Below are 137,739 nucleotides of genomic sequence, written 5' to 3'. Positions count from 1 at the left end.
AACAAAATTGTTTTCAATTAATAAGCATAATTTTTTTCGTTCTCCCACCTCATCTCCCCCCACCCCAAAAAAAGAAGAAAAACAAAAGTCTAGTAACAAATCTGCATAAACAAGCAGAACAAATTTCATAATTGGTCATGTCCGAAAAGTACCTGTTTCCTTCACCCTGAGTCCATCGCCTTTCTATCCCGAGTGGGTGGCAGGAGAGCCATCCCTTTAAACAAAGAATACAAAAGAAGCCAGGGGTGGGGGAGGAAGACAGTTCATAGAAAGCAGCCAACAAATTGTAAGTTGACCACTGTCTGAGGTGCTCCACACCCACAGCCCCTCTCCTCGGCAGAGAAGTGGGATGAGGTGGGAGGTCGCTTCTCATTTCTCTTCTTTGGAGCTAATGGTGATCATTGACATGTCACAGCATCTAGTCTCAACCACTTTATTGTAGGTTTTTTAAATTTCCATTGTTGTAGTCGCCATATTTTCCTATTCGCTTATTTCACTTTTCCTCTGTTTGTATAAGTCTTTCCATGCTCTTCTGCATCCATCCTATTCGCTTTCTTGCAGCATTTCAGTTATTTTTCAGTCGTATCCGAATCTTCATGACCTCATTTGGGGTTTTCTTGGCAGAGATACTAGAGTGGTTTGCCATTTCATTTTCCAGCTCATTTTAGAGATGAGGAAACTGAGGCAAACAGACTTAAGAGACTTGCCTTGGCGTCACACAGCTAGTAGATGTCAGAGGCTGAATTTGAACTTATTTGAACTTGGGCCTGGCACCAGGCCCAGCACTCTATCTACACTGTGCCACCTACCTTCCCTTATAGCTTAGTAAGGTCCCATTCCATTGTTACCACAATTTGTTTCAATGGGAATCTACTTTGTTTCCAATGTTTTGCTACTACAAAGAAATATTTTGGTGCATACAGGACCCTGTTTTCTTTTTTATCAGTGATCTTGGGGAAATGTATTTAGCAGTGGAGTCTCTGGTCAGAAAATAAAAACAATTCGCATTTCTAATTTTCTCACAACACTTTATGAGGTGGGTAGCACAGCTATTTCCAGCTCCATTTTATTATTGACAGAACTAGAATAAGAAAGGTGAAGCCACTTGCCCCAAGGTCACACAGCTAGTAAATATTTGTATTAGGACTGAAGGGGTCCAGGGCTATGGATATTTTGGCTATTTTCTACATATAAATCTAAATTGCTTTCCAGAATGGTTGGATCAATTCACAGCTCCAGCAACAGTGCATGAGTGTGCCTGTCTTTCCACAGCCTCTCCAACATTGACTATTACAGTCTTTGGTCATCTTTGTTGATTGTTGCCTCTGACTCCTGACACCACTGGTTTCTATCAAAACTTAGCTCAAAAGCCACCTTCTGGAGGAGGCCTTCCACTGGCCATTGAACCTTTCTGTCTATTTACCTACGTGTTACATGTTGTTGTATGCAAGCTCCTTTTGAGCAGGTACTGTTATTTGTTTTTGCCTTTCTTTTATCCCCAGACATAGGGTACAACATATAGTGAGCACTCAATGAAACTTGATTGATTGATTTGCTGGATGTGAGGTGAAAAAGATTTGCTTTCAGTTGCATTTCTCTTATTACCAGTGATTTGGAGCATTCCTTCATATGATTGTTACTAGTTTGCAATTATTTTGAGAATTGTTTATTTCTATCCTTTGATCACTTATCTATCAGGAGATTTGGCTGGTTATTATTATTAATCAAATTTATTTAGCCCTTTAAAGTGTATGAAGTGCTTTCCTCACAACAACCCTTTGAGGTTGGTAGTAAAATTATTATCCCCATTTAAGAGATGTGAAAACTGAGGCTTAAAGAGAAAAAGTGGCCAGCCTATAATTAATTACATAGCTAGTCAGTGTTGCAGCTGGGATTCAAACCCAGGATCACACCCTTTACCACAAAACCACTCTCTAGAGAGCTAACAACCCTATACCAAATGATGTTACCACAAAATAAAAAAGTTCAGTTCTGCTACTTGTGTGACCTTGAGCAAGTTACTTCACATCTCTGGACAGATCATAACCCAGGATTCTTGTCCATTCTTTCCCCTCAAAAAAACTCTCCAAAGTAGACATATTCAATGAGCTGGAAGCCTTCCTCTGGCTCTTTTAATAATTTGTGACTACCATCACAATGGAGGAGGCCAGGGTATGGCTAAGAGCCAGTCTCAGAGCAAGAAAGACCTGGGTTCAAGTCTTGCCTCTGATACATCCTGGATGTGTGACCCTGGACAATTCACTTCACCTTTTAATATCACAGGTAACTCTAAGACTATAAATCGAAGAGCTGGTGCTGATCTGCCTCGGTAGAAGGAGTTTCCTCTTTAGATATTCCCTACAGCAATGAAATCACGGCTCCAGTCCTATCTATCTTTAAGAAACATTCTCTAGTTTTTGTCTTTTTAAAAGAATCAGTTGGTAAACATCTGTTAAGTTCTTACTGTGCTAAAGGTTGGGGATACAAAGAGAGGCAAAAAATAGTCCCTGACCTCAAGGAGTTCACAGTTTAATGAGGGAGACAACATACAAAGAAATATGTACAATCTATATTGTAGAAATAATTAACAGATAGAAGGCACTAGAATTAAGAGGGGTTGGAAAAGGTTTCCTGTAGAGGATTGATTTCAGCTGGAACTTGAAGGAAGTCAGCAGGCAGAGATGAGGAGGGGAGAATTCTAGTCTTGGGGAACAGGCAGAGAAAATGCCTGGAGCTAAGAGATGGAGTGTCTTTTGTGCAACAGACAGGAGGTCAATGTCCCTGGATCAAAGGATACCTGGTGGAGGCTAAGGTTTGAGAGGAATGGAAAGTAGTGGGGAAAGGGGTAGAAAGGCAACTAGGTTATGAAGGGCTTTTGATTGTCAAACAGAGCAATTTGTATTTGTTTCTGGAGGTGATAGAGAGCCACTAGAGTTTACTGAGCAGGTGGGTGACATGATGAGACCTGTACTGTAGGAAAATCACTTCAGTGGCTGAATGGAGAATGGTTTGGAGAGGAGAGACACTTGAAGCAGGAAGACCCATCAGCAGGTCGTTGCACTCATCCCGGCATCAGGTTTTGAGGTACTGAATCAGAGTGATAGTAATGTCAGAAGAGAGAAGGGAGTGTATTTGAGAGATATTGCAAAGATGAAATCAATAGACCCTGGCAATAGATTAGATGTAGGGGGTGAAAGACAGTGAGGAGCTGAGTATGAACCCTCAGTTATGAGCCTGGGAGGCCTGGTGGATGGTGTTGTCTTCAACAGTAATAGGTAAGTTAGGAAGTGGGGAGGGTTTGGGAGGGGGATACTGAGTTCTGTTTTGGACATGTTGAATTTAATAAGTCTACTAGACATCCACTTTGAGATATCTGAAAGGCAAGTGGTGATGCAGAAGTCAGCAGAGAGGTTAGGGCAGGGTAGGTAGACTTGAGAATTATTAGCATAAAGATGGTAATTAAATCCACTGGGGCTGATGAGATCACCAAATGAAGGAGTAAAGAGGGAGAAGAGAAGCAGGCCCAGGACAGAACCCTGAGGGACATCTTTGGTTACAGGATGTGATCTGGAGGAGGATCCAGCAAAAGAGACTGAGAAGGAGTGGTTAGATAGGCAGGAGAACAAGGAGAGAGTGGTGTCCTGAAAAGCTAGAGAAAAGAGAGAATCAAAGAGAAGGTGATTAACAGTGTCAAAGGCTACGGAATAAGGATTGGAAAGAGGTCATTAGATTTGGCAACTAAGAGATTATTAGTAATTTTGGAGAGATTGGTTTTAGTGGAATGATGAGGTTAGAAGCCAGATTGTAAGGAGTTAAGAAGAGCATAAGAGAAAAGAAAGTAGAGGCATCTATTGTAGACAGCTCTTTCAAGGAGTCTGGCTATGAAGGGCAGAGGAGACATAGGACAATAGTTAGTGGGGATGGAAGGATCCAGTCAAGATATTTTGAGGATGAGGGAGACATGGGCATGTTTGTAGGCAGTAGGAAATGAGCCAGTAGAGAGGGAGAGATTGAAGATAAGTGATAGAGTGGGGTTGACAGAGGAGGCAATCTGTTGGAGGAGATGAGATGGAATGGGATCACTTAAACAAGTAAAGGGATTAGCCTTGGTAAAGAGTAAGGCCACTTCTTCTTGTGAGACAGGGGCAAAGGAAGGGATAATGGCAGAAGGCATCTGAGTGATAGGTGATGAGGAAGGCAGGTGGGGAGACAGAGCTCGTGGCTAATGGCTTCAATTTTTTTTTCTGTAAAATAAGAGGCAGGGTTCTCAGATGAAAGAAAGGGAGAAGGGAGAACTATGGGAGGTTTGATGAGGAATGAAAAGGTTTGGAAAAGTTGCTGTGTGGAGTGGGATAGTGAATTGATGAGGGTGGTATACTAGGATTGCCTAGCAGCAGTGAGAGCCCAGTTGAGGTTGTTTAACATAAATCTGTAGCAGATCCAATCAGAATTATTGCATTGTTAAGAACCATCACCTCTGATCTCCCATCCTCTTACTGAGTATGTCCTCTGTCACTAAGCCCTTTCCCCTCTACTCCTGACTCATTTTCTCATGGAACTCCCCACATCCCTCACTGGATCCCCATCTCTCTTTCTGAACACTCAGCAACTTACTGAGCCTCAATCTTCTTCAAAGAACACACATTTCCTTCTTTCCTCAATGTTTCACACAGTGCCTGGCACATAGTAAACTCTTTTAAAACGCCTGTTAACTAACTAAAGCTACTTTCTGTCACTGGGCCACCCCATATTCCTTCACTAAACCCTCATCCCCCTAATTGGTCCCTATTCCCTTGCCTGATTTCTTCCCCCTCTTCCCCCAATGCTTAATAGTATTTTATTTTTTCTAATGTAAAGATAGTTTTCAACATTCAATTTTGTAAGATTTTGAGTTCCAAATTTTTCTCCCTCCCTCCCTTCCTTCCCTCTCCCCTCCCCAAGACAGGAAGCAATTTGATATAGCTTATATATGTACAATCATGTTAAACATATTTCCACATTAGTCATGTTGTAAAAAGAAGGATCAGAACAAAAGGGAAAAACATGAGAAAGAAAAATTTAAAAAAGAAAAAATAGTATGCTTCAATCTGCATTCAGATTCCATAATTCTCTCTCTGGATGTGGATAACATTTTCCATCATGAGTCTTTTGGACATTGTACTAAACGTACAATGTTCTCGTGGTTCTGCTCACTTCATTCAGGATCAGTTCACGTAAGTCTGTCCAGGTTTTTCTGAAGTCTGCCTGCTCATCATTTCTTCTTCTTTTTAAAATTTTTTTTAAATTTTTAAATTTTTTAATTTTTTTAAATGTTTTTTTCATATGCTTTTGAGTTGAAAATTTTTCTCCCTTTTCCTCCCCCCCACCCTCCCCAAGACGGTGCACAATCTGACATAGGCTTTACATTTACATACCCATTAAACATATTTTTACATTAGTGAAGTTGTAAGTAAAAATTAAAACCAATACAAGGAACCATCAGAAAGATGAAACAAAACTCAACAGAAGGTAAAAATAAGTGAGAGCGATTGGACTTCTGTAGTTCTTTCTTTGGATGTGGACAGCATTTTCCATCCCGAGGCCTCTGGAGATGTCTTATATCCTCGTAATGCTGAGAAGGGTTCGGTTTAACATTCTTAGTCATTGCATAACGTGGCTGTTATTGTGTACAAAGTCCTCTTGGTTCTGCTCACTTCACTCAGCATCAGACCATATAAGTCTTTCCAGATTTTTCTGAAGTCAGCATGTTCATCATTTCTTATAGCACAATAGTATTCCATTACATTCATATACTACAACTTGCTCAGCCATTCCCCAGTTGATGGGCATCCTCTCAATTTCCAAATCTTGGCCACCACAAAAAGACCTCCTATAAATATCTTCATACATATGGGTCCTTTTCCCTTTCCTTTGATCTCTTTGGGATACAGACCTAGTAGTGGTATTGCTGGATCAAAGAGTATGCACATTTTTATAGCCCTTTGGGCATAGTTCCAAAGTGCTCTCCATAATGGTTTGATCAGTTCACAACTCCACCAACAATGTATTATTGTTGCAATCTTCCCAAGTCTTCTCCCCACATTTATCATTTTCCTTTTCTGACATATTAGCCAATCTGATAGGTATGAAGTAGTACCTCAGAGTTGTTTTAATTTGCATTTCTCTAATCAACAGTGATTTAGGGCATTTTTTCATATGACTATAGATAGCTTTTATTTCTTCTTCTGAAAACTGCCTGTTCATATCCTTTGACCATTTACTAAATGGGGAATGATTTGTATTCTTCTAAATTTAATTCTGTTCTCTATATATTTGAGAAATGAGCCCTTGCCTGATTTTTAACTTCCTTCTCTGGAATCTCATCCCACTCGCTGAACTTAGACCCTCCTTCTTAATCTCAAAGTCACCTCCCTGAGATCCTATTCTCTCCATGAACTTCTATCACAGTGTAAGCTTAAGTGTCAAACTGAATTGTTCAGTTACCATTTAGAGTAAGTAAAAAAAAAAATGCTGAACTCTGATACCTTTGTAGGTGAGAACATTCAATGAGCCCGGAGGGGTTTGATTCACACCATGTCTGCAGTAAGCGTGAACAAGTCCTGTTGAATCAATCATTAATCATAGGCTTAGTGTGAAAAGTTCTTGATCACTTTAGAATATTTTTGAAAATTTTGAAAAGTTGGATGAAGTCACATGGGAAGTGTGTTCAGATTGGTTGAGGGAATTGGCCATGCCTTTTGGGGCTGGTATAAGGCTAGAGAGTCAATTTAGAATCCAAAATTAGAGTGTCTGGAAGTTTAGGGCAGGAAGCCTCCTAGTTAAGCCTCTGAGAAGGAATTGCTTGGGGAGTGGTGGTGGATGGGGTGGGGGGTAGGAGGAGAGCCCTAGCTCCAATCTCAGGCTTGGTCTCAATCTCTTCCCTCTCCTCCCTGGACCAGAAGAGGACCTTGGAAATTGGAAAGCATGTGGAGGATTTTGGAATTCTCGTCTACAGTTTAGTGTTACCAAAATAGCTGATGGTAGTGGCCACATTGAGAGCCCAGGACAGAATGGTCTGGAGGGGAGGAAGAATCAAGGCTCTGCAAGGAACCCAGCAGAAAAGCTACCCAGTCAAGGATTCCAGAAAAAGGTCTTCCCTTTTGACACACACTTCCCTTTTGATCTCATTTCCTCCTAGATTCTATGTACTGGTGAGTTAGAGTCGTAGATTGGGGGGGGGGTTGTTTTATACCAACTGTTCTTATTATATCACCTTAGTAGAAACCCCTTTCTAAAAGCTAATTAAGTCTGGCTGACTAATTGATTTCAAATGATAATTAATGGAGAAACACATTGGCAGGGGTGTATGAGCTATGGTATTTGAAAGACATCCCTATGGGTTAACCTTAGAGACTAGAAAGGAAGATGTAGTAGCTGCTCTCTGGGGATCCAGCCTGCCTGTTTGAGTAAAGGCTGTAGAGTAGCACCAGAGAATGATCTCCAAGAAGAATACAGAATTCAGGGACCATTTAGATCAACCTATGTCCAAAAAAGAATCCCCTCCACAGCATACCCAACAAGTCATCATACAGCCTTTGCTTGAGGACCTCCAATGATAGGAACTCCAGGACTCCCAGAAACACACTATTCCACTTGGGGTATATGGGAGATGTCTACTCCCAAGCATGTGAAGACTTCCCCCCAACCCTCCTAACCTCTCCCCCCCATTGGAATGGACAGATGGGAACAATTTGTTCCAATGGCCGCAAAGATGGCTGAAGCAGGTGCTATGGCGTGCTCAGAGCTCAGTCAGACATCGAAGATGCCACGATCATCCACTGCATCCTAGGCCATTGCCAGTCATCCTGACTTGTGTCTTGCCACTGGACTTCAATGACTCAGAAAGAGAGAGTGAGGCTGAGGACTTTTTGCAGTTCTGCCTCACATAAATCTAATTATAAGCAAGTCAAGATACCCCATGATGTCACTGGTCCTCTCTGAAAATGAAGGACAAACAACATAGTTCTAGTTGTCAGGAAGCTTCTCCTGACATCAAAACTAAGTTTGCTTCTTTGCTCCTAGCTTTGGCACTAGCAGAACAAGGCTAACCCCTTTTCTACAAGGTAGCCCATCAAATACTTGAAGAAAGCAATCATGTTTCCCCTAAGCCTTCTCTTCTTCAGGTTAAACAGTTCTGTCAATCAATCCTCATATATCTTGAACTCAGGGTCCCTTACCACCCTGATTACTTTCCTCTGGACATTCTCAGGCTTATGGATAGCCTTTCCAAACAATAGCCCCCACAATTGAACATAACACTTTAAATGTGGTCTGACCAGGGCAAAGGACAAAGGTTCCCTCACCTCCCGATTCCTGGGAATTATCTTCCCTTAACATAGGATGTCCTAAATGGCTGGGTCTAAAACCACAAAAGTTTAAGACTATGATAAGAATTTAGAGATACTCTCCCTATACAATGTAAGTTCTCACCCTCTTTGGGCTCTCTTTGACTTACATTAAACTTACAACTACTAAAGCCACCAAGTCTTTTCCATCCAAACTATTGTCTAGACATTAATTATCCATTAGCGTGTAAGCTCCTTGAGGGCAAGACCTGTTTCATTTTTGCTGTTGTCTCCCAGAACCTACCATGATACCTGGTACATGACAAGTGTTAATACACGCTTGTGGGTTGATTGTCTAAAGCTGATTTTAATAAAAATCAAGACTTTGCATTTAACAAGGTTCTTTTGAATCCTGACTCTGCCCTGCAGCCTCCCAGCTATTCCAACAAGCAAACCTGACAAGCATATCATCTGTGCCTTTAACCAAGCAGTTGATCAAAATATGAAGTAGTATGCTGCCAAGCACAAATCCTGGGCATTCCACTGAAGATTTCCTATCAAGCCACTAATGAGTATTGTTTGGATCTGCATCTAACCAGTTCCAAATAAACCTAATTATATTATTTTTAGTCTCACGTGCCTGCACCTTTTCCCTAGGAGCAAAATGAGACTTGATCAAATGTTTTATAAAACTCAAAAAACCATGTTCTACAGCATTCTATGACCTACTAGTTTAGTAGCCCTGTCAATAAAAGGGGGATAGTGGGGGGGGGAATTGTGTTATTCTGTCATATTAATAATAACAACTCACATTTGTATAGTGCTTTAAGGTTTTCAAAGCACTTTGGATTTGGTATCTCATTTGATCCCCTTCAAATCTCCCACCCCAAAGTTTCATACTAATTCCACCCAACCTTTTCATTGTACCCTCTGGAATGCCTGTTCCATAGGCAACAGACGTGCCTTCATCTTAAATCTTTTCCTCTCCCACTCCTTCTATCTACTAGGTCTTACTGAAACCTGGCTTCCCCCTAATGACTCAGCTTCCCTGGCCATGCTTTTCAGTATTGGCTACAGATTCATTCATCCTCCTTGGCTTGTAGGTTGAGGTGGGGAAGTTGGAATATTTCCTGCCCTGCATTGCCATTTCCAGGTTTTCTCTCTTCCTCCATCACTCAGTAACCTCTCTTCCTTTGAATTTCCTTCTATTTATACCTACCACCCAATTAAAATCCTGGCAGCTGTCATCTACAGACCCCCCTCCCCCAGGTCACTCCCCTTCCTTCCTCAATGAATTTGATGCTTGGTTTATAATTTTTCTCTCCTCCCCAACTCCTGTCCTCATACCAGGGGACTTCAACATGCATATTGATTCTCCCTCAAATACCTAACCACTCAGTTTCTCAGCCTACTCATCTCCAATGAGCTACTCCTAACTTCAGCCACACACAAATATGGTCATACCCTCGATCTTGCCCAACACCTACAAATATACCACCTCTATGTTCAAGAATCCTGAAATCTCCTTATCTGACCATAATATGTTTGCTTTTCACTTCTCTCTCTTATACAACTCTAGACTTATATTTCCCCTTATGTAACCTTAGTCTTCATCTGATCTTAAGTGTTTCCCCTTATGTAGCTCTAGTCTTCATCTGAACCATGACCTCAAATCCCTTGACCCCTCAGTTCTCTCCCAGGTCATCTCCCCTACACTGGCCACTCTGTCCTCTTCTCATCTTGACTTATGGTGAACCAGTGTAACTCTACATTGTCCTCTTCTCTTACATCCCTCGCCCCCCTTGTCATATTGCTGATTACACCCAGCCAGGCCTCACCCTTGGATCATTCCACCATCCATTGCCTTTGCTCCTACACAGATGCTGCTGAACGAAGGTGGAGAAAATCACACAACTGTTCCAACTGGGTCCACTACAAATTTATGTTAAACAATCTCCAGCTACTGCTACTAGGCAATCCTACTACATCTCCCTTATCAACTCACTATCCTATTTTCCACAGCAGCTCCTCCAAACCTTTTCATCCTTCCTCAAACCTCTCATGGCTATCCCTCCCCCACCCCCTCACTGAGAACTTTTCCTCATAATTTACAGATAAAATTGAGATCATTCACCATGAACCTCGTCTTCCCCCCTCTTCCTCATCTCCTATCACTAGGTGCCTTCTGCCACAGTCTCCTCCTTCACCCCTGTCTCATGTGATAGGTGGCATTACTCCTTACCAAGGCTACAATCTATTTGTTCAAATAATCCCATTCTATCATATCTCTTGCAACAGATTGCCCCATCTGTCATCCCTACTCATTCACTCATTTTCAATCTCTTCCTGTCCACTGGCTCATTTCCTACTGCCTACAAACATACCCATGTCTCCCTCATCCTCACTTGATCCTTCCATCCCCACTAACTATTTATTGGCCTATATCTCTTCTGCCCTTTGTAGCCAAACTCCTTGAAAAGACAATCTACAGATAGCGCTTCCACTTTCTTTCCTCTTATTCTCTTTTAAACTCCTTACAATCTGGCTTTTGACCTTGTGATTCAGCCAGCCAAAACTACTCTCTCCAAAGTTACTAATAATCTGAGTTGCCAAATTCAATGGCCTTTTCTCAATCCTCATTCTCTTTGCTCTCTCTGCATTCTTTGACACTGCTGATCATTTTCTCCTCCATGATTCTCTCTTCTCCCTGGGTTTTTGGAACATCCTTCTCTCTTCTGATTTACTTCCTACCTCTCTGACCATTGATTCTCTGTTTCCTTTGCCAGAGCCTCCTTCAGATCATATCCTGTAACCACAGGTGTCCCTCAGGGTTCTGTCCTGAGCCTTTTCCTCTCCTCTATCAAAACTACTTCACTTGGTGAGCTCATTGACTCCCATGGATTTAATTACCATCTCTATGCTGGCGATTCTCAGATGAACCTATCCTGCCCTAACCTCTCTGCTGACCTCCCATCTCACATCTCCAACTGCATCTCAGACATCTCAAACTGGATGTCAAATAGACTTCTCCTTCTCCTTCTTCTTTTTCTTCTTCTGGCTAGGCAATGGGGTTAAGTAAGTGACTTGCCCAGGATCACACAGCTAGTAAGTGTTATGTGTCTGAGACCAGTTTTGAACTCAGATCTTCCTGAATCCAGGGCCAGTGCTCTATCCACAGCGCCACCTAGCTGCCTCTCAAATAGACTTCTTAAACTCAGTATGGCAAAACAGAACTCACTGTGTTTTCCCCTCAACCTTTCCCCACCCCCTTCCTTCCCTATTACTATAAAGGTCAACACCATTCTCCTCAGTCCCTAGGTTTGCAACCTTGGAGTCATCCTGGACTCCTCTATTTTACCTCACCTCCCCCACCTTGCCATATCCAAGCTTTCACCAAGGTTATCCATTTCATCTTCCTAACATCTCCTATATACCCCCCATTCTCTCCTCTGACACTGACACCACTCTGGTGCAGGCTCTCAACACCTCACACCTGGACTACTGCAGTAGCCTGATGGTGAGTCTGCCTGTCTCAAGTCTCTCTCCATTCCAATCCATTCTCCACTCTGTTGTCAAAGCCTAAAATGCAGATCTGGTCTTGTTACATGCCTACTCAATAAATTCCACTGGCTTTCTCTTGCCTCAAGGAGCAAATGCAAAGTGCTTGTTTGGCGTTCAAAGCCTTTCATAGCCTAGACTCCTTCTACCTTTCTAGTCTTTCCTATTCCCCACAGACTTTCAAATGTCACTTTCAGGGGCTCAGCAATCACAGTTTTTTTCAATCCCAGAGGATGAAGTGCATCTGGGCCAGCTAACTTGAAGTGCAATTAAATATGCTCTTATTACCTCTTTGGCTCCCAATTAGCTGTATTCATTCTGTTCTTTGCAGTCCATAGATCAATATCCTTGCTAGAGAAAAAAGAAGCAAAGTAACAGGTGAGCAACTCAGCCTCTGGGTAGACAACTTTCTAAAGTTTATCAATGAAGGGAAAGACAGATAACGGGATGATAGATAATAGGATTGATAGGATGAAATGAAGATTTCTGAAGGATGGAAGAAATACTGGTGCATTTGCAAGAATCAGGAAAGGAGCCAGTAGATAGGAGAGGTTGCAGATAAGAGCGGGAATGGGGAAGATAGAAAGAACAATCTGCTGGAGAAGGCTGGAGGTGATGGGATAAAGGGTGAATGTGGTGGAGTTGGGCCACACCTTCAAATGGACAGCAGTGAAGAAAAACATAGTAGGGGAAGAAGTCTGAGTGATGCAAGATGAGAAGGGGAGAAAAAAGAGCTCTCAGCAAATACCTCAATTTTTATGGTGAAAGATAAGGCAAGGTTCTTAGCGGAGAGGGAGAGGGTGCCATGGGAAGCTTGAGGGAAGATGAGAAAGTTTGGAGAGTGGGATGGCAAATCAGTGAAGGAGGGACAGAGTAATGTTTTGCTTCAGTGAGAGCCCAATTGAGATCAGATAACATAAATCTGTAGTGGCGCCAATTGTCAAGGTTTCATGATTCTTCTTTTAGCTCTGTTCAGCAGCATGTGAATAGAAGTGAAGACAGTGGATGGTGAAAGGCATGTAGGGTTGGGGTTTGCCAAGCTATGATCAGCAATAGAATAAGGGACAAAAGATTCAAATGTAGAGTTGAATGGATTCACCAAAGGGTGAGTTAGGAAATGGAGGAGACTAGCTAATCCAGTGGTGATGGCCTCGGAGAGGATAGAGGCTAAGGTGAGGACAAAAAAAATGGGGTTAGCAGTTTTAAGGCATGGGTAAGGGTGGGATGCTAAAATATTATGGTCAGATAAAGGAATATCAGCGTTCCTGAATATAGAAATGAAATACTTGTAAGTGATGGTCAAGATCAAGGCTATGGCCACCCCCTCTGTGTAGCTGAGGTGGAATGGAAGAGTAGGTCATGGGAACTGAATAGACGGAGGCAAGTTGGGTTTTTGAGGGAGAACCAATACGTATATTGAAGTCCCCTAGTATGACTGCAGGAATCATAGTAGAGAGAAAGCCCGTGAGCCAACCACTGACAGCGTTGGGGAGAAAAGGAAAACACCCTGGCAGTTGATAAATAATGAAATAGAGAATAGAGACTGGGTGATAAATTTGGATATGGCGAACCTCAAAGAAGGAGAGATGGCTGAGTGATGGTGGTAGAAAGAGAATGTGGAAGTTGCCATGGGGAATACGTATTATTTCCACTTTCTTACCGTGACCAGTTGGGGGATGTGAGTGAAAGCGAGGGAAGTAGAGGGAACCCATAGCATCAGGAAGGAGCTAAGTTTCAGTGAGCACCAAAAGAAAGGAAGATATTTAAAAGGAAGATAACTTTGTTAAATATGGCATAGGCATTCTAGAGGTCACCATGCAAGGGCCTGTCACTGGGAAAGGCTCTGGGGGCCATGAAATCAAGGAAGGTATGTGACACTCTCGACATAGATGAAAAAGAAATATGAAATATATACCAAGTCATTTCATAGAAGGGGCAAAGCCCTAGTGGGAGGATTCATCAATCAGCAGGCATTTATTAAGCACGTTAAGACACAAGGACAAAAGTTAAATAGTTCCTATCCTCAAGGAAGTTAATTTCTAAGGGGGAAGGATGCTGGGAGGCCAGCTATATCTCAAGAGAGCTCCCTGAGGACACTCAAAGAAAAAAAGATCTCTCAGGACCGGGAGTATTGAGCTATTCCTCGGCTCCATGGGTGTCCTTGTACCTTAAACAGGGACTTTGTGTGGGGAAGGGAAATGTGCCCTCTGCTATGGAGGGCAGGGAATTGTTTTCTAATTACCATTCTGTCAAGGGATTGATTGATAATGGGAAAGCACATCAGGTTGAGGGTTCAGGAGCTATAGTACCTGAAACTCTAGCCTCCCAGGATTACCCTTTAGAATCCTATGTGGAGGGTGGTCAATCATCCTCTGAGGACCCAACTTGCCGGGTAAGTGGGAGCTGGACATAGTGAACTCAGAGAGAGTGTTACACATAAAAGTATATACAAAACTTGAGACACTTACTAGCTGTGTGATCCTGGGCAAGTCACTTAGCCCCGATTGTGAAAGAAAGAAAGAAAGAAAGAAAGAAAGAAAGAAAGAAAGAAAGGGAGGAAGGAGGAAGGAAGAAGGGAAAAAAAAGAAAGAAGAAAGAAAAAAGAAGAAAGAAAGAAAGAAAGAAGAGAGAGAAAGAAAGAGAGAAAGAAAGAAAGAAAGAAAGAAAAGAAAGAAAGAAGGAGGAAGGAAGGAAGGAAAGAAGGAAGGAAGAGAAGGAAGGAAGGAAGAAGGAAGGAAGAAGAGAGGAAGGAAAGAAAAGAAAAAAGAAAAAAGAAAAAAGAAAAAAGAAAAAAAAAGAAAGAAAGAAAGAAAGAAAGAAAGAAAGAAAGAAAGAAAGAAAGAAAGAAAGAAAGAAAGAAAATACATATGAAACAAGGTAACCTTAAGGATGGGGGAAGTCTCCAGAAGCTGGAGGAAACTTACATAGGAGGTATCCCCTGAGCCAAGAACTAAGAGATTCCAAGAGGCAGAGATCAGGAGGTAGAGAATTCCAGGTAAAGAGGAGCCTTGCAAAGGCACTGAGGTGAATGGTGGAGCAACAAGTGGGCCAATTCCTAATCCCACCTTACCCACTCCCATGCCCACTCCTCTCCCCCTACCTTTGCTACAAGAAATTGTTTTGCATCTACTTTGTATGTGTTTGGCGTTGGAGACAGGATGGAATGATGGACAGAGGATTATACTTAGAGTCAGAGAGTCAGTCAGTCAACAAGCATTTACTAAGTGCTTGCCACTTCCTTCTCCAGCTCATTTTACAGATGGGGAAACTGAGGCAAAGAGGGTTAAGTGACCTGCTCTGGATCACATGGCTAGTAAGAGGCTGAGGCACCGAAGAAGATGAGGTGCTGTTTGCCTCAGTTTCCTCCTCTGTAAAATGAGCTGGAGAAGGAAGTGGCAAACCCCTCCAGTATCTTTGCCAAGAAAACCCCAAATGGGGTCACAGAGAGTTGGACGTGACAGAAATGGCTCGACGACAACAACAACAATCCCTGCCTTGACACCTGATAGCTTTGTGACCACGGATGAGTCATTTAAAATCTCTAAGACTTAGTTTCTTCATCTGCAGAATGGGCTTCAAAATACCTACCCAGCCTGACTCACAGGGTTGTTGTGAAGAAAGAAATATGCAAGTGTGTTCAGCAAGCATCTATACAGCTCCCACTAGGTGCTAGGAGCTGGGATGCAAACACAAAAGTGAGACAACTCCTACAGACAGGAATCACTATTATGATTTCCACTTCAGAGCTATGTTCTGATGGACTAGTCCTTTGAAACAGGCCCCTAACTACGTAGGCATCCGCCTGCCGTCTCTGCCTAGAGTTCAAGGACGCTGATTCCTCGGTCTCCAGGCTTTCCTAGTTCATGCAGAGCAAAGTTATCCCCCATCCTCTGCCAGGCCTCAGGTACCCACCAGGGGGCAGCACAAGACAACAACAAACGTGGCCTCGCCATCTCAAGCCAAGGACTCCCACTTCCCTTGTCTTTTGCCTTTCTTTGTATCCTCAACACTTAGCATAACGCCTGGCACATAGTAGGCACCTGATGAATGCTTATCGACAGACTGATTGATTGACTGGCTGGCTGACAGTGGAACCATCACTCTGCAGGGAGTGATGATGAAAGACCCTCATCGGGATCCAGGAAGGCACTTCCGGCCCCTGGCTATGGCCCCGGTAGCTGTTTGTGGCCACAGCTCGGCACCCACTCCCCCTTCTCCAACTTTCTGCAGGATTTCACGTTGTAAGAGATGATCCCTTCCTTCTTCCTGGCTACTCTCTCTTCCCTGGGTTCTTAAGACATTGCTTATCCTGGTTTTTCTGCTATAAAACGATAATCCAAAAGCATTTATTTATGTATTTTTTTAAGGCAATTGGGGTTAAGTGACTTGCCCAGGGTCACACAGCTACTAAGTGTCAAGTATATGGTCTGAGGCTGGATTTGAGCTCAGGTAGTCCTGACTTTAGGGCTGGTGCTCTATCCACTGTGCCACCTAGCTGCCCCACCAAAAGCATTTATTAAGCACTTACTGTGTGCCAGGCACTGTGCTGAGCGCTGGAGATACAAAAGAAAACAAAAACCAACATCAATCCTTCTTCATCTCTACTGTATCATCATCCAGGTCCCACCTCCTTAATGGGGGTGTGCTCCAGCGCTCTGTCCCAAGCTCTCTTGGCTATTTTCTACACCTTCATCATTAATCTCATCAGCTCTCAGGATATGATCTCTATCACCTGCATGGAGATGACCACTTAATCTACTGCATCTCTCCAGTCCTCATCTCTCTTCAGAGTTCTCATCCCACATCTCCAACTGCCTACTGGCTATGTCTACAGCAGGTGTTTCAAACCTGCATGTCCAAGAAAGAACTTGGTTTTTTCTTTCTCCTCTGAAACTCACCTCTCCTTCCTTCTTTCTGTTCCTTCCAGAACCTCTCAATGGTTTCCATTTCTGTCTTTGTATTCCCCGATGCTAAACACAGGCCTCAAAAACAGTAAGTGTTTAATAAATGTTTGTTGGTTGATTGGGTCACTCTACCCACCCCACCCCCACCCTGCCTCCATTTCCAATATGTTGCCAAGACTACAGTATCTTTTGCATCCATTCCCTCTCCCCATTCACATGACCGCCATGGTTTAGGCCCTCATGAGCTCTCAGATTTGTCTTAGAAACAGATTTGCTATGTCAAACATAAAGAACTTTGAAGAGACCATCTAGTCTAAATGCTACATTTTACAGGTCAGGAAATTGAGGCCTGGGGAAGAAAAGTGACTCGAGGTCATAGATTTTATAGCTGAAAGGGACCTTAGAGTTCATTTAATTGAACCCTTTTATTTTACAGATGAAGAAACTGAGGCCTAAGGTCACAAAGGCCATGTGCGGCAGGTCCTCTTTCCTCAAACTCCTCATTCTTTCTACTGTATCAGCTGTTTACATCTTATGAGTTGTGTAACCTCTAGGAAGACACAGACTCTCTAGGCCTCGGTTTACTTATCTGTCAAATGGAGGGATTGAAGTAGGCAGTATCTGCTTCCCCTTCCCATTCTAACATCCTGGGACCCAGAAGGGTCTTCTAGGGTGATGATTGATCTCTGTCTCTGTCTCTCTCTCTCTGTCTCTCTCTCTCTGTCTCTCTCTCTCTCTCTCTCTCTCTCTCTCTCTCTCTCACACACACACACACACATACACACACACACACACACACACACACACACACACACACACAAAACTATGCCACCCTGGTGGTTGCCCCAACCAGGGATTCAATAGAAAACATGATATGGTAAAAAGAACAACAGACTGAGAAAATCTCTTTGCTCCTTGGCCTCAGTTTCTTTCATCAGTAAAATGGGACTGAACTACCTCCCTAACAAGCTTGTGGTAACAAAGATATTAGAAACCTTCAAGTGCTCTAGAGATTGCTTGTGGCAATGAATTAGTCCTCCTACTGCATGGTGCCCATCCCACTGTCTCTGGGAGGCAGTCATGGCAGGACCATTAGGAAAGCTGAAACTTAGGGAGGGCACGATTTGCCCACAATCTCCTGACTGCTAATACTGTACCTTCACTCAAACCACACTGACCTCTTACCTTTATTTTCTCCTCCCACTCATCTCATATCCTCTAACACCCTCCTGGAAGTTAGAAAACCTGGGTTCTCTTTCACACCCCTTTACTGACTTTCTATGAGGGATTAAGTTCATCAGGGACTTTTTTAAGGAACTCAGTTTTCCTCTCTCTGTAAAATGGGGAGAGGAGCATTGGACCCTCCCTCCCCTCTGGGAAAGGTCTGAGGCCAGGAAAGATCATAGACGGGAAAGTGCTTTGAGCTCTCTGGAAGAAAGGTGCTCTATAAATCCAGGGTGTTATTACTGAGATGGTGAGAGGAACGGGGTGATTTGGGAGGGGTGCACTGCTCGGGTTGCACCAGTAGCAGGGGAAATATGGCGGTTGAATGAGCCCCGATGTTTGGCAGGGGAAGACGCCATGTTCAATCTAGAGAGAATTCCTTGGCCCCAGATCTCCCCTTCTGTCTCTGAAAGCACTGGCCTCCAGAAGGCCCAGCCTTTGTCTAACTCTGGCCCAGTCACATCCTCTGAAGAGCTCTGATTGATTGGTGTGGGCTGGACAGACCTCCATGCCTCTATATATCAGCAATGTCTAACTCTAGCTGTGGAAGCTAGTGAGGGTTACCAGATACATGGAATTCTGGATTGGTAGCCAGACGACCTGGGTTTGAGTTCTGACTTTGACAGTTCCTTGTGCAAGTGGCTTGAGTAGGTTTGAGCTTCCTATACTGTAAAACCAGGACTAGCTGCTCTGTGGGGTGCCTTCCCAGCTTTAGATCATCAATTCCAGTATTCCCCTAGGGCTCCAGTAACCCTGATTCAAGAGCTGGGAGCATAGATAGACTCTCTCTATAATACTGAGTTCTGGGTATCGTTTCTGACGATTCTGAGATAGGTCAGCTGAGGACAATCAGGATGTGATGGACGTGGAATCCAGCAACACGGGCCTCCATCTCTCAGCTTTGGGCGTTCTCTCTGCTGTCCCCCATGCTTGGAATGTTTTCCCTCCTCTGCTCCGACTACTGACCTCCCTGGCTTCATTTAAGTCCCAGCTAAAATCTTGTCTCCTTCAGGAAGCTTTTGCCAACCCCTCTTAATTCCAGGGCCTTCCCTCTGTAGATTATTCCTGTAGATTATTATCCTATACACAGCTTGTTTGTGTATTTGTTTGCATGTTGTTTCTTCCATTAGATTGTAAGCTCCTTGAGGGAAGGGACTATCTTTTGCCTCTTTTTGTATCCCCAGAGCATAGGACAGTGCCTGGTACACAGTGGGCACTTAATGAATATTTATTTAATTGAATACATTGAAGGAACCAAGGAAGTCCTAAAAGACTGTACTATGTGGCCCCAGAGCCAGTAGCAATGGAGGCCTGCTGCAGAGAAGCACCATGAGGCTTGATGTCAGGGGGTCCCTCACAGTCAGAGTGGTCTCATGCGGGATGGGCAGCCTGGAGAAGTCTTGGGTGCTCCTCCCTGGGGGTCAGCAGGTGGAGGCTCCAGGACCACTTGCCTGCTGTGACAGGCCATTGTTTCAGGTAGAGGTAAGGCTGGATGATGTCAGAGGTACTTCCAGTTCTGAGATTCTACGATTCTGAATTATGCATCTCAGCTCTGCCTCGGCCAAGCTTCATCATGGAGTCCTCCCTATTTGGGCCTCTGTTTTCTTCTTTGTAAAATGAAGGGGTTGGACTCAGGGACCTAAGATGGTGGCGACAAACTCAAATAGAAAATGGGTAGGGGCCCACAGATCTGTACACAGGGAATCCTGCAGGCAGCAGAATGGCTTCATTTGAAAATGTCATCTATGCCTGATTGTATTGTTTGTTTGTTTTGTTAAATATTTCCCAATTACATTTTAATCTGATGGAGCCGGTGTTCTGGAGCATTGACATACAGTGGCAGGCTTCGTGTTTGACACCTCTGGTCTAAGGGCCCTCCCAGCTCTGACCTTCTGTGTTCTAAGGGCCCTCCCAGCTCTGACATTCTGTGTTCTAAGGGCCCTTTCAGCTCTGACATTCTCTGTTCTAAGGGCCCTCCCGGCTCTGACACCATGTGTTCTAAGGGTCCTCCCAGCTTTGACATTCTATGTTCTAAGGCCTCTCCCAACTCTGACATTCTGTATTCTAAGGGCCCTCCCAGCTCTGACCTTCTGTATTCTAAGGGTCCTCCCAGCTCTGACCTTCTGTGTTCTAAGGCCTCTCCCAACTCTAACATTGTGGGTTCTAAGGACCCTCCTAGCTCTGACATCCCATATTCTGACCGAAGCAGTCCCTCCAGGCTCTGCTGATTATCTTTTCCCCAATTCTCTGTTCTAAGGCTTCTTCCCATTTTAACATTTGATTTCTACTTAATACCTCTGGGAAGTTCTGCTCTGCCCTGCCTCCTTGTGCTACCCAGATAAATTTAGAAATCTAGCTGAGCAGGAAAACCCCCAAAGACAAACAAAACCCAGACCAGCAGGGCCTTCCCTGCCCAGCTCTGCCTGCCCCACCCAATGCCTCCCAGCCGCTGCCCAGAGAAGGTGACCCAGACTCCCCGACCCCTAGACACAGATGCTGTCCCTCTGTACAACTCTGAGGGACCTTGGCCACCAGATACAGGGCAGCCGCTGTTTTCCTTTTCATCTTTGATCCCACAATGCCTTGGGTTTGCAGCAAGGGCTTAATGAATTCTGCTTGTTGGATAGAATCTAGCTCAGCCTCCACATTTTACAGATAAGGATTCTCCCAATAAGGCATTTATCTGATACCTTATCATCCACAAAGCAGCTACAATAATAACAACAAACATTTCTATGGTGCAAGCTATGTACCACACATGATGCAAAAGGGCTTTACAAATATCATCTCATTTGATTCTCACAGTAACCCTGCCATGTTGGTGCTATTATTATTCCCAATTTGCAGATAAGGAAACTGAGATTAAGTGACTTGCCCCGTCACAGAGCTAGTAAGAGAGTTTGAGGCTGGGTTTAAACCCAGGTCTCCCCATCTCCAGGTCTGGCACACTATTCACTTCACCACCTAGCTGACTGCTAGGTTACATTGCATTCTCTCATTGGATTCCCCACAATATCCTCATAAATTAAATCCCACTGGGTTTCAGGGGCTTTGGGAGGGGGAGTGAGTTGCTCATGGTCACACAGTCAATTTTCAGAGGCAGGATATGACTCTGACCCCATCTTACAAAGAAGGAAAGTGAAACTTCAAAGATAACATGATTTTCAAAGTCCAGTAACTATAAAATCCTGATAGGTGTGCAGATGTGGGTGGTAGATTTCCCTGACAGGCATGCAGAGGTGGGTGGTGGATTTCTTTCTCACATCTGGATAAAAGAACAAGACAGACCCCTGGAAGCTGGAAGAAGGGGTTTTTCAGGTAAATAAGCAGTGATACAAATTAGAAGGAGCCACCACATTGATGAAAATTAGTGAGGAATAGGGTGAGAAAGAAAAAAAAGGGTCTAGTGCAGATCCAGAGAGATTCTTAGATGCCTGACCCTTGGAAACTGGGATAATTGGGGTCAGACTCTTCTCCAGATTATCCCATGGGGCTTTTCAGAGGCCAGAGGCCCGGGCTGGAGGACCGTGGGACTGACCCAAGAGGACAGTTCCTGCCTCCTCAGCTTCCTTCCTCCCATTATCTATTCCTCCACCCCCACCTTTCCCACTTGCTCCCCACCTTCCAGAAAGGAAGACCCCAAGATTGAGCCATTGCTGATCCCTCCTTCTCTGCTGCTGTGGAAAGATTAGGGGCTTTGGAGGGCCTGGAATCAAATCCCACTTTTGACACATAAAACCTATGTGACCTTGGACAAGTCAATGACCTTTCTGGGTCTCAATTCTCTTATCTGCAAAATGAGGAGGGGGCAGGATTGGGAAAGAGAGCCTCTGAGGTACCTAGATCTATCTAGGATGCCTTTCCCTCTGCTCTCTTCCACCCAAGGCTCCCTCTAGGGAAGTCCTTCACCACCACCCCCCCATGCTAAATCTCCTTACCTTTTCCCAGCCCCAAAACTTTCAGTATAAAAATTAACTTTCACTTCTAGAGTACTTCAGGGTTGGGTTTTTTGTTTGTTTGGTTGGTTTGGTTTTGGTTTTCCTAGAGGTCATCTAGTCCAATTGCCTCATATTTATAAGTGGAGAACTGAGGATCATGATGGTGGAGTGACCTCTTTTTTTTTTCTTTTATTTTAATCTTAAATACAAAACGAGAAAAGAGGGAGAAAAACCCATTGCCATGTACACAGCAGACCATAGGAGAGGATTCAATATAAAACAGTAAATTTTCATTTCAAGAAAATTTATATGTAATAAATACGACACCTTGTTTTCAAAGCTGCTCAGCTCTTTTTTGCTTCCTCGTTGGTTTTCTTTTGTTCTCTACTCTGCACTTTTTACTTTATTTTTTCCCTCCCCCACCCCAAAGAAGACTGCAATTAAGCATGGATATATATAGATAAACAGATACATATATGTGCATATACATAGATACTTATAAACATACACATATATACACATGTACACTAATACACATATATGTAAGATCATACTATGCTTAGTTCATCTGTTTCTCTGAAGGTGGAGAGCATCCTTCTTGATAGGTCCAAGTCTTTCCATGTTTTTCTATATCAACCAGCTCATCATTTTATACACCACAACAGTGTTCCAACCCAATCTATAAAAGTTTTGTCAGTGAAAGTTTCTCCCCCCAGTTTTCTGCATTCCTTCTATTTTTGGTTTTATTTATACTAGAAAATTTTAATTTAAAATAATTGAAATTATCCTTTTTACTCTTCAACAATGCTCTCCCTTATAATATAATTTAAGGTCTGATACTGCTGAATCTATTTCTTTTACATTTTTTCTTGGTTTCTTTGAGGTTCCTTTGCTTTTCCAAATAAATGTTATTATTTTTCTAACTCAACAAAATAAATTTTTTTTTAGTAATTGAATTAGTATGACATTGAATAAATTGATTAGTTAGGTAAAATTGTCCTTTTAAAAATTATATTGGCTTTACCTATCCATGAACAATAACTATTACTTCAATTATTGAGATCTGAGTTTGTTTGTATAAAAAGTGTTTTATGTTTATGTTCACATAGTTCCTGTGTCTATTTTGGCAGGTATGTACTCAGGTATTTTATGCTGTCTAGGTATTTTAAATGGTCTAAAACTATATTGGGTAATATTGCTGACACATGGTGTAGTGATCATGATTACTATCCCTGCTTTTTTTCTTTTACATAACACATTTTACTTATACCCTTTACTTTATCTTTGTGTATATTTCTCATTTTTATAACATTTCCTGGAAGCAACATATTGTTGAATTCAAAATTTTAATCTACTAATGATTTCTGTTTTATAGGTAAATTTGTCCCATTCACATTCTAAACTACAATTACTTACTTATTTTCCTGCTTCCTATTTTTCCTCACTATCCTTCTTACCCTATTTAACCCTCTCTCTCCTTACTCCTCTGCTTTATTTTAATGCACTACCTTGCCCTCCTATTCTTTAACCTGCCCATCCCTCTAAAAGTCCCTCCTTTATCCTCTCCCCCTTCCCTAACCCTTTACCCTCTTATTTCTTTCTGAATTTGGACTTTTATAAATGCATACATATGTGTATGTGTATGTATGTGTGTGGGGGGGTAATGTGTATTCCTCTTTAACCCATTCCCAGTGAGAGTAGGTTCCAGCACTACCTGCCCTCCCCCTACTAGCTTCTTCTGTTTCAGTTTTTTTCTTTTTTTGCCTAATTTGTATGAAATAATTACTCCTTTTTATCTCTTCCTACACAGTTTTATTTTTTTAAGATCACCCCATCATATTCAGCTCAGCCCACGCCTTTCTTTGAAACTATCCAAATGTAAATGATAGTCATAAAAGAACTGATGATATTTTCACATATGAGAAGTAAACAATTTGACCTTGAGTCCCATATATTTGGTCTTTAGTGTTTACCTTATATTTCTCCTAGATGTTATATGTCAAATTTTCCTTTAAGTTCTGGGGTTTTTGTCATAAAAACCTGTAAGTTTTTCAGTTTGTTAAATGTCCATTTTTTTCCATTCAAAATTAAACTTAATTTTGCTGGGTAAGTTACCCTTGGTTGTAACCCCAGTTCTTTTGCTCTATGAAATATAGTATTCCAAGACCTACATCCTTCAATGTAGTAGCTGCTAAGTCTTGTGTAATCCTTATTGTAGCTCCATGATATTTAAATCGTTTTTTTCTTGTTGCTTCCAATATTTTCTTCTTAACCTGGAAGCTTTGAAACTTGGCTCTGATATTCCTATAAGTTTTCCTCCTGGGATCTCTTTCAGGTGGTGATAGGTGGATTTTTTCTACTTCTGCTTTGCCTTCTTGTTCTAAAACTTCAGGGCAATTTTCCTTGATAATTTTTTGTAATATTTTATCGAGATTCTTTTTTTCATAATATTTTTCAGGTAGTCTGACTATTCTTAAATTATTTCTCCTTGATCTGTTCTCCAGATCAGCTGTCCTTCTAATGAGATGTTTCATTTTCTTTTCTATTTTTTCATCCTTTTGATTTTGTTTTATTTCTTGGTGTCTGAGAACATTATTAGCTTCCCCTTGCCCAATTCTAGCTTTCAAGGAATTATTTTCTTCCTTAAGTTTTTAATTCTCTATTTCAAGTTGGTTGACTTTCTTTTCATGTTTTTCTTGATTTTTTTGGATTGCTCTCATTTTTTTCCTCTAATCTTTCCTCAATCTCTTTTTAAGTCCTTTTAAAGTTCTTCCAAGAATTCTTTTTTTGTGCTGGGGACCATTCGATGTTTCTCATTGAAAAAAAGAATGGCTTTCTTTCAGCTCCATTATCTTTCTTTGAATATGAACCCAGATCTTTTCTATCTCCATAGCAGCTATCTATGGTTGGGTTCTTTCTCCTTTGCTTACTCATTTTTATTTATTTCTTTATTTTTAGCAGCTATTAGTGTAATCAAGTTGTATTCCCAAGGCATGGGGAATGATGCTTCAAACTTCAGGTCCTTCTTCTTCTTATTTTCTGAGGTCTGTTTTGGGGCCCAACCTTGGGGTCTCCTCTTCATTCCTAAGCCACAGCTAGTAGCCACACTGTCCTGCAAATATTACTCTCTGTGGTCCCTCATAGGGCTGCAAACTGCAGTCCTCTTCTCTACCAGGAACTGAAACCTGGGGCTCTGCTGTCCTGCAAGGGCCCGCAGCCAGCAGCTACTGCTGCTGCCCTACCAGGTGTGTGCCAGCTCCATTTCCCCTGCAGCAACAGCCAGGGACTCGTCTGGTCCAGCACAGCGACACTTGGTGTCCCTCGATGTGGAAGTTCTGTTAGTCTTCTCCTCCTCAGTCATCGGACCCCCCATTCTGTCTGTGAGATGTCAGTTTTTAAGGCTGAAGCTGCCTCTCAACCCAGCTTGTTACTTGTTGATTCTGAAAAGTCAGTCTGGGGGTGTTTACACTTCACTTAGGAGAACCCCAACCCCTAAAGGTTGGACCTTTCCTGGGGTCTTCTCAAATTGTCTTAGGAGGACAACTTGCTTTACCCTTTTGGCTTATTTCTGCTGCTCTGAGGTGATGTTCTGTCTTTTTTTGTGGAGGAAAGTTTTCTGACCTATTCCACCATCTTCCCAGAATCCTCTGTAAGGTTGTTTTTAAAATTGTTATTGATGTGTTTTGTTTTCACGTGATAAACACTTACAGATATTTCTCAGTTTTGGGAGAGATCTCTTATAACAAAATAAAACAGTTAAGCAAACCTCACAATAGGGTGACCTCATTCGAAAGTGTATGAGACATTTGCTGAGAAAATGTGCCTCCCTTTTCTGAAAAGGGGGGGGCCTGTGGGTGTGGCATGTCCCGTCTACTGTCAGATTCGGTTGTCGAACTGAAGATGTGTTGGTTGGCTGATTTTGTTGAATCAATTTGTTCTCCGGTTTCTCCTTTTATTCTTTGTTATAAGAGACGGCTCACTGGAGAGGGAGGAGGGGCAGAGATATACTTCAAAATAAGGGTTCTATAAAAGTCAAAGATATATATAATATTTTTTAAAAGGAAAAGGAACCCAAACAAGTGAAAACGAAACAATGATCCTATGAAGTCAGTAGTGTAAATATTCTTATCCCTATTTTACAAGTGGGGAAAGCAAGGCTTAGAGAGGTTGGGTGATTGCCCCACAGTAGCATGGAACAGAGTCAGGATTGGAACTCAGCCCTACCAGTTTCAAATCAAATGCTGTCCCAACTATGCCACAAGGACTTGAGAAGAAGAGCTGATGGGTAAAGAGTAGAGCAAGGAGGGGAGGGGGTGAAAGTGGACAGTGGAATTAAGGCCAAACGCCTTAGTTTGCTATTTAAAGCTTTCTGCATTTACTATTCCAACTGAATCCAATAAACATTTATTAAGTGCCTACTATGTATCAGACTCTACATTAAGTGCTGGGGATACAATTAGTGAAAGACAGACAATCCCTGCCTTCAGGGAGGAGTTTGCTATATGCCAGGCGTATTTGGGGACACAGAGAGGACAAAACATAATGCTTGCCCATGAAAGAGCCCACATATTAAGAGACAACTTGTAAATAACCAGAGACATATAAGACATGTACAGAGTAGATGGAGGATAGTCTGCGTGAAGGCCCTAGCATCCAGGGGACGAGGAAAGGCCTCCTGTAGAAAGTGCGATGAGTTGCTGGAAACTGATCAACAAGCACTTATTAAACACCTACTGTGTGACAAATTCTGTGCTAAGCCTTAAGAGAGACAGACAAAAGTGAAATAATCCCTGATCTCAAAGAGCTTCCATTCTAAAAAGAGATGCAATGTGGAAATAACACATTCTTAACCTTATCTTCCATTACTAGGGCTCCAAAGCCCAGAAGGAGGTAGAAAGGAAAAAGAGTGTGTGTGTGTGTGTGTGTGTGTGTGTGTGTGTGTGTGTGTGTGTGTCTGTGTCTGTGTGTCTGCATCTGTGTGTTGGGTTGGGGAGATACTTCAGGTAGGGAGCCACTTTAGAAAGGGGAAGGATAAATTCAGTTCCACCAAATTCAATCACTTTAAATAATCAACCGATCAACATTTATTAAGTACCTAAGATCTCAGGAATTGGTCCCATCTCTCCCTGGCAAATAGAGGAAGAAGAAATAGAAGCAGTGTCAGATTTTAGATTCTTGGGCTCAAAGATCACTGCACATGGCTGACTGCAGCCATGAAACCGAAAGATGCTTGCTCCTTGGAAGGAAAGCTCTGGCAAATCCGGACAGCAGACTGAAAAGCGGAGACATCACCTTGACAACAAAATGTGTCAGGTACTATGCCGAGAAGAGAAAAAAACAGTCCTTACCCTCAAGGAGCTTACAGTCTAATGAGGGAGACAGCAAACAAACAAATGGCCAGTTCTCACTTTACACAAATTCGACTTTACATAAAGAATTCTGAAAGGAATCTGCATTCTAAAAAATCCTATGTTAACTTTACTGCACTGTGCGCTCTCTCTCTCTCGCTCTCTCTCTCTCTCTCTCTCTCTCTCTCTCTCTCTCTCTCTCTCTCTCTCTCCTCTCTCTCTCGCTCTCTCTCTCTCTCTCTCTCTCTCTCTCTCTCTCTCTCTCTCTCTCTCTCTCTCTCTCTCTCTCTCTCCTGCCCCTTGGCTTGGAGCTCCAGCCCTTCTATCCCACCTACCCTCCCCCTAGCCCCCACCCCCCAAAAAACCCTCCAAGTGAAAGCAGACCAGACATGGAGTGACCACCAAAGGCTCTGCCGGATCACCAGCTTGGCTTGAGATCTTGTAGTAGAGAGAGGAGACTTTTGTCCCACTCCACCCACCTGTCCTCCCCAAATGTCTGTCTTCCATCCTGCACGTCTGTCCTGGACCCCCACATGTCATCTTCCTCTCTTGTCTGTGTCCCTGTCTGTTTCCTCCACCCCTACCCCGTATTCTTCCACTGGGTTCAGGCTAGCTCCTCCCCCCACCATGGCTAGCCCCAGCTCTGCACATTCATCTTCCTGCTCCCACCCCTCCTGCCCGCTACGTCCTTGAAACCTGTACTGGCTCCCTCCCTGCACCTGCCCACTGCCCCCATTCCTGCCTCCCTTGCCCACCGCCCACAAATTCTCATTACATAAAAATCACTTTACTAGAGGTGTGCAGAAGGGTCCAATGAGGAGAAGGCTCCTCTTTACCTCATATCTCAGTAACTGATAGAGAGGAAGAGACAGAGATAACTGTTAGAATAACCGATATAGAAAGCCCAGGAGGGGTCTAGGCAGAGTGCCAGCAGAAATTTAAACAAGGGGAGCATGATTTCCCATAGAAGGATCAAGGAAGGTTTCTTGGTCAGACACATCAAACTCCCTTGAAGGGAGGGAGGCACTTCAACAGATGAAGGCAGAGGTGGGGTGGAGGAGGGAAGTGGAGCAGGGAGGATGAGACCCATTGGGCTGGGGGGAAGAAGACAGCAGCACAGAAGCAGGACCAGATACGACTCCTGTCATGGGTTGGAGTCGGGGTGTGAGGAGCCCTGACTGTCGGGGACAAGAGTACACTTTCCAGTCAGTGGATAAGATGAGCCCCCCCAAAAGGCCAAGGTCTCCCACTGCCTCCTGGGCCACCTCCAGTCGTCCTGACCTATGTCTTGCCACCGGACGCTGATGACGCAGGAGGAGAAAGTGAAGCTGGTGATTTTGCACAGCCCTCCCTCACTTCAATCCAATTCACCTGCAAGTCAAGACGTCTTCCTCCTGGGGGCATTGGTCAAGAAGGACAAACGACAAAAAGAGGACTCCTTAAGACGCTGGAGAAGAGTGACACAATCAGTGTTTGTGCTTTAGGGAGATTATACGGCCGGTGCATGGAGGATAGATTGGATCCTAGGATGCAGTTATTAAGCAAGCTTTGTCGTTGTTGTTTACTACGCTAGTACTATTTAACTGTTTGTGACCCCATTTGGGGTTTTCTTGGCAAACGTACTGGAGTGGTTTGCCATTTCCTCCTCCAGCCCATTTTACAGATGAGGAAACTGAGGCAAACAAGGTTAAATGACTTGCCCAGGGTCACACAGCTAGTAAGTGTCTGAGGCTGGATTTGAACTCAGGTCCTCTTGACTCCAGGCCTGGTGCTCTATCCAAAGGGCCACCTAGCTGCCCTAATCAGGGTCAAAAACAAGGGAGTGGCTACTCTCCAAGAGTTTACATTCTAAGCTCTCAGACCTGTAAAGAAGGAGGCTCTGTGTCCCTTCTAATTTCCTTGAGAGTGAGAACTGTTTTTTCTCTCTTTGTCTTTGTATTCCTAGCATCTAGACCAGTACCTGGCACACAATAGATGCTTAATAAATGCTTGCTTGCTTGATTGGGGGATGCAGCATAGGATTAAAGACAGAGGTGGAAGGAAACTCACATGTGTGCAATAAAAAAAAATATCGAGCATTTATGTAGCACCTTCTGTGTGCTAGGCATTGTGCTAAGGCAAACGGACTCACCCAAGGTCACACAGCTAATAAGGGTTTGAGGCTGGATTGGAACTCAGTTGCTCCTGACTCCAGGCCCAGCAGTGATTCATTGCACCACCTCACTGTACAGAATTTATAAAATCAATACAGAGTGAATTTCCAAGAGGGAGAGAGCATCGATCCCTGGAAAAAGGCCTCAAGTAAGAGACAACTTTTGAGCCCTGGTTACAGGATCACAGGCTCTGGGACTGAAAGGTAGCTTAGAGGCTGTGCTGGAGCCAGCTCCCACTGGACCCCTGCCAAGAGTTGATTGTTAAACTGTCAGCTGATTGTTAAACTTTGATCATTTCCACCTTGGAAATCATCAAATACTACAAATCTGGACCTGATTCACTGTCTTGTGGAATGTCTGGACTTAAGAAAATGTTAGTAATGCATGTGTGTCCTGAGGGAGCAGGATGTTAAACGCTGGCCAGCACATCCCCATCTCTAGATCAGCTGGGGAAGCTAGTGCCCATGCAGAAGAAGTGACTTGCCCAAGGCCACATGGGTAGAAAGTGGAGGCCACAGGGAGTATCTGGGGGCTCTGAAGGCAGGGCATTTCCCCTCTGTTCCCTTACCCTGAGATGCTCTTGTCTCTACTCTTGGAGCAAACCCTCAGCAGAAGTTGGCCCTGGATAGGGCTGGCGAGGGGGTGCCCAAACCAGGGTGGGTCCCCGTCCCCCAAGGGCCTGGCCCTGTCCCGCCCGCCTCCTATTGTGCCTGATCCAGGCAGGAAACCGCTTTGCTCAGCACCCAGGGGAGGAAGAACGGGTTTGGCTACGTGATCAACCGAGGCCCTGGAGGGCTGAGCCACTGCCAGGGGAGGGGAAACAGCCCAAACAGGGCAGGGAGAGGACATGGCCTGGGGGGGGGCCGGCCCAGCAGACAGGCCACACTGCTGGCCCAGATGCCCTCCCATCCCTTTAAGAGACAGCCACAGAGCAGAGGAAGGAGGGGCTCTCATCCCACTCTCAACTTCCTCCTTGCTCCTTGGGGTCTGACGCTGGAGATAGCCCTGAAATGGTTAACAGGTCCCTCCACCTTCCTGAGAATCACACCAGGGAGGGGCAGGCTGCACCCAGCTACCTTTCAACCCAGCACCCCAAACCTGCCTGGTGAGGGGGCAGGCAGCCTGAGCCCCAAGCTCGATAACATTTGCTGACATGCAGTTGCCTCTGGGGAGCGATGCCTGGGAGCCTTGGGGACCATGGGCAGCTGCTGAAGCCAATGGGAAGCTGACGGGAGGGGGGATCAGGGATTTACCGGAAAGTCACCCACCTTGGGAATGGGCCCTGCCTTGCAGGATTTGCGCAGGCATCAGGGTGGGGCAGGAGGCAGTCTCGGACCCTCATGGAATCCTGCTCTCAGATACCCAGCATTCCCTGGGCTAGGCCTGTTTGGAGGGGATTTCTGAAGGAGTGGTCCCCGACCGGGGTCCTGGGAGGACCTGTGTGATTTAGCTAACTACATAAAGACAGCGAGTGATTCATAGTGGATGGAAGGCTGGCTTTGGAGCCAGGAAGAGCACTCCAGTCCTGACGCTCACATTTAAGGGCTGCGTGCTCCTGGATGCCTCTGTGGTCTCAGTTTCCTCCTCTGTAAAATGGACCAAGGGACCTCTGAGGTCCTTTCCAGCTCGGTCTAGATCCAGAATCCTTTGAAGTCACTTCTCCCCTATGGACCTCAGTTTCCCCATCTATGAAAGGAAGGAATGATATGACCTGGAGGGGTGTTTCAGGTCCGAAATCTCTGACACTTGGAGTGGGAGAGGAAAGCAGCCTGAGGCCTCCTTTGCCTTCTCTGGCTCAGATGATCTCCTCTGTCTTTTTTATTCAATTTGCTAAGCATTTTTTTAGTTTCTGCTATGTGGCAGATACTGGAGATACAGACATAAAACCAACCCAGTCTGTGAGGGGCTAGCATTCCATGGTGTGTTGTATGGTGTGTGGGTGTGTATGTGCATGTGCATGCATGAACAGGGCAAAGGGACAATAACACATACACACACACACACACAAAATGTACATACAGGCCCTCCCAGCTCCAGTGTCCTCCAAGGTCATTTACAAGGGGGATTCATTCTGGGATTGCATCAGACTAATTGGAATGGGTTGCCAGGGTCAGGCTCTGTCCCAGGCTCACAGATTATGTCCATTCAATGGACATCTGTCCTTCACGCCTACTTTCCCATCATTATAAGTAAATTAAAAAGATAGACAAAGGCATTTTGTGGGAGTGAACACGAACAACTAGAGCATCCGAAAAAAACTTTGTACAAGAGACAGACCCCAACAGGTGCTTTGAAGGAAGCTAGGGGATTTTAGACTGGCAAGATAGATCATGGGCTGGTCGATTTAGAACTGCAAAGGACACTACAGACCCCCTCATCTAACAGATTATTTCTACAAGTGAGGAAATGAAGGCCCAGAGGGGTTAGCTAACTTGTTGTTCAGTTGTGTTGGGGTTTTCTTGGCAGAGGTACTGGAGTGGTTTGCCATTTCCTTCTCCAGCTCATTTTGCAGATGAAGAAACTGAGGCAAACAAGATTAAGTGACTTGCCCAGGGTCACACAGCTAGGAAGTATCCGAGGCCAGATTTGAACTCCGGTCTTCCTGACTCAAGGCCTCGTGCTCTACCCACTGAGCCACCTGACTTGCTGGTGCTCAAAGGGAGCAGACAGCAGAGCAAAGTGTGAAAGAGGAGATGCTGACCTTAAATCCAAGTGGCCCTCCAGTGACCCACACACTTCGTCTCCACTTAATTCATCTTGCACAAGACAGCCGTCCACACGCGTGAAGCCATTGTATCATGTCTCCCCGACCCACATCTGTAAATACAGATATACCGAGGCCTCAGTACAGTTTTGCTGTCTGATTGCAGTGCTCCTCGCTGCAGAGGTGGGGGTCATGGGGAAGTGGGGAGTGGGTGGGGGGAGGGCAGAGCAGGACCCTCCTTCTGCTCAGTTTCCTCCTCGGGATGACTGCATGACCCAAGGAGAGTCAACAACCCTGAACTCTAAAACAGGAAAACGCCGAGTGGCATCATCAGTTCTTACCCCATCTTCAGAGGCCCTGGGAGCAGGTATGACAAGTGTCTGATTCCCATCAGGGCGACAGTTGACTTGGAGTCCCTGGACCAGGCCTTTCTGGGCAGTCCTCATTCAGAATGACAGCAGCTGACATCTCTGGCCCTTTCAGGGTTCAGAAGCATTTTGTGTGCCTTGTCCTTGGGGACAGTCTGCTAGAATGCAAGCTGCCTGAGGGCAGGGCCTGTTTGTATCCCCAGCCCCTTAGCCTAGTGCCCGGCCCTTAATAAATGCTCGTTGATTGGTTGAGGTAAGGCACCACGACATTATTATCCTCATTTTACCCACAAGGAAACTGAGGCTCAGAGAGATTAAATGATTAGCAAATGTTGGGGCTGGGATTTAAATCAAGGACCCTCTTGACTTATAGTCCAGTCTTTCTTCCACTAAACCACACTGTTGTGTTCATGTGGGACCCCTTTGAGGGGGTGCTGGGGGATGCACCATATGGGAACATAGGCCCGGCCCTTTGAGATCTATTTGCAGTTCTTGAATACAGGACCCCCTTTTCTGTCTCCATGACTCTGCATTTACCTGGATCCCCCCTCTTTCCGCACCCATGCCTCTTAAGTTCTCTGGCTTCCAAAGCCTACGCTCTGCATAAGACTTTGCTGGTCTCTTCCTATATATTAGGGACTTCCTCCTCTGAGGTTACCTCCCATTTATTTATCTCTCTTATCTCTGTCTCTCTCTGTCTCTGTCTCTCTCTTTATGTATGGGTATCTTGTTTTTAACTGGTCATTTACATGTTGTCTTCCCATTAGAATGGATGCTCCTTGAGGGCAGGGGCTTCACCTGACACAGTGCTTAATAAATGCTTACCTACTACTCATCTGCAATGGGAGAGAACACGAGGCTGGTGGGACACGATCTGAATCTGGATTCCTGCGTTTGTCACATTCTGCTTGTGAGACAAACCAAGACACTTGACCTTGTAGGTCCTCAGTTTCCTCATCTGTAAAATGAAGACAAGATGGAGTCCAAGGTACCTTCCAGCTCCAAGTCCAATGATCCCTGGGTCCACCTGTCCCAGGGTAAGAGGGAAGGGATAAACGTAGTTTTTGTGGTTGTTGTATGTCTAACACTTCATGACCCCCTTTGAGGTTTTCTTGGCAAAGATAACGAAGTGGTTTGCCATTTCCTTCTCCAATGCATTTTACGTATGTATTTATAAATGAGGAAAATAAGGCAAACGGGGTAAAGTGCCTTGCCCAGTAACTCTATGAACACAGTTACAAAACACTCTTCACACAAAGTCAGATCTAAATAATCAGTGGCTGTTGTTTGGTTGTTTTAGTCATATCTAACTCTCCGTGACCCCATTTGGGGTTTTCATGGCAAAGATACTGGAGTGGCTTGTCATTTCCTTCTCCAGCTCATTTTATAAATAAGGAAACTGAGGCAAACAGGATTAAGTGACTTGCCCAAGGTCACACAGCTAGTAAGTGTCTGATGCCAGGTTGGAACTCAGGTCTTCCTGACTCCTGGCCTGGTGCTCTATCCCCCACACCACCTGACTGCCCCTAAAAAACATTGTTATTTCTCAATTCTACACAATGACATTGGGCACCTCCCAAAGACAGCCAGCTTCTCAGGGAAGACTAGGTACCCAGGGCCCAGACCTGTGCTCTTCCTCCCTGCTCCTTACCCTTTCTTTCCAAAGCGCTTAACAGGGCAGGGCTCACCTGAAGCTCCCCAGACCCACTGGCTGACAGTTTTGTTACCTGGAAACTGTGTTAACACACCTTTGGGCAGCTAGGTGGCTCAGCTGGGCTTGGAATCAGGAAGACTTGCCCTCCTCAGTTCAAATCCAGCCTCAGATACTTAGTAGTTATGTGACCCAGAGTGTCACTTCACCCTGTTTGCCTCAGTTTCCTCATTGGTAAAATGAGCTGGAGAAGGAAATGTCAAACCACTCTAGTTTAGAGATCTCTGCCAAGAAAACCTCAAATGGAGTCATGAAGAGTCAGAAAAGACTGAAAAACAACAAAATCCCTTGTATACTGACATTTCCTTTTCTCTTTGTGTCAGGTGCACCAGGAGGGAGAGCCCACCCCTAAGGACACCTTATGAAAGGAATATCCAGTTCAAAATGTCCAATAGGTAGTTATCATATGGCACCAGAACTCAGGAAGGAGGCTAGAGTTGGATCTATAGATCCTGAGAATCACTTACATAGAGAAGATTCGCAGAACCCACGGGACAGGATGAGATCACCAAGCAAAAGAATATGGGAAGGAGAAGAGAAGAGCACCCAAAAGAGAGCCTTGAGGGCCACCCACAGCTGGATGAAGATTGTGGGCAAGTCACTTAACCTCTGGACTTGGTTTTCTTATCTGTAAAATGGGGATAATATTCATGGTACCTTCGTCATGGGAATATGATGAGGATAGAACTTTGTAGAACTTAAAATGCTTCAGAAATGTGAGTGATTATCCTGCCCACTTGTCTACCTGGCAGCTCCAGAGTCTTCTATGCTAGGAAGGGAAAGAGGAATTCCTAGGAGGTAGGGGAAGAGGGATTGCCAGGAACATGTGGATGGAAGAGGCCAGATAATAGAAAGAGGCAGATCCAAAGGGAAAGTGTCAGAGCCCTAAGAGCTCACCACGGGAAGGAGGGATAAAGGGCAGAAGTGGATGCACCCTGCCCTCAGGGGGCTGGCATCTCAAGCTCAGCCTGTCCAAAACAGAACTTCGTATTCTCCCCACCCTCCCCTCTTCCAAACTTCCTCATCAGCACCAAGGACACCATCTTCCTCCCAGTCACTCAGGCTCCCAACCTTGTTGTCATCCTTCACAATCTCTTTCATGTCTGTCCCTTTCTCTCCACTCACATAGCTCCCACCCTGATGCAGACCTTCATCTTCTCACGCCTGCACTGCTGAAGCTGCCGCCTAACCTTTTTTTTCCCTGCCTCCCTACTCCAGTCCATCTTGCACAGCCACAAAAGGAATCCTATCAATGTGGATATCTGAACAGTGCATCCTTCTGCTGGATACAATGCAGTGGTTCCCTATTACCATCTTGGAACAAACACGAGGTCTTTTGCGTGGTGTTTAAAGCTGCTGGTCCCTTCTTTTTCAATCTTCTTACATCTGACCTCTCCACTTCGTACTCTACCTTCCAGATATCCTTAATGCTCCATGAAACTAAGCTCTGTCTCCCACCTCTGCTCCTTTGCCTTGCTGCCCCTCCATGCCTGTGACGCTCTCCTTTCTCACTTCTGCCTCTTAGAGGTTTTGGCTTCCTTCAAGATTGAACTCAAATGCTACCTCTTACTTTTCTGGTCCCTACTCTGAGACCCTGGGCAAGTCACTAACCCTGTTTGCCTCAGTTTCTTCATCTATAAAAATGAGCTGGAGAAGGAAATGGCAAATGACTCCAGTATCTTTGCTAAGAAAACAAAGACGGTCATGAAGAGTTGGACACGACTGAAAAAGCTGAACAGCCACAACCTCCCAAGGCAGTTCGTTCCACTTTAGGGCAGCTACGTGGCAAAGTAGACAGCACACCAGGCCTGGAGTCAGGAAGACCTGAGTTCAAATCCAGCCTCAGATGCTTACTAGCTGTGTGATCCTGGGCAAGTCACTTTACCCGGTTGGCCTCAGTTTCCTTATCTGCAAAATGAGCTAGAGAAGGAAATGGCCAACCACTCCTGTATTTCTGCCAAAGAAAACCCCAAATGGGGTCACAGAGAATCAGCCGTGACTGAAAACGAACAAACAGCAATGAATTCTGAATGAATCCTGTATGTACCTACTTATACAATTGTTGGTTCCCTGTGAGATAGCAAACTCTTTGAGGTCAGGGACTGTTTTCACCTTGTTTTGTGACCCCAGCCCTTAGCATGGGGCTTGACATAAAGCAAGATTTAATAAACACATGCTTCTTAATTGATTAATTCATGGCAAGTGCCAAGACCAGGATTGGAACCCATGGCTCTAAGACCAGACGTCTTTCCACTATCCCCCGCTGACCCGGCTGCCTGGATCTAAGTCGGGGAGGAAGAGCAGAGAGCTGAGCTCAAACTTACGGGAGCCCTACCCCTCCCCTTAACACACCTGGGCAGGTGAGCGAGCACTTAAGCCAAGAGCCACCTCATCTTTTGGGTGTGAACAGCAGCCTAGTGGGAAGTTGGCAGATTCTCCCCTCCCCTTCCCCACAGCAGGCTCTGCCAGGGAAGGAGGCAGGTGCCCTGGCTTGTTGGAGTAGTTTCTGAAGCCCTCCCCTCTCCCAGCCCATCCCTCTGCTGTGCCCCCCACCAAGCAGGGTGGGGACGGAGGAATCCTGGTAAGAGAGAAATCACCGGCCGCTGCGCAGATGGGGCCACTGTCACCCAACCTCCCTCCCTCCCACACCCCAGCAGCAATATGGAGCCAGGACAGTGAGGGTTGTGGGGAAAAGCCATGGGGAGGGCAAAAGATGGAGAGGTGTGCGTGGCATTGTAGGGCTGGGCGCTGGGGAGGCGCCATTTTAGCATCCCCTCCCCCAACTCCAGAGGGACTGCGTAGAAGACCTGTGAGAAAAATAACTAGAGGGCATGGACAGAGGGACATGCTTGGCACAGTTCGCCAGTCAAGGCAGTCCCTGGTACCAGATCTTACCCTGAATGACCACCACCAAGCCTCTTTAAATTCATAGGCTTCTAGAATATCAGAGCTGGGAGGTCCTTTAGAACAGAGACTGTCAGAGCTGGGAGGGGCCTTAGAACACAGATTATCAGAGCAGAGAGGGCCCTTAGAACACATGTCAGAGCTGGGAGGGGACTTAGAACACATGTCAGAGCTGAGAGGGACCTTAGAACACAGATTATCAGAGCAGAGAGGGCCCTTAGAACACATGTCAGAGCTGAGAGGGGCCTTAGAACACAGATTATCAGAGCAGAGAGGGCCCTTAGAACACAGAATAGCAGTGCTGGGAGGGCATTTAGAACACAGAATGTCAGAGCTGGGATGGAGTTTAGAATACAGAATATCAGAGCTTAGAAGGACCCTAGAACCCAGGATGTCAGAGCTGGGAGGGGCCTTAGAACACAGAAAGTCAAAACTGAGAGGGGCCTTAGAACACAGAAAGTCAGAGCTGGGAGGGACCTTAGAACACAGAAAGTCAGAGCTGGGAGGGACCTTAGAACACAGAATGTCAGAGCTGGGATGGAGGTTAGAATACAGAATGTCAGAGCTTAGAAGGACCCTAGAACACAGGATGTCAGAACTGGGAGGGCCTTTAGAACATAGACTGTCAGAAGATAGACTTCTAGTTGGAAGGGACCTTAGAATGTCAGAGCTGGCGGGATGGGGGTCAGAGTGGGGAACTTTGGAACACAGAAATTTATAACATAGAGAGTCTGACTTAGAAGGGAACACCTATTCCAAGCCCTGTGTTCTAAAGTTTTTCTAGAGGAGGAAACAGAGGCCAAAAAGGAAAAATGATTTCCCTAAGGTCAGCTGTATCTTGAATAGGAGAACTAGGATTTGAACTCAGGTCTTCTGATTCTAAATCCCATGATTTTTACCACCACAACATGCACAAACTTGACACATGCCTGTCAGACACATCACTTTTCCTCTCTGGGCCTCAGTTTCCCCATCTTGAAAACCAAGAGGTTGAACTAAAAGATTCCTTCCCGTTCTCAACCTGCTGATCCTAACAGCAAAGCTAAGAACAGGACCCAGAACTTTGTGCATTATCACTGCCTCCATGACCCTGATTCTGCCCAGGAAACCCAGCATCAGCCTTGGGGCTGCCTGTAGTGATGGTGCCGGGGGGCTGTCCTGAGTCAGGGCTGTATCCTTGCTGGGCTGATGCCATGAAGAAGCCAGGGTGACCACAGCAGATTAATGGTCACCTCAGGGCTCCCTGAGGAGGGGATGGGACAGGAGAGAAGGGGAAAGTCAAGGTGGGCTTCCCTCAAAAAGGGCCAGGACAAGGCCAGAAGGGAGTGAAAATTAGAGGTTGTTGTCTAGGCCAGGTTTCCATACACACACCATGTTTACTTGCATCTCCTCTACCCATACTTCCACAGCTACCCCCCCTCCCCAGCTCTTCCCCTTCCAACAGGACTTTACATGCCCTGAACCCACCCCTATTTCCAGCAGATAAGCATACACACACACATGTACATATATGTATATACACACAGACACACATATATACAAGCTCACATAGGTGTTGCCTGCCACAGAAGCTCCTGGAAACGCATCCATGCCCAAAAGGAGCATGGGCCAGTCTGGGGACTCAGAGGCTGGGTTCCTAGGGGAAGAAGCCCCTCAGAATATCCTCAGGACAGTTGGAACATCAGGGCCCTGGAGACAGCTGATGCTGGTAGCCCCTGGGGATGTGTCCACCTCACAGCAGCCAGAGCAGCAGTCTCTCTGTCTGTGAGCTTGGGAGCCTATAGATTTGCTGGGGTCATGTGGATAGCTCAGTGCTGGAGAAGGGCTGTGAGTGACAGGATTCCTGGGTCTGCTTCTCCACTCCTTCAGACCTGAGAAATGACCCCACAAAGAATTCATAGGATCACAGGTTTGCAGCTGGAAAGAACCTCCGAGGTCATCTAGTCCAGGGCTTCTTAAACTTTTTCCACTTGTGACCCCTTCAGCACTTCTTGAACTGTGAGTTTCAACCCCATATACCAATTTGTCATTTTACAGAGAAAAAAACTGATGCCCAGGAGAGTTAAGTGACTTAGCTAAGGTCACCCAGGTATGGTAGGAATCAGAGGCAGGATTTGAACCCAAATCCTCTGACTCTGGAACCACTGCTCTTTCCATGTACCACGAGGTTTCCTTTGTATAGGGCTGCTTCAATCCACATTTACTGAACCCCCTACTCAAGTCCTGTGCTAGCCATAGGAGTCACCTCCCACTTCCCAAAAAAATAGGTTAAGCTTTACAGATGAGGAAACTGAGGCTCAGAGCTGAATTTTGAACACCAGTATCCTGGCTCTAAATGCAGGGCTCTTGGCACTTTAGCTCTCTGCCTCTTTTCCATTCCCTGTCCCCCAAGAAAACTGCCCAGGTGAGGCCCATGGACTTTGTGAGGGAGCTTCATCTGGGAACATCCGGGACTGGCCCCATGGGCCCAGCTGGGCCAAGAGCTCTTGCATCCTGCATCCAGACCTCAGGTGACTTTCAAAGGGTTGGGCCGTGATCCAGGATCTCTTTCCGGATAAGCCCCCCACCCCCACACCTTGGATTATTTCAGTATCCTCAATCCCCTGGGGACCCAAAAGTACTTGGCTGGGCTCTCAGTCTGTGATAAGTGACAGAGAAGGGGGGGTGGAAGGACAAGGAGAATACCAATATACCCCAACCCCCACCCCACCCCCGGAAGCCCAGGGAGAGGTTGATAATGGTCCTGTGTGTACAGGGAGACACCTCGTTTCCTAGGAGCCCTGAGGGAGAGGTAGAACCCTTAACTCCTTCCCAGCCCCTGGGCCCCAGGAAAAGAGGCAGCCAGCCAGATCACTTCGGGCTCTCCCAGGCTCCAAGCAGGGCCACAAGGAAAGCTGGTTCCAGGGAATCTCTCCCATCCTCTTGTGGCATGAATGGCCAGCACCAGCCCCAGCCCACTCCGCCTGAGGCAGCATTGGGGGGGGGGGAAGGCCTGGTGCTCTATCCAAGGGGCCCAGCGTCTGAAGTCCAGCCTCTCTGACACTTTGCCTCTGCATTAATTGACCAGGTTGGTACTGCTGATTTCTGAGGTCCTTTTCCCAGGCCCATTGTCACAATTGCTTAGACTTCCCATCCATTGATTTGACAGCACCTGTCAAATATGGAAAGCAGGCATGATAATCCCATTTGACAGATGAGGAAACTGAGAACCAGGAAGGAAAAGATTGTTCCTTAAGGTCACAGAGCAAATTGTCAGCCGAACCCCAATTATTCACTGTAATGAGCATCTATTCATCGTTTATGTGCCATGCATGGTGCCAGCCATCGGATGTGGGGAGATGAACAAAGCAAGCCCTGTTCTCGTGGAGCCTCTGTCCTCTCAGATAACAAAAGCAAGCCCTTATTGACTGACTTTCCTAGTTATTTTATCTCCAGAACAATCTTATGTGAAGTAGGAGCTAATATTATTATTACCCCAATTTTAGAGATAAAGAAACAATGCTCAGATAGGTTGAGTGTCCAGGATCACACCTAGTGAATTCTTGAGATGTGATTTGAACCCCGCTCTTTACTATTTCAAGCCCAATCTTCTTCCCATAATACAAGAGCACTGAACTGGGTCAGAAGACCTGGGTTGAAATCCCGAATCTGCCGCTGGAATAGTCTAGAAATGTAGGGATTATGGAGGTCACCTAATCCAACTTCTCTTCTCAGAGAGGGGAACTTGAGGTCACACAGTGGGAAGACTACTAATCGCTTACTCAGGAGCAACTAGGTACCCAGTGGATAGATAGAATGCTGGGCCAGGAGTCAAGAAGACAAGTTCAGATCTAGCTTCAGACACAGGCAAGTCTGTTTGCCTCAATTTCCTCAACTGTAAAATGGGGATAATAATAGTGCTTACCTCTCAGGAGTGAGGATCAAATATTTGTAAAGTGCTTAGTGTAACGCATACATAGTAGGGGCTATGTACGTGATTATTCCTGCACTGACTTAAGCCACTTATAATTTACTCTTACCTATTTTTATTACTTATTATTGTTATCTGGGCAGTGAGGTGGCGCAGTGGATAGAGCACCCAGGCCTGGAGTTAGGAAGACCTGAGTTCAAAGCCAACCTCAGACACTTACTAGTTGAGTGACCCTGGGCAAGTCACTTAACCTCTGTTGGTCTCAGTTTCCTCATCTATAAAATGAGCTGGAGAAGGAAATGGCAAATCATTCCAGTGTCTCTGCCAAGAAAACCCCAAATGGGTTCATGAAGAATCAGACGTGACTGAATAACATTATTGTTACCTATGATAACCCTGGTAATCATGGATAATAATCTCTGGGACCCTGGGCTCTTTCCACAAAACCTCCCCACCCGCTTCCCCAGCTTCTAATTTTGCCAGCAATCCACTTAATCTTCCAAGGAGCTCTCCTGGGTTTTGTGACAAACTGAGCTCTCCTGCCCCTCCCTCCCTCTTGATTCCATGACCCACATAGTTACCACTTTTTCTTGACAGAGCAGGCTCCGTCTTTCTGCCTGAGCCAGGTTATGCCCATTTCTTGGGGCTGGTGATTACTACAAAGGCAAGGTGAGCTTGTATTTCTAAGGAGACCTTAGTTTTCCCACCTTCTGTTAGATATCTTTTCTCTGTGCCTCCCCCCTGTGGTGCCTTCCTCTCTGAGATTACCTCTCATCTACTCTGCATATACCTCTTATGTACTTATTTACACTTGTCTCCCTCATTAGAATGTAAGCTTCTTGAGGTCAGGGACTTTTTTTTGCCTTTTTTTTTTCATCCTTAGTGCTTAGCCCAGTGCCTGGCACATAGTGAGGGTTTAATAAATGGTTATTGACTTGACATAATTAGGGATAATAAGAATGACGGCTACCCTAGTGACGCTAGTAAAGAAAGTTTTTTGTGATGGTGAGGAGGACATTGAAAGATTCCAATAGAACATGGGCACCTTGAGGGCAAGGTCTGTTTAATTTTTGTTTCTGGATCCCCACATGCATAACACGGCATTTTTTTTGAATGGCACCCATGATTTCATCACTGTAGGGAATTTCTGATGAAGTTCCCCTCCAAATGTAGGCTGGTACCTTCTGTGCCACATTGAGAGGTTACCTGATTTTTCCAAGATCACAGAGATAGTACGTGTCTGTGTCAGGACTAGCACCAGGTCTTCCTGACTCCCGGATCTCTATCCACCATGCCAGGCTGCTTCTCCTCAGGCACATAGTAGGTGCTTAATAAAAACTTGTTGATTGATGCTTATGATGAGGAAGAAGAAGGGGAGAAGAGGAAGAGGAGGAGAAGGATTAAACTTCCTTATTTGTGTTCAGGCACCACCATCTTTCCAGTGACTCATGACATTGGTGTGGTCCTCAAGCCTTTATTCCCTCTCTCTCATCTTCCATTGTCAAGCTTTGTCAGTTCTATCTCCATAACCTCCTGAATCTCTGTCCCCTTCCCTCAGCTCACATGGCCACCACCAGGAGTGTGTTAGAGCCAGCTGACCTCGTTCTGGGGAGCCAATTATTAAAATTTAAACATGAACATTTACGTGATGGAGATTGGCAAATGCTACAAACCAAGGCTTGACTTAGTGTTTTGTGGCCTGATCCTTTCATTAAAGGGATTTGTTCTGTGAAGTTTGGATTCAGTCAAAGGGCAGCACTTGAGGACCTAGAGGGCCACATGTGGCCTCAGAGGCTGCAGGTTCCCACCCCTGGATTAGATTTAAGAAAGTATTAATGATACAGAATAACCTTAAAAGCCTGTCCTGAATACATTCCTCCTTCCCCAGCTGGTTGTTAAACATTTACCTGCCACATTTACCTGTTACTCATTCCTCATTACCACCCTAATTGACACTCCTTGTGTGGACTATTGCAGTGGCCTCCTTCTTGGTCACCCTGTGTTATCCCCACTCCTGTCCGTTCTGTCCAGCTGCCAAATCCAAACACCTAAAATACAGGGTCTAACTGTGTCACTGCCCAGCTCAAGAAGCTTCAGTGGGTCCCGTTTCCCTTGAGGATAAAATATAAACTCCTCTGTTTGGTGCATAGAGAGCCTCACATTCTGGCTCCAACCTTGTCTTTCCAGGTTATATCATTGTTGGGAGGAAGCATGAGAGTGGGGAGACTATTGACCGTTCCCACTGAGCTTGGAGTCATAGAACTCAGGTTCACACCCTCTCTCTGCCACTCAGTATCTGTGTGTCCTTGGGTAAGTCACTATACTGCTGTGGGCAGTTTGCTCATCTGTAAAATGAGAAGTTGGACTAGGTGACATTTCAGGTCCCTTCTGACTCTCAGTCTATGCTCCTGCAATCTCTTCTTCCTCAATTTAAGCTTAATTCCCAATTTTCTCCCTCCCCTTCCCTAAAAAAGTAAGAATTTTAAATTGGTTACATATATGAAATCATGGAAAACACATTTCCATGTTAGTCATGTTGTGAAAGAAAAAACAGATTAAAAGGAAAAAAACATGAAAAAAATAAGGTGAAAACAGTAAAGCATTTACTTTTTTTTTAAATTTTACTTAACAAAAATTTATTCTATCTCTTCCCCCCATTGGAAAAAAAGAAATGAAAAACAAAATCCTTACAGCAAAGATGCATAGTTAAATAAAACAAATTCCTAGACTGGCTCTCTCTCTCTCTCTTTAAATATATATATATATATATATATATATATATATATATATATATATATATATATATATATATATATATATATATACACATACACATATACATACACATACATACGTGTGTGCGTGTGTGTGTGTGTGTGTGTGTGTCAACCTGTATCCTGAGTCAATCACCCCTCTGATAGGAAGTGGGTAGCATGCTTCATTAGCCCTTTGGAATCCTGTCACTAAGTTAGGTGGCACAATGGAGAGAACTTTGGGCCTGGGGTCAGGAAGACCTGAGTTCAAATCTGGCCTCTGACACTTCCTAGCTGTGTGACTCTGGGTAAGTCATTTAACCTCTGTCTGCCTCAGTTTCCTCATCTATAAAATGAGGATAATAAAAGTACCTACCTCCCAGCAATGTTTTGAGGTTCAAATGAGTTAACATATGTAAAATACTTTATAAATCTTAAAGCTATATAGAAATGCTAGCTATTATTAGTTTGTATCTACTATATGCTAAGCTCTGGCTATACAAGTACAAAAGTGACACATTCCCTCAGATTATGGCTTCCATAAAATGAGGAAATTGGACAAGATTGCCAAATTCCCTTTTCTTCTTAACAGTATAGGTAGAAATTTGTATAGAAATGTAGGTTTCAGTGCGAAAGGAAAAGGATCTGGAATGGGGATTGGAGTGATACCTGCTTCTGATCCAGGGTAGTTGCCTTTGGAAATTTGGACCCAGAAATTCCCAAGGAAATAAATCCAATAAGAAAGAAAAGGGAAATTGTTAAAAGAGACCAATGTGGCTGCACAGTGACTCCCCCCCCAAACCAACTTAGATTTTGAAAAGATGTGAACAGAAGACAGAAGCCAGGGCAGGTAACAGAGGGCAAATACAGTAATGTGGCGGGGTTCATTCAGAAAAGTGTCAGGAATTCTAACACTCAGAATGATTTGGTGAGGAATTGGTGAGGAAAGCAAAGAAGGGTTCGTTTGTTTTTTAAAGACATGTTGGGAAAAAGGGATAGGATGAATGGGATGATAATTACTGACAAAAGAGCTGTTATTTTGCTTCTGTTTTCTCTGCTAAGAATGATTTTTAGTCTGGAAAGGACTGAACAAAAATGCCTGAGAGTTGATACCCAATATAAGTAAGGAGATAGAATTTTAAGGTTTGCGAAGCAATTTACAAGTATTACTTCATTTTGATCATCATGACAACTCAGGGAGGAAGGTGATATTATCACCCCATTTTACAGATGAGGAAACTGAGGCAGAGACACAAAGTGACTTGCTCAGGGCTACATCAGGTATGTCAGAACCCAGATTTGAATTCAGTTCTTTCTGACTCCAGGACCAGTGCTTTATCCAATGCAACATCTAATGGCTCTGATAAGAGAGAATCAGCTGCCCTTGACATTTTCAGTTCACCTGATTCAGATGAACTGCATCCACCTGGGTTCAGATACTTGACGCTTACTTGACACTTACTAGCTGTGTGACCCTGGGCAAGTCACAACCCTGATTGCCTCACCAAAAAGCAAAAAACAAAACAAAACAAAAAACAGATGAACTGCATCCTAAGGCCCAGAAAGAACTGTTCCTGTGATAACTGAGCCACTGTTAATGATTTTTGAAAGGGCAGCAAAAACACAAAAGATACCAAAGGATTGTGGAAGGGTGAACGTTGTGACTTTCAAAAATAGAAGAATTCCCCAACTGATAAATGGTCAAAGGATATGAACAAGCAGTTCTCAGATGAAGAAACTAAAGCCATCTATAATCATATGAAAAAATGCTCTGAATCACTATTGATTAGAGAAATGCAAGTCAAAACAACTCTGAGGTACCACATCACACCTATCAGATTGGCCAAGACGACAAAACAACAAAATGATAAATGTTGGAGAAGATGTGGGAAAATTGGAACACTAATGCATTGTTGATGGAGTTGTGAAATGATCCAACCATTTTGGAGAACGATTTGGAACCATGCCCAAAGGGCTATGAAAATGTACATACTCTTTGACCCAGCAATAGCACTTCTAGGGCTATATCCCAAAGAGATCAAACAAATGGGAAAAGCACCCACATGTACAAAAATATTCATCGCAGCTCTTTTTGTGGTGGCAAAGAATTGGAAATTAAGGGGATGCCCATCAACTGGGGAATGGCTGAGCAAGTCGTGGTATATGAATGTAATGGAATACTGCTGTGCTATAAGAAATGATGAACAGACTGACTTTAGAAAAACCTGGAAAGACTTATATGGTCTGATGTGGAGTGAAGTGAGCTGAACTGGGAGAATGTTGTACACAGCAACAGCCATGTTGTACAATGACAAATATTGATAAACTTAACCCTTCCCAGCAACACAAGGATCTAAAACATCTTTCAAAGGCTTTGTGATGGAAAATGCTATCCACATCCAAAGAAAGAACTATGAAAGTTGAATTGCTATTTTTTTCCTCTTCTGTTGAGTTTTGTTTCCTCTTTCTGGTGGTTCCTCCTATTGATTCTAATTTTTACTTCCAACATCACTAATGTGAAAATATGTTTAATAGGAATGTATATGCATAGCCTTGGGGAGGGTAGTGGGGAGGAAGGAGGAGAAAAATTTTAAACTTAAAAGCTTATGGAAGTGATTGTTGATAAATCAAAATAAATTAATAAAAAAATTGTTAAAAAAAAGAAAGAAAAACAGAAGAGAATGGTATCTGGCAAAGCGCTGGAGTTTGGCTCCTGGGAAAATTCAAGAACGTGATATTGAAAGGATGGGATAGTAAGGATCTAGAAAAGGAAGAAGTGATTACTAGAAGCCAGCATGGCCTGAGGGGGAAAAAAAGCAGGCCATGCTACACTAACCCCCATTTCCTTTTTTAATTGAGTTATTAGACCAAAGGAGAGTTTTAAATGGGATGTCCTCAATCTTAACATTTGGTAAAACCTCTCATGTTATTTTTGTGGATGTGATATGGAGACATGTGGGCTAGATAGTAGTACAGTTAGATGATTTCAAAATTGGTTGAATGGCCAGACCCAAAGAGTTTCTATTAATGAGCTAATGCCAACTTGGAAGGAGGTCTCCAGGGATCTGTTTTCTTGAACATTTTTACAAATGGCTTGAATGAAAACACAGATGGCATTCTTATTTAGTCTATAGAAGATAAAAAGCTGGAGGAAGTCAGAGGGGATAGTTAGCACATTGGATGAAAATTCAAAAATATCTCTATAGTTTAGAATAAGGGGGTGAATAGAATAAGATGAAATTTAATTGAGATAAATATCAAGTCTTTTGGCTAGGCAATGGGGTTAAGTGACTTGGCCAGGGTCACACAGCTAGTAAGTGTTATGTGTCTGAGGCAAGATTTGAGCTCAGGTCTTCCTGAATCCAGGGCTGTTACTCTATCCACTGCACCACCTAGCCACTCCCCTAGCTCTCACCCCAGAGACAGTAAGGAAGTCAGACAACTGGTCAGAAATCAATGAGAGGAGACCCTTGTGGGCGCTGAGTATAGCCGGCTCTGATTGGCTCATACACAGTTCTGGGTCATAGTTCCAGGGTGGAGAGGAACACTGGTGGTTGGTCACAAGGAAGCAGGGGCCCTGGTTGCAGTTCCAAGGCAGATAGTGCTTATGGCTGTAGTAGATCAGGAGCTTTTCCTCGGCAAAGGCCAGAGCACGGACAGCGAGAGCAATGATCACACCTCTCCCAGGATCGTACCATCTTGGAAGAACCAAAAACTTGCAGGCCTCCCAGAACTAGCTCTGAAAAAAAGCAGCATGAAAAAGTTTAAAGCTTAGGACAATGCCTACCCACCCCCAGATAAGCAGAGCCCAATTATAACATAAAGCTCAAAGTCAAGAAATAGGCTGGAAAAATGGGCAAAGAACAACAGCAAAAAAGAATTTGACCATAAAAAGCTACTACAGCGGCAGGGAAGACCAAGACAAAACTCAGAAGACAACCATGTCAAAATAGCTATTTTAAAAAAGCCTCAAAGAAAATTGGTAATTAGATCCAAACCCAACAAGAATTCCTGGAAGAGCTAAAAAAAAGACATAAGAGTGGTAGAGCAAAACTTGGGGAAAGAAATTAGAGAGAGGAAAATTATGAAAAGAGAGTTAACAGCTTGGGAAGACAGGCACAAAAAATATTAAAGAAAATAAAAAACCTTAAAAAACATAACTGGCAAAATGGCAAAAGAGGTACAAAAAAAACATTGAAGAAAAGAACTCCTTAAAAAGCAGAATGGGCCAAATGGAAAAGGAGGTACAAAAATTCACCGAAGAAAATAACTCCTTAAAAAGCAGAATGGGCCAAACCAAAAAAAAAAAAAAAGGTACAAAATCTTACTGAAGAAAAAATTCCTTAAAAATTAGAACTGGGTGAGTGGAAGCTAAGGACTCTGAGACAACAAGAAACAATAAAACAAAGTTGGAAGAATTTTTCAAAAATAGAAGAAAATAGGAAATATCTCATTATAAAAAAAAGGCTGATGGGAAAAACAGGTAGAGGAGAGATAATTTAAGAATTATTGAACTAGGACTTCTGGGGGCCAAGATGGTGGAATAAGCAGTAGATCACTGTCCCTCTCCCATTCTCATACCCAAATACCCATAAAATAGTTCCCCAGAACAGATCCTGGAATAGTGGAGCCACCAGAAAGATGGAGTAGACCAATGTTTTGATCCAGGAGACTTAGAGGATTGGCAAATAAGATCCACATCACTTGGATGAAAGGGGAGTGCAGTCCAGGACAAGAAGAGTCCCAGCAAGCCACCACAGGCTCCACCTGAAAAAATCAGTGGGAGATCCTGAGACCCAGAGTGCTGGAGCAGGCAAAAGCCAATACACTGTGGCTCAGAGAACCACCTTGTATACTGGCACAGCCCCAGGAGGGCAGGCATCCTCAAGCAGCTGGACCTCCCCTTGCTTCAGCACAACCCCGGAGAAATGCAGAAAAACCCTGCCTGGCCTCAGTACATGCCAGACACCACCGCTAGGACCCCAGTTCAGCACCAGGCAAGCTGACAGACACCTATACAGCCTCCAGCTGCCAACACCTAAGGCTCCAGGGCATAAAACTAGTGACCAGGACCCTGAACCCCAGCAAAAGAACTTAGGACAGAGCCTCCTGTGCTCTATCAGGAAAACTCAACTTTAAAAGCCAGGAAACAGGCAAACAAAATGAGTAAAAAGCTAAAGAACACTGACCATAGAGAATTATTATGGTGACAGGGAAGATCAAAACACAAACTCAGAAGAAGACAACATTGTCAATATACCAAAATCCAAACCTCAAAAAGAAATATGAACTGGTCTCAAGTCCAGAAACCCTTCTTGGAAGAGCTCAAGAAGGATTTTAAAAGTCAAATAAGAGAAGTAGAAGAAAAATTGGGAAAAGAAATAAGAGGTATGCAAGAGAGAGTCAACAGCTTGGAAAAGAAAGGACAAAAATTGAATGTAGAAAACAATTCCTTAAAAAATACAAGTGGCCAAATGGAGTTAAAAATCCACTGAAGAAAACAAGCCCTTAAAAATTAGAATTGGCCAAATGGAAAAGGAGGTACAAAAACTCACTGAAGAGAAGAACGCCTTAAAAAGTAGAATTGGCCAAATGGAAAAGGAGGTTCAAAAGCTAACTGAAGAAAACAATTAGTTAAAAATTAGAACTGGGCAAGTGGAAGCTAAGGACTCTATGAGAGATCAAGAATCAGTCAAACAAAATCAAAAGAACGAAAAAATAGAAGAAAATGTAAAATATCTCATTGGAAAAACAACTGACCTGGAAAATAGATCCAGGAGAGATAATTTAAGAATTATCGGTCTGCCTGAAAACCATGATCAAAAATAGAGCCTGAACAGCATCTTTCAGGAAATTATCACAGAAAAACTGCTCTGATATCCTAGAACCAGAGGGTAAAATAGTCATTGAAAGACTCCAATGATCACCTTCAGAAAGAGACCACGAAATGAAAACTCCAAGGAATATCGTAGCCAAATTCCAGAATTATCAGATCAAGGAGAAAATACTGCAAGCAGCCATAAAGAAACAATTTAAGTGTTATAGAATCACAGTCAGGATCATGCAGGACTTAGAAGCTTCTACATTAAAGGATTTCAGGGCCTCAAATATGATATTCTGGAAGGCAAAGGAGCTTAGATTTCAACTAAGAATCAACTATCCAGCAAAACTGAGCATAATCTTTCAGGGGAAAAGATGAACATTGAGTGATGTAGGGGACTTTCAATCATTCCTGATTTAAAAAAAACAGAACTGAAGAGAAAATTTGAACTTCAAATACAAGACTTAAGAGAAGCATAAAAAGATAAACAGGAAAGAAAAAAAAGATGTTATTCAATAAAGTTAAACTGTTTACATCCCTACACAGGAAGATGATACTTGTAACTCTTGAAAATGGTTATCTTTATTATGGAATTTAGAAGGGGTTAACATACAAGGAGGGTTTGGGAATAAGTTGAATTTGCTGTATTGAAAAAAATAATTCATTAATTAATTAAGTGGTGGAGGGAAAAATGATTTTACCGGGAGAAGAGGGAAGGGGGAGGCAAAATAGAGTAAATTACATCACAGGAAGAGGTGCAAAGACCTGTTACAGTAGAGGGGAAAAAGGGAGGGTGTGAGCATTGTTTGAACCTTACTCTCATTGGATTTGGTTCAAAGAGGGAATGACGTATACATTCAGTTGGTTATAGAAACATCACAGTCTATAGGGAAGTAGGAGGAGAAACAGGAAAGAAAAGGGAGGCAGTGGTTAGAAGAATTATTGAATCACTTGAAAGCCATGATCAAAGAAAGCACCTAAACATCATATTTCAAGAAATTATAAGGAAAACTGCTTCAGTATCTTAGATCCAGAGGGTAAAATAGAAATGGAACAAGTCTACCGATCACCCTGAAAGAGATCCCAAAATGAAAACCCCCAGGAATGTTATAGCCAAATTCTAGAGCTCCCAGTTCAAAGAGAATACTTCAAGCAGTCAAATAGAAACAATTTAAATATTGTGGAGCCACAGTCAAAATCATACAAGATTTAGTGGCTTCCACGTCAAAGAAGCAGAGAAATATGATATTCCAGAAGGCAAAGAACCTAAAATTACAACCAAGAATTACTTACCCAGCAGGAGTGAATGTAATCTTTCAGAAGGAAAAATAGATATTTAATGAAATGGAGAACTTTTAAACATTCCTGATGAAAAGACCAGAATTGAATTGAAAAATTGACATCCAAACAAAAGATTCAAGAGAAGCATAAAAAGGTAAACATGAAAGAGTAATAATCATAAGGAACTCAATAAAGTTACACTGTTTACCCTCCTATCTGGGAAGGTGATATGTGTAACTCCTAAGAACTTTATCATTATTAGGGCAGTTGAAAGGAATTTACAAAGACAGAAGGCAGGGATGTGAGTCATTTATTTTGGGTTTATATACCTTCACAATTAAGAGATAAGAAAGATGGATGCACTGGGAGAAAGGGGAAGAGATAGGTAGAAGGGGGAAATTTTTCTCACATAAAAAAGCACACAAGGAAGACCTTTTACAATGGAGGGAATAATAGAGGGAATAGTAGGCAACACTTGAACCCTCATCAGAATTGGTTCAAGAGAGAAAAAAAAAATATATATATATATATATACATACATATACATATATATGTGTGTGTATGTATATACACACACACATATACATGTGTGTGTGCATGTATGTATGTGTGTATATATATATATACACACAAACTCGGTTGTGTATAGAAATGTAACTTACCAATAGGGAAATAGGAGGTGAAGAAGATAAGAGAAAAGGGGCGGGAGAATGGTAAAAAGGAGGGCAGATTAAGGGAGAAGTGGTTAGAAATAAATAGACTTTTGAGGAGGGACTCAAAAAGAGAGAGAGGAAGAAATAGAAGAAAATGGGATGGAGGGAAATAGTATTCATTACTCTGAATGTAAATGGGAAGAGTTTACACATAAAACAGAAGCAGATAGCAGAATGGATTAGAAATCAGAATCCAGCAGTATGCTGTTTACAAGAGACATACTTGAAAAAGAAAGACACACAGAGTTAAAATAAAGGGCTGGATCATAATCTAATATGCTTCAGTGAAGTAAAAAAAAGCAAGTGTAGCAATTGTGATCTCATACAAAACAAAAGCAAAAATAATTAAAAGAGATAATCAGGGAAACTACATTATGCTAAAAGGTACTATATACAATAAAAATATCAAAAATTATAAAGCAAATTTCTGTGATAAAAGCCTTATTTCTCAAATATATATTGGATATAAAACTAAGCCAAATTTATAAAAAAAAAAGTCATTCCCCAATTGACAAGTAAAGGGTATGAACATGAAGTTTTCAGAAGAAGAAATTCAAGCTATCTACATTCATATGAAATCACTATTGATCAGAGAAATGCAAATTAAAGCAATTCTGAGGTATCACTTCACACATATCAAAAATGACAATATGACTAATATGGAAATATGTTTTGCATGATTTCACATGTATAATTGATGTCATATTGCTTGCCTTCTCAGTGGATGTGGGAGGTGTTGGGAGGGAGAGAATTTGGAACTCAAAATTTAAAAAGAAAAGAATATTAACAATAAATAATAAAATGAAATATTAAAAAAGAACGAAAAAAACAGAAATTAAGGTGATGTGGTGGAAAGAATGCTGAACTGTGTTTGGAAACCTGTTTTGGAGTCTTAGAAATACCAGCAATTTGGGGCAGCTAAGTAGTACAGTGATAGAATGCTGGCCCTGGAGTACCTGAGTTCAAATACGGCCTCAGACATATAACACTCACTAGCTGTGTGACCCTGGGCAAGTCACTTAACCCCATTGCCTTGAAAAAAAAAAGAAATATCAGCAATTTACTGAGTAGTGAAATTGCTGCTCCTGTCTGTGCATCATTTTCCTCTTCTGTGAAATGAGGAGAGCAGGCTGGCTTACCTTTATAGTCTCTGACCTTCTGCATTCTAAAGTTTCTTCCAGCTTGAATATTCTATATTCTAACGTCCCTCCCAGATTTAATATCTGTTTTTAAAACTCTCCAAGTTCTGATGTTGTGTGTCCTAAGGACCCTTCCAGCTCTGAGATTCTTATGTTCTAAGGTCCCTTCTAACTCTGACATTCCATGTTCTAAGGCCTCTCCTAGCTCTGACCTTTACTAGCCCCCAAACAACATTCCTCCCCAGCCTAGTGTTGCCTTCCTTCCTCCCCATAGCCTGCCTCCTATCAATTGGGTCCACCCCAGCTTTTGTCCTAGGTTTCAGGGAGGGAAAGGAAAGGGGGCCTGTTACCACTGATAGAGCCAGGAGTGGTTGGAAGAATCAACAATGAGTCAGAGTAGGTAGTTTCGACCCCAACTTGGTGACTAATCCAACAGCTTTAAACCAAGTTTGGAGATCCTAGGTGGGGAAATCCAGAGGCTCCTAGTCCTCTCAGCTTCTTTGAACTCCCAGAACTTGCCTAGGGAGCATCTTATCTCTAACTTGAACTTGATCTCAAAGGTCACTTCTTCCTTTCTGGAAGTCTGGCTCACACTTGGGAAAGGTGGAGCAGGTCACTTGAAAACATCCATTGACATTCTTTGCTCACTGAAGAAAGACAGCCCCTCCAAGGTGTTTGCCTGAGCCTGCCCTCCACTGGTAAATCAGCTGGTCTGTGTCTTTGCCCCCTAAGAGAACCTGAAATTCTCCAGGTGTGGCTAGCAGTCAGGCCGAAAAAGGGCAGCAGGTTAGAGAACCGTTTGTTGTTTGAAACACAGAATGTCAGCCTGAGATTTACAGAGCTAGAAGGGGCCTCAGTGGCCAAATAGTTTAACCCGTTCTTAACCAGTGTCTCCTCCACAATGTAATTAAAAAGTAGTCATTCAGCCTCCACTTAAAGACCTCCCCAGGCAGTCTGATAGATAGATAGATAGATAGATAGATAGATAGATAGATAGATAGATAGATGGATGGATGGATGGATAAATAGATGAATGGATGGATAGATGACAGACAGACAGGTGGACCAACAAACAGAGATAGATAGATAATAGACAGGCAAATGGACCAAAAAACAGTTGAGATACATAGATAGATGAATGGATGCATAGATAGATAAATGCACGGATGGATGAATGGATGGATGGATGGATAGATAGATAGATAGATGGATAGATAGATGATAGACAGACAGATGAACCAACAAACAGAAAGAGATAAATAATAGACAGATGGTCCAACTTTCAGAAAGATATAGATAGATGAATATGTAGATAGATGAATGGATATATACATAGATGAATGATTGGGTAAATGGATGGATGGATGGATAGATAGATGGGTGGATAAATGATGGATAAATAAACAGACAGACAGATGGACCAACAAACAGAAAGATATAGATAAATGGATGGATAGATAGATAGACAGGCTATCAGTCAAGCTGTGCACAGAACTTGCAGTAAAGAGACCCTCATTCAGGTGTCCATATTTATGAGCTAGATCACCCTGGCCAAGGCATTTCATCTTTGTGGGTCTCATTTTCTTGATCTTTGAATCACTTGCTCCTCCCTTTGTAATAGGCTTGTGTGAACAAAGCCCATAGGAAAACTTATGATGTTATTGAAATGTGAGGATTATCATTCATTTTACTGTAAAGTGCCTACTGTGTGTAGTATTATCAGTCTGATTTCCCCTACAAAAAGGCAACTGGAACAAAGGTCTCAGGTCCTAGCAACATAAAGACATTGTTTTCCCAAATAGAAATTGCTTCCAATGGGAAGCCACCAGGCTTAAGTGTGCGCCACTCTGAAATTCCCTGACTATGGAAGAAAGCAGGCTTTGGACAATATGGAAGGATGGAGACATGGACAATTGAATCAGTTCCCCCCCCCCAAGGTCTTGACCTGTTCCTGTTACTGCTATACTACTGGTGGCCAGAGAGATGTTTTTCAAAAGTGTGCTACTTCCACTAGACTTCATAGTCTACCAACTTCCTACCCTCTGAGAAAAGGCACCAGAAGGGGCTAAGCTTCCATGCTGGATGCCAACTACCCCTAACCCCAACTCCCTACACCTAACATTTAATTAGCTCCTTGGCAGCATGGAGCAAAAATGAGCCCTGGATTGGGAATTGAGAGACCTGTGTCTCTGTTAGCTTTATGACGCGTTGCTTTTGTGACTTTCAGAATATAACCACACCTCCCAGGGCCTCAGTTTCCCCATCTCTAAAATGCACGAGCAGGTTGAACTGTTATTGTTCAGTTGTTTCAATTGTGTCCAACTCTTCCTGACCCCATTTGGAGTTTTCTTGACAAAGATACTGGAGTGGTTTGCCATTTCCTTCTCCAGCACATTTTATAGATGAGGAAACTGAAGCAAATAGGGTGAAGCAATTTGCCCAGTGTCACACAACTAGGGAATGTCTGAGGCCAGACTTGAACTCAGGATGATGAGTCTTCCTGACTTGGTTTTTTTTTTGGCTAGGCAGTGGGGTTAAGTGACTTGCCCAGGGTCACACAGCTAGTAAGTGTTGTGTCTGAGGGTGTATTTGAACTCAGGTCCTCCTGACTCCAGGGATGGTGCTCTATCCACTGCGCCACTTCACTGCCCCTCTTCCTGACTTTTCTATCCACTTCCGCACCTAGCTACCCTAGGTTGAACTAAATAATCTTTAGGCTTCCATTCTATGTTCAATGGCCCCTCCCAGCTCTGATATTCTCTGTTCTAAGGTTCCTCCCAGTTCTTACATTCTGTATTCTAAGGCCCCTCAGTTCTCCCATTCTGTGTTCTGGCCCCTCCTACCTCTGACATCCTATGTTCTAAGACCCCTTCCAATTTTGACATCCTATATTTTAATGGTCCTCCCAGCTCTGACATTCTAGGATTCTATACCTTTTCTTGGGCGTTAACTCTAGTTGCATTTCTAGCCTCTGATTCATGGACATCATGGGGACCATTCGCCATTTCCCTTCATTTCTCTGGTTCTCCAACTCCTTCTTTTTCTCCCTTTGTCAGTCTTTCACAGTCATCATCCAATGTCCCATTTATTCAATGTCCCATTCAATGTGCCCTCTCCCTGGGCTTTTTCCTCTCTGTCTCTTTCCCATTCTGTCTTTCTCACGAGAGTGCTCTGTTCCTCCAACTCTTTCCTTGGCAGACCTTCCCTCCATGGCTCTGCCTGCCTAACCAGAGTACAATCCAGTGGTTTGGATGGTCCCCTAATAATGACCTAACTTCCCCTCTCCTTCCCCCTCCTCTTATCCTCCTCTCTCCCTTCCCCCCACTTCAGACTGGCCTGAATTTCCCTTAGACTGAAATTCCTATAAATCTGGAGCCACCCCCCGCCTTCCATCCAAGGCAGACTTATTCATTGCAGGGTCTGGCCTGTTGGGAAGGCTTTGCTCCAATTCCAGAGCACCGTGGGGAATGGAGAGGGCCTCCAGGGAACTAATGGACATATCGAGGCCCCTGGGAACAAGCTGCCAGCCAGGCATTCTGACTCCCAATGTTGAGGCCAGGAACAAAAAATTGCTGCCCTTCATATCATGTTTCATGTCCATTAACTCATTTATCCCTCACAGCAACCCTGTGGATTAGGCCACTTAAGGGTATTCAAGACTATCCCAGCATATTAGCTAGAATGCTGGCCCATAGGAACTCGGAACTCTGAGGCACCAAGAACCATGGTTTGAAAGAAATCCATGCTGGGGCAGCTAGGTGGCACAGTAGATAGAGCTCTGGCCTTGGAGTCAGGAGAACCTGAGTTCAAATCTGACCTCAGACACATGACACTTAAGCTAGCTGTGTGACCCTGGGCAAGTCACTTAGCCCCAATTGCCTCACTAAAAAGCAAAAAAAAAAAAAAAAAGGAAAAAAGAAATCCACACTAAAGAAACGAAAGAATATGGGAGCCACGAGTCCTCTCGTTCAAAAATGCAAAGAAGAAAACAGAATGACAAAAAGAAGCACAGACCAGCAGGACAGCTCTGAAAACTACTCATTGAACTTATTGCTTACTTTTGAAAGGAAAATTTCATGAACAATCCTCTTTTTAGTTCTATATTATACATGGGAAATGCCCAATTTATTTGTTGTTCGGAAGGGGACTTAGAACACAGAATGCTAGATCTTGGAGGGGCCTTAGAACACAGGATGTCAGATCTCGGAGGGGACTTAGAACACAGAATGTCAGAGCTGGGAGGGACTTTAGAGCACATAATGTCAGAACTGGGAAGGGCCTTAGAACACAGGATGTCAGATCTTGGAGGATCCTTTGAACACAGGATGTCAGATCTCAGAGGGGCCTTTGAACACAATTTGTCAGAGTTAGGAAAGCCCTTAGAACTCAGGATGTTAGAGCTGGGAAGGACCTTAGAACACAAAATGTCAGAGCTGGGAGGAGCCTCAGAACATAGGATGGATATCAAAGCTGGGCTTTAGAACAGAAAATCGCGGCATTCCACCATTGGATAAGACCTCAGAAGCCACTCAGTCCAAGGCCTGTCTGAATGAGAATCCTATCTGGGGCATATTAAAGCTAGGGGACTTGAAGGTTTCCAAAGTGCTTTATATCTAAGGTCTCATTCATTTGACCCTCACAATGATCTTATGAGTAGGCCAGATGATGACCTCTACTATATAGTTGAGGAAACTGAGGCTTCGAGAGACTATATAACTTGCTTGTATAACTATTAAGTATCTAAAGCAGGATCAGAATTCATGTCTTCTTGACTCCCAGTTTGCTCCTTCCAGCCCTGATGCAAGACTCAATGACATGAGGGTTCTGTACAGAAGCCCCCCACTTCTGTCCCCTCTGAGCCCACTTCCTGTGGCCTCTGGGGGATTTCTCCTGCCCTGGGTTCGATTTCATGCTGGTGTTGGTCCTGCCCATCCCAGTCCCCAGATCTAGGTGGACTCCAGAGAAGTCTCAGCAGCCCATCTCAGCAAGGGGGCAGTGGGGGATGAAGCCTGGGGGACGGAGCACCCCCAAGATTTAGGAGGGGGACAGGGGCAGGCCATCTGCCTTCTAATTTACATTCCTGGGTTTATGGCAGGAAGCTGAATGTGGAGGCCAACGCTGTAATTAACCCAACTACAGAGGCTGTGGGGAAGAGAGCCTCACTGCTTGCTGGGGGAGGAGAGCTTGCTGGCCGGGGAAGGGGCATGCTATAATCTCTGGGGAATGCAGGGCCCTCATGCCTGGGCCTCCCATCCCCCCTACCCCCACCCCCACTCTGCACTTCCTTTCAACCAATAGCTGAAGCGAGAATTTCTGCCCACATTGCCCACTGAGCTGCCCCCTGCCCCTCCCCCCCCACCATGGATGGAACACAAAGGGTGCCCCCACATGCCCTTGTACAATCCACTGAGAGTGGGGGGATTCCCAGTGTGGGGGAGGGAGCACAGAGAGGTGATGCCTCCTACACCGTTGCCCCACCCTGCCCTCTTGGCCCACCTCCCCTTCCCACCCAACCTTGGGAACTAGAGAGGGAGACAGCAGACCGGGGCTTTTCTCCCTCCCTCCCTCATTTAGCAAGGATTAACTCAGCTCCTACTGTGTGCCAGGTGCAGTTTGTTCTCTCCAGGCTCACAGGTTAACCTTGGACTTTAATGTTCTCCTCTGTCTCCCTAAGACTAGGGGACCTGCAAGGTGTGCCTGCCGCTGGGACACATCCTCTTTGTAGCTCTCCCCTCTCCCCCTACATTCCTGAGGTGGCTGTCCAGGGAGCCTTGTCCCGCAGCTCATGGCCACAAAGGGCAGGGCAAGCCCCAGAGGTCAAGACCAGGTCAGTCAGGCTGGGCCTGCAGCAGGCTGGAGAGCCCAGCCCTGCAGCCTAAAGCCCTGGGGGTCTCTCGTGCCAGCTACCATCCCAGCCCTCGGGGGTTCTAGGTCAGACCTCTCCCTTCATACAAGAAAGACTCATCAGACCACATATCTATAGCTGCCAGGAATCTAAGAGATCATCCATTCCAACCTGAGCACTGAGAATGGAGTCAGAAGACCTAGGTTCAAATTCCGGCTGTGCCATATAACACTTGGGCAAATTCCCTCTCTCTCTCTGGGTCTTAGTTTCTTCATCTGTAAAACTAACATCTAAGATCCCTCCCAGGCCTAAAATCTTATACCCTCATGAAGCCCCACCTGAGCCAGGAATGTCTTCTATAATCTAGCCCTCAATTAAAAACCTTCAGTGCCGAACTCACTGGCTGCTCTGGCAGACCAAACCACAGTTAGGGAGGCTTGATTAGACCCTCGTGACAAAGCTCTGGGCTCCAAGGCCCTCCAGCCCCCTTGGCCAGAGCAGCTGACTCACCCAGCCAGGTTCTAGGCTTTCCAGACATCCCTCCCTCCCCATAAACACACTCCTGTGTACAGAAAGGGCAGAGACTCCAGACCCATCCCAAGTATCCCCCCCTCACTCCTCCCACCCCAAGTTAAAGATTGTAGACCATTCCAAAGATTCCTCTTCAACAAGATTTCAGTTGCATTTTATCATTTCCTCCCCAAAGACACGGAAGATTCCATTCTCATTCTCCCCATCCCCACTGCTGCTGAGACGGAAGATTCCAGGGCGATCACCCCTACTCCACCACACCCCCTTGCAGAGATGGGAGATTCCAGCCCCAGATTCCAGCCCTTTCTCCCTGCTCCCACCCCCACCCCCACCCCAGAGATGGGAGATTCCAGCCTTGGATTCGATGGCTATTTTCCAAAGTGCCTTCGCCCCATATAGTTGATTTAATTCTTGGATTAGGGGGACCATGGTTCCTCTCTCTAGGTGACCCGCCTATCTCTTCCCAGCGTTAGCGTACTCTAAACCATGCCACCCATCCTCTTTAGTCTCCCAACCTTCTGTCCCTGGCAGGTTCCCCAGCATCAGAAGCTAATAAGGGATAAGGGCATTTACCAAATTCAGGGCCTTGCCGGAGAGTGCCGGCTCCATTGCTTGGGGCGTGTCCTCACCTGGGATGTTTAGCCCTTTTCCTTCTTGACAGGCCTGCAGTGGGGGGGGGGGGGCTCTCAGGGCATATATGGCAAGATTGGGAGTCAGCATGAAAGGTTTCTAGACCTTGTGGTGGAAGGAATCTTCGTGAGCATCTAATCCAGCCTCTCCATTTGATAGATGGTCCTGGCCCTTGGGCCTGGGAATGTCTTATGACCAAGAGTGATAGCAGAAGGCATGGGGTGCTGGGAGCTGGCCATGCCCTTTTCTCTCCCTGCCCCCAACATCCTCTCCTGTCTCCCCACCCCTGGGATAGGGGTGAGGGACATCAAGGGGGAGCTAGAAGCCAGAGAAGTAGGGGCCAGTCTAGCCCCTGATCCCCTCCTTTTCTCCATCTCTGCCTGCCAAGTACCACTGGCCTTCCTCTCCCCAAAAGGCAGGGCTTTGGTATGAATTTCACTTTCCCTGGCAGGGTGCCTGGCCCTATTGGGGGAGCCTGGGCAGGAGAGGCGGGGGCTACTCAATTACAGATATAACAAAACTTCTTTTCTCCCACACCCTGGAATGCAGGGCACCCTCCTCCTGCCCACTCCTCAACCTACCCCCAACCAATCTGATGCTATCTGCTACCCTGGGGGCATAGGGACCTATTATTAACCCATTGGGGCCCAGGCTAGGTTCAATCTGATGCTGTACAGGCCTGGTACCCCAGCAGTACTAATCTTTAAAGAGTTAACTGTGCCTTCCCTGCCCCCAGTCTCACAACCTTATACCTGCTTCTTGGCTGCTCTTACCCACCCCCCCACTAATTACTTATCCACCACCCTCCACACACGCATAAACATACACCCCTCAAAACCCCTTATTATAGTCACCACCAGCCAGCTCAGCATCCCTCCTGCTGGGGGAGAATCTTGAAGCTCAAGAAAGCTAAGACATCCTTCTTATTACTGATCAGAAAACTTGGGCCCAGTGAGGGAAGTTACTTCTCCAAGTCACACAGCACATTAGCAGACTCACAGACTCTGGAAGGGATCTCAGAGGCCTTCTAGTCCAATGGCCTCCTTTGACAGATGAGGAAACTGAGGCCCGAGCAGGTAAGGCGACTTGCCCAAGGTTACACAGGTAGTGAGCAGGATTGGAATCTGCTTCCTCTGACTTTATACCATACCATACCACCGGCCATCAGTGGAGCCCGGAATAGAACCGCTATCTCTGAAGGCAGCTAGGATAGTACAGTGGATAGAGCATCAGGCCTGGACCTGAGTTCAAATCGGACCTCAGATACTTACTAGTTGTGTGACCCTGGGTAAGTTACTTAACCCTGATTGCCCCCAAAAAAATCCTGTCTTGATCATTGACACTAGGTTTCTATCTCTGCCTCATTTCTGATGGAGGGCCTAACTCTTGGCTAACATGGGAAAGGCCAGGGAAGAAAAGGCTGGGGCAGAGATTAGAACAAGTCATAATGATAGGTAGGAATAGGGGAGCTGAGATTGGGTTTGATACTCTATAGGACAGAGAAATATTTCAAGCAAGAGTTTTATCCCCAGGAAGAGAGGTACAGGGTTTAGATGGTTTTGCCTAGAGGAGTAACAGTGAGGCTATTGAATCTGCCATTTACTTCTCACAAAACACCAAGAGTCCCCCCAAAACAGCAGCATCCCATACCCAGGATTCTCAGATCCCAACCCTATCCCAACAATCAATCAGAGCACATTTATGTATGTTTAATGCCTGTTATGTGCTAAGGGAAGAAGCCAAGAAACATTTTGGCAGCCTTGGAAGCCAGGCCTCCTGTCTCATTTCTACCACTGAAGGACTGTTGAAGCAGCTACCTGCCCTTCTCTGTCTTCCCTCCTGGAGAATCAGGGGTTGACCTGACACTTTACATTCTAAGGTTCCTTTCAGCTCTACCCTGATTTCCTGCCTCCTCAGGTGACTCCCCCTACCTCCATTCTCCTCCCCTTCTCCCCTCTCCACACCATCTTGGCTCTTCAAATACAAGTACCTCCCCCACCCTAACTCAGGCCTTGAGGGTCTCAGCTCTTCTGCACTAGGGTCCATGGTCAGCAATAGGTCCTATTCCCAAAGTCCCAGCCACACCAAGGCAGCTCTTTCTCTCCTGAGTCTTAGCTCCAAACCCTGAGGAGGAAGGAAGGGAAGGAACAGGGGAAAGAGAGCGTGTCAAAGGAACAGTCTGTGCCTCTGGTGTTTAGACAGGGAGCTCAGTATTTGGGCTGGGAGATGCTCATGTTGTCATAACTCCCCAGGGAGCAGGCAGGAATCTGAGGGCCCGGGGAGCCAGGCAAAAGAGACACTAGGGAAGGTTGTTATCTCCTCATTAGGAGGGGGAAGGGCCGGAGAATTCCAGAAAGGACATAATGGTCAGTCAGCAATGTGGACAGAGACACAGGACAGAGGAAAAGGAGGTCTGGGGACAGAAGGAGAAGGGGCAGCCCATATGTCCCCAGAGGACCAAGTCCAATGGGGGAAAACTCAGGGGAGCCCCCACTACCCAGCTCGCATCCCATTTGTGGAAGAAGACTCAGTGCATGGTTAGAACTCCCAGTGTGATGAGGGAGATACAATCCCTGCCCCCAGAGCACCTGCCTTGAGAGAGGTCTAGGAGAGGCCCTGCCCTCAGGAAAGCTCTGGGTCCTGGGATTGGAGGAGCATGGGTTATAGAAATATCCACAATATCTTTAGAGATAATTTATTACAATACCCTCACTGGGAGTTTGTAAGAGGTGAGGCCTAGGAAGTGACCAGGCCAAGGAGGTGGATGCAACTGTGTCTTTCCTCTGGAGATGAATCAGACAGTGTCTGCTACCTTAAAACATGTTAGTGGGTTCCTAGCCAGTCCACTGGGCAGCAAAGAGCAGTGGTGGGAGACAAGGACAGAGAAAAACCCCTCTTATTTGTGGGCCAACTATTATACAAATATGATTTTATTTGATTCTTACAACAACCCTAGGAGGTAGGTGCTATTATTATCATCCTGATTTTACATTTGAGGAAACTGAGGCAGACCAAGGTTAAGTGACTTGCCCAAGGTCATAGGAAGTATCTGAGGCTGAATTTGAACTCAGCCTTCAGTGTGCCACCTAGCTGCCTAAGGCTTACTGGAATCATTTTAAATGGCCTTGCTGAATCCATAGTTGCATTAAAAAAGGGTATGCTTACAGTCATGAATCTTAGGTTCTAATTCTAGTTCTGCTAGTAACCTAGAGCAAGTCAGGTCATCTCTCTAGGCCTCAGTTTCTGCATCTACAAAAGGAGGGGAATTGGATTAGATCTCAAAAGCCCCTTTCAGCTCTGACATCCTGTGTTCTAAGGTTCTTCACAGTTTTGACTTCTCTGTTCTAAGGGCCCTGCCATCTCTGACCTTCTGTGAGTCCATGGGATTTCCCTTGCTCTGGAACCAAGGCATTATCTGCCCAACTGTTTCTGCCCAGGAAGTTCTTCAGAAATAATGTAGCTGTGCAGTTGGAGGAGAAACAGAGACAGAGACAGAGAGAACCTGTCAGCTCCAGGCTGCCATTGTCCCTACTTCACCCCATCTTCTGCTACAAAGGCTTGAGTCCTAGAAATCCCCCCACTCTGTGCCCCCTCCCCATCCTCCTACCCCTACCCCTTCCAATTACAATAGCCTAGTCTGGCACCCTCCCTTGGGGGGCTTTTACGCAGGCCCACCTTGCTTGGACAGCAGCCCTGTTTCTTGGGAAAAAAGGCAGGTGTCCTGGGGTCCCAGTCAGGCTGCTGGGTCTGCTTATCCCAGAAGACACTGCAGCCAGCTCTGGAGCGGAGGGGACCAGGGGGAGGACAGGGGCCCCTCATTGTGCCTTTCTCCAGCCTGACTGGCTGTTTATGACATCACAACAGGGGGCATTGTGACGTCAAGGGGGTTGCTCATTGTGGCTGCCCAGGAGGAGGCAGGAGGCCCAGCTGCCCCTCAGCCCCCTGCCAGAGGGCCTCTACCCCACCCCCACCCCAATCCTATTAACAGCCCGCCTCAGGGACAAAGGGACCCAAGGGCCGGGGACAAAGGGGTAGGAGGTTTATGTTTTAACAGTGTCTGCCCTGAGTCACTGGCTGCTTAGATTAGCAGGGAGGAGGGGCCGTGGGCCAGAGGGGAGAGGCCAAGGGACAGCTCCGAGGTCCTGCATTCCTGAGCCCCAGTCACTCGGCAGTGCCTTTTCAAGAGCGAGCCATCAGGGGCTCAGCAACGTGCCTACACCAGGAGGGGTGGGGGTGGGAAGCAGAGACAGAGCTTGGGACAGGAAAGCTGAGCCCCCATCCCTGCCTCCCACCTTCAGGCCCCCATAAGTAAGAGTTTATATTAGGTTAGCTAGAGCAGCCTTATTGTTATTAGCAGCTCACGGGATTGTAGAATGTTAGGACTGGGGGGTTATTAGAACAGAGTATGTCAGAGCTAGGAAGGGCCTTAGAACACAGAATGTCAGAACTGGGAGGGCCCTTAGAACACAGAATGTCAGAGCTGGGAGGGCCCTTAGAACAGAGAATATGAGAGCTGGGAGGGCCCTTAGAATACAGGATGTCAGAGCTGAGAGGGCCGTCAGGACACAGAGTATCAGGGCTGGGAGGGCCCTTAGAACACAGGATGTCAGAGCTGGGAAGGATCTTAAGTATGTAGTTCTCAGGTTGGAGAGGACCCTTTCATTTCACAGATGAGCAAAGTGAAGGCCAGAGAAGGGCGGAGAGGTGTCACAAGCCAAAGCAGAGAAGGAGCCAGAAGCCTTGGGTTCTGACTTCCCACCAAGTATGAACGTTCTTTCCACCGCCCGGACCTGCCCTGGGAGACCTCTGCTTGGCCATCCCACCACCCTCTCCAATTCCACCCTCCTCCATCCAGTCACTTGATCTCCCGAATCTCCAAAGAGCTTGCTCCCACAAACATATACAAGTGAGCCCTGACCCATCAGCCTTGGGAGACCTCACCCTCAATCCCCAAGCTTACTGATTCTTTCTGACAGCTTGCCCCCACCGCTCCTCCCCCAGAGCCCCTCCCCTCTTGCAATCAGCCATTCCAAGGAGCCAGATCAATTTCCTCGTCTGCCTGCACTCAAGCCTCCCCCCACCCCCAACGCTCCTCTCCCACATCCCTGACCAACTCCCAGGGCTGGAGATAAGGGCTGGATTTTTGGTATAGCAGCAGACGAGCCCAGGCCTCCCTGAAAAGTGATGAGGGTGGGGAAACCTGAGAGCAGAATAACAACTCCTCTCAGGCGGGTTGAGCCCCGACGGGTTCCCAGAATGTTCACTCTCAGTTCTGCTGACAGTGATGAGCTCAGATGGTTTGGCTGCAGAGAGCTATAGCAGGGCGGAGAGGCAGGCTGCTAGAGTTTTGGTAGGATGCCTCCACTACAGAGCCAAGGAGAGGTTGCCCAACTTTGGCCCTGTAGGGCTTAAGGCGGAATGGATTCCCACCTGCAGCTTAAGGTGGAACTCACCAGTTCACACATAGAATGTTGGAGCTAGAAGGCACTTTACATACAATACTAGAACTGGGAGGGACCCTAGAGCTTAGGCTATCAGAGCTGGGAGGACCCTTAGAGTACAGTGTTAGGACTGGGAGGGACCTTAGCACATGGAATGGCAGAGTTGGAAGGGATATGAGAGTACAGAATGCCAGTATTAGAAATAATGGCAGAGCTGGGGGACCTTTGAACAAGCTGTTTGGTCTCAGCACTCCTTTATACTCTTAAAAATTATTGAGGGTCCTCCCAAGGACTTTTGTTTGTATGGCTTGTACCTAGTGATATTTACCATATTATAAACTAAAATCCTAGTAGTAGTAGTAGTAGCAGTGGTGGTGGTGGTGGTGGTGGTGGTGGTAGTAGTAGTAGTAATAGCAGTAATAGTAGTGGTGGTGGTGATGGTGGTGGTGGTGGCAGTAGTAGTAGTAGTGGTGGTGGTGGCAGTAGTAGTAGTAGTGGTGATGGTGGTGGTGGTGGTGGTGGTGGTAGTAGTAGTAGTGGTGGTGGTGGTGGTGGTGGTAGTAGTAGTAGTAGTGGTGGTGGTGGTGGTAGTAGTAGTGGTGATGGTGGTGATAGTGGTGGTGGTGGTGGTAGTGGTAGTAGTGATAGTAGCAGTAGTGGTGGTAGTGATAGTAGTGGTGGTGGTGGTAGTAGTGGTCGTGGTCATGGTTGTGGTGGGTAGCAGGAATAGTAGCAGGAGGAGGAGGAGTTGTTGTTTGCCCTCCATTCTCAAAGAGGACCAATTACACCACAATACTGGAGTCCAGATACAATGTGTTCAAGGGAGGCTGATCAGTCCAGCTCAGAAGGCTCTACCACAGGGCGCACACAAACACTCCATTGGAACATCTGGGATGGAGATATCTCTAAATTTGAGCATCTCACGTTTCCTTTGTGCTAGTAGTAGTAATATTGTGAGAGCCAAATAAGATGATATTTGTAAAGCACTTAGAACAGTGCCTGGAACGTAGTAGGCACTTAATACGTGTTCCTTTCCTTCCTTCTTCTCGTTCTCCCTCCCTTCCTTCCTTCCTCCCTTCTTTCCTTTCTGTGAAAATAGTTTCAACCTCATAAACCCACTTAAAGGTTTTAGGGACCCCCAGTAAGTCAGTCAGTCAAGAAACATGTATTAAGCACCTACTATGTGCCAGGCACTATACTAAGTGCTAGGGATAGATACGGAGAAAGGGAAAAGATGGCATTTACAGTCTCTCTAATGGGAGAAGACAACATGCAAACAACTTTATATAGGCAAGCAGGATAGATTGGAGGGATCAGTAGAAGGCAGATGAGAGTATTAAGGGCAATCAGAAAAGGTTTCCTATAAAAGATGGGATTTTAACCAGGCCTTAAAGGAAGCCAGGAATCCCAGGAGGTGGAGGTAGAGAGAATTCTAAGCATAGAGGATAACTAGTAAAAATGGCCAGAGGTTTAAGAAGATTGCAAAGGTTGATGGGAGGCAGGTTATGAAGGACTTTGAACGCCAAATGGAAGATTTTGTATGTGATCTTGGAGGTGACAGGGTGCCACTGGAGTTTATTAAGTGGGGGTGGGTGACATAGTCAGACCTGTGCTTTGGGAATATCGATTTGATCAGCTGAGTAGGGAAGTAGATTTCAAGCAGCAAGACCAAGACTGAACAGAAGGCTGTGGAAACAGTTGAGGCATGGAGCGATGAGGCCGGCAACAGGGAGGCATCTATGTGAGAGGGGAGCAGGGCTAAGAGCCCAGAGATGTTGCAAAGGTAAAACTAACAGGCCCTGGAAACAGCTTGGCCATGGGGGGTGAGGGAGAGTGAGGAGTCCAAGTGACTGTAGATTTTGAGCCTGGGTAAGTGGGAGGGTGGCAGTACCCTCGATGGTAATAGGGAAATTTTAGGAAGAGAAGAGGGCTTGGGGGAAAATATGATGAATTCCGTTGTTGAATTTAAGGTGTCCACTTGAGATGCCCAATAGGCAGTTGGAGATGAGAGAGTGGACATCAGCAGAGAGATTAAGGCTGGATGAATAGATTTGAGAATCAGCATAGAGAATAACTGAAACCTCGGGAGTCAATGAGATTGGCAAGCGAAATAGTATAGAGGGAGAAGAGGGGAGAGGAGAGGAGAGGAGAGGAGAGGAGAGGAGAGGAGAGGAGAGGAGAGGAGAGGGGAGGAGAGGAAAGGAATGGAGAGGAGGAGAGAGGGGAGGAGAAGAGAAGAGGAGAGGAGAGGGGAGAAGAGAGAAAATGAGAGAAGAGGAGAGGAAAGCAAAGGAGAGGAGAGGAAAGGAGAGGAGAGAAGAGGGTCCAGGACAGAGCCCCTTGGGATACCCACAGTTAGTGAGCATGATCTGGAAAAAATCCAGCAAAGGAGACAGAGGATTGGTCTGATAAGCAGGAGGAGAACCAGGTGAAAGAGGTGTCATGAAAACCTAGAGAGAAGAAAGCAAGGAGGAGGTGATCAACGGTGTCAAAGGCTGCAGAGAGGTCAAGAAGGATGAGGACGGAGAAAAGGTATCTGGTAACTTTGGGGAGAGCAGGTTGGGTTGAGCTATGAGACGGGAGGCCAAGCTGCAGAGAGTTAAGAAGAGAGTGAAAAGAAAGGAGGGGGAAGCTCCCATTGCAAATAGCCTTCTCTAGCAGTTAAGCACCAAAGGGTGGAGATCTTTGGGAAGGTAGCTAATGGGGATGCATGGATGGAGTGTGTTTTTTGAGGAGGGAGAGTCATGGGCATGCATGTTGGCAACAGGGAAGCAGCCAGTAGACAGGGAGAGATTGAAGACAAGTTATATAGAGGGGGAATGTCAGAGGGGCAATCTGCTGGAGGAAATGGGATGGAATGGGATCGTTTATTCATATGGAGGGGTTCACCTTGTGACGTAGAATGCCAGAGCTGGAAGGGAACTGAGCACACAAAATGCCGTGACTAGAAGAATCCTTAGAACATCAAATATCAAAACTTCCTATGAGCTTAGAGTAGGAAAGAACCTCGGACATCGTCTAATTTCAGCTGTCCCATTTGACAGACGAGGAAGCGGAGGCACAGAGAGTTGAAAAACCTTGTACAAGGTCACATAATTGGTTAGTGGCAGAGATCAGACTTAAATCCAGATCTCTGCACTCTTTTCAGCGTACCACACCATTCCAGGGCAACCCTTTTGCTCACGTCGAGGCCTAGACTTCTAGGTTGGAGAATCCAGGGCCCACATTCCTATAAGCCCTGGGCCCAGAGATACCCTTGGGCACCCTGGTCCCAGTTCCAGACTAATGCAGGGTGTGGATCCCATATTCACTTAAGGTATCACTTAACTTCTCTCCAGCCCCCACTCCCTCCATTGATTCAGATTCACCAATTAATTAAAAAAAGAATAATAACACAGTGCCTAATGGAATTGTATTTTAATTGCCAGATCAGGTCCAGAACCGCTGGAGGAGGGAGGGAAGAAGGGAGGGAGGCTGGTAGGAGAACCAGGTTAATTAGCACCTTGGTCTATAGCAGAAACTTTCATCTGAGGCCATCAAAGGCCCATTGTAGCCCTGAAGCAGAGAGAGGTAAGCAAGGGTGGGGAGAGGGGGGGGAAGGCTACACCCCATTTCTCAGATGAAGAAATCAAGCTTAATATGAAGAATTCTGCTCACGCTGGGCCCCCTGCACCCATATCTGTAGCATGGGTTCTCATCCCGCCGAGGGTAAGGACAGATGGGTGGGGAGCCCTCCTGATCTGCCCCGCCCCCAGGCCCTTTCCAATTGTCTTTGATCCAATGTACATGAATCTCTCTGAGGTCCTCCATTCTTGGGGAGCTCAGCATGCCCGTGCCCATGGTCCAGTGGGTAAAGCTCTAGATTTGGGGGCAAAGGCCTGGGTTTGAATGCCGGCTTTGCTACTTCTTACTTGGGTGACCTCGGGCAGGCCTCCCTCAGTTTCTTTCTCTGTAAAAGGAAGGGACTGTAGTAAGTGGACTCTAAGGTCTTTTCCCTGTTAAATCTGCTCCCCCTGGAGTCTTATTTCTGAGATCACAGATGCAGATCTGAAAGGGACCAGTCACCAAGCATTTATTAATCACTTATTATGTGCCAGGCACTGTGCTAAGTGTTGGAGATGCAAAGAAAAAGCAAAAACCCATCCTGCCCTCAAGGAGCTTACACTCTAGTGGAAAGATGTAACATGTACATTAATAGTGTGTCTATAAGCTACATCCTCAGTAGAGGGGAAACTATTAGAAGCTAGTCATCTATCTAGCCCAATTCCCTCATTTCACAGCTGAGGAGACTGAGGTATAGTGACTTACCCAAGGTTACACCTCGCAGAGCTCAATTCAGACTCAAGTCCAGGGAGTGGGACACTTGGGTTTGGATTAGAACTCTGCTCCCTCACTACTTTATGGGACATTGGGTAAGCCTTTTCCCCTTGTGAGTCTCCGTTTCCCCCTCCCCGAAAAAGAGGGTGTCGGGCCGAATGGTCGCTAAGATCCGACTGTGACCCGGAGGGTGTATCGGTAGAGGGCCCCATCACTGAGTGGCTTCCCCAGTTCTCTACACAAAACCCTGACCCCAGGGGCCCCGGCTGTAATTTGTCTCTGGGGCCAGTCGCGTCATTGGCGGCCGCTACGGGGACAGGGTCTGGTTCTGGCCTCCTGGTGCCCTCTTGGCCCAGATTCCTGTGGGAAGCCAGGCTGGTTGTACAAGTGGTCTGGGTTAATCCCCAGGCCCGGGCGGACCAGCCCGCTGATGGGAGACACATGCTGTCAACCCGGAAGGCCTCCTAGAGTCCAGCTTAGCAAACAGGACCTGCCCTCCCACTAACGGGAGAGAGATGACTCCCTGGGCCAGCAGAGCAGGTTTGGAAGCTGTGCCCAGGCTCCCAGCTCCACCCAGCTTTACCTCGTGTACACTTTGTTTGACGCCTAATTGGGCTGCCAGCCAAAGCCTGGTTTTGCCGTGCCTGCCCTGTCACACCCTACCTCTCCAGTCCTACTGCAGTGACAGGCAAGCAGCTGGGTTACAGAGGAAAGAGGCCTGATCTGAGAATCAGACTGTCTCCAGCAGGCCCCTCCAGTTACTTGGCTATGTGGCAATAAGCAAGTTACTCCGTGCTTCAGTTTCCCCAGGTAAAATGGGGACAGAACTACCTCAGAGTTCTGGTAAAAAGTACACTATACACCTCAAAGCACTATGGACATTTGAGCTGTCATTATGTTTTACAACCTAAACCTTGATCCTATGAAAATGGAGGACGGGGGGTTGGACCAGGGAGTAACTCAGGTCCCTTCCAACTCCCGGCATCCTGTGACTCAGAAGACCACAGACACAGAGCTGAAAAGTGCTCTCCACTGGGATTCTGACTCCAATCTCTTCATTTTACAAAGGAGGAACTGAGGAAACTTTCACAGATAGGGATCCCTTTTCACTCAATGGCTAAGTAAAGGACCCCATCTCCTCCCATCCTCCCTTCCACTCAGAAAGCCTAGCTTGCCACGTGCTACTCATTCCCCCATCAGGCACACCCTCTGGTCTTGGCCTCAGAGGCCAACATGGCAAAGAAGATCATTCCAACTTCCTCGGGTAGTAGAAGTAATGTCTCCAAGCTGGGCCATGCCAGGTCTCAGGAACCCAGACCCCAGGACAGTTGAGTATCCAGGGTCTTGGGCCCCTGTTGTTCCTTCACCCCTAGGAAGAGGCCAACAAGGCACACTAAGAAAGAACATGGCCAGGGCAGAAGCCCTAGGTCCTCGTCCTGGTCCCTTCTCTGTCCAATGAGGGGATGGTCTCTAAGGCCCCTTCCACATCTAACTGTATTTGTTCTCAGGGTAACCCTGCTTTTGAACAGGCTTAACATGGAGCCCACTGTGTCCCCTACCATGTGGTAGCAGTGGGCTCCAATTTAGGTAAATTAAGCCTGCTCAAAAGCCAAGTTACAACAGTTTCTCAGCATCTCAGCCTAGCAGAACAGCAGGCTAGATTTGGGGTCAGAGCGCCTGGGTTCAAATCCCTACTCACTACCTGGATCAAGCAGAGTAGATGTAATCCCTCCCCCGCAGGACAGCCCTTCAGATACTGGATCCCCCCACCCCCACCCCCCAACCTTCTTAGCCTTCTCAACCCCCGTGGCTGCTTGAAGAAGTCCTTATATGGCACCATATGAGGTGCCTGCTTCCTGCTCTGACTTATGATGGTATCATCCTCCCTTCTCCACCCCGATCCATAGAATCAGGACCAGGAACTGCGGTTATAGGGTAGAGGCTTTGGATTGCGTTGCGATTCTTGTCTGTGTGTCTGCAATACAGCATTGTGACTTTCAAATGATGTTGGTCAGCACCTAATATGCACTGGGCACCAGGCTAAGCACAAGGGATATAAAGAATGGTAGAAGGTCCCTTGGCTTTCAAGGTGCTCCCAGGCAAATGTGGGAGACAACCTGCAAATAACTATGTAGAAAAAAAGGTATAGAGAGGATCAGTTGGAAATAATCCACAGAAAAGGTGGGATTTTAGCTGGGACTTGAAGGAAGCAGAGATGAGAAAATATGAATAAAAGCTTTTGTAAGAGAAATCCTACAAACAGGCCTACCAGAGCTGGAGGCCCAGCTCGCCACGATTCTGTCAAGTCAACCAGCGTTGATGAAGTGTCTATAAGGGGCTGGGCAAGGGGAAGGGAGTCCATCTGCATCCCTGAGCAGCCCTCCGCACCCCACCCCCACCCCTATCCCCAAGGATCCAACTATCAGGGACCATGGGACAAAGTCAAAGGCAGGAGGCTGGCCTGACTGGCCCTCAGCTGCCACTCCCACCTCTGCTCTACAAGCAGGTCAGAGGCAAGCCTGGGAGCTGGACAAGATCATCCCTCTAGGAGAAAGTACAAACAAAAGCCCTTCACTACCTGGCTCTCCTTAAGCTCTAGACGTTCTGCTCCAATCAGCCTAATTTCTGTTCCCTATGCAAGAAGGCATCTCTCCTCTCCTTGCTTTTGCCCAGGCTGTATACCCTATTCGTGGAATGCCCTCATCCTTACCTCCACTCTCCAGGACTCCTCGAGCCCTTCAAGGCTTATCCCCAAAGCCTCCTCCTACAGAAAAATAGTTGTTAGGGCTCCATTCCTGGACTCCTTCCTCAACACACACACCAAAAATGACTATTTATCTACTGAGTTATGTATTTGCTCAAAGTGCTTTCTATCAACTGAATCAGAAGCCAGGGAGATATCCAGGTTTAAAATGAAAAGGTTTTTGTAAGGGACAGCTAGGTGGCACATTACACTTACCAGCTATGTGACCCTGGGAAAGTCACTTAACCTCAGTTGCCACACACACACACACACACACACACACACACACACACACACACACGGAAAAGAAAAAAACAAAAGGTTTTTGTGTTAGAGCTGTGCTTCAGCCAGCTCATCCTGGCTGCAGAGAGCTGGTTGTTAAATGTTCAGGGTGTGCATACACACTTTGGAAATCAGCAAATGTGACAAATCAGAACTTGATTTATTGTGTCGGCTGTCTAGATTTAAGAAAGGGGTGGAGAAAATGTTGCATAATGCAGGCTGAATTGTTTAAAAAATATTTATTCTGTGTTTACCTGTGAGTATGTTGTCTCTTCCCATAAAACGTAAGCCCCTTGAGGACAGGGACTAGTTTTCAGTTTTGTGTTGTATTGTTTAGCATTTCACTTGGCACACAGTAGACACTTCATAGATGCTTGTTGAATTGAATTGAACCTCTGCTCTGGAACCTCAGAGGAGGAGTTGTTAAGGGTGTGTCTATGAACAAAGGCCTATAAGGGAACTTTGAGGCCATCTAACCCACGCCCTTCATTTTATAGGTGAGGAAACTGAGGCCCAAGGAAATGAAGTGGCAGAGTGAGTGGTCAGGATCTGAACCCAGGTCCTCTGACTTCAGAACCACTTTTGTTTCCACTGTCCTATCACCACTGTTTTCTTATTACAAAACGCTTTCCTTACGTCAGAGGAAGGTAGTACTAAGCATTCACTTTTTTCTTATTTTAAAAAACGTTTTTCCCAATTACACATAAATACAATTTTTAATATTCATTTTTTATAAATTTTGAATTCCAAATTCTCTCCCTCTTTCCCTTCCTTCCCTCCCCTCTCCCTGAGATGGTAAGCAATGTGATATAGCAAGCATTCACTTCTTACAGAAGAGGAAACTGAGGCCCAGAGAATGTAGAGGTGTTGAATGCCCCATGGGATGCCTCTGTGTGGATGGTGATGGGAACTGCTGGAGATGCGATCAAACACAGCCTGTGAAGAAACAACTCGAGGCAGAAAGGAAAGGATCCCTGAGTCTTGTATTAAGAAGGTTATGAAAATCCCACATGGGGATGGGTCGGGAGTAAGTGCCCTGCCCGGGGCTCTCTCTTTACTTGTGCTGGCAGCAGTGAGATCACGGCAACACCCATTTCTAGAACCCATTCTGGTATTTACGAAACACCCTCCTCACAACCATCCAGTGACGGGGTGGTGGAGATCAAGAATGATTGTCCCATTTTACATCGAGGGAAAACTGAGGCCCAGAGAGCATAGCAAAGGCAGGCAGTAAGCAGCACATGCTTGCTATGTGCCAGGATGCTGCACAAATAGTGCTTTGGAAAGAAAGAAGAAAAAATACAAGATTTGGAGATGAAGAACACAGGCTCCTATGACATAGGATCAGAGTTACAGCTGGCAGGGACCTAGGAAGCCCTCTAGTTTACCCCTCTCCCTCCTCTTACAGATGAAGAAACCGAGGCCCACGTGAGGAAGTGAGCTGTCCAAAGTCCCGCACATGATTAATGGCAAAGCTGGCACTTGGGCCCAGGGTGCCCAACTCGAAACCTCCCCCCAACCCGATGGAACTGAGGCGAGTAGATTGGAGGATTTCCACACTATCTAAGGAGGAAATGGAAGCTGCTGGCTTAGCGTAGGAGCTCCCCAAAGGGCAGCATTGATCCTGGGAGTCAGACAGCTGCCCATGCCTCCCTCCACCAAAACACACTGCCAATAGGAAAGGCTGGATCTGAACTCAGGTCCTCCTTATTTTAGTGATGGTGTTCTATCCGCTGGGCACCTCACCGCCCCTAGCGATAGCCTTCTTAATTAGAGTCCCTGCCTCCAATCTCTCCTTCCTACAATCTACTCTCCACACAGTGGCCAAATTTATATGCCTAAAGCACTGGGTTGCTTCGGTCACCCTTGGGTTGAGGAAATTCCAATGATACCCTCCCAACCTGTAGGATAAAATACATACTCCTCCATCTGGCCTTCAAAGCCTCTGACAGCCTGGCTCCTATCTACATTTCCAGGCTTGATGCACACCACTCTCCTCTATGTACTCCATGATCGGAGTAAACTGACTCACTTGATGATTCTGCATACATTTCTCACCTCTGTGCCTTTGCCAAGGCTGTCCCTTACTCTTGAAATGCACTCTTTCCTCCCTGCTTAAGAGTACTATCTTCCTTTCAAGATTAGCTCACGTTTCCTCTTACAGGAAGCCTACTCTGGTGTCCTCCACCAGGAAATTACTTAGTATATATATTTGTATTTGACTTCTCTGTCTCCTATTCCCTTTCTCCCCCCAAATATAATGTTAGCTTTTTTTTTCTTTTTTCTTTTTATTTATTTTTTTTGTTATGTTAGCTTCTTGAGGACAGGGACTGTTTTGTTTCTATCTTTGTATTTCTAGCACCTAACTTGGTGGCTTAGCAAAAGTAGGTGCTTGATAAATCTTATCAAATGAATAAATGAATGAATTTTAACCCAACACTCTCATCTTACTGATAGGGAAACTGAGACCCAGAGGGGTACAACTTGCTCATTTAGGTAACAAGGAGCAGACCAGGGATTTGAACCCAGACCATCTGACTCCATATCCATTACTCCTTCCCCTGAATCCTGCTGCCTCCCTTGGCTTAGGAGACCTGTTTCCTATCAATTCCCTTTGAAACAAAGGCACACCATGGGCAAATTTGGAAACCAATCGCAACTTTAATCTGATGTAGAAATAATTAATTTCTAACAATAAATATAAAAAATAATAAATTAATGGCACAAAAAAAATAACCCACAAAACACCAACCTTTGCGAGATTAACACTGACAGATTAGTGACCATCATTGATGGGAGTGAGGCAGGAGGCCGGAAGAAACGGAGAGGGAGGAAAAGGAAGACCATCCCTCGGAAGTTCATAACATGTGACTGTGCAGGCTGGCCAGCCTGTTTCCTCCCAGACTCAGGAATGTCAGATACAGGACCCCTCCCATCCCCCCACTGTCTCACCCCCAGCAGGGTCCCACACAAACACACTCTCTACAAAGTACAAAATATATAAAATAAAAATACAACCCAATGAAACCCTTACAGGCCACAGCCAAACAGTACTTCGGGCTGGAGGATAGGGGGGGAAGTAGGAAGGGATGGTCCAAATTATAGGAAATGGTACAGAAAGAGGAAGCGGGCCGCTGAGGCCCCGAAGTTGATTTGTTCATCCATCTGTGGTCTGGTCTCCATGGTGTTGGTTGGGTTTTTAATTTTTCAGTCCAGTTCAGGCTCTTTTCTCTTATAAAGAGTGAATAGGGAGGGGATACCCCTTTCCCATGGGGATGGTCTAGGCCTGGACCACCCCTCCCCACTGCCTTGTGGGTAAAAGAAGCCCACGGAGCAGTTTTGGAAATGCCACAAGTCAGGGATTTGCTTTTCCCAGAAAGTACAATTAAGTGCTCGATACCTTTCTCAGAGAAGCAGAAGAAGGCTGAAGAGAAACCTCAAACAGGCTGTCACCCCAGTAGTAAGCCGGCCTGGGGTAGGGGCATCAGACACCCCCAAGCAAGGGGTTGGGAAGCCCTTGGACACAGATGCATCCTGGGGGCAGCATCAATGAGGAACTTCAAACATCTAGTGAAGGGGGCAAGGGAAGGATGGTACAGGGGCCAGCAGGGTGGCTATGCCCCTCCTTGATTAGCAGCCAGTTTTCCTCCAGGAGGGAGGAGGCCATGGTTTGTTTTAATTCTGAGTTTCTTCAAGTATTTCCCATTTGTGCCATCAGCTGTGAAGGAGCATGGAGGGATGCAGGAGCGTCTTTCCTCCCTGGGCCCCTCCTCCTGTCCCACGCTGGGAGGCTCTGCTCAGATGGGGATCCCCACGGCGTTCACTTGCTCCTTAAGACCCAGGAGGCTGTAGGCAATTCGCTTCTGGTGGCCAGGCAGGCGGACCCCGATCCTCTTGATGTCGCTGCGTGGAAGGGAGGGAGAGAGGGAGAGTTAGGGACTGGAGGGAGGGAAGGAGGGAAGGAAGGTTTGGAAGAGAAGGAGAAGTGGGAACCGGAGGGCAAAATGAGGATTTAGGGAGCTGTGGGAGGGAGGGAGAGGTCGGGAGAAGGGACCTGTGGGAGGGAGAGAGGGAGTGTTATGGCACCACAGAGAACCACAGACCCTTAGAACCAGAAGACTTTAGAACCCATAATGTCCAAACTGGAAGAGATCTTAGAATAGAGAATCAAAGGTGGAAAGAATCTTAAAATAAAGAATACTTAGAGGTGAAAGGGAACTTAGAACATAGGATGTCAGAGCCAGGAGGGACCTTAGACCATAGAATAGCAGATCTCGGGGTCAGAGAAGGAGTATCTCAAAAGAGAGAATGTCAAAGCTTAGAGGGACCTTAGAATTTAGAATGTCAAAGCTGTAAGGAACCTTAGAACATAGTAAGTCAGAGCTTGAAGAGACCTTTGAACATTGAATGTTGGAGCTGGGTGGGACCTTAGAAAATAAGATGTCAGCACTTGAAGGGTTCACAATTCCATTAGAAAATAGAACTTCAGAGATGGAAGGGACCAGGGAACACAGAATATTAGAGATGGAAGGAGCCTTGGAATATAAAATGTCAGAACTGGGAGGAAACTTAGAGAATAATTATTATTCTATGGGTTAGGAAACTGAGCCCCAGAGAGGGGCGGTGTCCTCATTTGGGCTCTTTCAGGGACTGCAAACTCCGATTTCTGATGGTTATTTCTCCTGGATAACAAACCTGGAGAAACGTAGGGGTGGCAGGGATGGGGGGAGAGTCATCTGAATGTCTCCATGTGTGGCTGGAATGACTGGTGGCCCAAAGCAGGGGATGTCCATGACAGGGAACCCCAGTGGAGTTGCCCATGCTCCTCCACCTGTAGATGTCACCACTGTAGGTGTGGTTTCCCAGAATAAGTCTTGATGTCTCCCCAGCTTGCCCTCACTCTATCCAAGTGATCTCGGATCAATTAACAAGAATAACCAAGCTTCCCAGTTTCTCCCTGGGGCATTTCCTTCTACCCACTATACAGGGAGACAGAGGGCATAGAGAAAAAAATTCCTTCATCCAGTCACAAAAGATACCCCAGGCTGCCAGAGATACTCAGGTCTCAGTCTGGAAAGCCCAACCTTTCAGTCCAGATATCCATGAACGATCAGCTATAACTCTTCCTCTTTCTGAAAGGCTCTTGGCCTTCTCCCAGCCCCCCTCCCTTTCCCTATTCCTGTTTCCCCTCTGCCCCTGTGTACAAACCTGCCCCATGCTCCCCCAAAGTCCCAGAGAGGATTTTTTATTATGATCTTTGTTACTCTTCCCTGCCGCCATCATCACCCACCAGCCCCAAACAGATGAAAACACCCAAGTTTTTATGGGTCCAGGCTCTCGGTTGTTAAAAGAGCTAATTATATGGTATTTGCTTCTATTTGCATCTCTTAAGACATGATTTTCCCACAGGCTTTGGGAGCTACCAGCGAGGTGTGCTGAACAGGGAAAGGTAGACCCAGACCTCAGGACAGAAAGGTCTAGGGATCAGGGTGGTCTGTCACTCAGGACTCAGTCTCTGTCCCATCCCAGGAAGACCATCACCCTCCTAGAGAGCCCAGAACACATGCCACTCTTTTCCAGGATACAACCATGGCTATCAGAAAGAAATCTAGACAGTATTCTTCACAGAACCTAGATCTAGAGGGGGTCCCAACAGATAAGGAAACTGAAGGCAGGTGAAGTGACTTCTCCAAGGTCACACAAGTAGTAAGCATTGGAGGTGAGATTTGAACCCAGGTTGTCTGCCTCTAGAGTGCTGACATACATCAGGGAGGGGAGCCATTGCTTCCTGCACGTAGTAGGGACTTAATAAGTACTCATCTAATTGAACTGAACTTCTGGTTGATGAAATAATAGGATCACAGACTTAGAACTGGAAGCGACTGAAAGGTCATCTGGTCCCACAACCCATAGTGTGGGCAGGATAAAGTCTGTATAGCTTTGATCACATGACTCCTGCCCTCTAGGCCTCCTCTTCTCTGACATCCTGTGTTCTGAGGGCCCTCCCAGCTCTGATGTTCTCTGTTCTAAGGGCCCTCCCAGCTCTGACGTTCTCTGTTCTAAGTCCCCTCCCAGCTCTGACGTTCTCTGTTCTAAGGGCCCTCCCAGCTCTGATGTTCTCTGTTCTAAGGGCCCTCCCAGCTCTGACGTTCTCTGTTCTAAGGGCCCTCCCAGCTCTGATGTTCTCTGTTCTAAGGCCCCTCTGACATTCTGCATTCTAAGGTCATTTTTTAGCTTTGCTATTCTATGAAAGGATTTGTGTGGTAGACACTGGTAACCAGATCCAGATCCTCCCTCCTGAGTGCTCCCCTCCCCCACCTTCACTATCCTAAGCACCTCAACGCCATTGCCTTATGTGAAAGCTACACCTGACTCTTGTCTCCATCTTCTTCCAGAGACAAAGGGGTGATCTTACAGTTAGGCCTCCAACCCAACAGCTTCAGTGCTAGGAGCTATCCATCCCTAGGCCCTGTCCAGGGACAAGGGAACTGGTGCCCAACCTAAGTCTACTCTTGCCTCAGTTTCCCCATCCAGAATCTAGGTAAGTTTCTGCCTTGCCTTGGCTTGTTAATAAAACTCTTCCATCAAAAGGAAGGAGTCAGAGGAGAATGAGTCATGAGGCTCAGGCTTTCTCAGTACCCGGTACAAATATGAGTAGGGGGAAGAGAGCTTGGAATAATTTCTAGAATTTAATCTAATACTTTAATTTTAAATGATCCCAAACTCATCAAACCAAGAGATGACTGCTTGTGGGAAATCAATTAGCAAAGGGAACCCAGGGGTATTTGGGGATTCTTCCTGGAGGGTACATTTCCTGTAAACCTTTTTCTGCTGACCTCTTCGGACAGGAATTGTCTCTTTTTTTTTTCCGGGGGTGAGTGGGGGCAGTGTAGGGTAGTTTCTCCCCCTCTCACAAACAGGATTTGGAGCAGAGAAAAAATCAGGAGGAAGATATGTATAGAAGTGTAGATCTCAGAGAAACCTTAGAATATAGAATGTCAGAGTGGGAAGGGTCTTAAAGCATAGAACGTCAGGGAGTCTTAGATGTCATCTAGTCTAAACCTCATATTTTAAAAAGACAGGAGCTGAGGCACAGAGAGGAGATGTCTGGCCCGTGGACACACAGCCCCCAGCACCTCGCTGCAGAAGCAAAATAAAGTAATTCCCAGCTCTGCCTCTTCCAGAGCTCCCTCCTCTCCTCGCCTTAATCTAATTAACTCTCTGCAGTCTCCCAAGTTTATCTTCCCCTCCCCCATGTACCCCCCCATCCCAAGCTATTTCTCACCACATGCGATCCCTTGGGGAGTGAGAGATGAGACCCGAGCAGGGTCTACTTCCAGCTGCCTGGCCAAGAAGATGTCTTAAGTGGCTTTCCTGGGTGTCCCCCGGGGAAATACGTGGACCAGCCCAGATCTAGGATCCAAGGCTCTAGCTCTCCCCTCTGACCTCATCAACTGATTCCCAAATCCCTCTCGGGGCCTGTTTTCCAGGCAAGAGGCCTGTTCTCATGGAGACCTCTGACCTCTCAGAAATTCGGCTGCTTAAATAGTCATTTATTTTTAGAGGCACAAAAGGCCACTAAGGGTGATTTCCCCCGCTTTGGGGGTGGGTTAGTAGAATTCTCCCCTTACCAGGTCCCATGCTTCAAAGGAAGCTGGCCCCAGGGGGAAGCAGTCTATGGATGGCCCTATTCCCAAGTGCCCAGCCATGCCATGCCGGGAAAGGTCCCCAATCCCAAAACCAGAGAGAAGGATGCAGCTCTTCCAAGATGTCCTGTCAAGGATCCAAACCCTGAAAGCTGTCAGGAACCTGGCCAGGGGCTGGGAAGCTTAGAGGGAGAGGGATCAGAGAATTTAATTTAGAAATGGGAATAGAGAGAGAGAATAAGAGAGACAGAAAGAGACAGACACAGAGAGACAGAGGCTGAGAGGCAAAACAGAGAGAGAGAGAGAGACAGAGAGAGGGAAAGAGGGAGAGAGAGAGAGACAGAGACAGAGACAGAGAGACAGAGGCTGAGAGGCAAAACAGAGAGAGAGAGAGAGAGAGAGAGAGAGAGAGAGAGAGGAGAGAAGAGAGAGAGGGAGAGAGAGAGAGAGGAGAGAAGAGAGAGAGAGAAAGAGGGAGAGAGAAAGAGAGACAGAGACAGAGAGACAGAGGCTGAGAGGCAAAACAGAGAGAGAGAGAGAGAGAGAGAGAGAGAGAGAGAGAGAGAGGGAAAGAGGGAGAGAGAAAGAGAGACAGAGACAGAGAGACAGAGGCTGAGAGGCAAAACAGAGAGAGAGAGAGAGAGAGAGAGAGAGAGAGAAAGAGAGAGAGAGAGAGAGAGAGAGAGAGAGAGAGAGAGAGAGAGAGAGAGAGAGATCTTCATTTTCTAAGAATGGGCCATGAGCCATTTTAGCTCTGAATTAAAGGGTCAACATGTAAGATTTACAGTTCAGAGAGATTTCAGGAATTATCTAGTCCAACCTGTCCCCATTTTACAGATGAGGAAATTGAGGTCCAGAGAGGGCAAGTAATTTGCCCAAGGGCATACAGGTAATAAGGATGAGGGGCCACATTCAAATCCAGGTCTTATGATTTGAACTCTGTCATGATAATAGCCAGGGTGCCGAGCAGATCCAGCCTGTTTCCTTCTCCCTGGTACCTCTGGAAGGGCAGAAGCCAGGGACAGAAACGGGGGAGAAGGGAGGCTTTGTTTCACTGGATGGTTCGGAGGGGGCAGGAAGGCAGGGAGGGGCCCAGGGATGGGGAGCAGGCATTAAGCCCAGCTTTAAACAACTCAGAAACCAGATGAAGCTGGTTTCCCCAGTCACTGCCTTTGCTCATGGCCCTGCTCCAAGGCTCCTTTCCCTGAACCACTTCCCCTGTGGGCTCGGGCAGCCTCTGAGACGGAGACAGGAGAAGCAGAGGAGATGGAAAGAAGCTGGACTTGGAACAAGGACATCTGGTCTCAGCTCCACAGCAAATTAGCCTCGGGACTGTGGGCAAATCATTTCCCCTCTCGGCTCCTCAGTCTTCTCCTCTGTAAATGACTGAAAAAGCTCTACCATTCCTTCACAGCTAACATCCCGTGTTCCAAGGGCCCTCCCAGCTCTGACATCCTGTGTTCTAGGGGCCCTCCCAGCTCTGACACCTGTGTTCTAAGGGCCCTCCCACCTCTGACATCCTGTGTTCTAAGGGCCCTCCCAGCTCTGACCTTCTGTGTTCTCAGGGCCCTCCCAGCTCTGACATTCTCTGTTCTAAGGGCCCTCCCAGCTCTGACATCCTGTGTTCTAATGGCCCTCCCAGCTCTGACATTCTCTGTTCTAAGGGCACTCCCAGCTCTGACATCCTGTGTTCTAGGGCCCTCCCAGCTCTGGAGGCTTCCGTTCTGGGGCCGGGTAACAGGGTCCAAATCGCCCTGCTCCCCTCTTGATCTCCGATCCCTCAGGACCCCCAGCAGTGGACGCCCAAGCCAGGTCCCAGGCAGCAGGCCAGGCCGTGGGGAGGGACACTCACTCGTTGGTCATCTGCACCACTTTCTCAATGGCGTTGTATCCAGACGACATGAAGTGCTCCGTGTACTGGTGCATCTTGATGGACTCCAGCCACTCGGACACAGTGCGGAAGGGAATGCCCTCAGAGCCGCTGGTGCTGGGCAGGCGGATGGACACCCTGGAACAAAGCACCCGGCTGAGGACCGTGGGAGTAAGGGTTAGGCCTGGGGTGGGGGCAGAGGAGGCCAATGGCTGCGGAAGAGGCAATGTGCTCTAAGGAGGAGATCTCTGGCCTGGGAAAGAACGCCATTGACCACCCTGCACCACTCTCTTTGTGGTCACCATTGCCCTCTGGGTGTTATGTCCTCCATTAGAATATAAGCTCCTCGAGGCAGGAACTGTCTCACTTTGGGGTTTGGATCTCCAGCAGCACAGTGCCTGGCATACAGTAGGTGTTTAATAGATGTTGGCTGATTGACAGGCTGGGAATCAGAAGACGTTTCTAGTCCAAGCTCCAATATTAAAGTCACTGCTGAGTGACTTTGGGTAAGTCCATTCTTCTTTCTGGGCCAGAGTTTCCTCATATGAGAAAAGAGGGGCATGGCCTCATGCTAGGTAAGGTACCTCCCAGCCTTGAAAATCTCTGGTCCTATGATTGCATCCCCCTCCTAGCTCCTTTCCTATGGCTGGCATGGGCCTGCTCAGCCCAGCCTGGTCTCCAGGGGGAATCCTCATACCCAGTGAAGGAAGCTCGCGTCAGCAGCTGGTGCCAACAGGGATGCCTGCCTTGGGTCCTGCCCTGCAGGCAGCTCCCAGCCATTGCCCTCCCCCCGGGGAGCTGCCGCCCTCCTTGGCATAAGCTGCTCTTGGCACAGCCTCTGATAGTACTCTTACACGGCTTCTTCCTGCCTCCCTGGAAGCTACGGAGGAGGAGGGTGCTCTAGCTCCTTCCTCAGGATAGGTGGTCCATGTGCCCAGCCCCAAAGGCTGGCACCTGCCACCTGCTGAGTGGGGGTGAGAGCTGTTCCTGGCAGCTTCTGCATCCTCTCAGGCAGTTGGCCAGCTATGCCCAGGGGCTTTCAGGGGCCACGAGCCATGGGATTAGGGCACCACCACCCTGCAATTCCTCAGGATCCCCCCAGAGGCTTACCTGGGGTCAAAGTCTGCCAGGGTCTTGAGAGACTCAGGGGCCCGGATGAGTTTGTCCAGGATGCTGACAATGTCAGGAAACTTGGGTCTCCGTGCCCGCTCCTGCAGCCAACACTGCATCATTAGCTGGTAGATGGCCGAGGGGCAGTCCATTGGGGCAGGCAGCCGGAATCCCTCATTGATGGCTTTCATCACCTACAGCGGGGTGGGCGGGGGGGGAGGGAAAGAAAGAGAAGGCAAGGAGTTTTAGAACTTTGTGGAAAATTAACAAGACCAAATGGGGGAATCCAATCCCAGGACTTGGGTGCAAATCCTGTCTCTGTGACATTGGGCAAGACATTTAATCTCTCTGGGCCTCAGCTTCCTTGGCTGAAAAATGAGAGGGTTGGTCAAGATGACCTCTAAGGTCCCTTCCAGCAGTATACTATAGGCATGTGTATGAGCTTAAAACTGCACAAAGACTTTTGGGACATCCTGTGTATATAAGCATTTATTAAGCACTTATTGCATGAAAGTCTCTGTGTTCAGCCTGAGTCTCCATTCCTCAGCACTGGGGAAATGAAGGTAAAAAAGCGTCCCAGTTCCTCCCCTTATGGAACTTACGATCTAAAAGGAAGGACAAGACCTACGTTCTCTATTTCTACAAGCATTTATTAAGTGCTTGTTGTATGCAAGGCTCCATTCTTTAGCACCAGGGATACAAACGCGATGAGCAGACGTGAGGAGGTCATGTGTTACAGGCATGGAGGCCTACGCAAGGTAGGAAGGGGCAGATGAGGTGAGGGAATAGAGAAGACCAGAATAGAGAGAGGGTGGGCCTTTCTCACCCTGGAAGGCCCCTCCGCTGCCGCATCCCCTCTCTCCCTCTGGCAACTCCCTCCCCAAACCTCCATGGTGAGGAAGGGCCCGGGCCCACGATCCTTTGCTCCTCCCCTGGCTCAGCTTCTGACCTTCTGGACTCCACCCCAGCCTTGCTTTTCATCTCCATTTTCTGTCATTTTCCACTGTTAGAATACAAGCTCCCAGAGATCAGGAACTGCCTCTCTTTTTGCCTGTATCTGTATCCCCAGCTCTTAACATCCATACTATGTCTGGAACATGGTGAGCACTTAATAAATAGGGAGCTGAAGAAGATGCTTCTCAATCTCTTGCTGAGGTCCAGGCAGAGGGAAGGAAAAGGTCATTCTGGAGGCAGACCCAGCCCCAGCCTCAGCGCAGAGTTTGGGTGGCCGAGCCATATGGATGTCTCTAAGAGAGTGATGGGAAGAAGGGCTCACGGTGCTATTGCCTTAGAAGACCCAGCTTTGAATCTGACTCTGCTATTTCCTACCTGTGACATTTTGGACAAAGAAGCCTTCTTTCTCTAGGCCTCAGTTTCCTCATATGGAAAACAAGGAGGCTGAACCACATAAGCTGCAGTATCCCTCAGCTCTGCATAAATTCTACGAATGTCCCACAGACCCTTGGAGGGTTTGAGCCAGGATGCTCGTGGTGCACCAGGTGCCCAGACACCCACCTCGTGGTTGGACAGCTCCCAGTAGGGTCGCTCTCCGTAACTCATCACCTCCCACATGACGATGCCGTAGCTCCACACATCGCTGGCTGATGTGAACTTGCGGTAGGAGATGGCCTCGGGGCTGTCCATCGGATGGGGATCTTCCCGCCCTGCAGAGGACAGCCACAAGGGCTGTGTTACCGGACAGATACAGCATGCCAGGAGGCCAAGTGCTCCAGCCTCAAACGGAGGAGAGGGGTGAGGGGGGCTGGGAGGAAGGGAATCAATTCTCCTTTGGATTTATTTCTCAATATTCTTTGCTTGGCCCATTTCTACTTCACCAGGCACATTCCTGAATGCGGGACGAGGGAGGTTTTAACGGCACTGCTGCCAAAAGCTATCATTAAATTCCTCAATTCAACTCTCTGTTCCTCTAGGTTCCACCTATGAAATAAATGGCTTGGATTTGAAATCTCTAAGGTTCCTGTTCCAGTTCTGCCATTCTGTGTTCTAAGGGCCCTCCCAGCTCTGACATTCCATCATCCAAGTTCCCTTTTATTCCTAACATCTTATGGCTATACAGTCAGGAAGTAGGAGATCTGGGTCCTAGTTCTTGACATTTTATGTTATCTGAACATTATTTAACACCTCCCCCATGCCTCAGTTTCTTCACCTAGCATACCTCCCTCCCAGGGATGGTGTAAGCATTAATAAATGTGGAAATTCTTTGAAAATCTGCATGGTCTGGCAGTTTTCTCAGTTTTCTGTAACAAGGTAGGTCCATTAGTCCACCAAGAGATCAGAGCATTGGCTGTGCCCAGACCTGGCTCCTTCCCACCCAGTGCCTGGGCACCCCAAGCTCACTCACGCTGGTTGTGTAGGTGGCCTCGGGGTCATCCTCCAGGACCCGGGAGAGCCCGAAGTCAGACACCTTGCACACCAGCTGGCTGTTGACGAGGATGTTGCGGGCAGCCAGGTCCCGGTGCACATAGTTCATGCTAGCTAGGTACTTCATGCCTGATGCGATGCCCCGTAGCATGCCCACCAGCTGGATCACACAGAACTCGCCATCCTTCTCCTAGAGGCCCCAGAGATGGTGGGTTAGTGTGTGCGAAGGCAAGCAGACCACTGTAACCCTACCATGTCTGGGTGTGCCTGGGACATCCAGTCCTCCCCTGACCATGGCATGGACCCCAAAGACTCACCCGAAGGAATTTGTCCAGTGCACCATTCTCCATGTACTCCGTTATGATCATCATGGGCTTGTCTGTGGGTGAAGAAGGAGAGCTAGTGTAGGGAAAACTCTCATCTAGGTAGCAAAGTGGATAGAGCTGTTGGGTCTGGAGTTGGGAAGACCTGAGTTCAAATCCAGCCTCAGACATTTATTAGCTGTGTGGCCCTGGGCAAGTCATTTAACCCCTACATGCCTCAATTGCATAATAGGGATCCTTAACCCGTGTCCCCAGCCAAACAGAGCTAATTGCCATCCCTTGGACACAGGCAACTCCTTCCCTTCTCTGTTCACTCTATTTCCTACACACAGCATATAACTTTCTCCTGCCTCCATTCTTAACCTCTCAAATTTCTACCCACCCTTCAAGGCCCATTTCACCCATTCAGTTAGTAAGTTGAAAAACATTTCCTAAGTACTTATTATCTATGCAGAGCACTGTGCTAAGGTTTGGGGGGACATAAGCTAATAAGCGGAAGGGCCACCTTCCCATGAAGTCTAGGTGGTGCAACGGACAGAGTACTAGCCCTACCAAGTTCTTTTTTTATTTTATTTTATTTTTTGGCTAGGCAATGGGGTTGAGTGACTTGCCTAGGGTCACACAGCTAGTAAGTGTTATGTGTCTGAGACCGATTTGAACTCAGGTCTTCCTGAATCCAGGGCCAGTGCTCTATCCACTGGGCCACCTAGCTGCCCCACCCTACCAAGTTCTAATCCTGCCTTAAAGATATACTATCTTGTGACCCTGGGTAAATCACTTCCCCTCTCTATGACTCGGTTTCTTCATCCATAAAATGAATGGGCTTGGACTTTTGGCCTCTAAGCTCGTAATTGATGACCCCAGCAAGTTAACTTTTCTTTGGCCCTCATGCAGTATACTGCATCATTCATTCACTGTCCGTCATACAGTCTTCTGGTTTTCATTATTTTTCACTAGCACCACATTCATGGTGTGCACGTGCATATGTGTGTCCACCACGCGCCTTCTGCTAGATTCTATGCTCATGGGGGCTCCAAGTGTGTTATAGTTATCTTTGTATTTTCTTCCAGAAATGTTAAGGAATGAAAAGCAATTTGGTGTATCAGGGGGGAAAAAATCCACTGCATTTGGAGTCAGAGGAGCTGGGTATGAATTCCTTCCTGGTTAATTACTCCCTGTACAACCTTAAGCAAGCCCCTCATCCACCCTGGGCCTCCACTTCTGTACCGGGAGATTCCCAAGGTCCTTCTCAGCTCTTGGTCCTCAATACTCTTGAAAGTGAATGAATCCGGGCTCCTTCCTCAGCATCCCTGCCCCCCAAACAAAGTAGGGGGTACTTACATTTGGAGACTACTCCCTCCAGGTGGATAATGTTGTGATGGTTAAACTGGCCCATGATGCTGGCCTCACTCAGGAAATCCACCCGCTGCTTCTCTGTGTAGCCCGCCTTAAGGGTCTTGATGGCCACAGGTACCTCCTTCTTCCCTGAAGCCTTCAGTGACCCCTTAAAAACCTCCCCAAATTCACCTGTTGGGAAAAAAGAGGGGAGTGAAGGCTGAGCAATTGCAGCCCTGCCCTGAGTTCTGCCTAGGACAGAGGGGAGGCAGCTGGGACTCTGGGACCTAGTTATCATCAACCACCATGTTCTATCTCTCACTTCCATTGTTCAGCTAGACGGAGAAGTGGTTAGGACACCAGACCTGGAGTCAGGAAGAGCTGAGTTCAAATCTCACTTCAGGCATTTACAAGTCACTTAACAGATTTCTGCCTCAGTTTCCTCATCTGCAAAATGGGGGTAATAATAGCATCTACCTCCTAGGGTTGTTGTGAGAATCAAATGATTGTAAAGCGCTTAGCACAGTTCTTGGCACACAGTAGGCACTACATAAATGTAGCTATTATTAGCTATATTATTTTTACTTAGCATCTGTCTGCCTCAGTTTTCTCATATGTAAATGGAGATAATATACATCTGTCTCACAGGGTTATAGCTGCTGTTGCTGTTTTTAAACCCACTGGGAGAATGGATGGCAGAGTGGAAAAGCATTGAACCAAGAGTCAAAAGCCCTGAGTTCAAGTCTTGACTCTGCCATTTACTAGTTATGTGACTTCTCTGAGCCTCAGTTTCCTTATCTATAAAATGGGAGGGGTGGCCTAGGTGATTTTTAAGGTCCTTTCTAACTCTAAATCCTATGATTATGACAAGAAATGTGGTACAGAGGAAATTTCGAACATTGCATCTGGAGTAAGAGGAATTAAGTTCAGTCCTCAGATCTACCACTTGTGAGCTGTGTGACCTTGAGTAAATTACACAACATCTCTGGTCATATGTCAGATGAAAAGGTTAACCTAGATGACCTCTAGATTTGTGATCCTGTGAATTTATGAAAATCCTTTCCTATCCTTATGTCTTTCCAGCTCTGATATTCTGTGTTCTGAAGTACCTCCCAGCTCTGATATTCCCTATTCTAAGGGCCTTCCCAGCTGACATTCCCTGTTCTAGGGGTCCTCCAAGCTCTGACATCCCCTGTTCTAGGGGTCCTCCAAGCTCTGACATTCCTGTTCTAGGGGTCCTCCAAGCTCTGACATTCCCTGTTCTAGGGGTCCTCCAAGCTCTGACATTCCCTGTTCTAGGGGTCCTCCCACCTCTGACGTTCTCTGCTCTCATCACTGAAGTTGTCTGATTCTAAGCTGGAAGAGAAGAGAGAACATGGAACAGGGCAGCTGGGAGGAGCATTCCTTCACCTGCACCAATCACTTTCTGCCGAGTGACACAGGAGGGGTGGATTTCCGTGGTGAATTTCAGCACAGCTTGGTTGGGGTCCTCATAGGTGTGGGGATCCACATAGGTTTTCAGGGGCTTCAGTTGTTCTAGAGAGGGGAGAAGAGGTGTGGGTGACATTATGCTTGGGAGGTTGAGCAAGGCTGGGGGAAGAGGCAACAGATACAAGATTTCTCTGACTTGATTCAGCGTTTCTTCCACACTGAGGGTCAATGTCATTGGCTAGAATGGGGGGTGGTGGGTGGGGAAGTTGGTCAGAGGAGCCTGACCAGAGGCCTAACCAGAGCTGGAATCAGAACGGGCTTTGGAAAGAAGAGTGGAGCTAGAGCATAGAAAGGGAGGTCGTGATTTACCTGATTTGGAGAAGTATACATCCTCAGATGACTGCCGGGCTCTCATGTTCTTCCTCCTGAAATTTCAACATTGACCAAGGTGGGGGCAGGACATGGCCTGGCCTAAGGGCCCTGGCTCAGTGTCCCACATCCCATCCACCCCCTTCTCTTGGGAGGAGAAGAAGGATGGGGAAATTCTTAAGAGCAAATTGCCATGTGCCCATTTGTATGCTCACCACCTTTACTCCTTATGACCCTTTCTTCCCCATTAAGTGGCCATAATTAGACCTGGGATCATTAGTCCTAATTAGCCTTTCCGGCCTAGGTGAAATGTCCATACACAGACACTTCAGAAATGATGATGACAAGTTTAATTAACAAGTAGGGCTAGCCTTGGGCATGGCCTCCCTCACTACAGGCCAGAGCCTAGGCTGGGGAGACCCCTGTGGCCATTCCTCTGAGCATCTCAGGCTTGCAAAGTCAGACAGGGGGCCCTGGGAATAGGAGGGAAGAAAGACATATGTCCAAGATTGGCCAGAGGAGTAGGGGAAGTGAGAAAGAAGGGGTGGTGTCCAATTTCTGCCCTCAGAGAATCAGAGTAAAGGAACCTGAGAGACATTAGTACAACCCTTTCATTTTACAGATGGGGAAACAGAGGCATGGAGGCATTAAGGAGACTTCCACACAAGTCACATAGCCTGGAGTGGGATTTGAATCTAGGCCTTCCTGACTCTAAGCTCAGTGCTCCACCAATTATACCACACTGCTTCACTCCTGAACAGTGTAACCCTGGAAAAGACATTTTATGAGTCTAAATCTTCATTTCTTCTTTTGTCAAATAGATGTGATAACCTTTGACTATCCCCACAGAAGTGATGGGAGGAAAGGTCTTTGTAAACCTGAAAACATTGCAGAAATGTGAGCGAGTATTATTTATTCATCATTTATCATTGTTATTATTACCTTCGGTGGATGAAAAGTCCAGCCAGGGCCAAGGCTAGGAGTAGGATTAAGCCACCCAGTATTCCACCAATCACCGCCATATTGCTTGAACTTTCAGTAGCTATAAAACAAGGAGGGAAGAAAACAAACCAGAGTGAGGAGGGAAGGAAGAGGGTTTCTAGGAATCCCCCTGTCCCTCCTTTCTACTGGGGCACACTGATGGACAGGTACCAGAGCCCTAAGGCTAGCCCGGGCCCCTACTCCAAGTAAGCTTCATGAGGCAGAAAGAGCTCAAAGCACCTTGGACTCACTCAAGTGGGCCCTGCTGTCCACCTGTCCTTCCCATTTTCATTCTCTGCAGGGACTTCTAAGTTCCTAAAATCTACTGAGACCCCAAGGCCAGTCAATGTTAGGTTGCTAAGGTCTAAGTTTACTCACAATAAGAGCTTGCCATCATCTCTTAAGTGCTTTGAGATCCTTCTATGTATTAAGGTCATAGCTATCACTTTGAGGGGAACCTCCATTCTGATGTCCAGAAATCTCTTCCCACATCACCCCTCAGGGCTCCCAACTCACAGAGGGTCTGGAACTCATGCACTCTGCTGCCTGCACCCTGGCCCTCCTGCGTTAGGGCCTGAACCTGAACCAGGTAAGTGGTATCTGGCATCAGGTCATCCAGGGTTATAGAGAAGTCCTCAGTCCGTCGAACATTGTAGCTGTTGGTGTCTTTCTATGGGGGGAAGAAGAGGGTGGTATGTATTTAGCTAAGCAGCCAGAAGGCACAGGGCTGATTCCTGGGGAGCCAAGCATCCCCCAACAGAAGCCATCAGGTGCAAAGAGTACAGAGAGATGCCATCCCCTGTCCCTGCGAAAAAACATTTCCCTATAGCAGAAGCCCAGATGCTTAGTTTCACTGCCCTCTTTGTCCTTAGACAGAGCATGAGGGACCTGGGTGAGGAGATCAGCCCTGGTCACATCTGCTGCTAGGAGGCTAATAACTAGAACTTGGGTCACATGGCCCCTTGGAGTCTAATTCTCAGAAAGGCAGGGTGGGGATGAGGAAAAAGAGCGAGTTTGGGCTCAGTCTGGGTTCAAATCCCTGTTGGATTATTTACAATTTGTGGGGCCTTCTAGCTCTGGACATCAGATTTGTCCTCGGAAAAGTTAGAGCGTTGGACTAGGTAATGGTAAAGTTTGCTCTAGCTCTGACATTCTAAGTTCTAAGAGACCTGCTAGCTCAGACATTCCATGTTCTAATGCCCTTCCCAGCACTGATATTCCATGTTCTAAGGACCTTGGAAGCTCTGATATTCTGTGTTTTAAGGGCCCTCCCAGCTCTGATATTCTATGTTCTAAAGCCCCTCCCAGCTTGGACATTCCATGTTCTAAGGGGCTTCCAGGACCCATAATGGGTAGCATCTCTTTGGCACTATCCCATGAGCTAAGAGGGCCTTAGCTCATGCTATGAGACTCCAGGGGTTCTGCCCTCCCAGATGCAGTTACCTTCTTGTGGTAGGTGACCTCGTATTTCCAGACCCGGCTCTGCTGCCTCAGTGGTATAGTCCAGGACACAGTCAGGGAGGTTGTGCTGCGGCTGTCCAGCTTCACTTTGGGGGGCTCTGTGTGACACATGAGTGACAGAGTCCTGAGACTCAGTCTTGGGGTGATGAAGGGGAGGGAGCAGAACAAGCCCAAACAGTGAACCCAGATGATGATGACTCCATATCCAGGCTTCTCTATCAGACCTCTCCTCTCCCCTCCATTTCTCTCTCCCTGCCTCATACCACAGGCTCCCCCCAGGCCTATGCCCACCATGCCCTCCTGCCCATCCTAGCAGCCAACAGCAATATAAGTTGCACCCTGGGGTATAAGTTGTACCCTTTGCCAGTCCCTATACCGGAGCCACACCCCCAGGGTCTCACCAGTCTGGTTGATGCTGACACTGGCTGTCCGGAAGCTTCGACTGGTCACGAGGCTCGAGACGCCATTCCGGGCCTCCACAGCAAAGGTGTAGTTAATGTGGGGCTCCAGGTCACTGACAATCAGGCTGTTGCCGGACAGTCCATGGGGGGGCTGGGAGTAGCGCACAGTGGGTTCACAGGGCTGGCACTCCCCAGTCTCAGGCCAGCACTGCTCACACGTGACAGTGTAGGTGATATCATCCCGACCTCCTGTGTCCTGAGGGGGCTTCCAACGAAGTTCCACCTTGGCCCCCAAGCCAATGACAGTGAGGTGGTGAGGAGCAGATGGAGGACCTGGGCACAAATAAAGGCCAGTCTCTGAGTTCCGGACAAGAAGGCTGAGGACTCTGGGTCCCAGAGAAACAGGCACAGAGCTTGGCTGCCAAGCCGGGATGTACCTTGGGTTCTAGCACTGGTACAATCTCCCTCTCTTTCACACGACTGTACGTGCCCAGCTCACATTAGTGTCATGGAAAGGTCTCTAGAGTTGGAGTCAGGACATCTGGGTTAGAATCCTGACTCATTCTACTACTACCGGTGTGACCTTGGGCAAGTCCATAGAATGTCAGAGCTGGGAGGGCCCTCAGATGTCATTAGAGCCCCTATAGTTCAGATTCCCCTGCCTTCCCTCACCCCAAAGATGATGGCAACTTACGGGTACAGGGCATGAATGAAGGGTCCTCCGCAGCCCGGAAAAAGCCCTCTTCACACTCACAGATCATGGCCCCCTCGGGGGATGGCAGGGTGTGCAGGGGGCACTGGCTGCAGGTGCTGTCTGAGGCATCGGATTTGAAGGACCCAGGAGCGCAGGCTAGAGGAGAAAGACAGCGGCCAGATTAGGGCTCAGAGACCTCTCTGGGGCTCTCAGGCCCTCCAAACCTTCCAAAACCGCTGCTGGGTACCAGAGATTCTTCCTGGCCCACCAATCCTCTCTGCCCTAAGGTAGTGTGATGAAGTAGACTGAGTGCTGGACTTGAAGAAGTCTAAGAACTGAGGAAGATCTTGGTTCCAATCCTGCCTTAAACACTTAACCTGCCCAGGGTGACCCTGGGCAAGTCACTTAACCTCTGTCTGCCTCAGTTTCCTCAACTGTAAAATGGGATAATAATAGTATCTCCTTCCCAGGACTGTTGTGAGAATGAAATGAGGTATGATTTGTAAAAATTTCTTAACATACGGGCTGGCATACAGTAGGCATATATAAATGCTTAATTTTTCCCTTCCTATGACCACCTTGTTCCAGGACGGTTAGAACCATCTCCTGACTGGTTTCCCAAGCTCCAACCTCTCCACCCATGATGTGCCACACCGGATGACAGAATAACCTGAACACACCACACTCTTTGCAGACATCTGAACAGGGGCTCAGAAGTCTTAATGTAACTACAAGATAAAGTCCAAACCCTTTGGCCTGTCATTCAAGCCCCTTCCCAGTCTGGCCCCAACCCATCTTTGGAGCCTCATCTCACACAACTTCTGTGACAGAACCTGCCACCTTCGAGAGTGGTCTTCTTACCGTCCCCCTTCCCCCAGCCCCCAGCCCAGATCCCAGAATGTTAGCATTGCTAGAACCCTCGGGCAGGCACATTCTTCCGTGGAGAAGAAAGGCCAGCCAAGAGAAGTTGAAGTGTCTTATTCAAGGTCACACAGATGACAAGAAGCAGAGTCAGTACCCAGACATCCTACTTCAGGTCCGGTGTTTTTCAATCACTCAACATAAGCCCCGGAGAGCTGGAACTAAGCAGTTGGCTGCTTGCCAAGGTCTGTCTACTAACCCATGTTGGCACGGGCCCTCTTACCTTCACTCTGACCTCATGGGACCTTCTTCCCCAACCCACCTTAGAAGGAACACTGGATTTGGAGTCAGGGCCCCCGGGCTCAAACCCAGGATCTGCTCCTAAATATGTGGGTGAATTTAAACAACCACTCTGGGCCTCAGTTTCCCTTTCTATAAATGAGTTACAGTAGATGATCTCTGGGGTTCCAGTGCCAGCTTTTAAGTTACAGGGCTGGCCTGCCAGTCTGGGGGCCAGCCAGCTGTTTCCCTGTAGAGCAAACAGGACTAATCATATCCTAAAGCTTTTTTTCCCTGAGGAATCCGCTTCCCTGGGGCGCTGAGGGATTTCCTTTGCTAACCAGGGCAAGGAAGTGGCTCTTCCTTCCCTCCTCATGGAAGGTCCTTTCCTGGAATTCGGAGCAGTCCAGTTTTCTGCACCTGTTTTTTTTGTCTCCCATCTTATCCCACTTACAGCACCACCTACTGCCCCATCCAGCCCCTTTCCAAACACACCATCCTTTAATCTTAAAGGCAGACAGCTGACTAAACACACCACTCCACTGAACTTCTGCTCTGGCAGGGTTGGGGGGAGGGATACTTCCTCCAGCATGCCCTTTCCTCTCTCTAGGACTCAGTTTCCTCATCTATAAAATGGAGGAGAGGAGTTTGCACTAGATGAAGTCTTAGGTAGTTTCCAGCTCTCAGTCCTGTAATCCCACAATTCCTTCTGACAAGGCCTCTTTCCCCCAGGCATTTCCCCAAAACTTGCTCCCTAGTACCAACCTCCTGAGTTCCACTGTTCTCTTAAAACCATGGTGCAATCTGGGAAATATGCTCTTTTCCACAACCCAAGTGTCTCCTGTGGGCAGCAAATATCCACAGAAAGGGACTTGTGACCAAAGTCAAACTGCTGGTTCATGGCAGAGCTGAGAGCAGAACCCAGACCCACTGGCTCCTCCCAGGCCTCTCTCCCTCTTCCCCTTTCTCTCTCTCTGTCTTTCCCTTCTCTACCCTCTCCATTCTCTTTCTCTCTCTGTCTCTGTCTCTCTCCTCCTCCCTTTCCCTTTTAATATCATTCAGTCCTCCTCATTTACAGATAAAGAAACTGAGGCCCAGAGAGTAGGTGGAAGTGACTTGCCCAGAGGCCACACAGGTAGTCAGGGGCATAAGCAAGATTTGAATCCTAATCCTTCAACTACAAATCCCACACCTTTCCTGTCACTTTGCCAGGATTCTTTTCATTCCTTCATTCAACAAACAGATATTAAACAGAGGAAGGAGCTGGGGCTGGAGGCTGATACAAGTTTATGCCAGATCCCGTCCCTGCCTTCAAGGAGTTTCCAATCTTTAACCTTTTTTTGTGTCATGGATCCTTTCTCAGAACTATATTTCTAAATGCATGAAATAAAATCCATTGGATTACAAAGGAAACCAATTATGCCAGGGTACAATTGTCAAAAGATGAAAAAAAAATCCAGATACTCATCCTATATACAATATGACTTGGTTGATACCTATAATGCACAAGATTATACCTACTGGAAAAGTGCAATGGGGAGGCTTCCTTGCGAGCTGGGGTGGGGTCGGGAAGGAGGATTCAGATGAGGATGCTTCAGGGAAGGCCACGGTGAAGTGTTCTGGGGGACAATGGAACCCATGGCTTTGACCCAAGGGTTCAAGACTACTCAATATTGGGTACAGAAGGGAAGAATTGTGTGCTTCTTCTCCAAGGGAATGTGTATCAGGCTGACGTCCTGCCAGAGGCAGGTCCCATTTCCTTTCTTTCAACCTGTGTTTGTCTCTTACTGCCCAAGGACAGTCTCATGCCTACTCACCCACTCTACTCCCCAGTCAGAAGGCTTGGAGGCAGACCCAAAGGGAAGAAGTCAAAGGCTAGAGCGTGAGGGAGCCCACAGGGTCCTGGGGCTAGGGAATCTACATTCAGCTCTCTGAGATAACTCCCTGATTGCTCAGGTCTGGGACAAAGCCCAGAAGAGGCTGGCAGCCTTTGGGACATGTAAAGGCAGAGTGCTGCCCAGGTCCCAGCTGCTTATCCATCCAAACTGCTTTCTCATAGACTGTGGTCATCAGGCCCTCCCACCCTTGTCTCCTCACAGGGCAGGATTATCAGTGATTTGGGTTGAGAATGGCTCATTGCTGTATGCCCTACCCCACATCCCCCCTTCAATATATAGTAGCACATTCTCAGTGGAAATCTCTCCAAATTCTTTCTTTCCCCACTGCAGGCCAGTGGGCTGGGCAGGCCATGCCTTGGGTCTTTGGGGCCGGAGAATTGAGGATTTTTTGTTCATGATACCCCCCCCTCCTTTTCTGCAAAGGGCATCAATCAGGGCAGAGGAGGAGAAGGGATCAAGGCTAGGGAGGGGAGGGGATGGATGCTAGGGAGGAAAGGGGATCAGGGCAGAGGAGGAAAGGGGATCAGAGCTGGGGAGGAACAGGGATCAGGGCTGGGGAGGAGAGGGGATCAGGGCTGGGGAGGAGAGGATCAGGGAAGAAGAGGGGAGGGGATCAGGGTTGGGGAGGAAAAGGGGATCAGGGCTGGCGAGGAGAGGGGATCAGGGCTGGGGAGGAAAGAGGATCAGGGCAGAGGATGGGAGGGGATCAGGGCTATGGGGAGGAAGGGAGTTGGATCTGGACTCTGGTATTTTTTCAAACTGTGCAAATATTTTCAGCAGGAAGCCATCCAGCCTGCTGTGGGATATCTGCTTCCCCTCTTTGCCAACCAGAGAGCCAGAAGTCAGGAAAATTGAGACCACGAAAAGCTCAGCTGTCCTAAGTCTGCTCTCTCAGGCTCATCACCCCTCCTGTTCCGCCCTCCCCTCCTCTGGACAGCAGGAGTTGGGACATTTTCCTAGTTATTGAGTGCATGGAGGGAAAAGGGGAATTTATCTGAACATAGATCTGTGGTTGTCTGTCCTCCTTGGGCCTCATCTCCTAATTTAGGACATCAGCCAGCCTGAAGTCTGGTTTCCCTGAAGCCCAAAGTTGAGCTATATCTCTCATTTTCTTTCTTTTTTCTCTTTCTTTTCTTTCTTTTCTTTCTTTCCTTTTTTCCTTCCTTCCTTCCCCAGCTCTGATCCCTGTTCCTCCCCAGCTCTGATCTCCTCTCCTCCCCAGCCCAATCTCTTCTCCTCCTCTGCCTTGATCCATCCCCTCTGTAGAAAAGGAAAGGTGGGTATGAAGAACAAAGAGTCCTCAATTCCCCAGCCCCGAAGACTTGAGATGTGGCCTGCAGTGGGGAAAGAAAGAATTTGGAGAGATTTCCGCTGAGGATGTAGTAACATATTGAGGAGGGAAGGTAAACAGGGCGTGTGTTCACCTGACAAGAATGCACAGGATCTGGCCCCTTGTATTATTCTCCTGCTCCCTCCCTCACTACTCACCAATACCCCCCTCACAGGTGAGGAGTTGAGGCTGGCTGAGGATGAGGGACGTAAGGGGCCTGGGGAAGCTCCAAGCCTTGGGGCAGTGAATTCTCCAGACCCCTGAGACTAGGAAGCTTCTTCCTTATCCCTCCAACACTACTCCCAAAGGACTGAGATCTCAAAGTCCCTTGAGAACCTCCTCACTGTCCAGTGTGGAACAAGCCAGACAGTGGACTGATGCCTGCCCTCCACAAGCCCACCTTTTCCAGCCAAGCCTCCTATGACAACCTTCCACATGTCTGTTGTTGTTCAGTCATTTCTCAGTTGTATTTGACTCTCTGTGACCCCACGTGGGGTTTTCTTGGCAGAGAGACTTGAGGGGTTCGCCGTTTCTTTCTCCAGCTCATTTTGCAGATGTGGAAACTGAGGCAGAAAGGGTTAAGTGACTTGCCCAGGGTCACACAGCTAGTAAGTGTCTGAGGTCAGGTTTGAACCGAGGGAGGAGAGGCCCCACGCTCTATCCACTGACCCACCCAGATGCCTTCCACATCTCACACATCTATCATCTCACTAAACTGAACAAATTCTCTGTCCCTGTGGAACCGACAGCCTGGGGTCTCATTTTTCTAATGTACTTATCATGTAATTTGTTGTTGTTCAGTCAGGTCTGATTCTTTGTGACCCCATGGACCAACTATCACATAATTACTATCATGCGTTAATACTAAGAGATGTCTGGCTATAGATGGCCATCCTTGGAGTCAAGAAGAGTTGGGTTAAATCCTACTCGAACATATGCTAGCTCTGTGACCCTGGACTGGTCCCTTGCACCTTTCAGGGTCCCAGGCAGCTCTCTAAAACTAGAGGCCACAGAATGCATTGCTCTTAATATTCATCTTTGGAGGGAATCTCCATACTGGGAGCTGACCAGCTATGCAATCACCTATGAAGTCCAGCCAGTGCCTGCCCCTTTTTCCCTCTGTCTTGGTATCTTATACCCCTATTAGATTGTGAGCCCCTTGAGAGCAGGGGCTGTCTTATTGCAAGGAAAGAAGAAAACACGCATTTATTAAGCACCTAGTATATGCCAGGCACTATGCTAAGCATTTTACAATTATTATTTCATTGATCCTCACAACAAGCCTGAGACTTAGGGGTTGTTATTATCCCCTTCTTACAAATGAGGAAACTGAGGCAGATGGCAGTTAAGAGACTTGCCCAGGGTCACATAGCTAGTTTAGTGTCTGAGGTTGTATTTGAACTCAGGTCTTCCTAACTCCAGGCCTATTGCACTGTATATTTGGACATTGTGAATGTAGAAATTTATTTTGCTTGTAACTATTTGTTGCAAGGTGGGAGAAAGTCTGTATCTTCCATAGCACTGAACACAAGGCTCTGTACACTTTGAATGCTTGTTGAATGGATGAATGGATGAATGGATGGATGGATGGATGGATGGATGGATGGATGGATGGATGGATGGATGGATAGATGAACAGGACATTGAGGTATAGTAACAGGAACTCCGGATTTGGAAGCAGATAGCCCAGGCTTGAATGCTGGCTCTGCTTTCTGCCTTTGTGAGCTTAGCCAAATCACTTTCTCTCTTGGGGCCTTGGTTTCCCCTTCTGTAAAATGAGAGGGTTGGACTAAATTACTTTTAAGGCGCTTTCTAGCCCTAACATCTCATGGTCTTAGAAATGAATGAATTAAACCAAGCCTTCAAGGCCCCCCAAGGGAGGGTCTGGCCTTGGATGAGGGATGGATTCTCAGTCCTTCCCCAGGAGGGTCAGTGATGGTCCCTCACCCACCTGAGCAGGAGCTTAAGCACATTGACAAAGATGGCAGCCCTGGGCCAGGCAGGGGAGGAAAACTAGGGCACAGCTGCACCTGGCCTTGCACCCTGGTTTTTCCAGTTTGTCAGATGCCCGCCCCCAAGGTGGCACCGCTGGGTGACTCAGGGGCAGACACCCTCCGGACTGATGCAAGGCTCAGGGACCCCTCCCATCCTGAGGCCACCTCCCAGCCCAGTGGGGGGGAGGTGAGGTCACAGGGTCAAAGGTTAGAGTAGCAATTCACCTCCCATTGCCCTCCCCTGAGGAAGCACCAGACTGTCAGATGGAGCTATCCTTGCCATGCCAATCCTGGCTCCCAGCCGAGGAAGACGGACGCCAGAAACTGGACTTTGTCCTGCCCATGGGTGGACAGCAAGCTAGTGACCTTAGAGCCACTGACCTGACAAATAAGGGGCAGGCTGATAACCAGAGCTGCGCAATGCTTAAGAATTCCCCCAGCCCCCTATTTCCCCCCTGCACTAGGCTTGACCTGCAAAGCCTCTCACTCCATCGGAATTTTTTTTGGGGGGGTGTCTCCTGGTAGGGGTTCCTACCATAAACCTGGAGTTTAAACTGGTGGTAGGAGGGCATGAGAAGAACCTTTTATATACACCCCAGGAATTCTCCCTCTCCTGTGCATTCTTTGACCAACTAAGGTGAGATAAGGAGGCTGCCCTCCGCCTCTGCTCCATTTTGCTTTCCCTGGCTGGTTTTATCTCCTGTTTACTTTCTCTCTTCTCCTTCCTTCCGCTGGGCTCTGAGGACTCACTAATCTCCAGGTCATGAAGGGAGGGGTGAGACAGGCCCTGAAGCCCAGAAACGGTCACCAATAGCCCTGTTTGCCAATAACACGAGCTCCTCGGCTGGCCTTATGGGCCGAACACCACAGTCACCCCAAGGGCGGAGAAGCCCCAGGTCAGCACCCAGGAAAGCTGGGGAGGAGCTCCTCTTCAGCCAGGCCTTTATTAAGCTATGTGAAAGGCACTGGGAGAGATGGGGGGGGGACAAATACTCCCCAAAGTTACTTCAAAGAACTTAAATTTCACAAAATAAGATTGCCTATTTAGAGCTGGCAAGGACCATAGTTGGGGGCTTGGGCGCTTCCAGTGCCTTGAGAAAGTCTGGTTATGTCTAGTGAAAAAGTGACATCTTCCCCAGTCCTGGGAAAACAAGTCACCGCCGACTCCACCAAGTCAAGACAGCTCCTTCTGTATACAAGGCCATGAGCCAAGAACTCTCATTTTGGGGATGGATGGGAGGGGAAGGCAATCGGGGTGAAGTGACTTGCCCAGGGTCACACAGTTAGTAAGGGTCTGAAGATGGATTTGATCTCAGGTCCTCCTGACACCAGGGCCAGTGCTCTATCCCCTGAGCCACTTACCTGCCCCTAGCCAAGAATTCTAGACGCTAAATTGGCTTGCTCAAAATCAAGAACTCAAAAGTAGCTATACTGGGATTGAAACCCAAGTGTCCTAACTCCCAGAGGGTATAAGATTTGGATATATCCTGACAAAAGGTAAAAACAATGACTTTTTGGGTTGGCTGTGGCAGTATTTCCTTTCATTTATATACATGCTGGATGATCTAAGCCAAACCTCTTTACATTACTGGGGCTTTCGTCCCTCAATTGTGCAATGTGAGGGTGTTAGGTGAGATTATTTCCAAGGACCCTCCCAGCTCTGACATTCTATGTTCTAAGGGCCCTCCCATCTCTGACATTCTATGCTGTAAGGACTCTTCCAGCTCTGAAAGTCTATGACCCTATAAAAACAAAAATGTCTCTTTCCCAGCCAAGACTGGTGAGGGCAGTCCTGGTTTAACTGAGATGTCCTCTTGAGCATCCTCCTAACCCAGACATAAGGAAGGGCTCTAAGGTCCCCCAAGGGGAGAGGCTGAGGTAGCCCTGTCACTCTGGGACCCTTGTGGAGCTTTTGAGAACATCCCCGGTCCAGCCCTGGCCCCCTCTCCCATCAGACCTGATTTGGGTCCAACAGCTGCCGGGCTCTGCCCTCTGAGGATGGTGCCGCCTGCCACCTGTTTACCTGGCCCAGCCTGCTCCCACCCCCAGAATGGCGCCATCATGGCCCCCAGCTGGCCAGGCCTTGCTGATGCCAGCACAGGAAGCAGAGATAGACAGAGCAGCCCCCAGGGGAGAAATAAAGAAGCCAGGTAGAGTTTCTCCAGTATCTCCCTTCATTCTAGCTCCCCCATCCATCAGACAAAGCCATCAGATAGAAGACGGGAGTGGGAGTGGTTGGGGGGGGTAGGGTGTCATTCCTTACATAGCTGGCAGTTCTCTGGGGAAGCCTGCTTGCCCACTACCCCCCAGAGCACCTGGGGAGGGGCACAGCAAGCACTGAGCTCCCCTGCTACCCCTCCCCATTAACCCTATCTTGACACTCCAGGCTTCTAGGAAATCCTAGGCAATCTGATTTTCAAAATATTCATCCCTAAGTAGGAGAAGCTTCTCCTATCAGCGAGGATGGGTCAGATACCTGCTTTGTCAAAGAAACGCCTGAATGAAGTCAGGCTCCTCCCCTTCCCTTCCACTGAGCCTAGCATGTAGGAGTGGAAGGGGCATTAGAGACCATCAAATCACTTTACAAATAAGGAAACTGAGGCACAAAGAAGAGGGCATGATTTGCCCAAGGATGTAGAGATAAGATCCGAGGCTCTCTCCACTATAGCACACTGAGCTCTTTGGCCTCAATCAATCCTAAGATCGTAGTTTTAGATAGGGAAAGAACTGTAGAGACCACCATCTAACCTCCCTCATTACACAGATGAGGAAACTGAGGCCCCATGAGCACAAGGCTGGGGAGCAAGCACCTGCATTGCCTCGGGGAAGTCCCATAGCAGGGGAAGGGATGGGGTGGGGAGGGGAGGCAAAGAGGGGAAGGGAATTGGCAGCAAAGTAGAACTATAGCCGGGCAGGAAAGGAGAGAGGGCTGGCTCCATTCACAGCTTCCTTTGCTACTTCCTCAAGGAGAGGGGGAGTTTTCCCTGGCCACAGCCAGCCCATCAGCCCGGTGTTCCCAGCCTCATTTCCCTCCACCCCAGCACCCTTCCCTCAGCCAGTCTTTTACCCCCTCCCCCACTGATCCATACCGTCCCCTCGAGTTTCCTCCGTTGACCCATTCCTGGCTTTCCAGGACCTGCCCTCCCCAGGCCCGGCCACAGGAACAAGGGCCCCTTCTGGAAGGGAGGAAGCTTCTCAGGGGAGACTTGGGGCAGTGGAAGGAACACTGGGGTGGGAGCCAGGAAACACCTGGGCTCCAATCTTGGCTCTGCCCCCTTATTACCTGTATGACCTTGAGCAAATCACTCCCCCTGTGGCCCTTAGTGGGTTAGAATAGAGGCTCTCCAAGGCCACTTACGGCAAGAGGACAGGGACAGACCCAGGGAGGGTAGGAGGCAGGACCTGGGGCCACAGGGCCCTCCAAGGCAATTGCTGGGATGGAAGAGGCAGATGGGAAAGCAGCAGTCGCATCTGCCAAGTGGGCCCAAGGCTCTGAAATCAAAGTCCTTCCCAATTCCCTCTAGCACCACCCCACTCTGAACACACACACAAACACACACACACACACACACACACAAAACGTGAAAGCGTAATCTCTACTTGGAAACCCTGCCAGCATCCTTGACCTTCTAGGTCCCTTTCTCCAGAGGACAGAGGGAGGGAGGGAGAGAGAGAGAGCGAGCTAGAGAGGAGGGGAGCCTTCCCAGTTTGAGCCCTGTGACCCCTACCAGCCCTTCTGAGGACCCCAGTGCTTATCTCAGAGCCTGAATCACCAGCCTGTGGAAAGTTTTTACCCCCACCCCCAACTCTCACATTCCTCTCTGAGGATGTCATGTGGGGAGCGGCCAGCTTGCCTGGCCCCACTCCCCACCACCCCCTTCCCTTCCTTCCATCCTCAGCAGCCATTGTCTCAAGCCAGAGGGTGTCTGTGGGCTGGCCTCTTGGGTAGGGGATTTGTGTGTGTGTGTGTGTGTGTGTGTGTGTGTGTGTGTGTGTGTGTGTGTTGGGGGAGAGGAAGGGACCCTGCTCAGATTGGACAGACCATCTCCTAAAGAGGTGCCAGCCAGCTAAGACAAACAGGGAGGGGTGTCAGAGGCAGGACTAAAGCAATGAATGGGTTTGGGGTCAGAGACCACAAAGTGTTAGAGCTGGGAGGGCCCTGAGAACATAAGAGTGTCAGAATTGGCGAGAGACCTTAAATCACAGAACATTAGAACTTGGAATACTAAAACAGGGAGAGACCTCTAGAGATCACAGGATCACAGAATTTAGAAGCAGAAGGACCTTGGGGCAGTTAGGTAAGCTCAATGGATAGAGCAACAGGCCTAGAGTCAAGATAGACCTAAGTTCAAATCCAGCCTCAGCCACTTACTAGCTATGTGACCCTGGGCAAGTCACCTAACCTCTATTTACCTTAATCCACTGGAGAAGGAAATAGCAAACCTCTCTAGTACCTTTGCCAAGAAAACTCCAAGGATAGTATTGGCATGCTATGGTCCATGGGCTCACAAAGAGTTGGACAGGACTGAACAAACAAGAAGGGCCTCTGATCTCATCCAATCCCTTGTTTTTACCAGCGAGGAAAGAGAGACCCTGGGACATGCCTACGGTCACATAACTAGCATTTATTAGGGGCCCGCTATTTGCAAGTAAGGAGGATGTGGGGAATGCTGAGGGCTCTACCAGCCTGGCCACTCTGAATCACTTCTGTGCTGTTTTGCCTGGAGAGGCCCAGAGGAGTGATGGTAAACACCCTGAACCAGGGAGTCTGGAGGACCTTTGCTCTAGGTTCCACTACTTACTGGTCACCCGGGCAAATCACTTCCCATGGTGGGCCTCAGTTTGCTTACCTGCAAAATGGGAAGAATAATCTCTGCCCCAGTTTCATGATAGATGTGGAGTTCCAATGACATAAGGCATTTTTAAATAGTAAAGGATTGCCAATACTCAGGGACAGGGCTGTTATCATTATCCAGAGAATCTGGGAAGGGAGATAGAGGCGGAGATAGGGGTTGGCACTCACCCTGGCAGGATTCTTCCACCTTCTCATAGCCCGCCTCACACATGCACTGGCCAATGGGCACCAGCCACTCCCCATCGACGTTACAATGCATCGTGGGCTCCTCGCCACCCAGAGCCACTGACGCATGCTCCACACAGGTGCCGGCCACCTTGGCGAGGTTGGCCGAGTCCCAGCCGGCAATGGTCTCTGGGAATCGGGCCAGGCTCTGCAGCATCTCGGGGCATTTCTTATAGTAGATGCGCACGGAGAGGAGGGCCACACAGGCCCCGATGTCCTGGAAGGCCAGGTAGAAGCCCTTCTGAGTCAGCGGCCCCACCGAGCGCTCCTCCACATTGAGCTTCACGTTGCGGGTCTCGAAGTCGCTGCTGACCGTGATTTCATCAGGGGCGATGGTGTCGATCTTCTTGAACTGGCGTTTCTGGAAGTTGGTGCCGTAATCCACGTCAGACTCGGCGTAGTACAGGTTAAAGGTTTCCTTGCAGGAGCTGGCCCCACCAGGGAAGCTGTTACAGTCTCTCACAGTGAACTTGAGCTCAATGAAGACCTTTTCCGCTTCACTACGATAGATCCAATTGGTGCGTAGCCAGTTGTCCTGGTCACCTGACACCACGTTGCACACGGAATACATGTAGATGGGCTGGTCATCCATAATATTCTGCATCAGGTCCCACTGTAAGGCAGTCAGAAAAGAGAGGATGTCAGAGCTGGAAGGGCCCTTGGAACATGGAATGTCAGGGCTGGGAGGGCCCTTAGGACACAGACTGTCAGAGCTGGAGGGGCCTTAGGACAGAGAATGTCAGAGCTGGAGGGGCCTTAGGACAGAGAATGTCAGAGCTGGGAGGGCCCTTGGGACACAGAATGTTAGCGCTACCATTGTTACCCCTATTTTAAAGGTAAGGAAACTAAGAGTAAACAATTTGCTTATGGCCATATAGCTAATAAATATCAGAAGGTGGACTTTAACCTAGGTCTTGCAGATTCCAGGGCCAGCACTCTAACCATTAGGAACGCTATCTCTTGAAGCAAAAAAGCCACTTGAACAGTGGAAAGAGACCCAGACTGGGATTATCCACCTGGCTCTGCTACTAACTGGTTGTGTGACCCTGGGGCTCTTGTCTCTGTGCCTCAGTTTCCTCCTCTTAGATGAGATGGCTTCTGTGGTGACCTCGGGCTCCAAGCCTGTGATCCTCTAATCTCAGATGCCCGTGTGCTCATGATGGATCAGTGTCTGGGGGAGAAGGTGGTAGGGCTGATGAGGGGAGGGGGTGGCAGATGGGGACTTAGAATGAATAATATGCAAATGAGTAGCAGAGTAACAGGAAAAGAAGTCACTGTCACACTGGAGTCCCAGGTAGCTCCACCCTTTCACTCCTAAGACTGCTGCAGCCCCACCCTCCTCCAGGTGGGCAACTTGGATGTGGTACAAAGAGTCCTGTAAGAGATTTTCATACTAATGCCAGCTCTGACATCCACCTCAGTGGCTCGAAGGGGGTCCCATAGCTAACCTCTTCTGGGACTCAGTTTCTCTTTCTAGCTCAATCATTAATATCATAAATGGGAGGGATCACTAGCCTCAGAACTTAGAATTCCTCTGGGAGATCCTTTGGTCCAACCTCAGTGATTTACAGGTGAAGAAACTGCAGACCAGAAAGAAGAAGGACTTGGCTCCTCTAATTCACTCATACAGTAAATTAATGATCAACATTAAGACTAGAACCCAGGTAGTCTAACTCCCCAAGCCAGGGATGAATAGATTTAAGGAGTGAGGGGTTAAGTGGATGGGAATAAGCATTTATAGAGCATGTAAGCATTTTACAAATATTATCAAACCCTGGGAGGAAGATAGTGCTATTGCCCCCATTATAGAGTTGAGGAAACTGAGGCAGAAAGAGGTTAAAGTGACTTGCCCAGGATCACATAGCTATTAGGTGTCTGAGGCCAGATTTAAACTAATGTCTTCCTGATGTCAGGCCCAGAGCTCCAGCCACTTTACCATCTTGCCTCTTCCTTTAGAGTAAGAAGGGATAGCCAGTCCAACCTGTAGAAGGAGGGAGTTGGGGGAGGGGCCAGGTGGAGGAATCAGCCATGATCTGGAGGGATGGACAGCCAACCCAAGCCTTCTGGTGCCCAAAGGTACAGGGGAAGCAGTGTGGAATGAGGGACAAAGAAAGGGCACCAAGCAGGAAGGAAGCAGGCTGTGTGCCCTGAGGATGGATCAGGGAGATTAGGGGTGCAGTGGTATGTCTGCCCCACTCCCTGGGAGCCCTTTGGCTGAAGGGGAAATGTTTAACTCCTCCCTTCCCTGGGAAAGTCTTCCCAAGGGGCTGGTAGGAGAAGGGTCAGAGATCTCAAAATCAAGCACCAGGCTTCAGTTATCATGAAGATAGCTCCACTCCAAAGGCAACTTCAGAGGAAATCACAGATTTAAGAGCTAGGAGAGACTTTAGAGGCCATCAGACCCAACAATTGTCATCTGATATCTGGGGAAACTGAGGCCCAGAGGATGGGAAATGACGAGCTCAAGGTCACGCAGGTTAGAAGTGGCAGAGTTAGGATTTGAATCCAGGGATTCTGATTCCAAATCTGGAGCTCTTCTCACTGCACCCAGCTCTGAGATGTCTTTCCCTTTCATGTGCTAGACCTGAGGGTATCACCCAACCCCCACCCCTTGACACCCCACCCCCACCCTCCCTTCCCCTCCAAGCCTGGAAACTTACACCTTTGTTGTAGGGGTGTGTTAGCCAACCTAATTCTCCTTTAGCAGCAGCAAAATCCAATAGTACCACTGAAAGAGAGGGCAGAGAAGAAGCCGAGTGAGCTCTGAGGACCCCATTGAGGCCAGCCCCTCTCCACCTGCCACCCTCCCCCGACCCACCCCTGAACCCTGTTGTGCCTGGGGGACTCCCAGTATCTCCCTACAGATCCAGCGATTTCATCGACATCCCTGGGAGGGTCTCCCATTGCAAATCAGTCAGAAGACCACAGATTTAGAGCTCAGAGGGGCATAAGAGCGCATTTGCAGGACTTTTATTGCATCATGGATCTCTGGCAGTGTGCGGAAGCCCCTGTGGACAATTTCTTAAATGCATAAAATAAAATACCCAAAATTACAGAAAAAACCAGTAAAACTGAAATAAAGATGTACTATTTTCCCCCATCCAAGTTCACAAACCCCTTCAATCTATCCACAGACCCCAGGTTAAGAACTGCTGATCAGGGGAAACCAAGGGAGCTTGGATCGTAGATCCTGAGTCTGCAGGGACCTGAGAGGCTGTCTAGAACAACCTTCCCATTTTACAGATGAGGAAACTGAGGCCAAGAAAGCTCCAATACTTAGCCCAAGGTCACCCAGTCAATAAGCTTTAGAGTTAAGTTTCAAACCCAGGTTCTTTTGATCTGCAATTTAGCTCTTTCCCCTTCTCCAGAGTCGGGATGTGGGTGGGGAAGAAGGGGGTAGGGTAGGGTAGGAGTAGAGCTTCCTAGAAAAGGAAAGAGATGAGGCTTTGGGACCACAAAGCCCTCCCCTTCCCCCAGCAGCCCTGGGTTTCTAAGCCAACCTGAAGCCAAATCCAGGCCCAGCAAGAGGAGGGGGAATGGCCCAGCAGGAGAGCAGCAGCTGGATAGAGTGGGGGGATGGGGGAGATGGGGCATGTTAAGTGATACCACAGACCTCCCCAGCAGGAGTCCCCAAACTGGGCCCCTTAACCTAGTCACAAACACACGGACAGAAGTACCAGATGCATGGGCAGGGTTCGTACCCAGTTGTCCAAAGCACCCACCTGAAGCATCAGACACCCCAGCCCTCCATGCCCATACACACCCAGGGACAGGGACATGTTCTCCAGCTTGGAATACATGCGTGTGCTGTCAAACCCACGAGCACACGAACCCCTAGGGGTGGGGGCAGACAGCCTCAGGCACCCGGGAGGAGAAAACTCTTAACAGGTGGGAACAATTCCAAGGCTAGTAGGGCTGCGGCTGGGGGTGGGGTACACGAAGGAGAGAGTCTTGGAAACTGATCCTCTCACCGCAGAGAAACCACAAAGCCCACAGAGCAGGAGAGATCAAGCCAAAAGCACGGATGCCTCCCCAATACCTCCCCCCATCCAGGGAAGAGACACAATCCCCATCCCCCAAACAGACACAGCTGGCTGGGGCCCCTTCACCAACGTTGGACAGGCAGAGCAGCTCATGACAGGGCTGGGTGAGGGCTCCCCCCCACCCCCTGTCCCCAACTCCTGCCTCCCCCCCCTTACTCATGCTGACCCTTACCTGGGTGACTGGAAGGGACCAGGGCTCAGAGAGCAAGCTGGGACAGAGGAAAGCCCGTTGTCACATCACTGCTCTGCTCACAAATCTTCAGGGACTCCCTACTCCACTGCCAGGCATTCAAGGCCCTCCAGAGCCCACTACCAAGCCCCCTTCCAGCTTAATCTCCTATCCTTCCCCTCCAATCACTTTAGGCTCAAGAGAATTGGGCTTCTCACCCTGTCCTCTCCAAGAAACACCCTGCATCTCCCTGCCTCAATTTCTCTGCCAGCTCTGTGTCTCATACTTAGACTGTCCTCCCTCCCCTTGTCACTTGTTGAACCCACAAACTCCTGAAAGCCTGACTCAAAGCCTGCCACCTCCTCCAGGAAGTCCCTCCTGAGCCTTGGTTGGCAAGGCCCTTCCTCTGAAGAAGTCACCTAGCTCACTCAGTGTTTCTTCTCTCTCCAATCTGATTCATCCTTCTACTGAGCTGTGTGCTGAGCAAGACCAAGCGACCTCATCTCATTGAAACTTGATTTTTTTTCCCTAGGTGGCACAGTGGATAGAGTGCTGTGCCTGAAGTCAGGGAGACCTGAATTCAAATCCAGCCTCAGACACTTACCAGCTGTGAGACCCTGGGCAAGTCACTTAACCTCTGTTTGCCATAACCCACTAGAGAAGGAAAGGGAAAACCCCTCCAGGATCTTTGCCAAGAAAACCCCACGGACAGTACCAGTGTGATATGGTCCATGGCAGGGGGGTGGGGGGGGTGTCACCAAGAGCTAGATACAAATGAACAACAGATTTTTTCCAGAGGCTGCCTGCCCAGGTATGGAGAAAGCAAGAGCTATAAGTCAGGAAAACCTGGGTTTGAGGTTTACCTAAGATACATACTGGTTGTGGGACCATGAACAAATCCTTTTACTTCTCACTGCCTCAGGTGACTCTTTGAAACTATCAGAGATAGAGCAGATACAGATTTGCAAAAGGAAGGAAGGGAGGGATGAAGGAAGGAAGGAAGGAAAGAAGGGAGGAAGTCAACAAGCACCTATTAAGGGCCTACTGTGTGTCAGGCACTGTGCTAAGAGAAGGAAGCTTGCCAGAGGAAAGAACGGAAGAAGGAAGGAAGGGAGGAAAGGAGTAAGGGAGGAAAGACTCTTACCACATGCAAGTCAGTAGTAAAGGAAATTTCTCTAGTGGGAGCTCCCAATACAATAAAATAACAAGCCATCTTTTAAAAAAATATTCTCCCAGTGCTGAATCCAGCACTAGATAAGTACACTGTGTACATAGTAGGTGTTCAATGCATTTTTATTGAATAGAATTAGACTGAATTATCTTTGGGTGACCCAGGCTGCCCTGGGAAGTGACTAAGCCCTGGGGCTATGATGATACAAAGATGGGTGGGGGTTGGGGTGGGGTGGCGGGGAGGACTGGAGGAAGGGAGAGTCTAAAGGCTATGACTGGGGGGGTTGGGGAGAGAGGTTAGGCTCTGCTCCGGAAGGAAGCAAAAGCTAAGAGCGGGGCAGTGGCCTCAAGGGTCATCTTGGAGGCTTAGGACTAGCCACGCCTGACCATCTCTCCCCATCCTGCCCCAGAGCTCTCCTGGCTCTCTGCCCGACCAAGATGCCACACCCACACTCCCAGTACCCACTTCACCACCCCCCCTACATACCTACTACCCAGCAAAGCCCCAAGAAATTACAGCCCCAGGGGGCCCCATCAGATGACAAGGAGTCAGGATGGGAGGGAAGGGGGAGCAGGGAAGGGGAGGAGGTGATTACCATCCCCAGAGGAAGCAAAGCTTTGGGATTAAATGGGGAAGTTTCAAGGGAGGCCCTGAAAATGTCCAAGTTGGCCCCGTACAGTTAAGCCGGGGGAGGGCCGTGATCAAGGGTTTCCCTCAGGGCTAAGGGAGAAGAGAAGGCCCAGGTGCAGAGGGGATAGGACCCTCCCAACCCTTAGGCCGTGGGGGCCCAGGATGGGAAACAAAAATCATGATAACAGACACTTATAGCAGCCCTTCCTTTACAAAGTATTCTCCAGACCTTATCCAGACCGTATCTCATTTAATCCTCAACATCCCCGAGAGATTCAGGCGATATTACTCCCCGGGTTTTACAGATGAAGAAACAAAGGCAGAGAGAGGTAGGGTCTAGAACTGGGAAGGGCCTCAGGAAGCATACAGGCCAATTTCTTCACTTTAAAGATGAAGGAAACGAGGCCCAGACTGGTTAGATAACTGACCAAGGTCATCCAGATAGTAAGTAGGAGAGGGAAGATTTGGAGCCAAGAGCTGTGATTCCAAAAACCTGAGCTCTTGCCATCATCGCCCAACTCACTTAGCAATGGAAAAGCCTCCCAGCATGGGCAACAGGGAGAGTGGAAGTGAGAATCCATCAATCAGTATGCAGTTAATAATACCTATCTCATGCTAAGGTTTGCAAAGCATTTTGCCTCTGCTATCTCATTGGAACATCACACACAATCCTCAGAAGTGGGTACTGTTTTTACAAGTGAGAAAACTGAGGCTGAGAGATTGAGGGATTTGCCCAGGGTCACAAGCACTAGAAAGTCCCTGATTAGGTAGGATTTGAACTCAGGTCTTCCTGACTCCAGGTCCAGAGTTCTCTCTACTGAGCCAGGTAGCATCTCCCATGTGCCATATGGTGCTAGAAGGTGAGAAGGGTCTCATGGATCAACTCTATTATTAGTAAATAGCCGTATGACCCAGGGTGAGTCACTCTCTCTCAATGTCCCTCAGTTTCCTCTTTTGCAAACTGATAGATATCTAAGGGTTCCTTGTATCTCTAAATGCTATGATTATATCATCTCAGCTGGGGTAGGAATGAAACCCTCTACTGCTCCAGTTATCAGAGTCCTGAGGAGGGGAAGGGGCAGGGGGAGTGTATCCTGCCTTTTCTTGGCATAGTGGCCAGCCAGAGGAAGGATACGGGTTGCTTAGATCTGAAAGAGGAAATCCAACGTGGCTCAGGCCCCAGGTCAGAGGCTGCAATGTCCGGCCTGCCAGCAGAGGGAGAGAGATAGGGGAGTTGGGGAAGTGGATGGGGGTGGGAGGGCCCGACCCGGGAGGATTGTGAGCGGATTTGTTCGGACATGCTCAGGCCTGGAAAATCACAGACCACCACCCCCTCCTTTGGAAAAAAATGTTCTGGCCCAAGGGGAAGGAATTCAGCATTTCTATCCCCTTCCCCTAAGAGATGAGATTGGAAAAAAGGGATCTCCCCCTGCAACGCCCCCCACCCCCATCTTCTGGCTGGAAGTTAGAAGCAGACTGGTGTTTCCAATCCCTCCTCATCCCATGGAGTGGGTAGGGGAGGAGAGTTTCAGAGTCTGATAAGTGTTTCCAGGGACCCAGGGGACAAAGTTAATGAGTTGGTGTAGGGGAAAGAACACTGGTTTTAGAGGTCAGATATGTTCAGATTTCTCATCCTGCTGTTTGCTATGTGTGTGACCTTGGGCAAGTCATTTCTCTGGACCTCAGTTTTCTCCATTGTAAAATGTCGGGGGAAATGGATGACTTCTAAGGTCATTTCCAGGACTAAATCTTATAAGTTTAAGGAAGGTGAAGCAAAGCTCTGGGGTTAATGGCCTCCCCTCAAAGGGAATCCTCCAGCCTCTAGAATCAGCTTCTCTCCCCACCTATCCAAAGTCAGATGCCAGAACTCTCAGGGCCCCAATTTGAATGGTATCTCCTCAAACAACCTGGGGGGGGGGTGCTTCACTTTGCTGGAAATTCGCTGGAACTAGGAAAAGCCTTCAAAGTCCCACTTCGACATATCCCTCCACAGAGCTTTGAGGCAGGCTTGGTGATCGGTTTTTCACAGGCTCGTCACTAGGTGCCCGTTCCAAGGAAAGGGGTTCCTCTGAGGGAGGCCCCCAGGGAACTGGCCTCACAAATAGAAGGACCATCAACATAAAGCTGGAACCTTCCAGGCTATCCCTTCTTGTTTCACAGAGGATGACAGAGTTAGGATTTAAACCGAGGGTTCTCTCGGCGCTATCTCTTTGAAACACTGCTTTATTGATGACCTTTCTTTTTATCCTGTGCTTTTGGGATGTTAATGAAATGAAGATCATGCATTCTAGTTTCTCCTAGCTCTGCCACGTGCTATCTTTGTGATCTTCCTTTCTTGGTTCAATTTTCCCGTCTGTAAAAATGGGTCACCTCTCTCTGAGATCTAGTTGTCACATTATACTCTAAGTGGACTTGAATGCCAAAGAGAAGATGGCAAGAGATAACTAAGGAGTCATTAATCACTTACAATGTATCAAACAGTTTGATAACATAAGCCAAGGAAAGGGGAACCAGGATACCAGGCTGTGGTTTTAATGGTATCCACATCAGGGCAGGGGGAACTAAGGCCCTGAGCCCATAGAGGAAGAGACTGGGTGCTGGGATTTGGAAACCTACATCTGCAGGTACCCCAAGGGCCTCTTCAGGTAGAAACTAAATGACAACTAGAAGCCCTCCCTGTCCCCAGCCCAGCATTGTGTGAACACTAAGCAGCCTTGGGATACTGAAGGCATAGATGAGAAGAAACCCATCCCCATCCCTGCCTGCCCCCCAGCCTACCCTTGAAAGGCTGAAATCTGGAGAGTGGTTGAGTTCATCCCTAAGATCGAGGGAAGCTCTGGTTGAATCATCAGTTTATCCTGAAATACCTTTCTCTCCCAGCCCCCCACCAAGTTGGATCAGCAGGAAAAGGTGGGGGGGGGGAGGTCAGGGAGATTTTCCAGCTGTCTTTCCTCTCCAACCACAGGCTATGGGGAAGGGCATACTTGAACCAACTTAGTCACAGGGAGGCGAAGCATGGGGGGGGGAGGTTGGTCCGAGTGGCTCATCCTCTGCCCACCCACTTCTGGAGAGGCCCCTAATTCATTCACACATAGTCTCTCCCAAAGAACTCCTTGGTCCAGGGAATTCCAGGGATAGGAGAAGAGATATCACCCCCTAAGGCCAATGTTTCCTCAACACTTCTGTAACTGTTTTTCTTCTGGGAAAGCTTTTCATCCCAACTGGGGATTTTAAAACCTCAGCCCCACTAATGAGGAAGATGGAAATCAGTCAACCATTCAACAAACATTTCTTAAGCACTTGCTTTATTTAAGGCTCAGGTGTTAACCTAGATGGAAATGAAAGCAGAAGGGAGATGGGGCTCTCCTCCGAAACCTTCGGTGGAGCTGTGAGCCCCACCTTTTCTCAGCCCTAGGACAAGCTACCTCACTGCTTCTCTATTTTTTGCATTTCATCTGTATCCCTATCACTTAGCACAGTACCCTGCACACAGCAAGCCCTTAATAAATGCTTATTGACTGATTCTCTGGAACCCCGACTCTTCTTCTCCATTCTCCTCATTCAATTACCAGAAAAAATCCTTTTGCAACCAACCTCTCATTTACTGCTGGTGAAAACAGAGCCAGAGCGGGAAGAGTACGAGTAGCCCCAGTTTGGAAGGCAGGAGAAAGGGGGGTGGAAGCCACACTGAGTTTGACCTGAAGAGGCAGGTCTCTATCTTAGTCCCAGGGGGGATCCTGTGGGACTGCCCTTCCGAGAGCAAACCATTTGTCCCCCAGCTCAGGCAACCTCGCTATGGAGATATTTTGACCCTCATTAAAAGCTGTGTTTAAATATGGTTTTGAGGTGCTTTCTTCTCCTGTGAATTAGAGAGTACTTGCATCTTCTCCATTTTACAGATGAGGAAAGTGAGGCTCAGAACTCCTAGGCATTATCTCCCGGCTCAGATAACTAGAATGAGGAGCAGAGACATTCAGAAATCTAAGTGGATTCCATTCCACTCTATCTTTTCAGTCTCAGCCCTTCCAATGTGACCGGTGGGAAATCTGAAGGATAGGGGTAAGGGCCCAACCCCATGTGTCCAGGGGTCCCCCCTAAAGGCGTGATAAGCACACCACCGTGCCGGGAGACCGCACCCCCACCGACTGCATTTCAGCGCTCTGAGTCACCCCCTTTCACAGAACCTGAGGCACAGAGACTTCCTGTCCGGCCTCTCGCTTCCACACCCCACCTTTAAAAGTTCCAAGGTGATGGATCCCGCAGTTTGTTGGGGCAGGAGGGGAGTGAGAGTGTGGAAGGAAGAAGGCATCTTGCAGACCTAGGAACTGGGAACAAAGTATGGGGAGGAGGGCAGAACCCCTGGGAAATGGAGCTCACCTATAGCAAGCACTCGGTGGCTGTCAAACACCTCCTCTACCTCACCCCCCAAAAGGAAAGACCCCCCCCAAATAATGCTACACGCCCTCTCACACGAGAGGGGCCGGTTTAGTGTACAGTAAGAATACGACCAGACTGTTTCCTTGCCCGCACCTCCAAGTGATCCCCAAAACCCGCCCGTAGAGGAAGCTACTCCCCTGCCTCAGTATCTCTGACTCGGTCTGTGTCCCGGAGCTGCTCGGCATCACAACCTCGTGGCCTCTAGTCCGGCAGCCGCCTCGCCCTCTTCCCCTTCCCGCCGCCTGCCCCCACCTCACCGCACCTCACCCCACCCTACCCCGCCTCCTAACCCGGCGCATCTGCACACACCCCCCACCGGGATCAAGGCATTGGGGGCTGGGGGGCGACAGAAAGCTTCTCCCCAGCTCGTCCCGACTCAGCCCCCGCCCTCCTTCGGAAGCCCCGGGCCGGAGACCCGCCGGCGCCAGGTCAATATTCCAAGTGGTAGCAACTGGAGCAGGTCGCCGTCCCTCCCGAGGGCAGGAGCCCCAGGGACTGCCCCGATCCTCCGCCGCCCCAAGCCCTTCTGCCCTCCTGCCCTCCTGCCCACTGCCGGCCCGCTCACCTTCTTTGCCCCGCGCCACAGCCAGCGTGTAGCCCAGGAAAAGGGAGAGAGCGACCAGGGGCGCCTGGGGTCCCCGCAGCTCCATGGCTCGTTGCTTCGTCGTCCCGCGAGCGGGGACTGTCTTCAGCCTTTCCCGGCTCCCGCACCTTCTTCGGATCGATCGCTGCCCTACCCTGCCCCAGCCTCGGCCCCGGCCCCGGCTCCCGGCTCCCAGCTCCCGTTCGGGCTGCTGCCACCTCCGACTACTCCCTCCTGCCCACAAGTCCTTAATGGAAGTTTGGTGAGAACTGGGCTCCTGTTCATTCATGCCTCGCGCTGATGTCACCAAAGCCACTCCCTCAGGAATGTCTTTAAAGGGGCAGGACTGCAGAGAGGGCGGGGGAGGGGGAAGCGAGGCCCGGGGGGAGGGGGAGAAAACCGAAAGTCAGCCCAAGAGGAGGGGAAGCCCCGAGGGTTCCTGGATGGGAGCATCCTCAATCCGGCGCCGACACTGGCTCAGCCTCGCCTGGGTCTTAGGAAACTCGCCCGACCCAACTTCAGCGGGACATAAATATTTTAAATTGGGGCAGGGGTTTTTGGCCTTTTGGTATCGTCCCCTGAGTTCAAGATTCACTTCGGAGCCCACCTTCTGCAGGACGCCTTAGCCCGTTTCCCCATCCATCCTCCGACCCCTACTCCTTCCCTCTGAGATCACAAATCTTCCTTCGGCCCGGAATGTGTCTTCTATGTACAATGTAATCTCCTCCATTAGACAAGTGAGCTCCTGTTCATGCTCTTTTTTTGTTTCCCCTAGCGCTTAGCACTGTGCCCAGCAAATAGTTAGTGCTTAATGAATGCTTGTTGACTTGATTTGAACTTGGTCTTTCACAGGATAACAGCTTTGCAGCCGGAAGTGACTTCAGCGATCATAGTCCAACTCCCTCATTTTACAGATGGGCAAAATGAAGCCCAGAGAGGTTAATTGATTTGTCAAAGGTCACACAGGTAGCAAGGAAAGTTTGGGGAGGCAGGGCAATACTCCATGGGAAGCTGGTGCTTGGGAAGTGAGTGGAGAGACTCCTGGCTTCGGGCCCTGTTTCTGTCACTAACTGGCCACGTAACCTGTCAAGGCAACATCCCCTCTCCAGATCTCAGTTTCCCCTTGAGTATAGTGTGTGCCTCTCCATAAACCCTAAGGCTTCTTCCAGCTCTGGGATAACCCCCCTCAGTTTCTTCATCTGCAAAAGAAAGAATTACACTAGCTTTTCTGGTCCTCTTCCATCTCTAAATCTTATGTTCTAATATTTACAATTTTGAGTTCATAGAATTAAGGGCTTCCCAATTATCTAAGTCTCTCAATCTCTAACGACTCACAGTTAAATAGTCCGCTAAGATTTGCAGAGTTCCTTCCTCTCAACACTGGGAGGTGCAAGTATCGTTATTTTTCCCAGTTACACTGAAACTCAAAGTTTAAGTGACCTGCTCAGAATGACATTGCTAGTAAGTGTGGGGGCCTTGATTAGAACCTAGATCTCATGACTCTAGGTGTCAAAGTGGCTTCAGAGAACAAGAAGGGGCAGGGGGGTGTCAGGAAGACATGAGTTCAAATCCCACCTCAGACACTTACTAACTGGGTGACCCCGAGCAAGTCACTGATTCCTGTTTGCCTCAGTTTCCTAATCTGTAAAATGAGGGAGTTGGACTATGGTTGCTAATAATCGTCATCAAGTCCCATGGATTCAATGATCATCTCCATGCTGATGATTCTCAAATCTATTTATCCAGGAGAGGGAAATGGCAAACTGCTCCAGTGTCTTTGCCAAGAAAAACCCAAGTGGGGTCATGAAGAGTTGGACACAATTGAGACGTCTCAACACAGAACAAAAACTCCTGGCTCTAACTCCAGCAGTCTACCGTCTGTTTTCTAAGACTTTTACATTCTATGTTCTAAGCATTCTTCCGACTCAAAAAGTCATAGGCTCAGAGATCTAGACTTGGAAAAGACCTCTGAGAAAATGGAGGCCCAGAGAGTTTCACTGACTTCACCAAACTCTGACCTACGACCCCCCCCAGCCCAAATCCTATGATTTATAAGTTGGCGCCATAGGAAGTAGACTTCCCCTTCTTGCAGTCCTTCCTCTCTCCCAGCTGGCCCCTCTAAGTGGCCTCTCCCCAAAGGTGTATGAGACATGATCTCATCCCCCTTCCCAACTGAACCTGCTGGTGCTCAGGGAGAGAAACCTGGAACTGTCCTTTCACCCACTTCTCCCTCCCTCCTGGCCACCCAAGAGTCCTGTTGCCCAATTCCCATTTGGCCTCAGCCAGGAATTCTCAGCCAACAACAGCTTTCATCGACCCTCAGCCTCACAAGGCCGTTTCCTCTCCCCAGGGGCCAAAGGGGCCTGGTCTAAAGGCAGAGCTGAGCAGAGCTGGCCTTGACTATTTAAAGGGGGGGGGGTTGTGGGGGAGGTGGGAGGGTATTGAAGGTGATACAGCAGTTTCAGCCCTCATTGGGGCTTTTTTTGGCCTCAGTTTCTCCATCTGGAAATTGGATGGGGAGGTTTCCCCTGGAGGTGGGAGGAGAGTTAATGAGCATTGTGTAGGCAGTGGGATTAAAGCTTTTGCTCAAGATAATTGGAAGGGATCCTGGGTTCCCGTGTGTAGCCTTCTGGGTGTGTGGGAGTTGGGCAAAATAAGGAGTAAGACTGGGCTTATGGGTAGATTGGGGGGGAGCAGGGAAGGAAGGGAGAATCTTATTAGTGGGTGTATATAGGATCACAGGATTTAAAGCTATAGAGGACTAACAATATCACCCAGCCCAACTCCCTCATTTTTCAGAAGGGGAAACTGAGGTACTGAGACAGGAAATAATAGAAGAGCAAGAATTAAAACTCAGGTCTTCTGACTCCAAAACCAGTGTTGCTGGGGGGGGTTTTCCAAATAAGGCTCTGTGTGCTGTCCATGGTGTGGGAGGATTCTGAACACATTACATGTTACATGGAAGCCTCTGCATGTATGTGGGCTCTGTGGGCATTCATTGTAGGTTTTATGGAGGACTGTAGGTTTGCAGGGTCCTGTGTATATATGAATGATTTCTTGTGAGTGTGGAAATGTGTTGGTGTGGGTGAAAGAACTGAGTTCTCTCCGTGGATTCTGCACGTGAGACTCAGTATGTGCCTAGCCTATTGTGGCTTTGCACATATATGTTGTATTCAAGCCTTTAGGTACATTTGTGTTTTATATATAGTGAGTAAAAAATAGTGTGAAAATCCGGAGCTTGAAGAGACCTACAAGGGCACCCAGTCCAAATGCCTCATGTTTACAGATGAAGAAACTGAGGCTCAGAGTAGGAAAGGGACTTACTAAGGTCATATAGGGAGTAAGCAAAAGAGCCTGGTACCACAGCTGTAGCTTTTATAACTGTGTTCTGTATTTATAATTGTTTTCCCTATGTTTTGTGTTCAATTAAATGTAGTGTTATAGAGGGAAAGATTGGATATATTTTATAAATTACATATTCATTAACTGGCAACCTTTTGCGAGTTACTGCCTCTCTCTGGGCCTCAGTTTCCTCAGCTGTAAAATGATGAGGTTCAGCTAGATGATCTTGTAGATCGATTCTAACTCTAAATGCCATCACACTATGAGCCTTTCACTTACAGTACACCAGATGTCCCAGAAGCCTTAGTGCCATTTTGAGCTATTAAAGTTTAATGTTAGAAAATGTTGGTAAAGCTTAAAATGGTGCTAAGACTTCTGGGACACTGAATAAAACACCGATACACATAGAAATTCAAATATGACCCATGTACATACAAAGCCACACATTTGGTTTGTCCTAGATGAACTGTAAGATCTTTTATAGCTTTGACATTCTATGTTCTAAGGTCCTCTCTCAGCTCTGACATCGCATATTCTAATAATTTATGTTCTAAGATCTTTCCCAGCTTTGACACTCCTTGTTCCAAGATCTCTTCCTAGCTCTGACATCTTATGTTATAAGGACTCTCTCTGCTCAAAATTCTTTCTTCCAAGGTCCGTTCCAGCTCTGGCATTTTATTTTACAATACCTTATATTCTAAGATTTCTTCCAGCTGTGACATTTTATGTTCTAATAGTCAAGGTTCCAAGGTCCTTCCCAGCTTTGACATTCCATGTTCTAAGGCCCTCTCTCAGCTCTAACATTCTATGTTCTAATAGTCTGTGTTCTAAGGTCTTCCCCAACTTTGACATTCTTTGTTCTGCGGTTCCTTCCTAGCCCTGACATTCTGTGTTATACAATACTTCTCTGCACTGATATTCGTTGTTCCAAGGTCTCTTTCAGCACTACTGTTCTATTTTCTAACATTCTATATTATTCCTCCCCTCCCGCCTCCCAAACTAATACCTTATGCTCTAAGGTTTCTTCCCATCTCTGACTGTGCTCCAAATCCCATAAGCTCTATGCGTCTATGAGTAGGGCTAGCTGACTAAGTTACTATAAGGGGGACAGGGGTGTATACTTGGGGCTCAGAGTAATGCTAGGTTCCCCTGACTTCTACCCACAAAGCTAAGCACACCCAGACACATTAGACCCTGCCTAGCCTAGATCCCTTCTTCCTCAGCCAGTACTCAGAGTGACTTGCTTCTAAGAAGGAAAGTTCTGTAGATTGCCCTTTATAAACCACCACTGAAAGGTGGTATTTATAGAGACATAATAAGCCCTAATGAAGATGGAATTACCCTATAAAGGCCTGGAAAGGGCCCTCGGGTCCTGAATACCATGGCAGCCCTGGAGACTGAGGGAGACCGGTAGAAAACCCCGGTCTCATGTTTATTTATTGTTCTTAGCGGCCAATGTGATGGTAACAGTAGTTCTAGAAAGGAGAAATTATGGTCTCATTGGATAATCCTCACCTTCAGCTGCCTCTTTCCTAGAGGCACCCAAGGGGTGGGCGTGGCTCTGACCTGGAGAACTAGGGGAAGGTCAGAAGACAGAGAGAGACTGCTGGTAATAATTATAGCTCACATTTCTTTTGTTGTTGTTGTTGTTTATTAAATAAATGTTTATTGATAGCATTTGTTTGAATGTTTACTCTCCCACTGGTTCCTTCTCTGATCCCCTCCTGGAGAGCCATTCCTTATATTTAAAAGGAGGAATAAGAAAAAAATTCAGAAAAAATAATTAGCATGTCAAAAAAAAAAATAGACTGACATCATATGCAGTGTTCTATACCCATGATCCCCTACCTCTAGGGAAGGGATAAAGGGAGGTATGGTTTACATTTGTCTACCTAGGCAGTCAATAAGCATTTATTAAACAGCTACTCTGTGTCAAGGAGGCAGCTAGGTGGCTCAGTGGATAGACCACTGGACCTGGAGTCAGGAGGACCTGAGTTCAAATCCAGCCTCAGACACTTCCTAGCTGTGTGACCCTAGGCAAGTCATTCAACCTCTGCCTCAAATCCATTGGAGAAGTAAACAGCAAGCCACTCTAGTACCTTTACCAAGAAAATCACAATGACAGTCCATGGGGTCAAAAAGAGTAGTACAAGACTGAACAACAATAACTTTGTGTCAAGGACTATGCTCGGTGCTGGGGTTCAAAGAAAGGCAAAAGCCAGTCCCTGCCCTCAAGGAGCTGACAGTCTAACAGGGGAGACAACAAGCAAACAAACACGGACAAACAAGCTCTATCCAGGAATAGAGGAAATAGGAAATAACCAACTGAGGAGGCCCTGGTTTGAAGAGGAATTAGGAAAAGTTTCCTGTAGAAAATGGGATTTCAGTTGGTACTTGAAGGAGGCCAGAGGTCAGAGACGAGGAGGAAAGGGGTCCAGACATAACGGACAGCCAGAGAAAATGTCTGCGGCCGTGGCTAGGAGGCCCGTGTCATCAGATCAAAGAGTAAATGGAGGGGAGGGGTACAAGGTGAAAAAAGACTAGAAAGTCGGGGGGAGGGGGGGAGGGGTCTAGGCCACAAAGAGCTTTGAGCACCAGAGAACCTTGTATTTGATCTTAGAGGTGATAGTGAGTCACTGGAAGAGACTGAATTGGGGAGGGCAGGAGGCTTCCAAAATGCTCTTAAATACTTTACATCATCTGATTCTCACAGCAAACAACCCTTCGAGATAGTGATTGCTGGCATCATCATAATCATTTTACAGATAAGGAAACTGAGCTTAAGTGACTAATTCTGCCTAATGAGTGGTAGACTAGTTCTCACTTATTCATCTAATGAGTGACAAAAACAGAATTTCAACCCAGGTCTTCCTATTCCATAACAGTAGAAAGAATACTGGATTTTTGGACAGTGTGGGTTTGAACCTCTGTTCTGTTACTTGCTAGCTGTTCAAGGTGCCACGGTAGATAAAGCACAGGATCTGGAGTTAGAAAGACTCCTCTTCCTGAGTTCAAATCTGGCCTCATACACTTACTGGCTCCTGTTTGCCTCAGTTTCCTCAGCTGTAAAGTAAGTTGGAGAAGAAAATGGCAAACCACTCCAGTATCTTTGCCAAAAAACAAAAAAAAAAAACAAACGGGGTCACAGAGAGTCTGACACAACTGAACCACAAAACAGCAAGCTATTCAAACTTGAGCCCATCTCTGGGCATAGTTCTCTCTCTCTCTCTCTCTCTCTCTCTCTCTCTCTCTCTCTCTCTCTCTCTCCCTCTCTCCCTCTCTCTCTCTCTCTCTCTCTCTCTCCCTCTCTCTCCCTCTCTCTCTCTCTCCCTCTCTCTCTCTCTCTCTCTCCCTCTCTCTCTCTCTCTCTCTCTCTCTCTCTCTCTCTCTCTCACACACACACACACACACACACACACACACACACACACTTTCCTCACCTTTAAAATAAGTAATATTAATTGAAGATAGCAATGGAATCTAGTGGGAAGGCACCGACCTTGGAATCAGAAAAGTGGAGTCAAAATCTTGTCTCTGCCATTCATAATTTCTGCAACTGTGGGCTTATCACTTCACCCTTTGGGGCCTCTGATAGAATATAAGCTCCCTGTGGGCAAGGTCTGTCTATCAGGGTTAAGCACAGTGGCTGGGTCACAGACTTAGAGGGGGAAGGGGCATTAGAGGCCATCTACACCAGCTGCATTTAGAGTAGGAGCTTATGGCATCCCTGTTAATTGGCTGGTTAAGTGATGAACAGGAAAACCATCATGGTAGAGGACAGAGGACCAGTCTCGGAATGAGGAAGACCTAGGTTCAAATATTGCCTGTGTGACCATGGCCAAATAACCTAATGCCTCATTCCTTAGGATGATAATTACAGACAAGCTGAATGAATACCTGGGTGGAGGGAGTTTCCACACTGGGAAGCCCCCACATCAATAGAATCACAGGTTGGGGCTGGGGGAAGATTAGTGCATTGGACTAGATAACCTTTAAGGTCATGTGAAATCTTCGAAGCAACATGGCATAGTCATGAAGAGCTCCTGAGAGTCCTTGCTCAGACACATATGAGCTGTGTGACCCTAAGTAAATCACTTCACTCCTCTGGGCCTCGTTTCATCACCTGTATAATGGGACAGTTGGATTGGATTGCCTCTAATATCCCCTCCAACCTGATATCTAGAAGCCTATGAAATGTCCAGGGGCCCCAAGCAGAGCTGGGGACTGAAACCTCCCCTTCTCTTCCCTAAACTTTTCTTTCTTGGTGTTACTCCTAAACAGAATTTGACCCATGGGTTCCCCAGCCAGGATTCTCCTGCTTTCCATTCTATCTCCAAACGTCATTCATCCCCAAGTATCTTGGTGTTCAGTCGTTTCAGTCATGTCTGACTCTTTGTGACTTCATTTAGGGGTTGTTGTTCTGTTTTTGGTTTTGTTTTTGCCAGAGATACTGAAGTGGTTTGCCATTTTCTTCTCCAGCTCATTTTATAGATGAGGAAACTGAGGCAAATAGGGTCAAATGACTTGCCCAGGGTCACATAGCTAGAAAGTATTTGAGGCTGGAGTTGAACTCAGGTCTTCCTGACTCCAGGCCCAGCATTCTAGGAACTTAGCTACCCCTTACACCCAATTATAGGCATCCCTAATTATATAGAAATCACTTCAATACATTTTCCTCCTCCTCCTTAGGCTACAACTCTAACATATCTTTGTAGAGAGCTTCACTAGTTGCTGAGGATAAAAATTAGATAAATTCATGTGCAGAAGGTGGCCATACAAAACAATTTGTGTATCTCTATATATTAGTGCATACAGTGTAGGACTTGAAGTCAGGAAGACCTGTGTTCAAATCCTGCCCTTGACACTGACTAGCAGTATGACCCAGGGTGGTTAGATGGGGTAGTAGATAGAATGCCAAGCCTGGAGTCAGGAAAACTATCTTTCTGAGTTTGAATCTGGCCTCCAGAGACTTACTAGCTGTGTGATCCTAGGCAAGTCACTTCGCTCTGTTTGCCTCAGTTTCCTCAGCTGTAAAATGAACTGGAGAAGGAAATGGCAAACCACTCCAGTATCTATGCCAAGAAAACCCCAAATGGGGTCACGAAGAGTCAGACACAACTGAAATGACTCAAAAACAACAACAACAACATAACAGCATGACCTCGGTCAAGTCCTTCAATCTAGACCTCAGTTTCCTCATCCATAAAATGGGGAAGTCATTCTTGATTACCTCTAAGGTCCCTTCCAGCTCTAGATGTAGGACCCCATAATCAAAGAACTTGGGAGTTGGGACCTAAGAGGTCATGTATTCCAAGCACACACCACACTGCCGGCCTCATTGTAACATCCCTGACAGTGGTCATTCAGCATAAATACTTCCCCATCATCGGATGGGGCTTTCATTACCTCCTGGGACAGCCCATTCTATTGATGAGTAGCTCTAATTGTTAGAAAACTTCTCCTTCAATTAAATTCAATGAGATTTTTTAAAAAATTTTCAAAAAATATTTATTAAATACCTCCTGTGTTCCAGGCAATGTGCCATAAGTGCTGATACCAAGTTAAAGCACACCATCGCTTGCCCTTGAGGAGTTTACATTATTACAATATGATATTACATTTATCACCCAAAGGAATAAATGCAAAATAGATGCCAAATACATTCAAAGCCATTGGGAGGCACTAACAGAAGGCAAATGAGTATAAACCTCTAGTAGGAGCTGGCAGCACTTGAACCAAACCTTGGAAGAGGCTAGCGATTCCAAGAGAAGGAAGGAAATAGCATTTAGGAAGCACCTACTATGTGCTAGGCACTATGTTCAGCACTTTACAAATATTGCCTCATTTGATCCTCACGACAGCCCTGGGAACTATTATCATGCCCATTTTGCAGTTGAGAAAACTGAGGTAGATGGAGGTTAAGTGACTTGCCCAGGATCACACAGCTCCTAAGTGTCTAAGCTCAGATTTGAACTCAGGTCGATACCAACTCCAGGTCTAGGTTTCTGTCCACTGAACTGCCAGCTGCCTATAGGCAGCTTTAGAAGACAGCCTTCATTTCAGGCATGAAAATCAGGCTGTCTAGAGGAACATCTGTATCTGAAACACCTCATCCACCCCGGTAACTTTCACACATTGGTCCTAATTCTGCCAACTGCAGCTGCCCAGAGTAGAAGCCCTGTGAGTGGTTGTAGACAATGGTCATGCCCCTTCTATTTCTGCTCTTCCAAATCTGTTCCCCAGCCATCAGCCTCCAGCCCCCAGTCAGTCAGTAAGTCATCATCAAACATTTATTAAGCACTTACTATGTGCCAAGCACTGTGCTAAGCACTGGGGATACACAGACAGGCAAAAAAAAAAATGGTACTTGTCCTCAAGGAGCTTACGTTCTAATGGGGAGGGGGTCACATACAAAAAATCGGTACGAACAAGATATTTTGGGAAATCATCTGGGAGGGGAAGTAGCTGGTGGGGAGCAGGTAGGGGAGCAGAAAGGTCTCCTGAGACCAGCAAGAAGCCAGGGAAGCTAAGAGGGAGAAACTCTGTTATGAGGGAGAGCCTTCCAGACATCAGGAACAGCCCAGAAAAAGCATAGAGTGAACTCAGAGAGAGTCGAGGGTTAAGCATGGAAATGAAATGCATACAAGGGGACTATGGTTAGGAAATATTGTATACGCTGTCAGACAAATCATTTCCTTTCTCGGGTCTCAGTTTCTTCCTCTGTAAAATGGGAATAAGAATGCTTACTTGCCACATCTGCTTCACAAGCTGTAGTGACTAAAGTGCCCTGTAACATCAGCGTACTAGAGAAATGGGGGCTATGATTATTTCAGGGGCAGGGTAAGGGGAAGAAGGAGGGGGATACACATGGGGGGGAGGGAGGAAGTCTGAACAGATCTAATTAGGAGGGCCCTCCCTCCCCCATCCCCAGAGGGTGGCAGAAGGCTGAACTGCTTCCTTTCAGACTCAAACTGACTTCCCCCAGCCCTTTGAAGTGGGTTCCACCCCAATCCTGCCTGTTGAGCTCTTGGGGGTGGGGGAAGGGGAATCTGAGGCTGGGGGCCAGGGAACCATGCCAGGTAGAGCCCAGGCAGAGACTAAGACTGCAGTTCACCTGCCATATCCTCATTCTTCCTTCTCACCCCTTCTTCCCCCTTTAATGAACATCCAGAACTCCAGCCCACAGACCTTCCTCACGTCTTCCCATTAGCTTGGACAAACACCTTTCACTCCTGCCCTGTGGGTTCCTGCCCGCTCAGGTCTGTCCTGGGTGGGCTTGGGCCACCTGGTACACACCCTCTTTCCTTGCCAGTTGAAGTTTCTATGCTATCTTCATGACAGGGTATGCAAGGCTCATTCTGCCCCATCTTTCCCATAGATTCCAAACTTTTCCTCCCAGCAAACACAGAGGAATTATTACTTCCTTCAAGAGGACTGTCCTAGCCACCCCACACTAAGAACTCATTCACATGAAGCCTTGAATTATTGTGAAACAGTTCTATGTGTATCCCCTTTGTGTTTCTTCTCTTTCATCTTTCAGAATACCTTGCACAGAGCTCGTAGGCTCATATTTGATGCTCAGTGAATATTTATTAATTAAAGAATCAGAGTTCATAAGAACCAGATGGACATTTGAACACTGACCTTAGAACCAAGAATGTTAGAGCTATGAGAAACTTGAATAGAATGTCTGAACTAGAAGGGCCCTCAAAGACCATTGAATTCAATCCCCGTATTTTACAGGTCAAGGGAGAAGAAATAACTCATGTAGCACGTATAAGAGCCAAACTGAGTCACCTGGTTCTTCCTCTGACCCCAACTCTACCCAGTGTCCTCTCATACTACCCAACTCCACCCAATGCCCTGACCAGAATAATCAAGGTGCCAATGGGAAGGAAGCCATATTCTGGAACTGGAGAACTTGAAGAACAGCTAATTATCAGGTAGGGGAGAGCTTACCCTGGGGCATCAACTCTCTAAACCCCCCAAATTTCACTCACCCAGTTGTCACCATTAACTTTGTCTCCACTGCCCACATGATGCACGTGACTGGAACACTAGAGGAAGAGGAGGCCTTGGCTCCAGAATTCAGGCCAGATTTGGTTAATTTTCTTGCTGTATGACTTAGGACTGGTCACCCCCTCTGGCCCTATTTCCTCTGTAGTTTGGGAATAGTCATCTCTGGCCTGCCTCCCTCACAGGGCTGAGAAAGCAGTAATATAAAGCACATTGTGACCGTAAAGAGTTGTATTAATGTGAGCTGTTTTTATTAAGCTATTAAAATTCCCTCAAGCTCCTAATCCACCCTTCCTTACCCCACATTGCTAGCAACAGCATCTGGAAACATCTGGAGAGATGTGCCCTCAATCCCTGTGTTCCATACCTTCTCCTTCAGGGGGGAGGATGTGAGGAATATAAAAGGATGTGGTCATGGTAAAATGGTCATGGACAAGCAATTTCCCCTTTCTGGTTCTCAATTTCTTTATCTGTAAAATGGAGGAAGGGGAATCTGAGCAAATCTGATTAAGAAGGTCCTTCTTATAAATGTTGAGGTGGGGGGAAGTGTTTGGACTACATAGTCACTAAGGTCCCTTTTAGCTCTAAATTTATGATTTTATTGCCTTAAGATACCTATGAGGGGTAACATAGAATAAAGAAAAGAGGTTGGACCTTGGAGTCAGGGAGAAGAGGGTTCAAATCCTGCCTCTGACACTAGCTGTGTAACTATGGGCAATCACTTAACATCTCTGGTCCTCAGGGGATAATACCACCTCTAGTACCCTTCACAGGATGGTTAGGAAGCTCAAATGACTTAATGAATATAAAGTGTTTTGCAAGCCTTAAAGTGATGTATTAATCAATAAGCATTCATTAAGCACCTACTGCATGCTAAGTCCTGGGGATACAAGACCGAGAATGAAACAATTCTTACTCTCAATGAGCAGCAAGTTCATATATAAATATAAACAGTATAAATAGAGAGCTTAAAAGTAGTTAAATACAATTGTTACTGTTATCCCAATCTGGCTTTGCCACTATCTTTCCAGGCTGACTGACAATTCCTTTCCCTCGATCACTCTATGTTCCAGCCTATCTCTTGCTCCCCATTGAACATTCCATCTGCCAGCTCCACGTCCTTGCTCTGGCTGTTGCCATGAGTGCAATGTAGTCCTTCCTAGAACCAATCCCCTAGCTGCATTCAAGGCTCAGTTCACACATATCATTTGCTACACGGGCCCTTCTCTGATTTCTTCGTTTGTTAATGTTGCCTCTGCCCCCATCACTGAATATGAGTGTGTATAAAGATATAATGCTTAGTGTCTATAGGTGTTGTAGATGATATTATAATCTATATTACCTACTACACACACAAACACACACACATATAGGCATATGTTATCTCTGATATTTTCTTATCTGTTGTGTGTATGTCCTGAGTAGACATAATCTTCTACAATAGTTGAAGAAACTGGGATTATTTATCCTGGAGAAGAAATGACTCAGGGGGACCTTGGTATCTATTTTCCACTAATTGAAGTGCTTTCATGTGGGAGATTAGACCTGTTCTGTTTACCCCCAGAAGGCAGAAGCAGGAGCAGTGGGTGGAAATCAAAGAGAGGCTAATTTAGGCAAGATAGCAGCAAAAAACTTCCTAACAATTTGGAAGGTTCAGAAGAGGAATGCGTCGTCATCGCCCTGGAAGGGAGTGGGCTCTTCCTCATTGGAGACCATTCAGCAAAGACTGACTCCTTGACAGTTGTGTTATAGTGGGGGTTGCTTTAGGGCATATAGATCTAGGAATGCACTCGATAGCCTCTGAGGTCCCTTCCAAATTCTGGGATTCTGCCTAAGCCCAGGACCAGGCACACAGCAGGCTCTTAAGAAATGCTAGTCATTTAATTGATCCATAGGCGGTTCATGTTCTCTGACTGCAGGATCTGGGGAAGGGAGAGTGGGAGGGATGGGAAGAGCAGAGCTTGTGGATTTCCTGCCAAGGAGGAGCCTGCTGATTTGTCACCTGGGTGCCCTGCCCCGCCTTCCGGTTATCACTTCACACATTGAGGTGTCTATCCATCAGGAGGTCTCCCCTGAGGGCTGCCTTCTCTCCTCCCCCAGAGCCCACTGCATAAACACAGGCCGTAGACCCCCATCCGCCAGCTGGGAGGTTAGGCAAGGAAAGGAAGAACCGCCACCATACACACACACATATCTTTGCACATTCCTGTGGATATACACACGTGAATGTACACGCAACACTCAAGTCATGTAGTGTTTTTAGGTTTACGGAGCACTTTCCTTAAGACAACCCTATGAAGTAAGGAGCACATCCTCATATTATAGATAAGGAAATTGACGCCCCAAGGGAAAGGGACTGGCCTGGATCACATAGTTAATAAGCCCCAGTATCAGGATTCAAATCCAGGCCTCCCAATTCTAGGTCAGGGCTCTTTCCTCTCTATATCACTGCCCTGAAGATCTTTTCAGGGAAGCCCCAGTGGTCAGTGGGGGGACTGGATTTGATCAGCCCACATTTGCTAGTCCGTGGGGCTCTCATTCTCTCAAGGAAACCTCTTTCCCTTCCCCCCTTCCTTTTCTGCCACTGTCCATTCAAGCTTGCTGACAAACCCCAGTGAGAGAAATGACAGACTCAGATTCCCTTTCCTCCCTCCACTCCCACCTCCATCCTCTTGTCTGTTCACAGGACTCCTGTCTCCTGTCACACAGTAGCTGTCAACCCATCCATCTACTGCCCTCCACCCCCTCCAAGGTCATACCACTTTCTCAGCTCTTTCATCATTTGTCCATCCACCTATCCATCTACCCATCCATCCATCCATCTGTCTTTGCCTGTCTCACACCCCTGTACAATAACAGTCCTTCAAGCCACCTTCCACTTACTCAAGCAGTTTCACCTCCTAACCAGCCTTAACCTATCTGTCCACCCACCCATCCATCCATCTGTCCACTAGTCCATCCATCCAGTCCTTTAGCCACTTGTTCATTCATCGAGCCACCTCTGACCCTCAGTTCTAACTTCTCCCAAGTCCCCCACTGTGACTAACTTCATCTATCCTCCCCCAATCCTCTGGCCTCTCTCTCCACCCCCACACACTGCTCAGCATTATCAGGAGACGTGTAGCTCACAGGACACTAGTTCCTGTAGGCAGGAAAGCAAGCGAGGCCAAAAGGGGCAGCTGATCTGTGTCCAAGGAAGGGGAGCCCCAGTCTTCAAATGTCAGTACATATGTGAAGGCCTATAGTATACACTATAGGTATGTGTGGTCATATGTGGTATGTGGTCATATAGGTATCTCTGTGTTGGCATGTATATATACTTGCATGAATATGAATATCTACATGTGTGTCTGTATGTATATCTACACATTCCTATGCATACTCTGTCTCTATGCATACATTTGTATGTGTATCTATGTCTATGCACCTGTCTCTGTGTGCATTTATATGTCCATTGTATGTCCCCTGTGTGTCTAAGTAAATGTATGACCATGTATGTGTCTTTGCTGTATGTAAGTATATATATATATGCATATATATATACATATATATATGCATATATATACATATATATATATACATATATATATATATACATACTATATTTGCACAGCCATGAATATGTTGCATTGGGTACTGTGTGCCTGTAAGTATCTATATGTGTGCATGTTTGTGTACATTCCTGTGTGTGCCTGTGCGGATAGAGTTGTCTCTGTGTGTATGCACCCCTGAGTTTTTGTTGTGTACCCATGTGGATGAATGTATGCATCTGTGTCTAATGTACACACATTTGCTTGAGCGTTGTGTGAGCCAGCTTCCATCTCCTGAGCACACCTATGAGAGCCTGGGTTATAATCCCCCATGTGGGGCCTGGCATGCTGCCCCACAGTGTCCTGGGCCAAGGCCTCCCCTAGACGACTGAAGTGTCTTCCAGAACAGGAGGGGATTAGGGCTGGGTGAGCAGGATCCTACAGGGCCAGCCCTAATCCTAAAACAAAGCAGGGCCAATTAGTGCCTTTAAGGATCACCTCCACTTCCCCTCTCCTGGCTGGCGCTGCCGAATTCCTGGAGCAGAGTGGGCTCCAAGGCTCAGCTTTGGGGGAGTTGAATGGATGCGGGCCGGGGGAGGGGACAGGATACAAGGGGCCTGGGCCTGAACCTCTTCCAACTGTCGGGCTGCCGTTCCTTCTGAGGATCTCCCACCCATTGCTGAATCCCAGAATCTCAGAGTGGGAAGGGAGCTCTGAGACCAGTTGGTCCAGGCCTTTCCATTCTGGATCAGAAATGGAACCTATGACACCTCTGACAAGTCATCCTCCAGGCTTTGGCTGAAAAGGTCCAGTGAGGGGGGAGCTCTGCTGTGTGACCTTAGACAAGTCACCTAACCTCTCTAGGCTCTTGTATCCACATATATAAAATGAGGGGTTGGAATAGGTGATCTCAAAGGGCCCTCCCAGCCCTAAATCTATGCGGTGAGCTCACTATCTCCAGAAGCAAATCCAGGTAGCTTGCATTGTTAGATTTTTTTCTTTACACGAACTGATTTCTACCTTTTTGAGGCTGCAACCCCTCCCCCAATTCTGCTTCTGTTTCTGCCTTCTGGGGCCAGGCAGAACAGGACTAATCCAACCGCCACATGACAGCCTTCCAAACACTTGAAGGCAGTTTTCACATTTCCCTTTATCTGGATATATTTGCAACAGAAGGGCATCTTTGTATCTAGAAGGGAGGTTGTGTCTCATAGCCTTGTGGGGCTAGCTTAGGGACCTAAGGTAGCTGCAGGCAGGGCCCTGAACCAGCCTTTCACCTAGCCCCCTAAGGATGGGCCAGTCAACTAGCTGCCCTATCTGCAGTCACAGATTTGGTTCCAGGACCCAAATTCATGGATTGGGGTTCAAATGCTAGCGACTTCTGGACAGATGGTTGAGCACATCACCTCATCACTGAGCTGTTCTGAGGTTGAACTAGATGATCTGAGAGTCCTCTCAATATTACAATAACAACAATAACCTAAAACACAGGATCTCCCAAAAGTCTTAAGCTCTATTAGCATATGGGACATCTTGATTAACACTTTAAGGCTGATGCTTTACATATACTGTCAGGATCTTGGATATAGATCTGGAAGAGACATTAGAAGTCATTAGTCCTTGGTAGTACAGATGGGGAAACTGAGGCCCATAGAGGTTAAGTGACCTGACCAAGGCCACTCAGCTAGTAGGTGGCAGAGTCCAAGTCCTCTTGGAAAATGTTATATTATTAATCTCCATGGGCCTCCATTTCCTGATAGGTAAAATGCAGATAAAAATACTTTCAGCACACTGTCTCCTAGGGTTGTTCTGATAATCAATTGAATAATAGAAGCTGCAACAGACTAGTGAAATGTCAGCTGTCAGATACTACCTCCAGAGGAATTCCCTTGTAGGCAGGGCTCATCCTTTTTAAGGTCAGTTCTCTGTTCAGGTTCTGAACTCTGAAAGACGAGCCCCAAAGGTTTCTTTCTAGGGCAGCCTTGGGTCCTGGGGTAAGATTAAGATGGGCCCCTGGATGCAGTAAGTCGGTCAATAAATATTTATTAAGCACATGCTATATCCCAGGTATTGTGCCAAGCACTGAGGTCACAAAAAAAAAAAGGTAAAAGTCCCTGCTGCGGAGGAGATCTCAGCCCAATAGGGGAGATAATATGTAAATAACTATGTAAAAATAAGCTATATATAGGATAAATTGAGGGTAATTAACAGAGGGAAGGCACTAGAATTAAAAGGATCTGGGAAAGGCTTCCTGTTGAAGGTGGGATTTTAGCTGGCACTTAAAAGAAGCCAGCAGGCAGAGAAGAGGAGGGAGCACATTCCAGGGAGGACAGACGGCCAGAGAAAATGCCTGGAGTCTGGAGATGGAGTGTCGTGTTCATGAAAGAGCAAGGAGGCCAGCGTCTCTGGATCCTGGTATCAAGGCTGATGTGGGAAAGGGAGCACAGAGAGGCAGCTAGGAAAAGAGAACCAGCAGACAGCAGAGGCAAAGAGTGATTAGGATAGCTAACTTTTACATCAAGAATGATCACAATAGCTAACTTTTATAACAAGAATGATCACAGCTACGTGGTGCAGGTGATAGAGCACAGGCCCTGGATTCAGGAGGACCTGAATTCAAATCCTGTCTCAGAAACATAACACTTACTAGCTGTGTGACTCTTCACAAGTCACTTAACCTCATTGCCTAGCCAAAAAAAAAAAAGTGATCACAATAGCTAACTTTTATATCACCCTTTAAGGCTTACAAAGCAACTCACAAATATCTCAATGCCTTCCTGACCACAACCCTAGGAGAAGTGGATGCTCCAGGAATCACTATTCCCATTTTACAGATGTAGACACGGAGTCTTACACAGCTAATAAATGTCAATGGTGAGATTATAAACCCAGGGTTTTACTGACTCTAAATCCAGCTCATCTTTCCAAGTAGACCAAGAAAGAGATAGAAGGGGATCAACAGAAAGAGACTGAGAAGAAACAGAAGCTAAAAGATAGAGACATGAGAGAGTGGCTGAAAGAGATAGGGATAGAGAGAACGATGGAGAATGGGAGGGGAAAAGTGACAGAGAAATGAGTGAGGGAAGCAAAGAGAGAGATGGAGAAGAGAGAAAATGGGTGGAGTGTTCAGAGAAGAGTGAGAAGGAGGGAAGAAACAAGGAAGGAAGGAGGGAAAGAAAGAAGGGAGGGAGGAAAGGAAGAAGGGAGGGAGGAAGGAAGGAAAGAAAGGAAGGAAGGAAGGAAGGAAGGAAGGAAGGAAGGAAGGAAGGAAGGAAGGAAGGAAGGAAGGAAGGAAGGAAGGAAGGAAGGAAGGAAGGAAGGAAGGAAGGAAGGAAGGAAGGAGGAAGGAAGGAGGTAAAGTATGCCAGGTTCACTCCTGTGAGAGGTGGAGACAGTTGGGGGGAGGGCAGGGCAGTGAACCAGAATTAATTGGTTCCAGCTGGGAAAAAGCTTTGTAGTGGCTGTTGATCATTATCAGGTCTGTGGGAATGGAAAAGGGGGCTGTTGAAAAGTGATGGCATTGGAGGCACATGGAGATGTTGAAGGGATGATGGACTTAGAAAAGCATCACCCACAGAAGCAGCCCAGCTTCCTCCCAGACCCAGGCAGCAGCCTTTATCCTCACTGGCTTTCTGAGCCCTTTCTCTTTTCCATGGTGGGTGGGGAACAAAGGAAGTGGAAGCAGGGGCCTGGGGGCGACGACCCCCTGAATCACATCTGCTCTCGGAGCCCTCATCTTGTGTCAGCCTGGCTTTCTCCAGAGTTCCAAACCAACACCACGCCAATGTGCTGGGAGCGGGAGAAGGGCCTCCCCACCCCCACCTCCTGCTGTGTCCTCATCCCAGGCCTCCTCCTACTTTCCTTCCCCACAGGTGTGGCTTTATCAAGGCCCCGATGGAGGTTTACAGCCACTGGCCTGGCCCTGCTCTCCAACTGGGAACAAACAACCAAGTGGCCCCAGCACCTTGTAAATTCTATAATGGGGCCAGCCAGGAAGTGCATGTGAGGTGGGGGAGAGAACCTGGACTCTCAGTTGCCATGGGAGCCGTAAGGCCCCCCCCCCTTGACTCCTTAGCGTGTGCACCGGGATGGCCACCCTGCATTAGAATGTCAGAGACAGAGGGGTCTTAGTGCATGAGCTAATAGGATCCCAGATTTAGAGCTGGAAGAAACCTTAGGGTCCTCTGGCCCAACTCCCTTCTTTTACAGATGGGGAAACTGAGGCATAGAGGGGTGAGCTGATTTATAAGCCCATTGCAAGTAGGGATCATTTCATTCTTGGTATTTATAGCTCCAGTACCTAGCACATTGCCAATCATATAGTAGGTGCTTATTTAAAAAACAAAACAAAAACAAAAATGGATGACTAATTGCTCAAGAACCTAGAAAGTAGGAAGTGGGAAGAAGTATAATGTGAATCCTGATCCTCTAACTCTAGAGTAAGTGTTCTTTCCATTCTGACATGCTAGAATATCAGAGCTAGAACCTAAAATGTGCCACGCATGGGGGCACCCGCCTGTAATCCCTGTTGCTGGGGAGGAAGAGGCTGGTGGATCGCTTGGGCTCCAGAGTTCTGGGCGGCACTGTGCTAAGCCAGTGTTGGCGCTGAGTCTGAATCCAATATGGGGAGCCCCATATTGGAGGGGGCACCAGGCTGTCTAAGGAAGAGGGACCCAGTTAAAGTCTAATCAGTGGTGAGATCAGCTGCTATACTTCCAGCCTGGGCAACAGAAGGACAACCTGATGGAAAAAATGAATGAATGAATGAATGAATAAAGAAATGGAATGTGAGGGAAACTTTAGAACATAGAATGTCAAAACTGAGAAGGAAGTCTTAAAACAAAGAATATCAGAGCTGAGAAGGAAAACTTAGAACATAGAATGTCAGAGGTGGAAGGGCCCTTAGAATATAAGATGTCAAAGCTAAAAGGAATCTTGGAACACAAAATGTCAGGGCTGGAAAGAACCCTTAAGATCATTCAGTCCACCTCCTTCTTTGGCAAGAGGAAATAGAGCTCCAGAGAAGGAAGATGACTTTTCCTAGGACGACAGCAGTCAGGCCAAGAAGCCAGGTATTCTCATTTCAGGTCAAGGGCTCTTTTCACCACACCAAGGTTCCCTGAGGGAGGGTGGGGCCAATGCTGTCACTGGAATAAACAGCCCAGCCCCCTATGACTCCAACATGACAGTTGCTCCTTTTCCTGTTACTCTGCTTGTCTTTTGCATATTATTCATTTAGTGTCTTACTCTATCTTCAACTTCTCACCATCCACATCCTTCCCAATATTTAAAACTCACCTTATTACCAGGAAGCCTTCCATGATTAAGCCTACTGGACTTTGCTCTCTTCTTAACTCTAACTGCATTCTCTTGGCACATTGGAAAGAGCTGTAATGAAAAAGTCCTGACGCTGGAGAGAGTCAAAGGTTTTATGTGTTGGTTTGTTTATTTTATCTTGATCCTGAATAACTCATTATATCTACTTTATGTCCACTTCAGTAAGGTCTTTACCTATTCTGGGCTTCAGTTTCTCCATCTGCAAAATCAAGGGTAACCGGTAACTGGTTTGGACAAAACAACTTCTGAATACCTTCCAAGCCTAACATTCCATGTTCTAACATTCTGTTCTCTCATAATTTGTGTTCTCCTATTTTGTGTGTTAAGACCCTTCCAAGGTCTGACTTTCTGTACTCTAGGGTACTTTCCAACTGTAATGTTCTATGTTCTAGGGTTCCTCCCTGTTCAGCTCTTCTTTGTTCTAAGCTCCCTCTCAACTCTAATGTTTTATGTTCTAGGTCCTTTCCAGCTCTGAACGTTTGTGTTCTAAAGTCCCTCTAAAATCTGACATTCTATGTCCTAGGATCCTTCTCAGTTCTGATATTCTCTTTTCGAAGGACCCTCCCAGCTCTGACCTTTCAGAATTATTTTCTCTGCTTCTGTGTCATCTTAGGTTATTTCCATATGTGTCTATTTCATCTTTCCCATTAGACTGGGAGGTTCCCAAGATCAGACACCCTCTCTCCTTCCCCTAACCCTACAGTGCTTAGGCTAAGACTAAATCTTGCACCCACTGGGGTATTCAGTACTCAACGACCAAACAACTGGGGCAGATACCTGCTGCCCTGAGAGCTGGTACAGAAGAGGAAAGCCAGAACCATTGGCTTCTCTCGGCTTTCTAACCTTCTTGACTGAAATGCAGTAAGAACACTGACTTTTGAGTCAGAGTACCCAACTTTGATACCTAGGGGATCTTCAGCAAATCATTCTTTCTCCTTGGCTTCCAATTCCTCTTCTATAAAATGAGACACTCCATGCTGAATTCTTTTGTGTATATTTGAATACATTTCATCTCCTCCATGACCAACATTTCCTGTGGCTATATCTAATCATTGTATGTCATGACCTCTCCCATGCCATGTAAGGATCGGCTTCTGAACGCCTAAATCTTAATAGGAAGCAAAGCCATAGCTAGGAATGCCCAGGCCCTGGGCAATTTCAACTAGGGGTGGGGTGGGGTAGGGTGTGTAGGGAATGGTACCACAGAGGAATCTTCCCACATCAGGAGAGTGGATCATCTCCGAAAGTCCAATCCACAGATAGAGGAACTACTGCTCCTGGGAGCAATAATAATAATAATAATATTTATGTAGTGCCAAGCACTGTGCTAAGTGCTTTACAATTATTATTTTATCCTTACAATAATCCTGGAAGGTAGGTGCTATTATTATCCCATTTTACAGATGGGGAAACTGAGGCAGACAGCAGTTAAAGTGGTTTGCCCAAGGTCCAGGGCCAGCACTCTAGCTGCCTAGCTGCCATGAGTTCCTAGAAGACTCACATAGATGTCTGACAACATAGGACATAGGATCAGGGGTCAGCCCATCCAGTCCTGTTTACTATGAAGCTATAATCCCTATGTGAAAACTATAAGTTCAAACAGAAATAGGTAAAGAATCTGTGATTTTGGTGGTATTGGAGAATCCCAGATGAAAAAACTCCATCTACTAAGAGGTTAAGTGACTTGCCAAGGATCACACAGTCAATATATTTCATATTATTTCACTGTTTCAATGTGCTGATATGTTTCAAGGTGAGACTTGAACCCAGACATTCCTGGCTCTGAGGTTGGCTCTCTTATCTACTGTGTCATGATGCTTATATGAGAGTCAGATTGGAAGAGTTATTTAAAACAGGACCCAGGCATGCCACTTTCAGCCCCACCCATGTCTCACTTTAGGAGCGAGATGCCAGCTTAGCCTGGTCTCTGCCCCTGGGCGGCTTAGATTTAAGCTCAGAGTGTGGGTGAAAGGGTGTGTCTTTCACTAGCTGAAGTAGCTCTGCCCACCCCCACCAGGTCATGCCCACCTGAATAGGGTTGAACCCAATGACCTTCACAATTTCTTCCAGATCTAGTGTTCTAGACTTCCATGGTTCTTAGAGAGGGTCAGCTGTGGAGAGAGGGGACAAGAGAAATCATATGGAGGAACTCATGGCTCCATGCTCCTCGTCATGAGGGGGTGTTTGAAGCAGATAGTGCCAGGGGAGTTACATCACCAAAATAGATGCCAAAGTGGCCCTGGGGCAAGCCAGGTGCCCATGCTCGCCTCCTGCCAAGGATACACCCTTACCCTCCTACTGAGGGTACCCCTTGGAGAGCTCAGTTTGGAACTTCCAAGTAACCTGAACCTCTTTACTCCTTCTTGTGTCTCAGTTTTACCGTATTTATAATAAGAGCAGAGCTACCTTTTCCTTTCTGTCATGGGCAGGGAGAACTTCTTCTTTATTACCCTTCCACCCAATCTGGGCTGAATCTTCTCGTATTCTGCAGCCT

The 137,739-nt window shown here is 47.0% G+C and overlaps 1 protein-coding gene across 1 annotated transcript; it reads right to left on the bottom strand.

Annotated features, from left to right (window-relative positions):
* Positions 1–75,183: 75,183 nt before the first annotated feature.
* On the bottom strand, positions 75,184–115,287 carry EPHA2 (EPH receptor A2). The gene is given in 18 exon segments (XM_020973018.2): positions 75,184–76,445; positions 82,041–82,196; positions 83,169–83,362; positions 84,684–84,805; positions 84,808–84,832; positions 85,531–85,740; positions 85,868–85,929; positions 87,215–87,400; positions 88,619–88,744; positions 89,009–89,064; positions 89,951–90,050; positions 90,506–90,659; positions 91,433–91,548; positions 91,852–92,184; positions 92,546–92,701; positions 103,931–104,600; positions 106,648–106,715; positions 115,003–115,287. Coding segments are annotated over 18 exon segments (2,925 nt in total). The 5' UTR covers positions 115,088–115,287; the 3' UTR covers positions 75,184–76,339.
* Positions 115,288–137,739: the final 22,452 nt, after the last annotated feature.

Source organism: Phascolarctos cinereus, unplaced genomic scaffold (assembly GCF_003287225.1).
Source record: "Phascolarctos cinereus isolate Bilbo 61053 unplaced genomic scaffold, phaCin_HiC Scaffold_726;HRSCAF=1367, whole genome shotgun sequence".
NCBI lineage: Eukaryota > Metazoa > Chordata > Mammalia > Diprotodontia > Phascolarctidae > Phascolarctos > Phascolarctos cinereus.
This window is presented reverse-complemented; position numbering and strand designations above follow the sequence as displayed.